This window comes from Phascolarctos cinereus, unplaced genomic scaffold, assembly GCF_003287225.1.
Source record: "Phascolarctos cinereus isolate Bilbo 61053 unplaced genomic scaffold, phaCin_HiC Scaffold_4;HRSCAF=312, whole genome shotgun sequence".
In the NCBI taxonomy this organism is placed as follows: Eukaryota; Metazoa; Chordata; class Mammalia; order Diprotodontia; family Phascolarctidae; genus Phascolarctos; species Phascolarctos cinereus.
In genome coordinates this window covers 459,510,570-459,654,748 of record NW_027555847.1, presented here as the reverse complement: position 1 = coordinate 459,654,748, position 144,179 = coordinate 459,510,570, and the positions used below count along the sequence as shown (strand labels likewise).

The window sequence follows — 144,179 nt, the reverse complement described above, 5'->3', positions numbered from 1 at the left end:
TATAACTCTAACTCTATGATGCCATGAACTAATCCTCATATGGCCTGAGTTCAAGGCCCTTCACCAACCTAGATGTCCTTCTCTAGAGATTTCCTGGCTGATCGGAGTCTTTTCTACAACATGGTTCCCAGAGTTGAGCATAATACTTCTGATGTGGTCTGACGAGAGCATAGTACAACCAAGAGAGCATCACTATTTGTTGCAAGCACATATTTGTGCTTAGCTATTTTTGAGAAAGTTCTATTAGTTTGGTCGACATTTTATGCCCCTTTAGATCTGTACGTGCCTGAATTAAGACCACATCTCCATTCCCTCTGATACCACTCCCACTCAAAGTAAATAGACTAACGCTAGGCACAGACAGAGATTCTCACGAAATATTTGGTGCTATAAAGATCATACCAAAACATAGCACCAGCCATCTGTCTAAGTGTCTGGGCACTCTACTTATCATCTGATTCTGTAACAGAATAAAAAAAAACATGGTACTCTTTGTAAAATATTACATTTATGTGATTATGGACCACATGGCTGGTAAGGAGTATGCTGCAAGAAATAGCATAACATATCTGAGAAGGTATTGATCACATCTGAAAAACAGATCACATCTGATGGGCATCAGTGCTACTTTATTTTTTAATGACATTTCTTCAGAAAGTACTAATATTTCTACTAAGAGTTAATGCCAGATAAACATTGAGTCATGGAAATTAGAGATGCAAAATACCTTTTAAACCATCTTGTCCATCCTCTTGCCAAAGCAAGATTGCTCCCTGTGGTACATTAAGTGCCTAGTCTGGTCTAATTTTAAATGAGGAAAGGGAATGGGCTTTGAGCACCTTCCCCCACCAGGAAGCTCCTCTCCATTTCAATACAACTAATAGACTGTTAGGCGATTTATTCTGATAGTCAGCATGAAGTTTCATTCCAATATTATTGTCTCACCGACTCATAGACTCATAGAATGGCCACCCTAGAAGGGACCTCAGCCCACACCCATCATTTGACAGAGGAGAAAAACTACGGCCCAGAGACAGAAATCTACTTGCCCAAGGTCACACATATAGAGCAGCGTTGGGGCTGGAACCCAGGTGTCCTGACTCTCAGAGCTGCACTCTTTGTTGCTTTTCTATTGCTTATTTTTTTTTCCTACTTGTGACTCACCAGCAAGTGGAGAACTAATTCACAAGATCTCTCTTGCTCTGTCCCTCCTTCTCTCCCTCTCCCCTCTCTCTGTCTCTGTCTCTCTGTTTCTGTCTCTATGTCTCTATGTATCTTTCTCTCTGTCTCTTTCTTGGTATCTATCTCTCTGTTTCTGTCTGGGTTATGTCTCTGCCTCTCTCTGTCTCTGTTTCTCTCTGTCTCCTTATCTCTGTCTGTCTCTGTCTATCTCTCCTGAGAAGCCAGTGCTTGTTTCTGAGCATTAGTTATGTTTTCCTAGGGAAATCTGTTTTCTTTAAGACATACAGCACCAACTCTTTTCACAGGAAGAGAGGTAAATTTTTTTTCTTATCTGATTTCCCCTTGTGTCCTCATAAGGAAAAAAAAATCAAGGAAAAAAAGAAAACAGTGTTCAGGAATCACAAAGGCAGTATACAGTAAGCTGCCATAGTTTGATTCCCTTGTTTCTCAGACCCATTGAGAGAAGGAAACAAGGGCAGGGTGGAAGTGGTCTCAGAGGTTAATTCAGGGACAAATGTGAGTTCTAATGCACTGGTGAAATGTATCCAGGCAGTAGTACCAAGTCTTTATCTTCCAGCTCTCTCTAGTTCCTTCTTCCCTCTTGCCTATCCTCTTCCCCCTCCTTGCCCTGCTCAGGTCAGCCACTCCAAGGAGCAATTTATAAACTTGCAGCTCATATTGTGGTTGCAGTTCCAGAATTGACATGAAATTAAATCAGTCTTGAGTGCAGTAGGATACAAAAGCTACCTTCCTAGTTTACTGAGCCCTTCAAGACTCCTAATAAATCTTGCAAAAGTAGCATTCCATCATTGGCTGTGTAACTTTCTTCCTTCACAAAAGGACCTTGAAATGGAAACAGAAGGGTGATCTTTGAAGTCATATTTCATATTGGAGAGAGAAAGACACACACGGAAGCAACTCTCTTAAGTGCCTCCTAGAACTCTGAGGGGAGTATGTAGTGGAATAATATTAAATGGCCCCTTTCCCTTAATCCTCAGAATTCCTAATTACTGTGGCCTGATGGCCTCAAAAATCTTGTTGAAAAGCTCCCTTCAGGTCCAGAGAGAAAGGCAAATCTTTCTGAAAACTTGCAGGAAAAAATGAATACTTGTTCTGTAAGGGTGACTCTCATATTGCTACTGAAATTGAAGTCTATCAAATGTTGTTGCTATTAATTAAGAGATTAAAATGAAACATAGAATGTAATAGGATGATTTTTCTGATCCATGCTTAGTAGTTTCTTAGAAAATCTATTTTAATGTCATTTTCTTTTTATTTATTATTATTATTGTTGGTTTTGGTGGGCACAGAGCTAACCCAATCTCTGCCTTCAATCTTGGGTCAAGCCTCCTCTGTGGTTGTCCTCCAAATCAGCTCCCACAAGAGGGACATGTGAAGATTCTGTTGTGTTTTATCCTGCCATCAGTGTTATTGGAAAGCTTTTCAGGGCAGCTCAAGTGAGTGAAAATGATTTGCTTGGGATGAATGTAGCCACCAGTGCATTACTTCACGTAATCTAAACAGAGTCTCAGGCACACTTCATCTATCATGCCTCGAAGCCAAGAGACTGAGTTAATGCTCCCCGACAAATATTATGTTTCTCAGGCAGCCCTAGTGCTGTCTTCCACATTTCCTGATCTACTCTGATTAGATCTATAAACAGCTTCAGTAAAACATAGCCTGAAATTTGCTGTTAAAAATTTAAGATAAGACTTCCATAAAGATTCATCAACACCCCAGTGCTTTCTAAGCTCAACCAAGAGCACTCAGGGATCAGAGATTCTTTCTTGATGTAGTTACAACGAGTCAGTGGCAAATTGCTATGATTTATAATAGCTTTGTAATAGAGGCAAATTTTCTAACTCAGCCCCCCAAAAAGTGATCACACCTTAGGAACAAGAATAAGATAAAATAATCAGGCATGGCAGTAAAATGGCCTTGAATAAATGTCCATCTGAAGCTTCACATGACCATGGTTAGTCAGTATATTGGCAGCTGCAAAGGTGTATCACTCAGTCCCAACAAAAACCGAGGCAAGATAGGATTATGTAGGGAAATATGGAATGATCAAAAGAACTATCCTTTTAGAAAATCAAAATTTAAGCCCCAGGAACTTTCCAGTCAGGAGTGGACAGTCCAGCGTACACTCTCACTCCCAACACACAACCCAACACCTGGCTCCAGGCTTCCCTTTTCACCCCTTGGCTTTCTAAAGTCACACCCACTTCATAAAACCTCTTGTCTCCTGACTGGATCTCAGAAAACTTAGCTTAGCTTGTTCCTACCTGCTGTTAGGCAGAGGGAGACCCACAGAAGATATCTCTATGTACCACAAGGTTGATCTCCAATAGTGTACTCACCTGCCTCCCTCAATAGACCTCTCTCCAATAGACCTATCTACCACCTCTCTTTTCAATCAATAATAAACTTTTATTTATATTCTCTCTCTCTTAATGATTATGAACTGCCTGACTGCTTATGTACAAACCTCATTTCCCACTTACTCCTTTATTTATATGTGCTCCTTTATTCCCACCCACCCTGAATTGTTGTTGTACATTCATTCAGTCATGTCTGAGTCTTTATGACCCGATGGACCATAGCACTCCAGGCCCTTCTATTCTCCACTACCTCCCAAACTCTATCCAAGCTCATGTTCATTGCTTCCATGACACTATCTATCTATCTCATCCTTTGCCATACCCTTCTCCTTTTGCCTTTAATCTTTCCCAACATCAGGAGCTTTTCCAGTGAGTCCTGTCTTCTCATTGTGTGGACAAAGTTTTTAAGCTTCAGCTTCAGTATTTGTCCTTCCAATAAGAAGTCTGAATTGATTTCTTCAAATAGTGACTGATTTGATCTCTTCGATGTCCAAGGGACTCTCAAAAGTCTTCTCCAGAACCACAATTTGAAAACATCAATTCTGTGGCACTCAGCTTTTTTTTTTTAATAGTCCAACTCTCATAACCATATATTACTCCTGGAAAAATCATAACTTTGACTATACAGACCTTTGCTGGAAAGGTGATATCTCTGCTTTTTAGCATGTTGTTGAAATTTGCCATAGCCTTCCTTCCAAGGAGATATATCACTTTCCAAATCTGCCCACCCTTACACAGTGCTTTTTTGAATTCTTTCTCCATAATTTAAAAAAATTTCCTTTCATCTTAAACCTTCTCCTTTCTAATTCTTTTCATTTTCTGATCCTCACTAAGATCTGACTTCCTCCTGGCCACACTGCATCCCCAGACATCCTTTACAGTACCAGGGGAGTCAGATTATGTCTTACTCCCAATTGCCACTAAAGAGTATCTTGTTAACACCATCATTTTCTCCTTTGAAGTTCATCCTATCACCCAATCCCAATTCTGATGACCATTTTCTATTAGCCCCTCAAGATATTCTCTTTGTTTCTTCAGTGAGTTCATTCTTTGGCTCACAAGCCTTCCTTCTACCCTGGTACAAAGGGAGTTCCATATTAATATTAATCCTCCTTCAAATAATTTAGTTTTCCAGTTTCTCAATCTATTCAATTCCAGTAAATGAATATGCCTCCATTCTGCTTTAGCTGCAAAAAGAGTTGGTCATGCCCTTTATTTTTATATCACCCACAAGACTCTCATGTCCATGTCCATGAACTTTGAAATTTCTTTTTCTGATTGCAATTCTTTTATCATTCAATTTTATCCTTTTCCTTAAAATTTCTAACTCTGTTCTTAATCTTCACTGTGACTTCCACTCCATCCACTCTTTAATTTTCCACCAGGCTATCATCCTTGCACTGGCTTCATCTTTGTTCTCAACCCCTTGGCAAACCAGTTCAACTCTACTCTCAAATCTCTTGGCCCACCACTATCATCTCTCTTGTCTTACAAAACTCCGACACTGGATTATTCCATCTCACTCCTTCAATCCTATTTACATGCTGATAAATAGAGTAAGAAGAAGTCACATAACTGTTAATTGAGGCCACAATTAATCTATGTTTTCTAGTTTCCACTGGGTCCTCACTCCAGTAAGACAAAATGTCTGCTCCTTCCTAATCAATTCTCTATCCTAATCTCCATAGAAACTATTTCAAATATTCTTTCCTCAAGCCTCCCATGGTACCCCCAACCGAGGACTTTGCTTCATATTTAACCAGCCAAAATTGAAGCCATTTGCCAAGAACTCCCTCTTCTATGACTCTCCATTTCTCATATCATTTAGATTTCATCTCCCACTATCTCCTCTTTATTTCATTCTTAGATGAAATTATAGCCATTCTCCTCATCAAGATCAACCCTCCATATATACCCTTGATCCTATTCTCTTCCATCATCTCCCTAGATTGCCCCCATTCTTAACCCCACTCTCTCACTAATCTTCAGTCTCTTTCTCTCAGCCATATACTTCCTTGTTGCCTGCAAACGCATCTATGCCACTTCAACCTCCTCCCCCACAAAACTCTTCCACAACAAACCACTTGATTATGCCATCTTCACTTTCTATCATTTGATATCTTATTTTCCTCTTCTTGGTTAAACTCCTTGAAAATTCCAACAACACTAGGTGCCTCTGATTCCTCTCCTCTTGGCTTCTGAAAACCTCTATAATATGGCTTCCGATCTCATCATTCAACTTGAATCACATTCTTCAAAGTTGCCCATGAACTCTTAATTGACAAATATAATGGCCTGTTCTCAACCTTTATCCTTCACTTTTCTGCAACTTTGACACTGTGGATCCCCTTCTTCTCCTATATATAGTCTCTTTTTTAGTTTTCTTGGTAGCTTTCTCTCCTGGTTCTTCTCCTTTGCTGGATTTTTATTAATGTCATATCCAATAACCATGGGTATTCCCCACGGTTTTGTCTTGGACCCACTTATCTTTTCACTCTACATAATCTCACTTACTGATTTTATCAACTTTTAAGGATGTCATTTCTATGCAGAAGATCCACAGATCTATACGTCTGGTCCTTGCCTCCTGAGTTATATTCCCCCATTCACTAACTGTCTTTTGGACAATGGCATGAATCTACTTGATGTTCATACACTTCTTTTATAGCAAGTGGAGAGTGGGTGTCTTTCAATCAGGGCTTGCATGTGTAGTTATAGACAAGGATCTTTCAGTGGCTTGAGTTTGTACTGATAGTCACTTTGCTGGGCTTTAACTTGATCATCCCAACACACCTCCATACCAAGTGTACTATATGAGGATAAGTAATGATATATGAATTCAGGAAGAGCAAACACAGTCAGATTTATCTGTGCTGGAGTTGACACAATTATGAAAACATTAAAAGGTCCATTTTTAGTTTTCTCCTTTAAAAATTTTAAATCATTTTGAACTTAAATACAAAAAGAAAAAAAAGAACATTTCCATGTATACTACACAACTAAAAGAAAGATTCAATATAGAACAATAAATTTCCATTTCAGGCTATTTATTTAAAAAAACACCTATGTAATAAATGCTGTACATTTTATTCTAAGCTATCCTGCTTTTCTGTGCTTCCTTCTAAGTTTCATTTTGTTTTATGTTATATGCTTTTTACTTTTTTTCTCCTTTCCTCCTCACCTTGCCCTAGAGAAGGCTACAATTAAACACATACATCACACACACACATACATATGTGCATATGTATATTATATATATATGTATATACATATGTATATGTATATATATATACATATATATATGTGTGTATATATATATATATATATATATATATATATATATATATATATATATATATATACATACATACATACATATGTGTGTGTAGGTAACCATACTATAGCACCTAGTTGCCCAAAAGGACATTAGTAACTTCTAACCCTTATGTCAATTTTTTTATCTCTACAAAATCTTTATCAATATAATCTATGCACATATCAAGGCTATTTTTTCACAAAAATATGAGAAAGGTACAAACAATTTTTCATAAAGGATTTTATACAAAAAATATCTTTAGTCGCAATTGATAAAAAGGTATAGAGCAGGGTTTATTGACCTTTTTTGTGTCATGATTCCTTGGAGGTCCAGTAAAATCCTAGGATCCCCTTCTCAGATTAATTATTTTAAGTCCATAAAAGTAAATAATAGCATTGCAAAGGAAATCAATTAATTGAAATATACTTATCAAATTTTTTAAACACAAGTTTACAAACCCTAGCTTAGGAACCCCTGTTGTAGAGGATACAAAATCCCTCTATGTTTACTATCTCTTCATTATTTTTAAAGGTTTGATTGGACAGAGAAAAATACAACTTTAAAGCCTTTTTTCAAAATAGGTATCTGCCATCCTTATGTCAAAATCATACAACAAGTCTTGATAAATACAATCACAGAGATAACTTAGGCCAACATTGCTCTGATTATCAATATCAGGTAAAATATAAAATAGGGATATGTTTGCTCACCAAATTTGTCTACTTCTATCATGGAGGGCCTGTAGAAAATTCAAATGAAAGAAGTATGGTAAATGAATCATAATTAATATTATGTGAATCACCACAAGGTTCAGAACACTACTAATTCTCATCAATGAGATCCATGATCATCAAAAAAGAAGTTAGCATAACAATTCATATAGGAAAAAAAATTCTTGCTGTCATATCTATTGCATCTACCTTCCAGGGTTTAAATGCCCTGAGATATTAAGGGAAATGTTTGTATGTTTGTTCTTCTTATACCTTTGTAAAAGTTAGTCCTACTATTAAGTATTTAGATGGGATTGGTCTTCTTGGAACCCTGAAATTGGAGGAGCAAAATATGTGGAAAGTTGAGGCAATAGCAGAAAAGAAAGACATCCCTCCCAAACTATTCCAGGTATTAAAGAACCCTTTGGGAGAGTTGGTCAATCCATGCTAAGGAGTCAGTGTCCCAGCCTGAATATTTTGGTTTCATTTTTATCAATAGATTCTTCTTATTTAGTAGGTTATTCTTGTAGAAGAAAAATGATTTCTTGGAGGGATGTTCTTTCCATGAAATTAAAAGACTTTCATATTTGGGGTGACTGAACTGAGTGGAAAAGTCTTTATTTCTTTGTTCAACTTTGACAAGTTTGTAAAAGAAATCCATAAAGGGAGAGTTTGTAGAACAAATGTCCTTTTTATTGAACCTAAGGAAGTATCCCTAATATTATAATTAAGAGAGATTTTTTTTCAAACTTAAAGAGACCTTTTTTAAAAAAAAATTAGAAAGATAGATAATTGCTAAGTCTGTGCAAGTGATATTAGCACTCCAATAGAGTTCTGGTTGGTAAATCAGAAGCCTTAAGCTAAACTTTATGTTTCAATTTATCTTGCTGAAGAAATTTGTCTCCTGTTTGTTGAACACTAAAAAATGTAAGACAAAACAATCTTGTCAGCTTTCTGGAGAACTTCACTTAGTCAATAAACATTTATTAATTTCCTACTATGTACCAGTCACTGCACTAAGCAATGAGGATAGAAAAAAAAGGCCAAAGATAGTCCTTGTTCAAGTTACTCATAGTTTAATGGAGTAAATAACTTTTAAACAATTATGTACAAACAAGTTATATATAGAATAAATTGGAAATAATCAACAAGGTTAGGCACTAGAATTAAGAGAGATTGAAAAAGACTTCCCATAGAAGATGAAATTTTAGCTGGGACTTGAAGAACCCAGGGAAGTCAAGAGGCCAAGATGAGGAGGGAGAGTAGGAGAAATTTTCCGTTTGACTCTCCCCCTAAGCAGCAATGCTTAAACTTAATAATATGACTAATAAATGCTCTCTGATAGTCTTATTTCAGAAGCACAAAGTATTGTTTTACTTGCATGATACATAGTCTCAGCTTTTTCTTCAATATCTTTATATTCACTGAGTCCTGCTTAAAGAAGAGACAGTACCTGGCTGTTCACATTCATCCTTTGCTTCAATCTCATCTTCTATTCAAAATCAAACTTTTTTACCTAGAGTCCTTTGATTTTTTTCAATTCAGTTTCTACCCTTTTTTTTATTAATAAATGCTAAGAACTTTTCAGCTATCAAGTCCAAACGATATTTTCATATTTATGATATGCAAACCAAAAAAGTTTTCACAAAATATAAGAGCGATTTAATGTTTTGCCTTCGTTTTATTTCTGTTTCTTTGTTAGTTTTTGCAGAAATGAGGCTTCCCTTGGATGAGGGCTAGCGTTTGATAGATCCAGAAGTGGGTAAGAGACCTTTGTGGATGGTTAAGTTTGGCATTTGGTGGGAAAATGTACAGGCTCATTCTAGCAGAATGGTTTTATAATGCTAGAAACTGGTGAAGTTATTGTAGTAATGACAGGTATAAAGTGATGAGGATTTGGGAAAGGGTCCTGGTAATGAGAATAAGATTGATTGGGAAAGGATAACTAAGAGAGACATTACATAGGAAAAATCATCAGGAGACAGTCACTGCATAAGAGAGACAAGGGAGAAAATCAGTGATGACTATTCAGTTTGGATAACTATGAATGATGGTATCATTGAAAGAATGTTTAGGCAAGAAACAATTCTAAGGGGAAGATGATGAGTTTGATTTGTATTAGACTGAACTAATGGTGGAGTCACATGTCTTCATGGTTCAGACAACATATTGTGTCTTGGTGCCTTTGAGAGGGAAATTGACAAACTGGAATATATCCAAATGATTTCTGTAAGGAGGGGGAGATCAGGCTAATCTGAAAAGTCCTATAAGGAATTTTGCAACAAACTTGGCATCTTTAACCTAGAAAAGTATGAGAGAGACATGATAGCTATATCAGACATTTGAAGTGCTATCACAATGAAGAGATGCCAGACTTATTTATACTCTAAAAGATTTAAGGAAGAGGCAGAGTTTAAGAATTTGAACTCAACATAAGAAAGAGATATTTAGTAGCAAAATAGACTTGTTGAGGAACTAGTGACTGCCTTAACATTGAAGAAATTCAAGTGGAGATTGAATGATAGTATCTCAGAGACACGGTATTAAAGGTATTACTGCATCATGTGAAAATTTTGAATAAAATGACTTTTAAGGTACCTTCCAAATCTATAGTTCCATTCTTTAGCAAGGTAGACTTATACTTTGCTTGAGAAAGGTTTTGCGGCATGCGATACCGAACCACTTACGAGCTAATACGAGGAATTTTCTCCTCCCAGACATCAATGAGGTACTATTTATTAATTCCAACCACAAGCCTGAAGTGAGTTATCCAGAAGTTGATGGGTTTTTTTTCTGAGAAAATTATTTCAGTACAACATTCATTCTGGCACAAAAATGACATTAAAGTTGGAACTGAGGCTACATTTTTTTAAAGAGCCCCTTTTAGTAAGGAAACCTAAATGCCAACTGGAAAACATAAGAAGATTGGCTAATCCCACAAATCTTTCAGTTGCTTAAAGTTTGCGATGACCCTTTTGTTGAATCATCAAATCCAATCACATAGGTAAGCTGCCTTTGAAACTTCTTCTCTTCTCAACTTTGCCATCTCAGAGGGCACTTGCATATCTTAAAAGCCCACTCTCTCTCCTTTTTGAGTATCAATCAACTTAGACTGCTGAATCAGTGTGCCCCTGAATGTCATGGTTTTTAGGATCTGCTTAAAACTTTTAGGGATCACTGAAGTGTCTCTTTATTCAAGCCCCATTTCTCAAGAGTCAATGAAGCATTTCCAGAAATGGAACATGAAACACGCTTGAGTAAAAATGGAAAATGTATACTATTTCTGAGGGAAACTATACAGCAAGGGCTTTATTAACCAAGTGAATTCTACCATCAAAGTACCCACAAATATTCTTTCCTTATGAAGCAGGGACTCAATGGTACTGCCAAAGAAGTCTGCCCTATCTATTCTGAACAAGTCCCTGAAACACACATGAATGAGTAGTATAAAAAGATCAGAGTATGAATGGGTGAATATTGTTTTGGGGAGATACCTACAAAATATTTCCATATGTCAAGATGGAAGAGATTGGGCCTGAAGCAACCTGATTTGTTTAGGATATTCTGGATGACTTCTTCTGACTACTTTGCCATACGTGATTAACATCTACTTTGCAATGTCTTCTCTCCTTTACTAGCTTCCCTAGGTGGAGAAGGTATGGTAGACATTTGTTACCAGATCTTTTCATTCTCTGACAGAGCCAAAGTCCTACCTAGTCCAAGAGTTTAGGCTATGGCATAGGCCAGCTGTAAAGCATAAAAGTTTATAAAAAAAAAAGCATATATAAAGCATAAGAGTTCAGTGTCCTTTCCATGTTAATGGGCCAGGCGTGAGAAAAGTGGTCAACTTTGAGATGTGATTTTTTAAAAATTTTTTTTATCATTTTTATTTTATAGCCATTTATGCCATGAATTTTAGTGGATTTGTTCCAACAGCTCATGTTCCTTGCCATTGGTTCTCACAAAGTGTGCTTCTCTGAGTGGAGCAGGCTGGCATTTCAGTTGAACCCAAGTGCCTTTTTCTTTGGCTTCCATCTTCTTCTGATCATTTTCCACAGCAACATTGTGGGGCATTCCTTGCTGAACCATGCCCATACCCTTGATATTTACAATATCACACTTCTCGTATATTCACATATATGTAGCCAGAGGGACAACACCATGTTTTTGAAAGGGCTAGAAAACATGTATTGTGTCCCACTCCTTTTTCCTTTTTTGTTCATCATTTTGGCAACTCACTGGAATATGGCAGAGCTGGCAGAAAGCTGAGATGTGATTCAAATGGTGCCAAGAGGCTTCCCTGTGCTAAATATTTCTAGTAACCACTACTTTATTCACTTTGGGTTAACTTTGGGTTAAGATCATAAAGTCCCCACTTAAATACAAATGTAAAATTAAGCTACCATTAACCATTAGTGACCCAGCTTGAAACAGTATATCAGATTAGCTAGCCATTTACCATAACATAGCCTTAAAGAAATGAGACATCAAAAGGTATCACAAAGACAAGCTTTGATGGAGTGGAAGAAGAAAGGAGTAGTCCAAATCATGGAGAGTGGGCAACTAGAGAGGAGGCCTGGGAACCATAGATACCTAGAAATATGAATGAGAAGGAGGACTCAAATGGATAAAGGGAAACAAATTGGAATTTGGAGATATAGGAATGGAAAGAACTAAGGCTTTATACATGAAAAATCTAGACATCCCACCCTTTCACTTCAATTTAAACCAAAAAAAATGGGGGGGAGGGCAGTTTGGTTAGAATGGACATCCTTCACTTGTTATGTCCTTGAACTTTGATGGAACCAGAAGTTGAGTAAGTGAAGAAAAGTTTTCTTGTCCTGTAGCTACACTCCAATTTGGAGATGGGGATAATAATACTGCCTATGCATCCTTTTTCTTACAATCCCCTTAGGCTGATGTAAGGCCATTCCTACACCAAATCTTGATGTGGTTTTCTGTCCACATTACTCACTAAGATACTATGTACCAAATGCCATATCAGATGAGAAATATAAAACTGTGACACAATCCTTGCCCATATGGAACTCAGAAACTATTTGCAAGAGAACTTTGTATAGAGTGAAAAGCCAAATTAACTATAAAAGGCATAATGAAAAAAGTTGCTATCTGCATCTAGAGGAAGAATTGGTAAATAGAAGTATTATAGAATAACTACATATACATTATATATATGTATATATGTTGAAGGAGGGGAGGGAAGAAAAAAAGAAAAAAATTTACATGATAATTTTGTTGTATATTTGAAAAGAATAGCAAGTTGTACATAATAGATTTGCAGTTTCATGTACCATCATTTTATTGTACTATGTTATGGAAATGCTTTACCCATAAATCAAAAATAAAATTTTAAAAATTATATTTATACTGTCAAAAAAAGAGAAGGAAACTAATGGGGAGGGAGGATAAAGGCAAGGCATAAGAGTAACAAAGAACCAGATTATTCAGTTAACAGGGCAATTTTACATTTTAATGTAAAATAATCTTTTAATTATACCTAGTAAGATTATTCAAAACATAAATATCAATTGTATTCATTTCAACCCACATTTGTTAAGTGACCACTCTATGCAAGGCAGAATTTTAGGTGCTCAAGATACAAAGACAAAATGACACAGTCCCTGTCCTCAAAAAGTTTATATTCTATTGGGAGGGATATAGCATATACATATACAGATACATTAAAAAATTTTGTGAAGGCCCAAAACCTCAACAAATGAATTATCTGATTTAGGACTATTTCACTGAACTGAGCCCTGTAGAAAGATAAGATTTCTGAAAGTTAATGATTAGGAGGGAGAACATTTCAAGCATAGGAGATACCTTTTGATTTGTCCTTCGTTCTTGAAGAGGGCCATGACATCAGGAAGATGATGACATGACTTGCAAATAAGTTAAATTTGATTGAGAGAGGGTTGTACAAAGTCACCAGCCTCACTTTCTCCTCCAAAGCCTTCTGGGTCCGGTGGCCAGATATAGATCAGTATGACTAGAGATGGCCCCAGGATGCAATGGAGATGCCTTATGCAAATGAAGAAAGACAAGAGGTAAAAATCTTTGAAGATTCTCTAATTGTTCAATTTGGCTCAAAAATGGAGGCAAATACTACAGAATGGAGAATGCATAAAGTTTAGTAACAGAAAAAAAGAAGCTAGGAAGATAGGCTGGAATTATATTGTCTGCACAATATAATCTTCTTTTAAAAGTATTTTTGTTACATTTTGAGTTTTGAGTTGTCTCTCTCCTTCCATCCCAATCCTGCATTAAAGAAGGACAATATTATACACACACACACACACACACACACACACACACACACACACACACATACATATATACATATATATACATATACATGCATACATATATATACACATATACATATATATACATATACATACACACATATGTTTATATGTAGACCCATGTCATAAATACTTCCATGCATCATTTCTTCCTCTGGAGGTGGATAGCACTTTCCTTCAAAAAACAAACCTGACCATAGAAAATTACTGTGGTGACAATGAAGATTAAAACACAGACTCAAAGGACAACAAAGTCAAAACTGCCACATCCAAAGCCCTGAAGAAAACTGGGAATGGGTCTCAGCTTTGCCCCCATCGCCCAAAAAAGAATTTGTGGAAGAACTCAAAAAGGATTTTAAAAATAAAATAAGAGGCTCAGATTCCTTAAGAGTCTTGCCTGCTTATCAATATAAGGGCCACAAGTGCTCAGATTCTTAAAATCTGGCCAATAGTGCGGATTCTTAAAATCTTGCCCACTCCAAGTGGTGTTTTAATAGACTTTGTCTGTGACTGAACAAAAAATAAAATAAGAAAGGTAAAGGGAAAATTAAAGGAGTAATGCAAGAAAATCATGAAAAAAAGAGTTAACTTGGTAAAGAAGACACAAAAATACTGAAGGAAATAACATTATTTAGAAAAAAAACAGAATAAGCCAAGTGGTAAAAGATGTTTAAAAATTTGAAAGAACTCCTCAAAAAATAGAATTTGCCAAATGGAAAAAAAGGTACAAAAGCTCACTGAACAAAATAATTCCTTGAAAAATTAAAACTGGACAAGTGGAAGCTAATGACTATGTGAGACATCAAGAAAAAAAATAAAGCAATACAAAAAGAAGAAAAAAATAGAAGAAAATGTAACATATCTCTGGAAATTCAACTGACCTAGAAAATAAATAAAAGAGACATAATTTAAGAACTATTGGAGTACATGAAAGTCATAAAGAAAATGAGCCTAGATATCATCTTCCAAGAAATTATCAAGGAAAACTGCCCTGATATTCCAGAACCAGAGGGTAAAATAAGAATTGAAGAATCCAATGATCACCTCCTAAAAGATATCCCAAAATTAAAATTCCCAGGAATAGTATGGCCAAATTCCAGAACTCTCAGGTCAAGGAGAAAATACTGCAAGCAGCCAGAACAAAACAATTCAAATATCGTGGAGCCACAGTCAGGATATCACGAGATTTAGCAGCTTCTACATTAAAGGATCAGAAGGCTTGTAATATGATATCCTGAGGACAAAGTAGCTAGGATTACAACCAAGAATCATCTATCTGGTAAAACTAAGCATAATCCTTCAGAGGGAAAAATGGATATTCAGTGAAAGAGAGGACTTTCAATCATTGCTGATGAAAAGGCCAGAGCTGAATAGAAAATTTGACTTTCAAATATCAGACTCAAGGGAAACATAAAAAGGAAAGCAGGAAAGAGAAATCATGAGGGATTCAATAAGGTTAAACTGTTTACATTCTCATATGGAAAGATGATACTTGCAATTCCTAAGAACTTTCTCATTATTATGGCAGTTAGAAAGTATAAATAGAGTCACAGGTGCAAGTTGCATATGATGGGATGATGTTTTAAAAAATAAAATTAGGTGGTGAGAAAGAGGAATACACTAGAGAAGGGGAAATGGAAAGGTGGAATAGGGCAAATTATCTCATATAGAAAAGATGCAAAAGAGCTTTTATGGTGAAGGAGACTACGGGGGAAGAGGGGGAAGCACTTGAACCTTACTCAGAATTGGCTCATTATAGAAATCTATCTTACCCTGTGGGAAAGTAGGAGGGGAAGAGGATAAGAGAAGAGGTGGTGGTGATAGAAGGGAGTGCAGATATAAAATTATGTGTATCTTTTGATCTAGCAATACCACTACTAAGTCTGTATCCCAAAGAGATTAAAAAAAGAAGAAAGAAAAGGACCTGTACAAAAATATTTGTAACAGCTCTTTTAATGGTGGCAAATAATTGGAATCTAAGGGCGTACATATCAATTAGGGAATGGATGCGGAAGTTGTATATGATTATGATGGAATACTATTGTACTATAAGAAATCACAAATAGGTTGCTCTCAGAAAAACCTGGAAAGACTTACATGAACTGAAACAAAATGAAATGAGCAGAACTAGGAAAATATTGTATCCAGTAACAGCAATACTGTATGATGATAAAATATGAATGACTTAGCTATTCTCAGCAATAAAATGCCCAAGACAATTCTGAAGGATTCATGATGAAACAGCTATCATCTCAAGAGAAGGAATTAATGGAGTCGGAATGCAGATTGAAGCATACTTAATTCAACTTTATTTTTCTTGGTTTTTTTGGTCTGTTTTCTTTCACAACATGCTTAATATGGAAATATGTTTTGTATGACTGCACATAAATAACCTATATGAAATTTCTTGCCTTCTCAATGAGTGTTGGAGTGAGGGAGGGAGGGAAAGAATTTGGAACTCAAAATTATTTTTAAAAGAATGTTAAAATTGTTTTTTACCTGTAATTGGGGGGCAAATAAAATATTAAATACATGTGTTTTTAAAAAGATAACTACATGCCTTTATTACCCTACAAAGCACAAAGGAAAGAGGTCACTTTCATCCTTCCCAAATGTACAACCATAAGAGGTCCTTTATATAGAATTTTACCTGCATTATCTCATTTTACTCTTACAATGACCCTGAAAGGAAGGTGCTATTACTATGCACCCACATTTTATAGGTAAGGAAACATATAGGCTTAGAGAGGTTAAATGATTTGCCCCAAATCTCACAGCTAGCAAATGTCTGAGGCAGGATTCAAATCTGGGTTTTCTTGCCATTATATCAAGTGTTCTCTCCATACTCATCCATATTCAGTTCCTTATTTTAATTAATGAGACTAAGAAATATACTCTTCTAAAATTTTTTTTCAAAAAATATAATCTTAAATTTGTTTTAAGTAGCTGAATTCAGAAAAAAAAATGGAATTCTCTTGCCCATTTATAGGGATTTCTAAGAGCACTCTCTATAGGCCTTTAATGTTGTGATGCTGGATCAGACTAAATAAAACAAAATAAAATTACTTGAGAATTTTTGGGAGTTGCTAAAGACAGCAATCAGATAGTTTTTCCTGTTCAGTAAATCTGAGTGGCTATGTCTTTTAGAAAGGTTCTCATGAAGTGAGGGGTAGAGAAATGGAAGACTATGCTTTTAATTTAAATGATTGCAAAAGGAATGAAAGAAGTCAATATCTAGAGGCCAAGTGACATTTTCCACATCAAAAATGAGAACAGGCCAAAGTTGACCCATGAGTTGAAATAGAACACAATATCTGAATGCCAATGCATTGTCCAAAGAAAAGTTGTCCTTTACTGCCATCTACTGTTATTCAGATGTGGGACTTTGCAGATTCGTTATTATTAAAATTATTATTGTTATTTAGATTTATATATTGTATTTATCTATCATTTTCTAAAAACAAAATCATGTTAAAACTCATTTCTTCATTCCTATAAACATAGATTGTGAAAAAGGGAATGTAACAGAGCTGAACTATGTCTTTCAAATATCTTGTCTTTGCCTAAAATCCCTGTATGTCTCAAATCAATACTACCAGGCTTCTCTTCTATCCTTAGCCACCTAGTCCTAGCCATTGGTCACCTATCCATCTCTATAAGGGGCAAATATAATTTCTCAGGTTATTGGCTCCCACATGTCATATTACTTCCTCATATCTTGATATTTCAAAGGTTTCAGTTGTATTAGGCTCTGGGCTGGCTGGCAAAAATAATAACACAATTGCAAAAGCTACATGGTAGCTAAATAAAAACATGGTAAATAAAAATGGTGAAAAACAACTATTTATTCTAAAGAAAATAAGCATCCATTACTTTAACAAAGTCCAAATCCTGACACTTATATAGTTATAAACCACTGTAATTATTCAACCTAATATAATACTTTATGGAAAAGGCACTCCATTAGCTTCAGTGTCTATCCCCAAATTTAGTGACTGACCTCAATCACTACCTCAGCCACTGAATTCTTACGACTACAATGTGCTAGGTAGTTTTATTAAAAGAAAAGATTCAAAACTAGCACAGAATACTGAAAAAAAATAATGTAAAAATGCTAATGAATACCTGTTGACTGACTGATTAAAGTTCAGCACAAATTGAGAATACATAAGTGAGCAAACAGATATTCTCAATGAGTTGAAGTCAATATGATCTAATTAACTTCATCCCAGGGAACTTTATTCAATGGCCCAGTTGCAGTGTGTGATCTTTGAAAAACATGGAGAAGCTGTAGAAAGTGAATTTTTCCATTTAGATAGCTGTTGGTGAGTGTAAATTTGACTCCTTCTAAAATCTTCGAATGTTATCATAAGAGATAGTTTGCTAACATTTAGAAGGTAAAGCATACAATTAGTAGGAATCAACCTGACATAATCAAGAATAGGTTGTTCCAGATTAAACTCATTTCTTTTTTTGATAGTAATGTCTGATTGGTAGACCAGGGGAATGCCAAAGATAGAGTATATCTAGATTTCAACCCAGCATTTGACAAATCCAGTCACATTATATTTACAAATAAATATACGTCGTTGGAACAGTTCATTGGACTTAGTTGTTGTTCATTCTTCATTTTCCAAGAGGACCAATGACATCATGGGGTGAAGGCTTGAGCTGTGCATGAATTGGATTTAAGTGAGGCAGGGTTGCCCAAAGTCTTCGCCCTCACTTTTTGTTCCTGAGTTATCGAAGTCCAATGGTGAGACAAAAGTCAGGACAACCTGGGATGTGGTGGATGACCTTGATGTCTTTGATGTCCGACCAAGCTCTGAGCAGTCCATAGTGCTTGCTTCATCTGCCTTCATGGCTATTGGGACAAATTGTTCTCAGCCTCCCATTCCACCAGGGAAAATCTTCACATTCTAACTCACTGATGGTTTGAAGCCTGTTGGTTACTCTCAACCTGGTTTAGCCCATATTATGTCAGAAGGACAACAGAGTGGACAACAGAAGCGAGGGAGTAATGATTGAATGGCTAGACCCCAAAGAGTATTGTTAATGGATTAACATCAACCTAGAGGGAGGTCTCTCCAGGTCTAAGGATGGTGGTATGGTCTAAGGATCTCTCCTCAGTGCAATTTAAAATATTTTTTTAATCTATAACTTGGATAAAATCATTTTAAAATGCCAAATTTTAGATGATATTTTACTCAGAAGAAATAGCTTCTTTACAATTGGAATAAAAAAATCTTATGTGAGAAAATTTGATTAAATCTAATAAAATAAAATTTAATGCAAAAACCCCCAGAAGATTGTATAATTGCATTTAAAAAAATCAGCTGACAGAACAAACTGGAGGGAGCTCTGCCTAGATGACAGTTCAAATGAAAAAAAGATCTGGGATTTTTAGTGGATTGTCAGGTTAATATGAGTCAATAGCATTATTTTGGTATGATTCTTTTACTACAGAATTGGCACAAGTCTTTATGCATATGCTCTGCCAATATTTAACACGCATATGTATGCTTGTGTGTGTATGTATTCAAAAAAACCTTTTGTTACAGTTATCACAGAAATTTGAAAAATGTAATTTTTTCATGGGCCTTTTAGTCTTGCTAGATCCTAGGCACAGTGCCTTCCTTGTCAATTAATTAATATTGTCCTGGGGACATGATGGCTCTCTTAACATTGTACATCAGAAAGTTTAAGAAACAGTATGGTATAGTGGAATTATCAGTCAGGGAACTTTGGTTCAAATACCAGCTCTGTAACTTACAACCTATGTTCCCCCATGAAGATTCCTTTCATTACCCTCAGCGGATGACTGCTGAGGTCACTTCCAAGTCTCAAATACTATAATTCTGTGAAGTCCCAGGCCCCAGTATCTTCATTTGTGAAATGAAAAGTTTAGACTAAATGGCCTATTTGGTCCCTGTCCAGTCCAAATCTAGGGTCCTACGATTAGACTTGATTTTTTTAGACCTTACAGGAAGATCTAGGGATCATGGATGAAAATTACAGAGAGGAGGATTTTGAGGTTGATAAAGAAAACCTTCCTCAAGATTCATGCAGCCCCAAAACCAAAACGTGTTGCTTGGGAAAACCATTACTTCCCTATCACTGGAAGTTTTCAAGAAGTTGGAAAAATCTTTATTGGCAGTATTATAGAAGGAAAAATATTCCCTTCAAGATACAGACTAAATCATCCCTCAGGTCTCCTCCACCTCTGAGATTCTGTTATTCTTTTCATTAATAAATAAACAAGCAAGGTAATTCCCTTGTTCCCTTTGAGACACCCTCAGGTAAAAGGATTACTACAGATCACCTGTATGCTATTGTCTTGTGCACTTCTGACTCAACTGAAACCTGGCCATCCAGTCTACTTCCCCACTTCTATTTAAGTGGCGTTCTTATTTTAGCAATGCCTCCACTCCAGTAGCCTCTTCATCCCTATACTGTCTGTCTCTGTACTTCATGTGTATTTGCCTCTGTACTATCTGTGCCTTATTAAAGGGTGACTGAGGCATTATTCCCAGCTTAGTACCTTTGGAGGCTTTCCCAGATGCTCTCTGGCATGCTTGCTATGATGCAACAGGACCTGCTTGTAGTTCCTTTCCCTTAGCTCACAAACAGGAAACATCAGCATTGGGGCTTAGTCTGCCCCACAGCAGTACCTCTCATGGACAACTTGGCACTATGAATGCACTGGTGGACAGTATGGGTGGGCAAATGAACCTTGTGCTCTGGTTTGGGAAGGACTTTCTCATTGTTGGGTCACAATAAATCACTGAACGATTCATCCCCAGGGCTTAGCACAGTACCTAGAACATAGTAAATACTTAATAAACGTTCATTGACTGTTTTTTGAGAATAGGAATCCTTCTGTCTTCCTTTTGTGATGTTTTGAAACTCAACCTGCTCTAGTTCATTCTTCTACTGAAACACCCTCTCTTTTATCTCTAAGGCTCTTTCTTGGTATATTCAGTTTTGTTGGAGTCAAGGTGACTTTGAAAGCATAGAAGTTTTTCAATTACATTTTTTAGATTCAAGGGCTTTTCATTCAGTAACTTTGCCTTTCTCATCTGTGGGCTCCTTTATTACTATAACCCCAGTTTCTAGTCAGGCTTCCTACTTGGAGGAGAGAATGATGATTCATGTATGCCTGTGTGAGGAAAAGAGATGAGTCTTCACTATCTCCAGCAATTAGGAGACTCTGAAGCAAAATGCTCCAAGCTTGGCTAGAAACTTAGAATTACATTAGGTTGATCTGCTTTTTTTGCTATGAGGATGAATCACTTCTTTTTTTTTTCTCCTTTCTGTACAGTTTTGGAGCCTTTGTTATGGGGATAACCAATGCTTTCCATCATTTATTATTTTTCTCACTTTAACCCAAAGCCAAGGTCATAGGATAAAAACATTTAAGAACCATTAGACTTGAACAAATATTATACTGTCCTCTTGTCAATAAGTCAGTGGTTCATAGCTGCAGAACTGTAAGATTAAGGATTATTTAGTCCAATCCCATTATTTTACAAAGGTGGAAACTGAAACTCAGAGAACTGCACTATTTTGCCCAAGGTTGCACAGATTGTAGGTAGCAGAAAAAGGATTTGAACCCTGGTCTTCTGATACCATATCCAGTGTTCTTTCCATGATCCCACACAACATAAGATATCTGCATTAGCATCCTGAAGAGCAGGGAAACCAGGGTCAGGTGGATACCATAGACATCATCAGACACAGTTATTTGTTGTTGTTAGTTTTTTTTTTTAATCATGTCTGACTCTGTACCCTGTTTAGGGTTTTCATGGCAAAGACACTGGAGTTGTTTGCTATTTCCTTCTCCAGCACATTTTATAGATGAGGAAACTGACAGGGTTATATGACTTGCTCAGAGTCACACAGCTACTAAGTGTCTAAGGCCAGATTTGGAGTCAGGAAGATCTATCCACTGTGCCACTCAGCTGCCCATGGAGTTATTACAGAGCTCTAAACAGGTTTTCCTGCTGGTTGCCTGATTCTCTGATCCTATCCCAGTTCTCATCGTGAGCTACAGTCTGGTGCTTCTGTCCTCACTTGATCTGACCTCTGGCCTTCGATTTGTTATTTTAATTTAATTTTATCTTCAATTCATGGAACAAAATAAGCATTTCCATAACACTATACAATAAAAAAGATGATTACACATGAATCTGCATATCTACTACATACAACTTGCTATTCCCTCCAAATATGCAAGTTATCATGTAAATTTCTTATTTTTCTTTTTTCCTTCCACTCCCCCCACCTCACCCTAGAGATGGCTATCATAGACACAAATATATATATATATATACACACACACACACACATATACATATATATACACACACATACACACACATACATACATACATACATACATACTATATATATATAATATACACACATATGTATGTATGTGTGCATGTATACAAAATTACTCTACATATACTTCTATTTATAAGTTCTTTCTCTGGATGCATATGGTATCTTTCTTCATGTGTCCTTTATTTTTAATTTGTGTATTTACAATAGTCAAAATTACTTAGTCACTGAAAGTCATTTCTAAAACAGTATTGCTGTTACTATATACAATGTTTTCTTGGTTCTGTTCACTTTGCTCTTCATCATTTCCTGTGAGTCTTTCCATACCTTTCTAATATCATTGAGCTCATCATTTCTTATAGCACAGTAGTATTCCATCACAGCCATATACCACAATTTGTTCCGCCATTCCCCAATTGATGGGGATCCCTGAAATTTCCAATTCTTTGCCACCAAAGAGAGCTGCTATGAACATCCCATTCACATTCCAAGTTATAATTACTATTTGTGAATTTTCCTCCATCTCATTTTTATTCACTATTTTTCTTTCTCAGCCTCTCTTTTTACCCTCCTCCTGTCACTTTATCTTCTCCCCCATCCTCTCAACCCCCCACTTCATCCACCACTCCAAGAGTCCCCCCATCCTCTTCCCTCACCCCCAATATCAATCCACATACCCCTTCAAAAGTCCCCTTCATCTTCTCCCCCACCCTCCCAAATCCCAATCCACACACCCCTCTAAAAGTCTCTCCCTCATCTTGTCCCCCAGTTTTCTCACCTTTCTATAAGTTCAGAAAGCTAACTTCCAGACCCAGTGCTCTGACTAGTACAACGCCTAGCAGTTCAGAAACTGAAAAAAGTTTCATTAGTTTAACTCAGGAAGAGTGAAACTCCCCCCCAAAAAATAACACAGACACATCTTAAAGATTCATAACGTCTCAGCGCTGTTTTATAAACACCTAACTACAATTTGTTTCACTGTGGACAGGTAGTTATTATTAGCTCCCTTAGTGATTACCAATTTGTTTCTCATCCTCTCAAAGTCCTACATTGTGGTCCACAGCATCGAAGTACATAACGAACGTATTTTAAAAGTCAACTCCTATCATGTGGGAAAAGGGAGAAAAAACTGCCTACAAATGTTCATAATCATGAATTATCAAAGAAATACATATTAAAACATGAAATATCATCACATCCATTTAATAGAAATGAGTTTGAAAAAAAGAAAAAATTCTAGAGTGGTTGTGGGAAAAGATATGAATGAGAATCCACTACTGGTGGAACTATGGATTAATTTAACTCTTCTGGAACAACTCAATTTGAAATTATGCAAAATAATAATTACATGATTGTTAATACTCTTGTACTCAGAGATTCCAGGATTTTTATAATACCCCACAGATGTTATTAACAGCAGTGAAGACCCATGTACATAAAACATTCACAGCAGCACGTTTATTATTAGAAAAAGAAAAACCAAAACCACAAACAAAATATATTCCCATTAATTGGAGAATGGCTATATGCCTGGCTTGAACAAATTTCTTATCTGATCATTAAAGGAGCCTTCAGATGTCATTATGTAGCTACTGTCAGCAATCTGAGGAATTATGCGAAATACTACCAGAGGACATGAAATGGGCATATACAGTGATTTTCTAAAAGGGACAAAAGCATATTCTGAAAACTACATATCAATAAACTTGATTTGATCCTTAGAAAAATTCTAAAGGAAATCAAAAGATATCTCATGAAAACTTTGTACTAGAGGATACAAGGTATTTGAATTCATTGAGGCATTTAAGAAACTCTCCTAATAACTTTATGGACAAGATGGGAGATATGGGATAGATGATCATATAGTTGGACAGATTCCTGGTAAGTTTAATGCTTATATTCAAAGAATTTTAATTGAGGTATTAAAGTCCTTTGAAGGAAGTTCATTTGTCCCTATCAATCATCTTACAATTAATTAAAAAAGGATATAACATATTCATTAAAAATGTAGGTCACACAAACCTGGAATTTTTGGCTAATGTACTGGCAACCTAGAGTGATGAAATGAATAAGATGAAAAATAATAGGACATCTATATCTATATCTATCTATATGTCTATGTCTATATCTATATCTATATCTATATCTATATCTATATCTATATCTATATCTATATCTATATCTATATCTATATCTATATCTATATCTATATCTATATCTATATCTATATCTATATCTATATCTATATCTATATCTATATCTATATCTATATCTACATCTATATCTATATATGTGGTACTATACTTCATCTCCATGATTCTAGTGCAACTCTCATTATATTTGTTGGACAATGACAACTAAAATAAACACTTAACTTTTCCCTCTGCCTTCATTCGGTCTCTCTTCTTTCCAATTCATTTTCCTCATTATTGACAGATTAGTCTTCCTTATGATTAGAGCTGATCATGTTTAATATTTTGCTCAGAAGCATTTAAATGGCTACATATTACTTATTCTTGTTGACTGGGCCATTGGGAAAGTATGAGGTAACTAGAGGGATCCATAAGGTCACAGATTTCAAGCAAAAAAAAAAGCCTATGTGATCATTTTGCTCATTTCATCATATTACAGATGAGTAAACTGAGGCCAGAATAGCTAAGCCTCTTGCCCAAAGTTATATGGATATTAAGTAACTGAACTGGGACTTGAACCTCTGCCTCTAAATAAAGCATTATTTCCATTATGCCAATAGAAAGGTAGATTAGAGCCACATTACAGAGGATGGTTATACATATAAGGGTAAAACTTTGGGGCTTTATTGGTTAAGCAACAGGAAGCTTAATTAAGGTGTTTGGGGAAAAGGGTGTGGCATCTGAGTTGCACATTAGAAAGATGGACCAAAATTACTTTTTAAACCTTAAAGCTGTGTGCTTATAAGTTAATAATTTTATGGAAAGAAGGAAAAAGGGTAAAGGAGGTCTGAAGCCCATTTTTTTCCTACCTCAAAGTTGTATGGAGGGCCAGTCCTGCCCATGTACTCATATCAGCCTAATTAGGAATGTGATAAAATGGCAAGGAGACCTTTAGATCTCTACCTAGGTGCTCCATGGGCCCTAGATTTCTCACTTGTATTCCTGAGGCTCTTTTACCCTGCCTTTGCTTAGGTGCATGCTGGCCTCATTGAATTCCAGACCTATCTCTTCTAGGGACCATGAAGACTTGTCAGAGTTCTTCCATGCCTGACCCTTCACCAGGCTTCTACGAGACACTGTCCTCCCCAGACCTGGCACAAAGGTTTTCATGATCATACTTCACACAGCAGTGTTTTCAAAGCATCTACCCCTTGAGGAACCTCAAGGACACTTAAGTGTAACACCAACACAGATACAGAAACTATTCTAGCTCTCTTACTGGTAACCCTAATTATGAGAAGAAGCCAGGACATCTCTCCTCCCCCACAGGAGTATAAAGAAAAAAAAAAGCGAACATTCTTATTAAAACTAAGCCCTATGAGTCTAGAATGATCTGGAAAGCAAACCCAAGCTTCCTCCTTCAAGCCCAGTTTTAGCTACTTATAACACTGTGCCTTGAATTTAATTTATGTCATTGAATTTAATCTCAGTCATCACTTCTTTTATTCAGTGTCTGTGCCACCTATATTTCAACTTAAGCCATGAATAAGACCCATAGAGGGGAAAATAAAGGAAAGCACCAGGTTTGTCTCTTTTATTTTTTATAAATACATTTTATGAAAACTGGTAACAAAACAGTCTGTGCCTACACCTGTGAAAACTATGTTTAATAGCAGTTGTCAAAAAATAATATTCAATCTTTTTGGAGGTTCTACTCAGGGACTTGTTTTTTGCTCAGTGGTAAGTATAAGGACAAAGAAAATAGAGTACCCTTATAATACAATTTATGGTGCCATATGTAAAGCTACTCATGCATTATGCAGTGTCTTTGATGACAGTTATGAGAACTAGAGGTTATAAAATATTGGTTAGGTAATCAAAAGTATCTTACTTAAAAACATCCCTTTTACATAGAAGGATGGTATGCTACCAGCCCCTGCCCTTATGTGAGTGTGAGTTGGGAGAGAAATTTGTTTGATGTTATTAATAATAATAACATTTACTTTGGAATCCAGTCCATCTTCCACTCATCTATCAAGTGATCCTGCTAAGGCATTACTCTGACCATGGCATCCTGCTATCTGAAAAGCTCCAGTGGCTCCCTTACACCTTGCTTGCCCACATAAGACTCCCTACAGCATGTTCATGGTTTAGGACAAATTTTTGTTCCAAGAACTCCTTTTTGAATTAGATTCTTGAATTAATTCTTTATGGAAACCACTAAGTTCCTTAAAGGATCAACTCAAGTACCACCTCTATCAAGATCTTTCTTGATTTTCCCTAGTTGTCAGTGGCCCTGTTTGCCTGTCAACACGGGCTCAAGAAGGTTTTCAAATACAAGTAGTTACTGGAGTGTTATTGGTGTGATATCAGATATCAGTAGTCATTGGTGCATTCCTGGCACGTTGTTGGCTTGACATTGGGATGGTATCTTATTCGCATGTTATTAGTGTGTTGTTTTAGCCTTGATGTTTTGTTGTTGCTGTGTTGTTGACATATTGGTATTTTGTTGGCTTTGATGTTACAATATCAGGGTGTTGGCTTAATGTTATGATGTTGGCATGCTGCTGGTGTGTAATTGGCACACTGTCTTTGATATTGTGATGTTGGCATCATGTTGCCTTTGATGTTTTGATGTCAAAATGTTGGCTTGCTGTTATGATGTTAGCATGTTATTGGTATGTTGTTGGTATTGTGTTGGCATGCTGTTGATTTGACCTTAGATGTTGGGGTGTTGTTGGCATGTTGTTAGCTTAATGTTATGATGTTGGCATTGGCATGGTTTTGGCTTTACCACTGTTATGTTGCCACATTATTAGTATGTTATTGGTGTGGTGTTGGCTTTGATGTTGTGATGTTGGTGTGTTGTTGGTGTGTTATTGGCTTTGACCTACTGATGTTGGTGTGTTATTAACATGGTATTGGTGTATTGTTGGCTTTGATGTTGTGATGTTAGCTTTGATGGGATGTTGACATGTTATTGGTGTGCTATGTGCTGTTATAATGATGTCGATTTTGGCAGTATGGTGTTGGTGTGTTATTAGCATGCTATTGTGTTGTCATGATGGCTTTGATGTTGTGATATTAGAGTATATTGTCTAATGTATTGTCATGACATTGCAATGTTGGCGTGATGGTGTGCTGGTGGTATGATGTCTTATTGACATGATGTTGGCATGGTATTGGTGTGGTGTTGGTACAATATTGGCATGAATCATGTTCTTTGCCTATGGAACTTTTCCATCTTTTCTTTTTCTTCCTTCTTTGACTGATTGCATATACTTTCTGGGATAAGTTTTCTTCTCATGTCTCCAAAGTCAAGTATATGAATGTTCACTTGGGGCAGAACAATTATTTCCTTAGTTTGCTAAGACAAATAGCACATATATATTCTGAGACAATACTAGAACATATATTTATCATTTATCTGTGTTTTGATGAAAGATGATATACTCACAGAGTAGTGGGGAGATGGCAATCATGGAAGTATAAAGCACAAAAAAATCCCTCCAGCACAGTATCCTTGGGGTATACCCTTAGCCTAGCCCCTTGAGGTAGCAGTGGGCAAAACATTATAGCTAAGTTGTATAATTTTCTAGAATTTTTTTTAACATAAGAGGGCAACACTGATAGAATTCCCAGCAAGATGCTTCTGGCCAAAGGCCCAGCAATGTGATTGGTAGACTTGGGGAATTTAGACATCAAGATGATTGAGACATCAGTGGGCATTGAACACGGGCTGACTAGAACATTAATGTTCTAATAGCTGGGTATCTGTGGCTGATTAATGCAAGTTATTATTAGTAGTACTATTGTTATTATTATCGTATCTTGAGAAAAAAAACCCAGCAGTTGTTCTCACTCAGGGACCTTGACTGAAATGACCCATGAGACATCTAGAGTCACATCCAAGCTAAAATGCAATATCCATGGAAGACTGTCATAGAGAGTTTCTACTTGGAATTTGAGAATAAATGTAGAACAAAGATAATACAGTTCAGCTGAAACCCATTTTGTTCGCCCCTTTCCCAGTAATCATCTAAAATACATGTAAGGTGTAAATTATCCATCAGTCAAGTACTTAACAGACTACCACTGTTAGGTGTTGAGAAGAGCTAAGTAACTAAACACTTTGTGGAGTGAAAAAGACCCACAAATAACTTTTTCAGTGAAGAGGATACTGCGCTTTTGAGCCAAAGGAGAAGACTCTCTGGTTGTTACCAAGATTTCAAGACCTTGATTATTGGACTAGGGATGGATTGTGCCCCTGTCATCCGAGGACCAGCATCACCAAGCTCATTACCCACTGGTGACAGGGAATTGGATTTTCTCAGCCAAAACAAATCTTGAAGATCATCTTCCAAGTAAATTGTGACCTGTGTCAGTGGAGGGAGTACCTACACCAGTGAAATTATACATCTCCGAATGACTGATGCGTATGTACAATGGTTGTGGAATCTTTAGTGAAGTAGCACATTCTCAGTACTATGACTGCCATTGCTCACCTCTCAACCAAACTTGCACAAATAGAAACTATGGGAATTGGGCATGGGGAAGATCTGAGGGGGTGTGGCAGAGCTGGAAGCAACAATATTTAATAACAGACTCATACAAATGAAATGACAGAAAAGGAAGAATTAAAGGTAGCCACAAGATTTCAAAGATGAATTGTATGGTAGTGCCACAGACAGAAGTGGTGAAGTCTACAGAAGCAAGTAGTGGGAAAAATGAGTCTGGTTTTGAACAAATATAAATTGAAGAGACTGATGAATCTTGTAAGTTTCTGTGTAAAATATATATTAGGAATTAGCATGTCTCAGAATTTTCCTATAATTATTTTTCCATTTTCTACAGAGGGAGACTGAGTCATATGGTTACTTACCTAGAGATTGTACCAAAGTTACTTTAAGGAATAGATTTTCTTTGTTACATTCTAATTACCTTATGTTGCTTTCTACAAGGACTGTTTTTTTCCTTTTTTTCTTTTTTCTTCTTTTAATAGTAATGAGACAAGCTGTTGGGTAGCAAAAAGAGTAGGAGATAGGATGCCTAGGTCTGTGTCCTTCTTTGTCCAAGTTCTGTGACCTTGGGAAAGTTACATATCTATTTAAATATCTTTATGTGTTTCATATAACTTTATATCTCTGTATTTCAACTCCCTCCAATTTGAAATGAAAACACTCCATTAACTAGTCACTAGGGTCCCTTACAACTCTGCTTTTGCTCATCTAAACATATTTAAATTCATACAAGTCAATTTGTTGAGAATTTTTATTCTAAAACAATTTTTGTCCTTTATTTGTGGTTTCTTTTATTCTGATGTGCTTGTGACATTCAGGGTCTAAGTTGCCTGACTAAAATAATAGGTTATCAGCACAGTGGGGTGGGTGGTAATTTTATTTGATTAATTGGTCCTTTTTAAAAGACAATTTTAGGCCTGGAAGCTACCCTTCTGGCCTCATAAAACCATATGTACTTGCCAATCCATTGACACTGACCTCCTTGCTGCTCCCCACAAAAAAGACACTCCACTTTTCTGCTTGAAGCATTTTTTCTGACACTCCTTTTAAGGGGGGGAAACTTGAAGCCTACAGGGGCTAAATGACATGCCCAAGGTCACACAGGTAGTAAGTGATAGAGTCGGTATATTTCACTACATCATGATGCCTCTGTACTGAGTTCCATTTTTTTTCTTTATTTCTTGTTTCGAGGGATCTAAGTGGGAACTTTAGAACTCTGTTGTTGTTCAGTTGTTTTCACTAGTGTCTGACTCTCTGTGACCTCATTTGGGGTTTTCTTGACAAAGATACTGCAGCGGTTTGCCATTTCCTTCTTCAGTTCATTTTATAGATGAGGACACTGAGGCAAACAGGGTTATGTGACTTGCCCAGGGTCAAACAGTTGGTAAGTGTCTGAAGCCAGATTGAAACTCAGGAAGATGAGTCTCCCTCACTCCAGGCCCATCCTTCTATTTGCTGTGCCACACTAATACAGATCTATGAAGATAAGACAAGGAGTTCCTATCCATGGGACTGTAATCTAAATTAGTGATGATCAAAATCTCTCTCAAGTGGCCACTCAGAGCCCCATCTTAATTGCCCTTGACTGTGAGGCAGGCAGCCAGCCATCAGAAAATAGGGGAGGTTCAAAGCCCTGGATCATTTAGAGAAGCCAACCCAGAGAATAAGTGTGTTGCAACCAAGGCCGAAGTAGCTTCAAATTAAGTTGGAAGAAGAGACATACATCACTGTGTATCCCCTGGCATATCTTTTGTGACTATGTCTTGTGCTCAGCTTCAAAGTCTGTCTGGCTTTCAGTGGAATCTGAAAGACACGACCCTGACTTGGTTTCCTCATTTGTTTTTCTTCCACAAAGCATAACTATACAAAGAAGTTTGTTTAATTGTTTTACAGCTCTAACTGTAAGGAAGTTCTTCCTTATACTGAGTCAGATCTTGGCTCCTTATTCAATTCTATTCAACCAACATTTATATTAAGGCCATTCAAATCTCTGTCCAAACCTCATTCCTATCCAATCCAACAAATATTAAGTGCCTACTACAAGCAAAGTGAGAGGCAGCTTCAAAAAAAAAAAGTGACCAGCCTTTGAGTCAGAAAGACATAGATTCAAGTATTGTGTATGATACATACCTTTTCAGTCTTCTTATCCCTCACAGCCTGTTACTCTCCAATCCAATGAAACTAACTTCCTTGCTGTTCCATGAACAAAGCATTCCAAATCTCAGCTCCAGAGAATTTTCTCTAGCTGACCCTATGCCTATTATGCTTGTCTTCCTAATCTCCTGGCTACTTACTGCCTTCCCTGGCTTCCTTCAAGTCCCAACTAAAACCTACCTTTCCTAATCCCTCTAAATTCTAGTGCCCATCCTCTGTTAATTATTTCCTATTTATTCCATATATAGCTTGTTTGTACATGTTCATTTGTTTGTTATCTCCCTATTAAATTGTGAACTCTTTGAGAACAGACTGTATTTTGCCTTTTTTTCTCTGTCCCCATTGGTTAGCAATATCTGCTACATAGTAGGCTCTTAATAAATGCTTACTGACCAACTGTCACATGGACAAGTCATTGAAACTATAAGTTATAGACAATTTGTTGATCTGCATTAATCATAGGAATATGGATTCAGAGCTAGAAGGGACCTTAGAATTCACTGAGTCAAATTCCAGCCTTTTTAAAAATTGCAGTGGAGGCAGAGAGAGATTGTTTCTTGCCCAGGCTCACACAAGTGTCTGGAGTAGCATTTGAACTCAGGACTACCTAACCCCAAGCCTAGAATTCTTTCTACTACACTAAGAATTTCCATGCTAAGAGTCTCCTAGATGGATGAAATATCAAGCATATGACCTCATTCTTTCTACCTACACTCCTTACTCCCACCAAATTGTGCAAGGTAGTATACTAAGTGCTGGAGATGCCAAAGCAAAGTGAAAAACTCACTCCCTTCAAGGAGATTATATTGTCCTTGTGGGAGTCAAAATGGTAGCAGGTAAATAAGTTTACATGTGATTATTTGAGGAGGGAGAGAATATTGTTATACAGAGGTATCAGGAAAGGAGTCCTAATTGAGGAGAATAGTCTTAGAGATGAAAACAGCATTTCCAGACCTATGAAGACATTCCATGAGAAATGAATGCGATTTAAAAGATATAATTCCCTAGTACTATCATTTCTCTCATATTCATTATAGGAAAATACCTCTCCCCTCTTTGCAGTGTACGCAATTGTATAAGAAGACTACATTAAATTGGAATATCACTGAAGCTCTAGAGGGACACATTAGGAATAGCAAAAGAGACTATTTCATATGGAACTTCCTACAATTCTCCAAAGATATACCAATACACACTCCACTAACAAAACCTGAGATAAAATCTAGTATCACTAGAGTAGGGGAGAAAGAGTTGTTATTTTCAAGAATTAGGCTTCTGGATGCAATTAGGAACATAGACTGTTACAAAAATTTCATATTACCAGGTGGATGTGCCACCCCCCACCCCAGCACACATACAGACACAGGCAAACACTTCTATCCTAGGAAAAGATGTCCTGTTTACATAAAATATGCAAACAACTTATGATCTCTCATGTTAACCTCTTTTCTCTCTGTTTGCTCTTAATACTGAGCCAAACTTGTCTCTAGGTACCATTATTATAAGGCTAGTTCTCCTTTTCTTTCACAAATTATTTATCAAAATAGAAGACTTCCATATTCATGACAACTGAGACCTGTGCTCTTCTTACAGTAGTGCTCTACCATAGTTAAATCAAATGTATAATCTACTGGAAAAGTGTAGGATTCCTATTGGGTAAAAGCCATAGAAACTTTAACTCTGTGAAAGGTGGAACTCCAAATCTGTTAGAAATCATAACTTAGATACTAAATCATAACTTAGACACTGAGTCATAACTTAAGATACCATGGCCTATGAAAGCCAAAACAAGAATGTCATGACCTGTATGTGACTGGTCTATGATCGATACACAAACTTATTTGGGCATAACATTGGCTTAACTCCCAAGCTCATTACTAAGCAGAAAGCTGAAAATATCCACCAATCAGTAGTGATGCACTCCCTTGCTCCTCCTCCCTTTATCTGTTGTCTACAATTACCATGGGGATTTTGGAAATGGCTCTTATTTTCATAAATTTGACTCAGTTTTCTGTATGTTTGAGAAATGAGACCTTTATCAGAGAAACTTGCTTTAATTTTTTTTCACAGTTACTATTGCTAATTTCATTTCCCTTCATACTCTTCCCTTCCATCCCTGTTTACTCTATGCTCTCTCTCTCTCCTTTACCTTGTCCCTCCTCAAAAGTGTTTTATTTCTGACTACCCCTTCCTCCAATCTTCCCTCTCTTCTATCACCCCCTTTTTTATCCCCTTTCCCTCCTACTTTCCTTTGGGTAAGATAGATTTATATAACCAATTGCATTTGTATGTTCTTCCCTCTTTGAGCCAATTCTGATGAGACTAAGGTTCACTCACTCCCCCTCAATTCCCCTCTCTTCCCCTCCATTGTAAAAGTTTTTTCTTGACTCTTTTATGTGAAATAATTTACCCCATTCTGTCTCTCCCTTTCTCTTTATCCCAGTACATTTCTTTCTCATCTCTTAATTTTATATTTTAGATACCATCCCTTCATATTGAACTCACACCTGTGCCCTCTATCTATATATACTCCTTCTAACTACCTTAATAATGAGAAAGGTCTTATGAGTTACAAATATTATCTTCCCATGTAGGAATGTAAACAGTTCAACCTTATTAAGTCCCTTATGATGTCTCTTTCCTGTTTACCTTTTCATGCTTCCCTTGAGTCTTGTATTCTGTTCAGCTCTGGTCTTTTAATAAAGAATGATTGAAAGTCCTCTACATCACTGAATGTCCATTTTTTCCCTGAAGAACTATTTTCAGTTTTGTTGGTTAGGTGATTCTTGGTTGTAATCTTAGTTCCTTTGCCCTCCGGAATATCATATTCAAGCCCTCTGATCCTTTAATGTAGAAGCTGTTAAATTTTGTGTTATCCTGATTGTGGCTCCATGATACTTGTGTTGTTTCTTTTTGGCTGCTTGCAATATTTTCTCTTCGACCTGGGAATTCTTCAATTTGGCTATCATATTCCTAGGGGTTTTCCTTTGGGGATCTCTTTCAGGAAGGATTGGTGGATTCTTTCAATTTCTATTTTACCGTCTGGTTCTAGCATATCAGGGAAGTTTTCCTTGATAATTTCTTGAAACATGATATCTAGTCTCTTTTTTTTTGATCATGGCTTTCAGGTAGTCCAATAGTTTTTAAATTATCTCTCCTAGATCTATTTTCCAGGTCAGTTGTTTTTCCAATGAGATATTTCACAATGTCTTCTATTTTTAATTATTTTGGCTTTGTTTTACTGTTCCTTGATTTCTCAGGAGGTCGTTAGCTTCCATTTGCTGCATTCTAACTTTTAAGGAATTATTTCCTTCAGTGAGCTTTTGGACCTTCTTTTTGTATTTGGTCAATTCTGCTTTTTAAGGCTTTCTTCTCATTGGCATTTTGGACCTCTTTTGCCATTTAGCCTAATGTGTTTTTTAAGATGTTATTTTCTTCAGTATTTATGTGTGTGTTTATGTGTGTGTGTGTGTGTGTGTGTGTGTGTGTGTGTGTCCTTTATCAAGCTGTTGACTTGTTTTTCATGATTTTCTTGCATCAATCTCATTTCTTTTCCCAATTTTCCTCTACATGGCTTACTTGATTTTAAAAATCTGTTTTGAACTCTTTCCACAGCCCAAGAGCAATTCATATTTTTTTATTGGGAGCCTTGAATGTAGGAGCTTTGACTTTGTTGTTTCATTCTGAGCATGTGTTTTGTTCTTCCTTGTTACCATAATAACTTTCTATAGTCAGAGGTTTTATTTTTTTTCTCCATTGTTTGCTCATTTCCCCAGCCTGTTATTTGACTTTTAACTATTTGTTAAAGTAGAGCTCTGCTTCTAGGCTGGAGGGTGAACTGTCCCAAGCTTTAGTGGTTTCATGCAGCTGTTTTCAGAGATACTCCTGGGAACCTATAAGTCTTCATTTTTTCCAAGGTGTTATGATCTAAGGAGAGGTATTCGCTACACTCCTGGCCTGTGCCCTGTCTGTGAGCAACCATAAGAACTCTTTCTGCCCTGGAACTGTGAGGAGGGCTCCTCTCCATGGGGGCCGCAAGCTTTGCTATGCTAGTGCTCCTCCTTGCCCTGGGACTGCCTTCCAGGACTGGGACCCAGATCTGAGTGTGGACAAAGCAACTGAGTCCTGCCTCAGTGCTAGCAAAAAGATCCCTGAAATCTCCTTCTGACCAGTTGTTTGACTGACTCCCTTACTGTCTGTGGTCTGTGAGCCAAGAGCTCTGGGAAAAGCTGCTGCCACTGCTGATTCAGTCACTCTCAAGGCCTGCTTCTGGTTCGCTGGGGATAGGGCTGTGCTGGCACGGCCTGTGCTGGATTGTGCTCCATTCTCACCCAGGTGTGATGGACCCTTCCTGCTGATTTTCTAAGGTGGATTCTATGGGCTGAGAGGTGTGGAAACCACCACTGCTACCAGTGATTCAGTCCTCTGGAGGCCTGTTCCAGGTTTGCTGGGACCTGGTCTGTTGGCCTATGCTAGACTGCTCACTCCTCTCTCACCCTGGTGCAACAGACCTTTCCTTCTGACCTTCCAAGTTTCTTGGGCTGGAATTTTTTTTCATTCAGTCTTTTTGTGTATTCTGCTGCCCTAGAATTTGTTTAGAGTCATTTTTTAAAGTTATTCAGAAGGGTTTGGGGAGAGCTCAGAAGAGTCCCTGCTTTTACCCAACATCTTGACTCCATCTTCCTGAGAATATTTGTGAAGCATTTAGCAGAGTATCTGGCATATGGTAGATGCTTACTCAATGCTTATTTCCTCTCCTCCCCTTCTTCTCTTCCTCATCCTTCCCTTTCTCTTAACCATTTTCCTTTTCAGTCTAGCAGGCCATTCTCTATAACTAGTATTTCCTTCATTATTTCTAACTATTGAAATTATTCCCCCTTTAAAACTTTCAAGGCTAAGCAGTATAGGGTACTAGAAAAAAATGGATTTGGAATAAGATAGCGTGAGTTTGAACCTTGACCTTGATATTCATTACCTGCATAACCATGGATAACTTCTCTTAGCCTCAGTTTCCTAATATGTAAAATGAGAGGGTTGGATTAGATGGTCTCTAAGGTACTTTCCAGCTCTAAAGAGTTGTCACTTTTTCCACAAAGCCTTCCTGAATCACAGTTTAGAAGTAGTCCCTCCCTTCCAAATTTTCTCATATCTTTGTTGATACTCCAATATCCATTGATCATATTCAAATATATGTACACAAACATATCTGTAATGTTGTATTGTATGTGTCCAATCCACATGTGACCAAGGAGATCAGGATACTGGAGAAGTATGTATGATTGTATGTCCTACCAGCAGCAATGAGGAACCTATGGCCTTGAGGCCCTTTGACTTAATCCAAACTTCACAGAACAAATCCTCTTAAAGAAAAGTATTTGTTCTGCAAAACTTGGACTCAGTCAAAAGGCTACAACCAAGGACCCAGAAGGCCGCAGATTGCCCCTCTCTTCCCTAGCCTCTTCCTTGACCTTCCCCCCTTTTAGAGATTTGTCCTGATCTTGGGACTGATGGAAAATCTGACTTTGTCAAACTTTTCCTGATCTTTATCCTTTCATTTAGTGGGATGGAGAAAAGGTTTTCAAAGCTTGGAAGAAGAACATGGCAACCAATATGTGATCATCAGTACTAGACTCCAGAATGAGTCATGAAGCATGCTGAAATCCTTTTGGCCTGTAGATAGAGATTGGTGATTTCTTTCATTTCTTTCTCCCTTCCCTTTTCCTTTCTTTCCCTAAAAGGACAGTCCATACCTCAGAGCCTGTCTCCCTCCTTATCTTTGTTCATAAAAGTTTGTTTACCTTTATGTGTTTAAACAAATTATGTCTTTAAACAGGGTTTGTTCTGCCTCTTAAGATAACCAATGTGATGAAAGCTATTAAACACATGTTGCCAAACTGTGTTGATGATGCAAGGAAAGAATGAGAAACCAATGGAGTGCCTGGGAGGGGACAGAGAGAAAAAGATTAAAAGTTGTAGTGTTTTCTCAGAACAGCAACCTTGGCTTAGGGTTTGACCAAGAAAAGCTATTGAACCTTGTTTACAACTTCCCAGGACAGAGTGAATACTTTTGCTAAGATAGACTGGCACTGAGATGGGCAGCCATCATTTTTACTCCTATGGTCGGATTTGAAATAAAAAATAGTCCTCCAAAGAGGAGGGATAAAGGGAATGGCAGAAGGGAGAATCATGATTCAAGGAAAGGTAGATAGGTGGGAGTCATGGTGGCATATTGACAATCCAGTAGCACCACCATAGCACTAAACAAACCACTGTCATATATCATATTACCCACTAGATTGCTAGCTTTTTTTCAATCTTTACATCTCCAGCATCTTGTACAGTGCTCTGTATGTAGTGAGCAATTAATATTCATTGTTGTTATTGTTGTTTGGTCATTTTTCAGTCATGTCTGACTCTTCATGACCCCATTTGGAGTTTTCTTGGCAAAGATACTGGACTAGTTAGCCATTTCCTTCTCTAGCTTATTTTACAGATGAAGAAACTCAAGTAAATGGGGTTAAGTGTCTTGCAAAGTGATTTGAACTGAGGAAGATGAGTCTTCCTGACTCCAGGTCTGTCACTCTATCTACTGCACCACCTAGCTGCTCTAATTAATATTTACCATTCCCTCATTCTTGCATGTGGTACCATGAGAATAAGAGTTGCAGAAAATGATGTATCTGAGAAGATATTTCTATCAAGTTTCCAAATGTTCATGGTGTTGAACACAAGTGGATTTCTGCAAAGATGGACTGCCTGGAATGATGAAGCGATGAAAAATGGGTGACAGATGCAAGAAAGGATGGGAATCTGGCCAAAGTGGGGACTACAATCTAGATCATCCAAACAAGAATCTGAGTGAATGTCTGGTGGCCAACTACAAACATATAAAATTTTAATTGAAATGCTGAAGAGAGATCCAGGATAAGGGGACCTGAAAAAAAGGCCATAAGCTTGTAAGCTCCTTGAGGACAGGGATTGTCTTTTGCCTTTTTATATTCCAGCACTTAGCACAGTGCCTGGCTGTTGTTGTTTGTCCTTTGTTCTTGAACAGGACCATGACATCAGGGAAGTGATACCATGAAAGGCAAGTGAATTGGATTTAAGTGAGGGAGGGCTGTGCAAAGTCACCAGACTCACTTTCTCTTCCAGAGCCATCTGGATCCAGTAGCCAGATATAGATCAGGACGACTGGAGATGGCCCTGGATTCAGTGGGAGACCTTGGCCTTTTTAAGCTCAGACTAAAGACTAAGGTCTCAGTTTGACTGAGGCAATGCTTATTCAGTGATTAAAGGTAGGCAAGAAATAAGGCAGAGAATGACTATTACCTAACTAAAAAAAAAATCAGTCTGCCGACAAGAAGACCATCAGGGTTTCTGCATGAAACAAAAACAATGCTAATTACACTCACTCTAAGCTAATGAGGACCCAAACAACGTCCAAATTGGGCTTGGCCTGGGACCTATTGGTGGTCACTCAATGAGAGCCAGGGTGATTTGGATTTAAGGCATGGTCCTTAAGAAAGAAATGTAGCTGGTAAACACAAAATTCATATTCTTTTGGGCAGAGCACCCGTAAAAAAGAGTATGATACCTTATATGGATAGAGGGAAGAAAAAGGAAGAAAGAGTGAGCGATCTGTTGCCTAATTGGTGAGTTCCAGTTGGGTCCCCAGTGGGGCAGCTCCTGCTACTACTCACAGAGGTTGCTACTTGTCCTTCGTTCTCAAAGACGACCATGACATCAGGGAGGTGATGCCATGACATGCAAGTGAATTGGATTTAAGTGAGGGAGAGCTGTATAAAGTCACCAGACTCACTTTCTCCTCTGGAACTAACTGGGTCTAGTGGCAAGATATAGATCAGGATGACAGGAGATGGTCCCTTGAGCATCTGCTTTATGCCAGGCACTGTGCATTTCTATTTTGGAGACTTGGAAATAGAAAGACCTCATATTCTGAGGACTAGACCTGAAAAGGACCTTAGGGATAATACAGTAGTTATTAGCTTTGTGTCTTATGCTCCTCAGAGAAATATTTACATTTGTTGTTCAGTCATTTCAGTCATGTCTGTCTCTTCATGACCCCATTTGGATTTTTCTTGGCACAGATACTGGTGTGATTTGTCATTTTGTTCTCCAGCTCACCTTTTAGATAAAGAAACTGAGGCAAATGGGTTTAAGTGATATTCCCAGTGTTGCACAGCTAGTAAATGTCTGAGGCTTCATTTAAACTTGGGAAGAGGAGTCTTCCTGACTGCAGGCCCAGTACTCTATCCACTGTCCCACATAGCTGCCTGCAAATGTTTACATATGTTGTCTCATTTGATCATCATAACAGCCTTGTAAGTTAGGTATTATTATTACCATCCCCATTTTACAGATAAAAAGAAATTGACACTGAGAAAGGTTACATTACTTGTCCAGGGTCACACATGTAAATATCTAAGCAACTTCTCTCTCTCTCTCTCTCTCTCTCTCTCTCTCTCTCTCTCTCTCTCTCTCTCTCTCTCTCTCCCTCCTCTCTCTCTCTCTCTCTCTCTCTCTCTCTCTCTCTCTCTAATATATATATATATATATATATATAGATATAGATATAGATATAGATATATCTACATATATATATGTACATACACACATATATATGTAATATAGGTATAGATATAGATATAGATATAGATATAGATATATAAAATCTTAAATTGATTGAATACCAAGGAGCACATGAACACTAGTTATAGTTTATTAGGATGATTACTGGAACTGGACATAATAGCACAGCATGTCAGATTTACATGAAGTGACAAGTCATTCTTTTCATACAGGATAGGTTACTATTATCTTCACATATAAAACTCTGATGACATCACTTTGGTGGTAAGCAAGCAGGATCAGGAGCAAAGCCTGTTCTAAAGAGCATAAGAGGTAAATACAGTGTTCACAATTTAAATTGAAGAGAACTGTAGGGCAAATGTCAGGGACCAATATAATTCTTATGATTATGTTCTACAAGGTTACCTATTATTCAAGATAAGCATCCCAGAGTTATGCTTACTGACATCTGAGCTTTAAAATTATATTCGTGTGACTCCTTATCACTTGAGTAGGATTTTTTTTCTTACATTGTTCTAGAATTTTTGTTTTTTTTACTCACTCAAATAATAAGGAATATGTTTCAAATTGAAGATATTAGCAGGGACACATTTAAAAAATATATTTTCCATGAATGAAACATACCAGGGAGGTCAAAATGGGTTGTTTAATTTTATATAAATTTTAAGGACATTTCATTCTATTTAAATTTCTCATGCAATTAGAATCACAACCTTCTCTTCCTCTTCCCTCCTTTCTCTCACAAATGGAAATTGGACAGGATAAAATGAGCAAAATTCCCAAATGAACCCAGTTAACAAGAGCAGCAACCTTAAAAGAATGCATAACTGTGTGATGCTAAACACAAATTGTTTTTCTTTTCACTGCTTTTAGCACAGTGTGCCACTTGCTATTTTTCTGTAACTGTTGGTTTCTAAATCTTTGTTGAAATGAAAAACTGCTATCTTCATCCTCGGCCTCAGAGATGATCTCCATCTTCTGAATGATGAGCTTGACGAGCTCATGCTGTTTCTCCAGGAGCAAAGCAAGATCCTTCAGCCTAAGGGGACATGCACAATTTACTCATTTATTTTTAAGTTGAATTTTCTTTCAGCTTAGTGACTGAGCTACAGCAATAGCTGGGACTCCATCTCTCTTCTCAATCCAGTCAAAAACTCATTTCCAAGTCATTCCTCCCCAGTTGCTTATTTCAAAAGGCAAGGAATCTGAGAGGAAGGTAGCATATATGATAACCTGGGGCATCTGAGCTTTGTTTAGTTAACTATAAGTTAGGAAAGATAAGCTAATCAAAAGTGAACCATTCAAACAAAATGATTTCTGCCTTAATGTTTAGATCCAATAGAGCAAGCTGGTGCTTTCTCTATGACAGATTCTTTCTCAAGCAGCAATTTTATCATTTGAGTGTTCCCAGAAGAGAGATTCATTGCATTTTGCCACATGGTCCTTATGAAGTTGTGAGCTTACAATGAAGGAATACATAATGTTCATCAAGTCCTTTCAAACTTGTTTTCTAAAAACCATATCACCATGGCATGTGCACTTAAATAAAATGCCTATATAAATACCTTTTCCTAAATATTTTTAAAATGATTCCTTATAAATAAATGTAGAAAGCTTGTGCATAGATGAAATTCAAAGACCAAATCCCCAGAAAAGCACCTTTCAGTTCCACTTTAGTTCCATCATATCCACATTGATATTACCAATATCAGTGAATTGAACAACAGGTTCCCTGACACTAATCCACAATTACTCATGAGGTTATTTGATATGGAAGGAGAAGCAAAAATAATACCTGTATTTCTGCTTCAAAACTTCAACTTCTAAAGTCTTATCAGCATACTGTGTTTCTGGTTTTGTATACTGAGTACAAAAACAATACTGGAATAGACTCTGTGGGATAAAACAAGGCAATTAAACCATCACTTGGTTATACTAGTTAGCACTATATGAGATAGTAATTTGCTAAAATTATCAGCACACTTTGAGTAAAATGATATTAAATGACAAATTCACATGGTAAATTGTGTTATGAAATTGTGCCATAAATGATTATCAACATTTTCCCAATCAGGTTTAAATAGTTGTAAGAGTATTTATTGCTGAGAAGTTTTCACTGAAGAGGGAAGAAGTGATCTTTCATCTTGTCTGTAACAAGAATGCACACTGAGAGTAAGAAGAACAATAAGCAAATAATAGGATGTGCCTTATATATGTTATAGAAGAGTATGCCAGGTTCATTTTCTTCAAGTCTTCTATAAACTATTACATGAAATTAGATAAGTGTATGTGGCTATGTTCTGATATAATTTTAGGCAAGACTATAAACAGAACCTTCACTAATTAACGTCCTATCTGCCTTTGCTTTTTTCAAACCTGCTAATTATTAGAACTAAATTCTTCTAAAACCATTACTGATTGCCAGTGAATTCTTGACTTTCACAAGGATGTTATATATAATGTCTAATGTTTTGCATTAAAGCAGAGGCTTTGACCAAGTTGGCATTTTAGTGACAAAGTTGGCATTAGAATCCAGCTGTTAGAATTCCAGGTCAATATTTATTGAGTCAATACATTCCCCTGTATGATCCTGTACATGTTAATGTTGAGGAACAAATGTATGAAAATTATACTTTTAAAAGGATATGAATTTAAATATTAACATTGTAGGTTTTTTCCTCTTGGTCCCTAGGTTTAAAGCAATTATACTTGAATGAATGAGCTAGCTCAATAAGTCACTTTAACTATGAATTATACCTTTTAATCTCTTTGGGTCACATTTGTCAACTATGCCAGAATAATGATCACTCACTATTAGGGATATCGTGAAAATTAATATATTCAGCCCCATCATGTAGAAGAGAGCAAATAACTGAGTTTGGGAAGGTTCTTTATAGACTTATTTAAATCCATTTTAATCACCTCTTCTTATCGATTTCATATCATCCTCATGACTTGAGCTAATGTACCTTTTTTTTTAAAGGGTAATTACTTCCTTCCCACAGACAGGGTTAGTTTCAAAGTCCAAAAAAGAAATCCTGAAAGACAACACCATATAAATGTGAAGCACTATAACTTTATTATGATTGCATGCATTTACCATAATTCCAAAGTGCCTCCTCCTGTTAGGATACACAGTGATCGATTCCTGGTCCACCTTACTTAGGAACCAATACGGTAATTTTTTCTCTAAACTGGTATGAAGTTTCACCTAACATATAATAATATAGCAAAAATATACTCATTAGCATGATCATTTAAAATGTTACATGTAGTTTAATGATAAAACTTAGCTGGAATTCATTACATTATCCTATTATTTGAAATCACCTAAGAAGTTATTCTCCTCTTTTCCTTCAGCTCTACTTTACCCTTGCTACTCTTCTAGGTACCCACCCCAATCCCCATCTTTTACCTCATTCCATAGTATCCATCCAATACATAGCACATGGTAGAAGGATGGGCTAATAAGGGAGAATAGACAAAGGAGGGAAAAGTCAGTCTCTTTTTCCTCTATCTCCCTTTCCTTGGAGAATTCACTCATTTTCAGGGCTTTTAATATGATGTCTAAGACAATGATTCCCATATCACTATATGTATCTCACCTCTTCCAAGGTCAATGCCATCTACCCTGTTACTCTACCCCCCCACCTACACACACACACACACACACACACACACACACACACACACACACCCCTGAATCACTATCTGGCCTTTCCATTTGCCATGAATTAAATAAGCACAAGAATCCTCATTTATGTATTCTCTTCCAATTAGAATATGAACTCCTTAAGGACAGAGACAATCTTGATATATCCTCAGCACTTAGCAGAGTACTTTGCATATAAAAAGTATTTAAACAATGCTTTTCTGCTCCATTCCATTCTGTCTTGCCCTTTTACATGCTCTGCAGTGGTCTATCTGCAATAACCCATAGGACATCCCCGCTTATATGTACTATCATCAACAAAGGCAACAAAGACATAAACAAGACAAACTACCATCTTCCCATGAAGCCATTTTAATAAGTTTCTCAATTATGGCATCATTCACCCAAGTGCATAATTTTGGAACTATCATTGACTGTTCCCTTTTCTTTTTATTATGTGAGAGGCAGTGTGGCACAGTTGATAGAGAACCAGCCTTAGAGCCAAAAAAGACCTGGATTCAAGTTGTCTCTGTGAAATATACTGGCTTTGTGAGACTGAGAAAGTTACATAACCAATCAGGTAAGACTGTGCCAGCACATTATCAAAAACATGAGTTTTCTCATCAAGGAGTTCCTAATAATAATAATAACAATAACATTAACTAGAATTTATATATCACTTTATGGTTTATAAAGTACTGCACATATAATTTCATTTGATCCTCATAACAATGCTGTAAGATTGGTGTTGTCATTTTTATTGTTGAGTTGTTTCAGTCATGTCCAACTCTCTGTGAACCTATTTGGGGTTTTCTTGGCAAAGATACTATAAGTGGTTTGAGGAAACTGAGGCAAATAGGGTTAAGTGACCTGCCCGGATTCATGCAGCTAGTAAGTGTGTGAGGCCAGATTTGAATTCTGGTCCTTCAGACTCAAGGGCTGACACTGTATCTACTGAGTCACCTAACTACCCAGGGTTCTGTCATTATCCCCATTTTATACGTGAGGAAACTGAGCCTGAGAGAAGTTAAGTGATTTGCTTGGGGATGTACTTGCCGGTAAGTGTTTGAGGCAGGATTTGAACTCAACATCTTTCTGATTCTGAGTTGCACTCCCTATTCTCTATTCAACAATAGGTCAAATCTACCTGTTATGCAGCACAAAGCTCATGAAGCATCTTCCTCACAATAAGTTTGAGGGCAGAAATATTCCCATTTTACTGATGAGGAAATGGATTTCCAGAGAAGCCATTTGCCTAGGGTCATACATTATAAACAGCCCTTACTAGGAATAACACTTGTATGTAGGCTTCCTTAGTCTAGCACTCTTCACCATCTCAAATATGTCCAAACAGTAGCTGTGTTCTAGTGATTATTCTTTTGCAATGTCACACAGATTTAATTTTTCTATTACAATTCCACTACTACCATCTTTGTTCAGCCAGTCAACAAATACTTATTAAATATTATGTGTGAGGTACTTGGCTAAACAATGAGGGTCAATACCACTACTACCACCATATCCCTGCCTTCAAGTATCTTAAATTTTAATGGTAGAAATAACATGAATATATATATATATATGTATATATATATATACACACATATACACATATACGTATAATATATGTGTGTGTGTGTAATACATATATACATATATGTGTGTGTGTGTGTGTGTGTGTGTGTGTGTGTGTGTGTGTGTGTATAGACATATAGTGTAAATGGAAGGTAATCTCATAGAGAAAACACTAACAGAGTGGAGAACAGAGGAGAGGGCTAGGACAGGAAAGGCTTCCTGCAGAAGGTGGGATTGGAGCTGAAGAAAGACAAGATGGAGGTGAAGATTCTGCTGATTCTCTGTCAGCTGCTCTGCTTCTCCCATCTCTCCCAAAAAATCTCATCAAAATGAAGAATGATTCAGGTTTAGATATGCTACACTTTCTCAACTCGCCCACAGTTGTCTCTCCCCTCTGAATGGAGGGCTGGAGGGTGTACCACTAAACTCCTCCAAAAACTGTGCTTTCTGGAAGGCTCCCAGCCTTCCAACCCTTCACAACTTTCCATCAGCAGCTCTAAATGGCTTCCACTTCCAGATGTCTTGCTCTCTTTCCCCTTTTCCTTTCTTTTTCAGCTTCCTTTTGTGTGGTCTTTCCCTAATTGGATTGTAAGGTCCTTGAGGTCAGGGGCTATCTCTTTTTCTTATTTGTATCCCCAGGGTATGGCACAGTGCATGGAGAGTAATAGGTACTTACTAAATGTTTGTTGAATTGAAGAGGGAGAGAAAGAGAGAGAGAGAGAGAGAGAGAGAGAGAGAGAGAGAGAGAGAGAGAGTGAGGAGAGAGAGAGTATTCCAAATATGGGGACAACTAGTAAAAAGGTGCTTTGCTAAGACATAGCCAGTGCTGCTACATTGTAGAGTATGTCGTGGGTCATAAACTGTAAAAAAAAAAAAGCTAGAAAAGTAGGAAGGGGCCATTATTGTCGAGGCTCCTATTTTACTTCTAATTGACATTAGTGCAAGCATATTATTAGAAATCTCCCTGCCTCTCCCCTCACTCCGTATCAGCATGATCTAAAAACAAAACAAAACAAAACATTATGATATTAATCTTTTTTAAATACCATCTCTGTTATGTCATTTCCTTTCCCAAGAGCTTAAATAGTCCCAGTACTGTATAGTAAGTGAAGTTCAGCCTTCTAATCTTGGAATACAAGGCCTCCCATAATCGGGGCTCAACTAATTATTCATGAACGTGAACTTTTTGCTTCAGCCAAGTAGATATTCTCACTGTTCATCAAACATAAAATACTAATTTCCACTTTTCTGCCTTTGTTTGTTTTCTTACCCATATCTAGAATGTTACTGTCTTTCTGCCCTTTAAATTCTTTTCAACTTTCAATATCCAGTTCATGTCCCATCTCCTCTAGAAAGCCTAGAGTATCTCCTAAATTTGTCATTTATTATACATATTGTTCATTCACTTTTTCTATGTATTTTAGTCTTTTCTCTCCAATAAGTTTCAAGATAACTAAAGACCCTTGTAGTATATTTTTTTGTCTGTCTCATGGAAGCTACTATAATGTGAGACATATTTCATAGTTGATGAGAGGAGGCATTCAGTAAACGTTTTATTGCTTAACTCTCCCCTCAGCTAGATTTTGTTTGTGATTATATGTGCATATGTACGTATATATGTGTATATATATGTGTGTGTAATATGTGTATATGCATGTGTATGTGTATATATACACAGTTATAACTATATATAAACACAGATATGAACACATATTTGTTTTATTGTGTGTATGTTTATGGTTGTGTCATATATGTTATTGTTATATAGGATCTCTCTCTCCTAGGCTGAAAGTGTAGAGGCTTCTCAAAAGCCTAATATCAATACTGATCGAACACAGAAACTAATCTGTTCTATTTTTCCAACCTGGATTGGTTCACCCCTTTTTAGGCAGTCTGATGGCTCTCAACCCTCAGCAGCCTCAACTAGTTTTTAAGCAACTCAAGGTCCTGCAGAAACCAAGCCTTTTGTCTCCTTTATATCCTCAGAATATGTAATACATTGTTGTATCCACAGCAGATCTTAAAAGCTGTCTGTTGAATGAATGAATGAACAATAGGATATAAAATAATTCTCAAAGGTTAGAGTCAAGAAGGTTGAATGATCTCTAAACTTGTCAGACCATAAACATCCCTTCTATTATTTATGCTGCAGAACTCTGTAGATACAAATGATAATTATCAAATTCTTTGGGCAGACTTAAAATTCATTTTTGAGAAAAAAATTCATTCTACCCACTGGAACTCCTGCAATCAACCTACCTCTTTATGGAAGTGTTTTGGCCCTTTAACTGGGCAAAACTAAAAATCAGGTTCCCGATAATTCAAAAGAGAATATCAACTCTGTAGCATATTCAGAATCTAAAGATTAAAGATCCTCCTTGAATTCATAATATAGAACTGCAGCATTTCAGGCAGCTGGCAAAGAACTCCTAGTTTGATGGCAATCTAATAGCTTCCAAAGGAAGGCTGTCTTGGATATTTAGTGGAGTGAAAACTTTTTGGGGAAGCTATTTTTTTCTTTGTATCCCCAGAACCTAGTAGAGTGCTAGATAATAGATGCTAGATAGCTGCTTGTTGAAATGAATTGGATATTTGGCAAAGACAAGCTAAAGAATATAGTAAACTAGTTTTCCCTTTCAGTTCTCTAAATCTGTCCTATATTAATTTAGATAATCACAAAGCAATATCTGTGCTATATTATCTTAACTCATAGGAAAAATTATTTCACTGAATTAAGCTTTTTTTGTTAAAGTCACTAGTTTTTATAGGGGACCAACATAAGAAAGGTAAAGTTGAAGAACATCAGCCTCTTCTGCAAAACCATATCCATTTATGTTACCCAATGTCATTTTTATAAGAGTATATATGATAACTTTTTTTTCTTGGAATTCATTGCTAGGAAAAAGTTCTTGTTTACAAATTAGACTATCAGAACTATGAAATTCTCTCTCTGCCTCTGTCTGTCTGCCTCTGTCTCTCTTCCTTTCCTCTTCATCTCTCCCCCCAACACTGTGACAATCAATTCACAACCTCAGGGCTGACAGTTAAAATTCATATCTAAAATACAGTCTGAAATCCCTGGTGTCCTCTAGCTTTTTTTTCCCCCTGCTCCACAGTGAATATAGTGAATGGTTGACTACAAAGAGAATCTCCTCCTCAATGAATATAAATCCCTGGATTCAATCACTAGCAGGGTGGTTATATGCTAAGAAGTGAAGAAGGGTGGGCAATCTCACCAATAAGAACATTCCTCCTACGTTTTTTGGCCACAGCAAACAGACCAAACAACATGAAAAGTAAGTAGTCAAGATGCAATGGAAAAGTTCTTGGGAATAATTCAAATAATTATCATGAAAATATTTGCTAAATAACTGCTCTATGACAACTAATTCTCAGGAAATCAATTAGTTCGCATGCATAAATAATCACTATAGGATTAGTCCCCATGCTTTTATCACATGCTGTTTACCTGCATGGCAATCCTTTTCAAAGAGGCGTTCTTCTGTACCTCAGCAATGTCACCAACTGCCAAACCAATCTGTAATGTATTACCAAATTATTGTTAACTTTCTAAAGTAAATTGGCTAATATTCACTTATTGATATTAATATTCTAGTGGCTTCGTTTAAAATGCACATGCCTCTTTGTGGGCCAAAATACCCAGAGATTCTATTTTATCAAGACCATTGGCATCAAACAACATTTAGGATATACTAAATTTAGATAGCCCAACCTTCTGATTACAGACACAATCTGGTATTTGGGACCAAAACGTCCATCTTGTTAGGTCAAACCTACACTATATTGGCATAACCTTCAAGAACTCAGTATCATTTCCACACTGCAATGGGCCATAAGCATAGGAATTCATTTAATATATAAATGTATACCATATAACACAATAGGGGGGCCATGACATTTTGTGAAATCAAAGAAGTAATGGGGTGTTTCAACTCTAAAATGGCTCTAGGATTACTATTCTAGGAGTTTACAATAAAAAGCAGACACCATTGAATGGGAAAATGTGTAGAGGATAAAATCATTAAACTGAGACCACAAAGAATCATGGGCCTAGGTGAATCAAGAAAAAAAGGAACTCTTAGGGATGGGTTAGGAACTGGGATAAACTGCTTAAGGCTTCTATCTCCAGAAAGAATAGGGTGAGAGGAAGTTGTTAGCTCAATTCTATAGAATGCAAACTTAATACCAAAAAGTATGAAAGTGCCAGCATTTATCTAATAAGACTTTTCAGAATCCAACAAATTTAAGGAGGGAAGGAAACAAATATTTATTAAGTACCTACTATGTGCTAGGCACTGTGCTGAGTATTTTATAAATATCATCCCATTTGATCCTCACAACAACCTTGGGATGTAGGTGCTGTTATTATTCCCATTTTTACAGATGAAGAAACTTAGACAGACATGGGTTAAATAACTTGCTTAGTATCATATAGCTAGCAAGTACCTGAGTCTAGATTTGAACACAGGTTTTCCGGACTCCAAGAATTATGCTATATCTACTGTCCCATCCAGCTGCCTCTGAGGCAAGGAACAAGAATAAAAGTAGCATATTGGATGAATATTTATAAAGTATTTACACTTTGATATTATCCAATAGAATATCATTAACTAAACAAAAATGAAACTTAAAGGAACTGATTAATATATTAGTAAATACTCTAAAATTCTATGTAGACATTTCTCACCCTTTCACTCTACCTGTTTTAGAGTCAGAGATCAGGGGTTAAAACATATAGTGGAATGGTGGAAAGAGGGAGATTCTCCACCATGGAGCATTAGATTGAGTACTTCTTTGTAATAGCCAAATAGTGTATCATGGAGGAAGGATCAAGATTACAAGAAATAATGATTATAATAAGAATTCAACCTGATTGATCACAAACTATCAACATCAAAAGAATTACCTGACTAAGTGTTGAATCAGTAAATATTACTTACAAGTAAATTCATTAGAACAATTGGAATGTACAGGGTGAAGACAATAAGGAAAGAAAATGATAGAACGGGATATGGTAAATGATTTCCAAGTAATGGATTAAGGAATCCATCGTGGTAATTTATATCTCCCAGCATCATGCTAAAGGTCTGCATTAGAGATAGCATCGGGGTCTTGAATGCATCCTGGAGATTTAAAAAAAAGGAAGGTAATAAAAATAAAGTTCACAAACAATATGTGAGATTCACCTGCCCCCAAAGAAAATTATAAAGAAAGGATATACACAAAAGAAAGTGATGGCATTGCAGTAACAGAAACACAACAACAGGGGAAAAACACCTTAGTGATGATCTCTTGTTTGGAAATTGAGAAATATTGGTTAAATCTCTTCCATTCACATACATTAAATGAGTATTCATCATGTAAAAAGTGATAAAATTGAATTTCAAAGATGATGGATGGATAGATATACACTTGTTTCCATCATTCAGAATGTTAGCAATTATGGTGGGTATCTTACCTGTAAACCCAAGAGAACATAGAAGCCAAGTCCAAAAGCCAAAATCAGGAAGAAAAATACAAAAGTAGTCTTCAGCAAGGTTTTAGTAATTTCTAACAACATTACAACATAGATCCCACAATTTTCAAATCTAGGAAAAAGCATAAGAACAAACAAAAAGTTTTAAATGCTCTAGTTTCTGTATATGACATAGTTTGCTATTTTGGTTACTTTGGTCTTTGCATAGTGCTTGGCATATACTATTTACTACATTAGTGCTCTTTAATTCATCTGTTCTTTATCCACAATCAGTTCATTTTTATAACTCATCGAACCACAAACTAGGCTTCATAGGTCAGAAGGCTGAAGTACATTTTAAATGAAGGCAGCATGGGGTTACTAGATATGAAGGCAGAAGTGATTATGTGTATAGATAATTTTTTCTTCTTAAGTCAGTTAACCAGTTTGTGGGATACATGGAAAAACTTTGTTACTAATTGATGGTATCTTGAATTAATAGCGAAAAGAGAGGAAGCATGGGGCATTAGATAAAGGTCTGGTCTTGAAGTGGATTTGTTGACATCTAGCCAAATCCTGCCTCTGACCCATATTAGCTGTGTGACTGGGAGAAGTCACTTTTCCATTCACTGCCCACAGGAAAATATGTCAAAAATGAGCTTTTGATTTTTATTAGTGAGAGGAGTTTCTATACTGGAAGTTTTATATGCTAATGAAAACACAGGCTTGGAGCAAAAAAAAAATAAAGGAAAGAAGAAAATATTTCAAACTTCTGATATTAAAGATGATTCATTACTAGGATAAATGTTTTGATTTTCCCACCAGAAACAGTGATGAATTGACAAATAATATAAATGGTTCCTTATTACAGTCAACAAAATCTGTGGTAATTTTCTCTACGTGCTGATGCAAGTCAGGTAGGGCTATTAAATATATCAAGAGCACATTCAATTAGGACCTCCACCTCCTGGCCTGTAGCTGTTTAAGATAGCTAGCATGTTACCAGCATGGTGGTTCCTTTCATCAGAAAATTGTGGGAAGCATGAGCCACCCATTCACTCTGTGGTTCTTATTCGTTTCTCTCTCAGCTCACTTAGTTGACCTAGGAACTGGTACTGAAATCTTATGATTGTCTAGAAGATCTAGAGCACTGAAAAGATATTAATGAAATTGATCTATCATATTCTTTCTCTGATTTTTCTCTTCCTGGTTTAGGTATCAGTATCATATTTGTTTCATAAAGGGAGTTTGATAGGATCTTTGCTTATCACTCCAAATTATTTAATATTGGAATTAACTGATCTTTAAATGATAGAATTCACTTTTAAATCCATCTAGCTCTGGTGCTTTTTTTCTTAGGAATCTCATTTATGGTCTGTTCAATTTCTTTTTCTAAAATAGGTCAATTTAGATATTCCATTTCCTCTTTTGCTAATCTAGGCAATTTATAGTTTTGTAAATATTCTTCCATTTCACTTAAATTTTTAAATTTATTGACATATAATTGGGCAAAATAACTCCTAATAATTGCAATTTTATTGATGTAAGCATTTAGAGAGATAAATTTTCCTCTAATTACTGCTTTTGCAGTGTATCATAGATTTTGAAATGTTGTCTTATTGTCATTCTCTTTAATTAAATTATTGATTATTTCTATGATTTGTCCTTAACCCACTAATTCTTTAAGATTAGGTTGTTTAATCTCTGATTAGTTTTTGATCTACATTTCCAGGGTCCCCTATTAAATTTACTTTTTATTGCATTGTGATCGGAAAAGGATACTTTTAATATTTTTGCTTTTCTGCTTTTAAGTATAAATTTTTTATGTCCTAATACATGGCTAGTCATTGTAAAGATACCATGAACTTTTGAGAAAAAGATGTATTCCTTTTTATTTTCATTCAATTCTCTCCAGATATCTATCATATCTAACTTATATAAAATTTTATTTACTTTTCTGACAACTTCTTTATTTATTTTTATTAGATTTCTCCAGTTGTAAGAGAGGAAGATTTAAGTCTTCCATCATTGTAGTATTACTATCTATTTCCACCTGTTAATTATTTAACTTTTCTTTCAAAACTTTGGTGCATGTAGATTAAGTATTGACATTTATTCATTGTCTATGGCAGCTTTTATCAAATGTAGTTACCCTGTTTATCTCTTTTAATTAAATCTGTTTTAGCTATAACTTTGTCTGAGATCATGAATGCTACCACTGCCTTTTTTTTGTATCAGCTGAAACACAGTAAATTCTACTCTAAACCTCCATTTTAACTCTGTGTATCTCTCGTTCTTAAAATTAATGAACATGGATGCATGTTCAAAAATCCTAAATAAAATGGTAGCTGAAAGATTGCAACAACATATTACAAAGATTATACATTATGATCAAATGTGATTTATACCAGGAATGCTGTGATAGTTTAATATAAGGAAAGCTATTAACATAATCAAACATATCAATAATAAAAGTTTTAAAAAATCATGTGATTTTATCATTAGCTGCAGAAAAAGCTTTTAATAAAGTACAACACTCAATTTTATTAAAACACTTTGAAAGTATAGATATAAATGGATTTTTCCTTAAATTGATAAAAAGCATCTATATAAAACCATCAGCAAGCATTTTTTGTAATGGGGATAAACTAGAGGCCTTCCCAGTAAGATCAGGTGTGAAACAAGGATGTCCACCGTTACTAATGTTATTTTTCTTTTCCTTGACTATTCTCTCTTTTTTTTAATTTTTATTTTTAAAAATTTTTTTCCATATGCTTTTGAGTTGAAAATTTTTCTCCCTTTTTCTCCCCCCTACCCTCCCCAAGACAGCGTACAATCTGACATAGGCTTTACATTTACATACCCATTAAACATATTTTCACATTAGTAAAGTTGTAAGTAAAAATTAAAACCAATAGGAGGAACCATCAGAAAGATGAAACAAAACTCAACAGAAGGTAAAAATAAGCGAGAGCAATTCGACTTCCATAGTTCTTTCTTTGGATATGGACAGCATTTTCCATCATGAGGCCTCTGGAGATGTCTTAGATCCTTGTAATGCTGAGAAGGGTTCAGTTTAACATTCTTAGTCATTTCATAACATGGCTGCTATTGTGTACAAAGTTCTCTTGGTTCTGCTCACTTCACTCAGCATCAGACCATATAAGTCTTCCCAGGTTTTTCTGAAGTCAGCATGTTCATCATTTCTTATAGAACAATAGTATTCCATTACATTCATATACCACAACTTGCTCAGCCATTCCCCAATTGATGGGCATCCTCTCAATTTCCAATTCTTTGCCACCACAAAAAGAGCTGCTATGAATATTTTTGTACATGTGGGTCCTTTTCCCATTTGTTTGATCTCTTTGGGATATAGCCCTAGAAGTGCTATTGCTGGATCAAAGGGTATACACATTTTTGTAGCCCTTTGGGCATAGTTCCAAATTGTTCTCCAAAATGGTTGGATCATTTCACAACTCCACCAACAATGTATTAGTGTTCCAATTTTCCCACATCTTCTCCAACATTTATCATTTTCCTGTTTTGTCATGTTGGCCAATCTGATAGGTGTGATGTGGTACCTCAGAGTTGTTTTGATTTGCATTTCTCTAATCAATAACGATTTAGAGCATTTTTTCATATGACTATAGATGGCTTTAATTTCTTCATCTGAGAACTGTCTGTTCATATCCTTTGACCATTTATCAATTGGGGAATGGCTTGTGTTCTTATAAATTTGTCTTAATTCTCTATATATTTTAGAAATGAGGCCTTTATCAGAGAGACTGGTTGTAAAAATTCTTTCCCAATTTTCTACCTTCCTTCTAATCTTAGTTGCATTGGCTTTGTTTGTGCAAAAACTTTTCAATTTAATGTAATCAAAATTATCCATTTTGCTTTTCATAATGTTCTCTATCTCCTGTTTGGTCATGAATTCTTCTGTTCTCCATAGATCTGATAGGTAAACTATTCCTTGTTCTCCCAGTTTACTTATGGTATCAGCCTTTATATCTAAGTCATGAACCCATTTTGACTTTATTTTGGTATATGGTGTGAGATTTGGGTCTATGCCTAGTTTCTGCCATACTCTTTTCCAGTTTTCCCAGCAGTTTTTTTCAAAAGTGGGTTCTTATCGTCAGAAGCTGGGGTCTTTGGGTTTATCAAATAATAGATTACTATAGTCATTGACTACTGTGTCTTGCATATTTAACCTATTCCACTGATCCACCTCCCTATTTCTTAGCCAGTACCAAGCAGTTTTGATGATTGCTGCTTTATAATACAATTTAAGATCTGGAATTGCTAGGCCACCTTCCCCTGCATTTCTTTTCATTAGTTCCTTTGATATTCTGGACCTTTTGTTTTTCCAAATGAATCTTGTTATTATTTTTTCTAACTCTATAAAATAATTTTTGGTAGTTTGATTGGTATGGCACTGAATAAGTAAATTAGCTTAGGTAGGATTGTCATTTTTATTATATTAGCTCGGCCTACCATGAGCAACTGATGTTTTTCCAATTATTTAGATCTGATTTTATTTGTGTGAAAAGTGTTTTGTAATTGTGTTCATAGAGTTCCTGGGTTTGTTTTGGGAGGTAGACTCCTAAATATTTTATAATGTCTACAGTAAGTTTAAATGGGATTTCTCTTTCTATCTCTTGCTGTTGGGCTTTGTTGGTAATATATAGAAATGCTGATGATTTATGTGGGTTTATTTTATAGCCTGCAACTTTGCTAAAGTTGTTTATTATTTCAAGTAGTTTTTTACTTGATTCTCTAGGATTCTCTAAGTATATCATCATGTCATCTGCAAAGAGTGATAGCTTTGTTTCTTCTTTGCGTATTCTAATGCCTTCAATTTCTTTTTCTTCTCTTATTGCTAAAGCTAAGGTTTCCAGTACAATATTGAATAACAGTGGTGATAATGGACATCCTTGTTTCACCCCCGATCTTATTGGAAATGCTTCTAGCCTGTCCCCATTACATATAATGCTTGCTGAAGGTTTTAGATATATGCTATTTATTATTTTAAGGAAGACTCCATTTATACCTATGCTTTCTAGTGTTTTTAATAGGAATGGGTGTTGTATTTTATCAAAAGCTTTTTCTGCATCTATTGAGATGATCATGTGGTTTCTTGGTTGTTGTTTTGTGTTGATATGCTCAATGATGCTGATAGTTTTCCTAATATTGAACCAACCCTGCATTCCTGGTATAAATCCTACCTGGTCATAATGTATTATTCTTGTGATAAGTTGCTGTAATCTACTTGCTAATATTTTGTTTAAAATTTTTGCATCTATATTCATTAGAGAAATTGGTCTATAGTTTTCTTTCTCTATTTTTGCATCTATATTCATTAGAGAAATTGGTCTATAGTTTTCTTTCTCTATTTTGACTCTTCCTGGTTTAGGTATCAACACCATATTTGTATCATAAAAAGAATTTGGTAAGACACCTTTTTCACCTATTTTCCCAAATAGTCTATATAGTATTGGAATTAATTGTTCTTCAAATGTTTGATAGAATTCGCGTGTAAATCCATCTGGCCCTGGAGATTTTTTCCTAGGGAATTCATCAATGGCTTGTTCAATTTGTTTTTCTGAGATGGGGTACTTCCTCTTCGGTTAATCTGGGCAATTTATATTTTTGTAAATATGTATCCATTTCACTAAGATTGTCAAATTTGTTGGCATATAGTTGGGCAAAATAATTCCTAATTATTGTTTTAATTTCCTCTTCCTTGGTGGTAGCTTCACCCCTTTCATTCTTGATACTAGTAATTTGGTTTTCTTCTTTCTTTTTTTTAATTAAATTAACCAAAGGCTTATCTATTTTATTGGTTTTTTCATAAAACCAGCTCTTAGTTTTATTTATTAGTTCAATAGTTTTCTTAATTTAATTTCATTAATTTTTCCTTTGGTTTTCAATATTTCTAATTTGGTGTTTAGTTGAGGATTTTTAAGTTGTTCTTTTTCTAGTTTTTTTAGTTGTATGCCCAATTCATTGATCTCCTCTTTTTCTATTTTATTTATGTAAGCATTTAGAGATATAAAACTTCCCCTAAGAACTGCTTTCGCTGCATCCCATAGGTTTTGGTATGTTGTCTCATTATTTCATTCTCTTGAATGAAATTATTGATTGTTTCTATGATTTGTTATTTGACCCAATCATTTTTTAGGATTAGATTGTTTAGTTTCCAATGATTTTTTAGTCTATCTTTCCATGGCCCTTTATTACATATAATTTTTATTGCATCATGATCTGAAAAGGATTGTACCTAACTTTTCTAATGTTCTATTCACCTCCTTAACTTCTTTCTTGTTTATTTTGTGGTTAGACTTATCTAGTGTCAAGACGGGGAGGTTCAGGTCCCCCACTAGTATAGTTTTGCTGTCTATTTTCTTCCTGTAACTCCCTGAACTTCTCCTGTAAGAATTTGGATGCTATACCATTTGGTGCATATATATTTAGTAATGATATTACTTCATTGTCTATGGTGCCTTTTAGCAGGATGTAGTTTCCTTCCTTATCTCTTTTGATTAGATCTATTTTTGCTTTTGCTTTATCTGAGATCAGGATTGCTACCCCTGCTTTTTTTAGTTCAGCTGACACATAATATATTCTGCTCCAGCTAATGTTACCAATGTTCTTCAACACTGTACTGGAAATCCTAGCAATAGCAATAAGAGAAGAAAAAGAAATCACAGAACAAGAAGTTACTCAGGGGATATTAAGTTACTGGCTCTTGGTCACAGAATTAGTGGCAGAATCTAAACCAAACTTAGTCTCAAACTAAGCTTTGAAGACTCCATGGGCAGTGTTTCGTTTTGTTTTGTTTTTTGACTTTTTACCATGCAACATGTTGCATGGAAAAGAGCACCGGATTTTACTCAGAAGACCTGGATTTCAGATCCACCACTGCCACTTACAACCAGTGTGACCTTTGAAAAAATCACTTAACTTTTCTGACCCTTCGTTTCCTATTTTGTAAAATGAAGGAGCTGAACTAGATACTCATAAGTCCTTTCAGGTTCTAAGTGATACTATATAGGAAAAGAATCCTGTTATATCTTTCCTCCATCACTCAAAACAAAGTCAATGGCAAGTCATGTCATCATCTCCCTGGTGTCATGGTCCTCTTCAAGAAAGAAGGACAAACATAACAACTTGTGGACATATAGACACAAAGAAAAACCTGGAAGTTCCCCTCCTAAAATGTGAAGTCACTCACTTTTCCTTCTCACATTCCTCCTTTTCCTGCACCCATCTCAACAAAATTGCCCCAACTCAAATGTCTTTTTCTGTAATTTTTTTTAATTCAAAATTTAAATACAAAATAAGAAAAGAAAAAAGAAACAAATACTAAAACTAAAAAAACCTAAAAAATAAGAAAAAATATTGCCATGTGCTGAGCAAAACATAAGAGAGAATTATCAAATGTCTTAAGAGTGCAGCATGTGACCGAATGGGTGAACAATGAGATAGCAGGTGAAACAAGAAGCATCTCAGTCAAATATTGACAACTATTTTCACCATAAATATTAATTTAGTTTGATCCCTGAACTGAGGAAATGAGTGCTATTAATGTATTATGAAGAAAATATCTTGATATATTTGACTTCCAAAAGTTCTCAAAAAAATTTGAAAAGGAATTAGCCTATACTCCTAAAATTAATACAGGAGTTACCTTGGAGAAGCATATTACTATTTATCAAAAGTGTGAGTGTGAGTGTGTGTGTGTGTGTGTGTGTGTGTGTTGCATGTGTATGCATGTATATACATATACACATGCATATGTATTAGCATATATAATAGCATATCTGATAATACATTAATAAGTAGTATATGTAAAGTTTGATGATTTAAAAAATTATATGAAAAGAAACAAATACCATGAAAATTCAAAGTTCAATTGTATTTTGGAAGGGTTTTTTTTTGGCAATTTGTGTTAAGTGACTTGCCCAGGGTCATATAGCTAGTTAAGTGTCAAGTGTTTGGTCTGAGACCAGATTTGAACTCAGCTCCTCCTGACTTCAGGGCCGGTGCTCTATCTACTGCACCACCTAGCTGCTCCTGGAGGGTTTTTTTTTAAATTTTTTTTTAAGAGAAGTTAGAGACCAAATAGATCAGCTTTACCTCTGCAGATACAACAAGAAGTTCATCCAGAAAAAGAAAACAGAAATTGCTCCACACTGCCACTGGAGGTGAGCTGGTATGCTGATGAATAAGGGTGACACAAAAACAATGCTAGTTGTGTAGATTATCCATTCTATGAGGTTGGTGGGATCCAAAAAGTAATTCATTCTCTGAGATTTAAAAGAAAGAGAAGATTTCAATCATATATTGATATGACATGGTAATAATGTACTATAATGGAATATGTCAGAATCTCTTTCCAACCTCCTCCCTAGTACAGTTAATACCAATATTTTTTCAGGATTCATAAGATCATGGAGTTTAAAGCTGATTCACCGGATATTATCCAGTGCAATCTTTTCTATTTTGTACATGATGAAAATGAACCATACTAAGGGTGACTTCTCCAAAGTCCCCTAGGTAATAATAGTTACCTGGAATTTGAACAAACAGGTGGAAGGCTATGGAGGAATAGGAAAAGGGAAGCTTTTGAGGGAATACCTTTATAGGTCTAGGCTCCCAGGACTCTTGCTATGGATTCACGTCATCTAGAGCAAACCTATGTCTTCAGTTCTGGTTGGAAATCTATGACAATTAACTATACACTATTCAGTCCATAATGGTTAAAGTCTTCCTAAAAGGTATGTTCAGCTCAGGGGGATTATAATGTGAATTAACACTGCAAGAAGTGGATTCCTGAGGTTCAGAACAGACTTTGAAGTCTCAATTGATTTCCTGAAAGGAACCTACCTAATAGTTAGGATTGGCATCTTATTCTCTAGGTTTAAATGAAAGTTTAGGCCATGGCATCCTTACCAACCATTCTCTGAATTCTTTGAAATTTGTTCTCTTAAAATCTAGATTGCATGTCAGACTATGTGTGACACAGATTCAGGTTTGAACTGTAACTTCTCTTCATGGATGCCTTCATTCTTGAAGAATTAAATTATCATTTAGGTAAGTCAATAAAGTATTAGCTTTTCTGAGCTCCAGCAGATGGGCAGACAAATGATAGTCCTCGTGACTACATCATGTCTTTGGGATGAGCCTGTGATCTGTTTCCTGATTTGTCATCTATTTCCTCTTTTGGTCCAAGTGGTTATCTGTTCATGTGACAGTATCACTTATATTTTACCCTCTGCTGATCTTCACTGAAAAGCTTTTAACTGTGTTTATTCTCTCTGATACTAAGATTTTCTCAAATATAGCTCCCTGGTATACAAATGCTATTCACCTACCATAAATTACTTATTCTGTTCCTTTCAAACAATGAGACTCTGTCAGGGCCTAATTTCAATCATGGGACTGATCAAAGGCCTTTCTTATTTCCTTCAATTGTTAGTGTTTTCCCCTGAAAGTACTTTGTATTCCTTGTCTGTGTACTTATTATTCTGTCCTTCCAACCCTTAGTGGAACATACCATGTAAGAATAAGGACCCTTTATTTTTTTGTATTTTCATCCATAGCACTTTGCAAAATGCAAGAATAGAGGAGGTGCCTGACTCACAGTTCTCCTCACTCCAATCTATCTTCCCTACAGCCACTAAAGTGATTTTTAAAAATTTTAATTTTAATTTTTAAAAAATTTTAATTTTAAAAATTAAAAAAAATAATTTTTTAAGTCAAATCAACAAGCACTTATTAAGCACCTGCTATATACCCAGCATTGTGCTGGGGATTCAAAGAAAGGCAAGAATAGTCCCTGTCTTCCAGGAGCTCACAATCTAAATACCACTCCTCTACTCAATAAACTGTAGCACTTCTTTGTTGTATCTAGAATCAAACTCCTCTGCCTATCATCTAAAGCTTTTTATAATCCACTTTCTCAACTTTCAAGTCTTCTTACACATTATCCCCCCCCTCCCCAACTAGATGGTCCAGCCATATTGGCTTACTTGTTGTTTCTCGTAAGGACATTCAATCTCTTTTCCACATGCCTTTGCACTGTCTGGCCACCAAGTCTAGAATATTCTCCCTCCTTAATTTCAAATATCAGAATTCTTGGTTATCTTCAAATCTCAATTCAAGCACAACTTTCTATATTAAGCATTCCCTGACCAGCTGCTAATATCCTCCCTCTCAACATGACCTTTTATTGATTTTTATATATATTTTGCATATACTTCTAAATATTGTTGCCTCTACTGTTAGAATGTAAGCTCCTTGAGGTTAGGAACAGTTTTATTTTTGTCCTTTTAGCTCCAACCTTTAGTACAGAGCTTGGTGCCTAGTAAGTTCTTAATGAATGCTCTTGTCAAGCTGTCACTTAATTTCATCACAAGTGTTAGCAAGTTGTTTAATTTCTCAGTGCCTAAGACAACTCTCCAGGACTATACAATGTTTGGAACAGTTGCCAGTCTGCATTGATAAAGGGTCCTTACTGGAAGTTCACTACACCAATGAAATCACAGGTCTGGACCAAAAAGATGCTTGTTGAATTGAACAGAATATGGTCAAGTTTGACTCCTTGTTTTAGGATTATTTTCACCTTTTTTTTTGCCATCAGTGCTTCAGGCATTTGTATATATATATATATATGTATATGTATATATATATACACACATACATATATATGTATATATACATATACATATGTATATACACATATATACATATATACATATGTATATACATATACATATGTATATATGTATATATGTATATATACACACATATATATATGTATATATACATATACATATGTATATACATATAATACATATATATACATATATACATATGTATATACATATACATATGTATATACATATATATACATATGTATATGTATACATATATATACATATATACATATGTATATACATATACATATGTATATACATATATATACAAAACCAGAGATTGTATTGCTGCCTCCTTTGTTGTATATCTCTTATAAAGGCGCAACAGTTGGAAACTGAGCTGGGCCAGGAACTAAGTGCAAGGCAACTAGACTGTATTACACATTATAAAAGTCTTATTAACAAAACCATTCTCTCAATAATGACATGAGTACCACTCATGTGGAACACAACCATTTTGGAAGAATCAAAATAACAACTGGGCACAATATGTCACCATTGATAATGTGCAAGTAATGGGGGAAAATATATTACCAATGACCAAAAGTGAAGATGGGAGAAAAAGAAACAACAAATATACTGGCCAAGCAATAAGTAACCCAGAGATAATAGTGACCTGGATGTAAGCCTTCAGTTCATTGTGTGTAATCCTCTATGGAGGAAATGAGAAAAAATGGAGAGATAAGAATCACATGACTCAGAAGGTGTGAAGGCATTGCTGTTTGCCTTAGTCACAGGACTGCAGCAATCAAAGAAACCTGGCTTTATCAAAGTCACATTCAATTTTGTATCACGACTTCTTTCTACCTTTCATGAGATTAGAATCAGCTTGATTGAAATTTGAGAAAACTAGCTCATGTCAAGGAGTATATAGTGACAGAACTTGGAGGAAAAGAATGCTCTGACATGATGTCTTCTATACAGAGAAGATACTCAATTAGTATTTATTAATTGATTGATTGAACAGGCTTGGAATATAAGATTTAAGTTAACATATTCACAACCTAATGTGTCTACCATGCCAAAAAATAAAAATAAAAACAGACATAAGGAGAATCACATAGCACGCATTAGTAAAACAAGTTAGAATTCTTAGACAGCCTCAGATCCCTAATGGATAAAAAGCCCCACAGAATCTGTGTGTCTGACCCAACACAGGAACAATAAGTAATATTAACAGTCTTTCCTGAAATATTTTGATGTGTATTCTAATTAAGTCTAATTAAGAAAGCAGTTGTGTCAGCTGCCTCTACGGAAATAAAATTTTCCATAATAAGTCTTTCCATTAGACCAATCAATATTCTTCATTTTGAGATAGCTGCAATTATGAAGATATAATAAACATAGTTATTACCTGTTGGAAGATTTGTATCATTTCTTTGAAAAATCCAAATACACTTGACAGAAAAACTAAAATCATACAAACTTTTATGAGATAAGAATTCTGAAATAGAAAAATATGCAAGATAAGTAAGTTGATGAAATGCCAAAGTAAAAGGAAATAATAATTTAATGTGTTCACATTTGCCTGGTGGTAAATTTTTATTTCTATTTTGGTTCTTTTTTTATTTTATATTAGCTGTGATTCAAACAGAGAGGTCACTCTGAAGATAATATATTAATTTTATGGAAATGGTAATAAAAATTAATTTCCTTTATTCAGAGAGTTATAGAAAAATATAACTCTATACCTAACTGAGATGCTACATAGGAAGAACCACAACATAGAAAATATGTTTAATAGGAATATATGTGTATAGCTCTTGGGGAGGGAGGCAAAGAGGGAGGGGAAGAAAAAGTTAAAACTCAAAAGCTTATGGAAGTGATTGTTTTCTTTTCTTTTTTTTCTTTTTTTTTTTTTGACTAAGCAATGGGGTTAAGTAACTTGCCCAGGGTCACATAGCTAGTAAGTTTTATGTGTCTGGGGCCAGATTTGAACTCAGGTCCTCCTGAATCCAGAGCCGGTGCTCTATTCATTGTGCCACCTAGCTGCCCTTGAAGTGATTGTTGATAACTCAAAATAAATTAATAAAAAGAAAGGAAAGAAACCCACAACATAGAGACAAGCAGATCAAACAGTTTCAGACTGTATGATGTTGTTACTATCCTGCCAAAGAGGACCACCAGAGGCCATGTCTGAGAGGAGGAAAAGCTAGGCCTCTGTACTCTGCGTTCTCTAGTTCTCTTCACTCTGGCTATTTTCAACCTTGCCACTGCATTCAACTCTCTTTATACCTTTTTCTAAGAACTGTCATCAAATCACCATTCCATTGCCTGTGGAAAGGGTCCATTACTGGAATGTTCCATTGTTACTCTCATTATTTTTGTGATTGCCCAGACCATGGGCCTTTCCTCTATATGTACTGTCTCCCCCTCACAGTCTCCTTAATGTTAGGGATGGTCTTAATTTTATATCTGGTTCTGGAAGGAGAATACTTAGCACTTAGTAACTGCTTTTTATTCAGTCAGTCAGTCATTCTGTAGATTAATCATGCTAGCTAATGTACTACAATTTCAGAATTGCTACTAGTCGTACTAACTCACATTGATATAGCATGCTCAGGTTTATTAAGTCCTTTACTCAGAAGAATCCTGTGAAGAACTTTTAATAAATATTATCATCCCATTTTACAGAGAAGGAAACTGAGGCTCACAGGGGTTAAATGACTTGCTTAAGACCACATAACTAATACTAATGTTAAGTCTGGGTTTCAAACTTTTGTTTCTTCTGATTTCACGTCCAGTACTCTTTCTGCTATATTTCTTCTTTCTTATTATGAATGAATGAAAAAGCATTTATTAAACATTTACTGTGTGCCAGGCACTGTACTAAGTACTAGGGATATAAAAGGAGAGACATTTTCCATCCTCAAGGGGACTACATTCTCATGGGGGAAGATAACACATATGGGGGAGTGATGACCAGAGAAAGGAATTGATGTATATGTCCTTTCCAGAAGTAATGATACTATTGATTTGATTGCTGCACTCAAGAGCAAAAGGTAGGAAGTGAGAGTGGGGTGAGAGGCAGAAGGCAGATAATGAGATCAACTGGTAGATGAGGTATAAAGCTAAAGTACTGTCTAGGGACTAGGGTGAAGCCTACAGAGAGTGAACTAAGGGGGCTAGTTTTCATTCAGTCATCAATTTACTGGTTAGAGCCCTAGGCAGAACTATTTGCCTAATATGTCAAATGGACCATCTTTTAATCATTCATTTTTTAAAAAGTCAAATTTAAGTCAAAGGATGGAAATAAATTGAAAATAATACCTTAGTGTCTAAAGATGCTGATCCATTGTTGGTACCATTGATAATACCTGTTGAATTGAAAGCCGAACCTGGCTTTATATTAGAAATGAGACCGGTCATAGGAATAAGGCCAAGACAGTACAATCCTAGGTTGATAACATGGGCTCTAAACCCATAAGCCATCCTAAAAAACAAAATGTGTAAAACATAATTTACATATTTTCAACAATAGTTTTTCTTTGTTGTAGAAAGTTTAAGATGTACATAAAAGAAAAGTTCATCTCTCAGAAGTCTAGTCCATTGTCCACCTACAGGTCCTTGGAGTTAGGAAGAAGTATGTTATGTTATGTTATGTTATGTTATGTTATGTTATGTTATGTTATGTTATGTTATGTTATGTTATGTTATGTTAGTTATGTTATGTTATGTTACGTTACGTTACGTTATACGTTACGTTACGTTACGTTAGTTATGTTATGTTACAAGATCTTAGCTGATGTAGCATTCTCCTGAGAGTGGATTTACTTAAAACAATCAAAGCTAGACAGTATCACAACCTCCCATGAGTGAGAAGGTAGTACTTAAGAACTTGTCCAAGTTAGACTACAAAATTTGATATTACAAAGGAATTATTTATCTTGAGTGAAGCCTATTTAGAAATCAGAATGAGGTTCATACAAATGTCTGTAAGAATTAACTCATGCTTATAAAATTCAAATCTTACCATTTCATAAGTAAATATTCTCTGCAAATTGGGTGGGCAAGAAGGTCTCTACGATTATGTTGTACCATTGCCTACATGTAACATATGGGGAAAGTGAGACAAATTAAGAAAAATTAAAATTCAGCATAAAAAAGCTTAATTTTCTATAACTATACCATGCAATATAAACATAAAATCCAGCAGTAAAATAACAATTTTAATAGTTTATAAATGTACCACCTCAGGTGCATGCTTGCTGATGATAAAGTTTTCTACTTTTTTCAAAGCTGTAGTAAGGATGTGAGAGTTATATCCCCATAAAAGTTCATAAGCTTTTTAAGAGGAAGTATTCATTAGGTTTTTTTTTTGTCTTGGTATCTCTAATACCTAGGAGGTCACCTTACACAGAATAAGCACAAAATCAGTATCATTGAATTTGATGTTGTTGGAAGAATATGTATACACACACACATACACACACACACACACAGACACACACACACACACACGTATATATGCATATACTTAGATACACATACATATATTCACACACACATATAGACATATAAACATATATACATACCTGCATTTACACATATGTGCACACATATAAATATGCAAGCATGTAATATATATTATATATGCATATGTATATATGTGTGTGTATATATATACATATATATACACATACACACACACAAATACATGCACATATACATAAAAATGTATATAGAATATTCCCCCAAAGTTTAAAGTTGCAAGAAGAGTTTGGGACACCTTACAGATACATATGTACATATGTGTATATTCTATACATAGATTATATATAAGCATACATACTTAGGTTTACATGTATCAACATTATAGCTAATTTGTATATACATGTAGGTATAGTGTATATATAAAAATTCTTCCAACAACCTCGAATTCAACAATATGTTAAGTTTGAGATGCCTCTAGAACACTGAGTTTGAAATGGCTAATCGGCAGTTGGTGAAGTGGGATAGTCACTTGAGAGAGAGGCTAGGACTGGCTGGGTGTATAGTTCTGAGAGTTATCTGCACAGAGATGATAATTGGACACATGAACGCTGGTGAGAACCTTAGCTGCATATAGAGAGAAAAGAAGAGATTGAGGATACTGTGTTGAGATATCCCCATAGTTAGGGAATATGAAATGGCTTGTGATCAACAAAGGAGAATGAAAAGTAGCAGTAAGATAGGTAGGAAGACAACCTACCTGTAGGTTCTTATAGGTCCCCCAGTGTTAGGAAAACCCAGAGAGAAGAGAGGATATAAAAGACGAAGTTGATCACTAGTGCCAAAAGATGCAGAAGGGTGAAGGAGGATGGGGATAGAGAAGAGGCCATTAGATTTTGCAGAAAGAAGAGCCCTGTGAACTTTGGCCAGAGTAGTTTTTTATTGAGTCATAAGATTGGAAGCAGATGGGAGGAACTTAAGAAGAGCCTTTGAGGAAAGGAAGTGGTGGCCCTGCATATACACAGCTCTTTCAAAGAATTTGGCTGAGAAAGAGAGCAGAGATTGAGGATCACAATCAATGGAGATAGTGGGATTTATTCAGTGTTTTTAAGTTAAAAGGAATACTTGATTATGTTTGCAGGCAGCAGGGGAGGAACCAGTAGCTAAAGAGAGACTGAAGATTTGGGGGAATGACAATGGGGGTGATCTGCTAACAAAAGTGGGAAGGGATGTGAACACTTGGTGATGAAATTCTTCTGTCAATGCAGATTGACAGGGTCATACACTGCTTTACAACTTGAAATCTTAGAGAATTACCTTGGGAAGTTATAACAGAAAATGGTTATGGGACTTGCTCAGAGTCACACAGCCTGTATGTATCAAAGGAAGGGCTTGAAATCAGATCTTCTTGGCTGAGACCATCTCTCTCTCCATAATAATAACAACATTTAATAGGTCCTGTAGTCAGGAAGACTCATCTTTCCTGAGTTCAAATCAAGCCTCAGACACAAGACCCGGACAAATCGTTTAACTCTGACTCAGTTTTCTTATCAGTAAACTAAGCTGAAGAAGGAAATGGCAAACCACTATCTTCACCAAGAAAACCCCAAATGGGGTCACAAAGCAACTGAACAACTAAGTACTATGTACCAGAGCAGCTAGGTGGTGCAGTGGCAAGCGCACTGGGCCTGGAGCCAGGAAGATCTAAGTTTAAATCTGGACTTATACTCTTACTAGCTGTGTAACCTTGGGCAAGTCACTTAATCCTAGTCTGCCTCAGTTTCTCATCTGTAAAATGGGACACATTAGAGAAGAAAATGGCAAAACAGTGTCTTTGCTAAGAAAACCCCATGGACATGGTCGTGTAGAGTTGGACATACTGAACAACAACAACTACTACCACCACTACCACCACTCCTCTACCTCCTCCTCCTCCTGCTGCTGCTGCTACTACTACTACTACTACCACTTCTACTATTATGTGCCAGGCATTGTGCCAAGCACTTTACAATTATTATCTCATTTGTTTCTCTCCATAACATGGGGAGGTACTATTATTATCCCCATTTTACAGGTGAAAAAACTGAGGCAAACAGGATAAGTAAGTTTCCCAGAGTCACATAGCTAATAAGTGACTGAGGCAAGAATTGAACTTAGGTCTTCCTAATTCCACATCTGACATTTTTATCTGCTGAGCCACCTAGCTACCACATGATGCCACACTGTCTTTCATATTCTTTCTCAAGCCTTTACAAATTCCATTCTACTGGGACCACTATGACCAGAATCGCTTAACCAACAGATTGGAAGCTCACTTTTGTGATGGAACAGTTTTTAATATTCAACTTTATTTCATTTTAGATATTTCAATAAACACCTTACATGTCAAGAGCTTTGCAAACTATAAAGCACTATATCCCCATGAGCTACTTTTGTTATTATTTTCTATGCAAACAGAGTGCTGTGCTTATGCTTCCAGAGAAGATTTCTGTGCTCTCTTCACAAATATACTTTGTCTGTTATTGTGCATCAGTTACAGACCAGATAATTGTGATGCCCAGCTGTGGCTATGGGCCAGACACAATTGACCAAAATCATATATATTTGATAATCAATTAAATTAGATTCTCTCATGCCTGGTTGAAACAAACAAAAAAAATCTACTTAAAGATAATTTCCTATTATTTTAGCCACATACATCTGACACAAATTAGCAAATATTATACATGTGAGCAAACCATCTGTTAGATAAAACTGCTTTTCCATTCAGTAAAAGCAGATATGAATGTGTTATATAAATTTATCCTCCAAATTATTTATTTAGGAAAATGCTCTCAGCAAATAAAAATCAGCCAACAAGATGCTCTCTTCCTAATACGGTTGGGCGGTGACATAGGGCTGGGTACCACTAGAACCTTCTATACTACAAAGGCTAGCACTTTCCCTGCTTCATTGAAGCAGAGCATAAAGGTGCTAAATGAGAATACTTAGAGCTCTAATGAGAAATATGATATGATGATGTGATATGTTGTGATGTACATTGCATATATGTATATATTATATAAATTACTATGCTTATTTAATGACATACCAAACTACTTTATAAAACTACAAAAAATAATAAATGAAATTTATATGGAGGAAAAAATGGTCAAGGATCTCAGGAAAAATAATGAAAAGAAATGGGATCAAAGTAGCCCTAGCAGTGTTACATCTCAAATGATAATACAAAGCTATTTGATACTGGTTAAAAATAGGTGGGTTAAGTACACAATATATAGAAGCCTATGTATCTAATACCCTATTTTATAAACACAGACCCCAGCTACTGGAATAAGAGCTCAGTATTTGAGAAAAACAACTGGGAAGACTGAACAGAAGTATGGGAGAAATCAGATTTACACCAACACTTCACATATACTAAGAGAAGCTACAAATAAATATGTGACCTAGATCAGGGGTGGGGAACCTGAGGCCTCAAGGCCACATGTGATCCTCTAGGTCCTCAAGTGTGGCCCTTTGAATCCAATTGGATTCCGTCAAAGTGCTGCACTTGAGGACCTAGAGAGCCACATGTAGCCTCGAGGCTGCAGGTTCCCCACCCCTGATTCCTAGGTATAACTATCATATCATAAACAAGTTAGAGAAATAAGGGAAACGATACTTATCAAATCTATAGATAGGAGAAAAGTTCATAACCAAACAAGAAATAGAAAGGATCATAGAATATAAAATGGATAATTTTGGTTACATAAAAATTTAAAGTTTTTACACAAACAAATCTATTAAAATTAAAAAAGAAAGGAAAACAGCTAGGAAAAATATTTATAGCAAATTTCTCCAAGAAATGTCTCATTTTCAAGATATATAAAGAACATATTTAAAATTTTAAGAGAGTCATTCCCCAATGGAAGTTCTTGCTGAGAAAAAGAAAATCAAGCCATTTATAACCATATGAAACAATGCTCTACATCACCAATTAGAGGAATGACAAATTAAAGGAATTCTGAGATTTTTATCTCACACCCATCAAAGTAGAAAAAATGACAAAAGAGGAAAATAACAAATATTGGAGGGGCTGTGGGAAAACAGATACATCGATGCACTGTCAGTGGGCCCATGAATACACAAAAGTTATTATATAATGTGTGTCCTTTAACCCAACCATACCATTTCAACTTTAACACAGCTATACCCAAAAGAAGTCAAAGAATGAGGAAAAGATCATGTATGTACAAAAATATTTATAGAAGCTTTTGTTGTGGTGGCCAAAAATTAAAGTTTTGAAGGTATGTCCATCACTGGAGCAATGGATAGGTAAATTGTGTGTATATATATCTATATAGATATATATACACACATATACACACACACATACATATATATGTATATATATATATGTTTATGTATATATGTATGCATGCATGTGTATATGTGTGTGGATATATATCTGTATCTATATCTATATATGCTGGAAACTGTGTAGTAAAAAAATGAGGAAATAGACTTCAAAAAGACATGAAAAGACTTGTAACTAATCAGAGTGAAGTGAGCAGAACCAGAAGAACAATTTATGTTAAACACTGATATAAATTTCTATCAATTTTTTTTTAAAAAGTGCCTTTCAGATAAGGTCATTGCATTTTTAATTTTACTTAATTCTTTGACTTTACAAGAGACAATTAGAATAATCTGTAAATGTTTGTAATACTAAAAAAAATACATCAATAAAGCCTAAAGTTAAAAAAAAAAGAGGGAAGGAGTCTATGTTCTCCAATCATATAAAGAATTAGTAGGGACAATAATATGGATGATATGCCACAGACTATTAATTTTAAAATACCGAACAAGAAATAATGATAAATTATTTTAGCACAGGATTTGGCAATTTTGGAATTCAGTATTTCCAAACTGTCTGAGCATTGGGAGGTAGAAAACCAAATAAAATAGTATGAAATTCACTTGGGGAATATGAAGAATCTGAAAAACCTGCCATTAAAATCTATGAATTTGAGGCACTTTATTTACAAACACAAATATCAGCTGGCAGTATAAATATTGCAGAATGAAGTGTAGACAAGGTACATAGAGTGTATCAAACACATGTTACACAGAGTGTAACAAAATTGTCACTGATTGATAGGGCATGGTAGTACATCTTTCTAAGTGAATATCAAATCAGTATGTACCAGAAAGGAGATATCACCCTCTAATTCCATAACTCCTAATTCCTTAGTGGTCTATGCTGGCTTTGTCAATGTGCCTGCATTTCTGAATATAGTAAGGATACTTCCCAGAGGCCTTGCTATTCCTGGACAAACCTGCCTAACTCAGTTATGGGCATACCCTAAACTTAGACTATTTTTCAAGAGGCTGAGACAAAAACAAAACAAAACAAACAAACAAACAACAACAACAACAAAAAAAACCCAAACCAATTTAAGATCATGTATCTAGTGCTTGAAGGAACCTCTGATGTCATACTAGTCTACCCTCCTCCTTTTAAAGATGAAGTATCTGAGGCCCAGAGAGATGAAGGAACTTGTTCAAGGTCACACAGGTAGTAATCGAGAGAGACAAGATTTAGACCCATGTCCTTAGACTTCAGAGTCAATATTTTTTATACCACACCATGCTGCCTGCCCTGTGCTCTTTCTCCTTATTCATAAGGACTTAAAAATGAGCACAAACATACAAAAACTATGACTTATTTTCAGTAAATGTTGGTGAGTAGAGATATGTCAAATTGGACCCTGTCTTGATAATGCTAAGGTAAATTTTGGCTCCCTCTCAGCAGCTGAAACAAATTTTAAAGTAAATTGATCTTCCTGACTTAAGCATCACCCATGGCTGCAGACTTAGTTCCCACAGGCTACAAATTTTCCCTTTGACCTTTGTCTTTAATAGGGCTGTCATTTATTTTTTTTAATCTTGATTATAAATACCCCTCATCCTTCCTTCCTTCCTTCCTTCCTTCCTTCCTTTCTTTCTATAATATTGTAGGGTATAAATACAACTGATTTTATGTGATCAGTTCTATTATTGTTATTATTACATTCTTTGCCTCCTTAATTGATTGGAAATGTAAGAGAACCTGGTGCACGTGTGTGGGAATGGGGACGGAGAGGGCGGTAGTAGCTGAAAGAGAATCTTGAGATTCAGGGTTGACTTGAACAAAACCCTGGATCTCTTGGATGTGATGTTGTTTGACAGTCTGGTAAAGCCTGTGGATGTCTTCTCAGAACCATGTTTAGCATAAAATAAAATACATAGCATTACAAAGGAAATAAATCATCTTAAAATAGTTATACACACACATATTTAAATTTCAATGCCCCAGATTAAGAACTTTTGGTTAAATGGTTTCTAAAGTCCTTCAATTATGATATCATAGGGTATTTTGAAATTTGCATGTCTCATACCAAGGTAACTATGATAATTGAAAAACCATACTTACATTGAGTGAGCAAAGTGGCCCATAAATTATCTCATTGACTTCTTCTTTCCCTCTGAATCCTAATGGACTTTGAAGATACTTAAAAATATATTCAACCTATAGAATAAATATTAAAACCAAAAAATAAATGACAGTAAAATTCTCTAGATAAGTAAATGCATTAAAACCAGAAAGTCCCATGTTAGCAATAAAAGCTAATTATTTTATTATTTTATCCTTAATAAATAAGTATCCTGAAAAAATGTTATTAGCAAACTAGTTGCCACTATACTCAGTCATAGAACTAAATAGGATTTCAGATGGTAGCAAAGTACAGTGCTCTTTCTTTAGGCAGAAATATATTCTCCTAAAAAGTGATACAAAACATCTAAACATCAGAATGTTCAGATTTGAACCTGAGGGGGAAAAAAACTATCCCAAATTAAAAAGTTACTGATGTGCCAAATTTTAAAATAAAACATTTTATTAATATTACAAAAATGTTAGGATTTTTTATATGAACATCATTTCTAATCCATCGAAATGTTAATTAATAGATCAACATTGTTTCATGAGTGTAGTCATTCCATCCACAAGACACATTGCAAACAGTCTATCACTTATTAGTAGATAAGGCAGCATGATAGTGAGGCAAGAGCAGTGGTTTTGGAGTCAAAGAACTTGAGTTTAAATCTCAACCCTGATACATGCTACTCATGAAACCTGAGACAAGTGATCCAATCAACATCCATCTTAATTTCCCCAGCTGCAAAAACAGAAATTGAATTAAGTGTCATCTTCAGTCCCTCTTAGCTCTATTTCTGTGATCCTAGGACCAAATATGAGATAGTTTCGTGAGACTTAGGCCAAGTGACTTGCCCTTGGTGACTCAGCCACTCTGTTTAAGAGACATGATTTGAAATCATGTCTTCCTACCTCACATCCATCATACTATCTCTTATACCATGCTGCCTCTCTCTTGCACATTAGTAAAAATAGATTCTTTAAAATGACTTACATGAAAATTTAGGCATGACCTTTCCTCTGAGGATTCCACAATGCAGAGATCTAAAAGAGCCTTTGACAGAGAAGAATCAGTTACAATCTGGTTTTATATCCATTAGGATCATGAAAGTTAATATGACAAGCTGTCAATGCACTTCTAAAACTATAGCATGGAAGATTCTATTTCTGTTGTTTCTCTATTCATTTTAAACAGTACTTATAATGAAAGAAAAAGAACATGATAATCAGATACAAGATTTTAAACAATAGTCTATTACTTCTACCAAAGATTCCAATAGATGTTCCTTACAGGTTCTTCCAATAGTCTCAGTGTGGTTTTAAGCTATAAGGATACAGTGTATTTCATGGATGCCTTTCTAGGTTCTTACCTATATAGATTTGCTGAGAAAAATCACTGAAGAATATATGCGCTAGTAACTGCTCTCCTGTTCAATAACATATTCTTTTTTCATTGTCTATCATAAAATCTAGCTTTTCTAGATCAGTTAGTTTCTTCATTACCTGTTCCCCATCTCCTCAGCCTCATTCCTCTTTTCTCTGCCATGATGGGTGGATATAGCCAAGCTGTATCCATTTGAGCTAATGAACTGGTAATCTTATCTAGGAAATCTTTTTCTTCTCTAGAAAAGCTTCTGCCTCCTCTCCTTCAATATACATATCTCAAAATAATCCAAAGTTCCCTCCTCCAAGAAGCATTTTTAGATTACACCCTTTATGAAAATTTCTCCACCCCACTTCACAGCTTCCTTTTCTGTACTATCTTCTCCCATTATATTGCAAACTCTCAGAGGGCTGGGGTGGGGGGAGTGGGGTCTTTCTTTGTATTTTTATCTCTACCTCCACCGCTTAGTTTGGTGCCTAGAACTTAGTAAATGCTTATTAAATGTTTATTGACTGAGAATTACAGTGACTGTATCACTTTCATCATAATGAAAACTATACCTCTCTTAATATACATTAGTTATTTGTTTTTTGGTTGCCACGAATTACTGTTGACTCATATTGAATTTTTAGATCACTAAAGACACCACCCCCCTCCCGATCATTTTCAGAGAGATTACTGTCAAACTACTTCGCTTTCACCTGAACTTATTGGTATGACATGACATTTATCACTATTAAAATTCATCTTACTGAATTCAGTTTAATACCCTATCCTAGCAAGATCTTTTTGTGTTTTAACTATAATATACTTGCACTATTCCTTAGTTTTATGTCATCTGCAAATTTTATATGCAATGTTGCCTTTATTCAAGTAAATAGGAAGAACTTTTAAAAGTACATTACTAAGCACAAATTCTAGGGGCACTCCAGAGGTGACCTCCTTGCAAAAGTAACATCACATCATTCATGGCTGCTCTCTGTGTCCAGCTACTTATCCAGTTAAGTCTCAAAGCCATTTAACTGTAACTCCCATCTAGCCCATATGTTTTCCATTTTTATATCATGAAAACTTGATCCAGTATTGATATAAAATTGAGGTAAACAATATTTAGAGCATTCTCCTAATCAGACAATTGAATAATACTGTCAAATGAAAAAAAAAATTAAAAGGTGCAGCTGGTATGACTGGTTGATAAGGTCACACTGGTTCTATGTACTCACTACTTGTTTCTCTATAGATGTTCACCAAAATCTTAGAATTTTGCCAAAATTTAAAATCAATCTTAATGTCTTCTAGTTTATGAATTCTACTCTTCCTTTAAAACAAATCAGGGAAATATTTAGCATTAATGTTTACTGCCTTCCCCTCTGAGATTATCTCTGACTTACACTATACAGATCTTGACTGTACATACTTTTTTCCATGTAGCCTTCCCTATTATAGTGAGGTCCATAAGAGCAGGGACTTTTTAAAATTTCTTTACATCCCCAGTTCTTAACACAGTGCCTAGCACATAGCAGATGCTTAAAAAATTCTTGTTGATTGACTTCTCCAGGCCAATACCACATCAATCAAGTATCATTGGCAATGGTTAAATAATCATATCTAAATGCTTTCAATACCCAGAGATGTCCCCCAATTTTTTCCTGACCTTGCTTTCAGAGCTCATATATGTCTTTTGTAAAGCAGTCTGTCCACATCACTAAGTCCACATCTGTTTGGATAAGATTGTGTTACTAGATGAAGCCAATCCTGTAGAACTTACATTTACGCATTCAGGAAGGTACTCTATCATTTCCAATACAGCACATTTATTGGTTACAGAAATAGGATTGAACACCAGCAAACATTCATCCCATCTGTTGAAAAAAAAAAGCAAACTAAAGTATTTATCATCTGCTTTCATAAAAAAAGCAAACATACTAGATAAAAACTTGAAATGAGATGTTCCAGTTCAATCATGACTTGTAATGCTATTAACTTCATGAAAGTAAGGCTGAATAATTTTTTTAAAAACTAGCATTTATATAGCACCTTAAGGTTGGCAAACCACTTTCCAAATAATTATCTCATTTTATCCTCATAACATCCCTGAGAAGTAAATGCTATTATTATCATTCCCATTTTACTGATGAGGAAACTGAGGCAAAAGAGGTTACAGAACTAGCTCAGAGTTACACAGTTATTGTCTGAGGTTGGATTTAAACTCAGGTCATCTTGACACCTGCACCACCTGGATGAAGCAGTTTGATCCTCTGGAAGTGATGGGACTAGGGTAAGAAATGAACTTTATTTGCTGCCCTGTCCATCAGCCAGTTATTAGGAGCAGTGGATGGTCGGAATGCATCAGGTAGGTATGGCAACACCAATTATGGTCATTTCTCTGCATATCCCAGGGGGCCATTCTTGTTGCTGTTGCCTATTCTAGGTTCTTGTGGGTTCCATAATTTGTCTTTTCATCTTCCTGGATACGAAGTGTATATGGCAAGAAATAGAAGGGTTTGATAAAGGCACCTACAACCAGTCAGCAATAGCACAATATTGTGCTCCTAGCAGAAGCTCAGTATTAAATTAAATTCAATAAACATTTCTTTTTCTTTTTTTTTTTTTGGTTAGGCAATGGGGTTAAGTGACTTGCCTAGGGTCACACAGCAATAAACATTTCTTAAATTTCCACTATGTACATGACTAAGACAGAACAGTTCATTGCCCTTAAACAGTTTGTATTCTTAAGTAAATACAGTATCACACACACACACACACACACACACACACACACACACACACACAGAGAACACAATCCAAGGCCTTGAGTAGAAAATTGACTGAGGCCAAAAGAAGGGAATGCATCACAAATATGGAAACAAAAACAACAACAATGTCATAAAACAAAGAGATATGGATGGATTCAGAGCAGTTGGCTGGATATTTTAGAAAAAATGGAAAGTATGTGAAAATGTCTAATGGGATAACAGGAAGATGGGAGCCATATTGCAGAGGGCTTTAAATACTAGACTTGACATTGCGTTTTACCCTAGAAGAAATACAGAGCACTGATTTTTTTCTTTTTTTAAGCAGGAAAGGATGGCAAAATCATACAGGAATGTCAGAAATAAAATCTGACAGTTATGTGGAGAAAGTATTAGAGAAGGGAGCAATTGGAAGTAGATAAACCAGTTGAAGGCTATTTTACCTTTGGAATACAATATGAACCCCTCATTTTAGATTTTAAAGGTCTGAATAGTCTGCCTCTAGACTCTCTTTCCAAGTTTATTGTCTATTACGTTCTTTCACACAAATGACAAAATGATTTTCTAAAGCACAGTTCTAGCCATTTTACTCTTCTATTCAGCAAATTCCAAATGGTTCCCTACTACATCTTGCATCAAATATAAACTTTTCTGTTGTTATTTAAAGCTCTTCTCAACCTGACTCCAATATACCTTGACAGCCACATTACAGATTATGAACCTTCATGTATGCAATAGTTCCAAAACTACCTTCTTACTGTTCCTCACACACAGCTCCTGTCACCATGAATTTTCACTGGCTATCATTCATACCTGGAATGTACTCCGTCCTCATTCCCACTTCTTTGATTTCCTAATTTTCTTAAAGACTTTCTCAAAAGCCCTCTACAAGAAGACTTTTCTTATCCCTCCAGTTCCTCCCCACTCCCAATCACCTTTGATCTATTTTGTTTATACATATACACATACATGTTGTCTCCTTCTACTAAATTGGAACTTGCTTGTGGGAAGGAATTGTTTCACTTTAGTCTTTGCAACCCCAGAACCCAGAATACTACCCCAATACACAGTAGGTGCTATTTGATTGAGTTACATTCTGTATTCCAGCCAGACTTTACCTGATATTTTACCTTTCACCTCCTTGCCTTTGCAATGGAATACAAGCCCTATGCTTGGAATGTCCTTCCTCATCACCTCTACCTTTTAGAATCCCTTCAGAACTCAGCTGAAGAGCCATCTCCTAAATGAAATCGGTTCTTATTTACCCAGGTGCTAATGTCCTGCTCCCCCATCTCGAAACTACTTTGCATATATTTCATATTTACTCATCTAGATACAAGTGAATTCCATCCCCTCAAAACAAATGAAATTTCCTTTGTAATCCAGCTCCTGTGTAGTCCTACACAATAGGCACTTAATACATGCTGATTGAATAAGTGGATGGATGAATGGATGAAACAGGATGGGAACTATAACTTTAGTGAGAAAGCAAATCTAGGAAAGGGCTGGAAGAAAACATCTATTTCATTCTTAGAGATTAAGTTCATGATGATGATATAAATATTTTTGGAAATATTCTTAACTTTCAGTTAAACCAATCAGCAGAAATCATCTACAGCGGTAACACTGTGAGCAAAAAGCTTTGGATCACGCTGATTAATAGAGCAAAATTATAAACCAAATGGCATTTGGAGATACTTTTCACCTGTTTTGGGAGTGGCTAGAAGGATAATAGTACCCTCAACAGCAATAAGGATGTTAAGAAAGGGGGTCGCATTTGAGGGGGAAAATGAGTTCAGTTTTGGATATGTTGAGTTGAAGATGTGTCCAGGACTTCAGATGTCCCAGAAACTGTTTTATTTTCTTTTCCTGTCTACAAATTGTGCTTGTGTGTCCCCCAATAAATGAGTTTGAAATTGTATGTATCTCACCTTGATTGTATTTCAAAATGAAGTTACATAGGAAGCATGGGGCAAATAATAGAAGTGAATCCCATATAAATTAGTTGGGCTAGCTAAAATGATAGTGGGCATAACCTACCACTATTTACAAGTGCACTTAAATCCCACAATTTCTCCAATAAGAGGGTATATTCCATTGAATTAAAATACTTTTCATGTTAGAGTAAACACCATTTGTGATAGGAGAAATCACTTAAAAGTCATATGGACACAACAAAGACTCAAAATCTGTGTTGAGCTAGAATGGACCCTCAGAAGACAATATAATTCTTTCATTTTGCACATTAGGAAACTGAGGCCCAAGGTGGTTAATCGAGATGCCCAAAGTCCCCCAGTAATGTGTTATATGTGAAATTTGTATCTAGGTCTTCTGTATCATAGCTAATATTCTTTCCACTATACCATTATGTGTCCCAATCTACTTGTATTAATCAGCACTGTAATCTTGTAACACAATCAAAGGTTCTTTCTGTACAAGGTGTAATATATGAAGGGGCAGCTAGATGGCACAGGGGGTAGAGTGCTAGGCCTGGAGACAAGACCTGAATTAAAATCCGACCTCTATAGATACTATCTATGTGACCCTGGGCAAGCCACTTAAACTTACTTGGCTCAGTTTCTTCATCTGTAAAATGAGCTGAAGAAGTAATGGCAAAACACAATAGTACCTTCACCAAGGAAACCCCAAATTCGATCACAAGACTTAGACACAACTGAAACAACTGAACAACAAAAATAATGTGTGAAAGGAATTTGGGAGGACATTGGCAAATAGCTAAAAAATAATGCACTTTTAAGCTTATGAATCATTGCTTAGTGCCACACTAGGAAGCATTGTTCTATAGCCAAGAATTTTACCTTTTGCTCATAATGGTAGTAATAACTACCTCCTTTCTCCTATTATGAATGGCTTCATGCAAAAAGGTGGCTGACTGCTTGTTCATTCGAATTTCAGCATCATGTTCCAAAAGTAGTGCAACTGCCTTGGCATGTCCTTCCCGTGCAGCATAGTGAAGAGCAGTGTTCTTACGAGGGAAACAGGATACAAGTTACAGGCAACCAAAAATTATCAAGGATCAAATAGTTGTTTGCTCATCTCTATTATTAAGTTGCTAAGCAATATCAAATGAACAAACAAAAGCCACCAAACATATCAAAATCCATAAATTTAAAACTGGTGGAAAAAATTATAATTGGAAGTTCCAGCTCTATTTTTTCTTAACTTCAAGGCATTTTAGTATTTTCTTGCTGCAATTAGTGGGTTGGAAGAGGAGGTTAGGAAGAGAAGAGAGATTTCACTCAGGAAATAGTGGTTCTGTTATAAAGAGTCTTCTGCACACAACTTTTCTAAGCTCATTTTTTCTTCTCTAGTTATACCATCCAAACTTCTCCTCTTCCCTTTCCTCATTCTCAGATTCTATATTTGACTTTCCTTTTAAGGTGAAGGGACCCTTAGAGAATAAACCTTATCACATGGTTTTCAGCAGGAATGAAGTATTATCATACACTCATACCCCTTCTTCATCTACGTGATCTGTACATTTCACGTTAGTATCAAGAATTATCTTCATGGTCTGAGTGTATCCTCCCATGGAAGCATGATGAAGAGCTGTCCAACCATTATGATCACTGTTAAAAAGAATAAAAAGCATATAAGGACACATGACTACATACAAATATGCATTACATATGCACGTATACATGTACGTACATATATGGGCTAGTACAAAAGAAATATTAAAAGTCTTGGAAGGAAGTCTCTAACATGTTAGACATATCTATTATGAAAAATAATTATGAAGTAGTTTGATCCAAAATTATATGAGAAAGCTTGGCTAGGTTGTAAACTATAGCAATGGGAGTACTTACAATCAATAAAATCATGAATCCATAGAAATAATCCATCCTCAGAGACATACTAGCTATGTGTCTATGGGCCATTCAGTGTCACTTAACTTCCCAGTCTCGGTTTCTTTAACCATAAAATATAGATAATAGCACCCACCTCACAGTGGTGTAGGCCTTGTTACAAGGCCTGTGGTTGTTATTAAATGCTGAAGTACACAAATAGTTCCTTCCAACAAAATCTTCCTTTGCTGCCTCATCACCATATGAAGATGATGTGGGCTCCCAAAGGCTATCCTAGTGGAATGAGAGCTTTGACAAGTCCTACTAAATCAAAATGGTTTTGACTGTAGGCTTGGAGGAGGTTATATGTCTGTAAAAGCTCCAGCCTAAAAAAACAATTGGAGGAATTCATCATTCAAAAATTAGTCACTAAGTAAATTAATTCTTTTTTAGTCAAATAAACTCCATAAAACTATTTTCTAAGGAATAGAAAGATGAATTTGATTTGGTGCAGTCTGATGAAATCACATATTCATTCTGCCAAGGAGAATAATCTGGATTTGATAGGGAATTTCTGGAAAAGATAGGGAAAATGTTATTAAAAGGGAATTGAAACTAGACATAAGTAAGGAGATAGTAAGGAAGCACCTATCTCGGCACTAGGTCCAGAAAAACTATGTTCCAGGATACTGAAAAAACACTGAGGATCAGACCATACAGCCAGTCAGTGTTCTCAGAAACATAATGAAAAATGAGAACGGAATGGGTAAAGGGAAAATGTCCTGATTCTTCATAGGAATAAGAATAAAAAGAAAAGAAAGAAAAAGAAAGGAACTGGAATGAAGCTACTAAATTAAATATAAATGAGACTGATTTCAATACATGTCAAAATTCTAGAGCACATAATTAAAGAGATGATTTGTATACATCTAGAAAAGGAAACAGAGATCACTAAAAGCCACTGTAACTTCCTCAAAAATAGGCCATGGCAGACTTTTCATTGGCTTTCTATTATTTTCTATTTCTTTGTTTGTTCACTTTTTAAAAAAATTTTAGGCAATTGGGGTTAAGTGAATTGCCCAGGGTCACATGGCTAGTATATGTCAAGTATTTGGTCTGAACTCAGGTCCTCCTGACGTCAGGGCCAGTGCTTTATCCACCGTGCCACCTAGCTACACCTATTTTCTATTTTGAGTAGGGTTATTTGAGAGATCAAGAAAATTCAGTAGATGGAATGTATCAGTGTAAATGGTGTTTATCAGTAGACCATTTGACAAGACCTCTGGCACTACCTTTGGAATAAGATACAGAATAAATGATAGCACAGTTAGATGAACTTAGAAGTGTACTATACTGGTAGTGATTGATAGTTCAATGTCAACTTGGAGTGGGATCTTTGATGAAGCTCCCTAGAGAACTGTCACTACACTTGTACTTCTTAAAGTTTTGTCAGTGTCCTGAAGAGAAGCCCAGATGACAAGCTTATCCAACTTTTAGAAGACAAATAGCTAGAAAGAAGAGATACCATATTGGATAGCAGAGTCTGGATCCAAAAAGATCTCTGGCTAGAATGATGGATTGATCTCAATAAGATGAAAGATTTTTGTTTTTGTTGGGCTTTTCTGACCAAATTTATTATTTGGAATAGGGAACTCCCCGAGAGTAACTTTCTCTACCAATATGGATGGATAACTTATCTTCAACTGTTTGTAGTCTTAAAGAGTTCATAGGGGCACTGACTTTCAGAGAATAATACCCACCATATGTATCAGAGACAAAACTCAAACTAAACTTTTACTGACTCTAAGAACTGCCTCTTCTCTACTATATTATTTAATATATAAATGCAAATTTGTTTTCTGGGGTTAAAAAAAAGCCCTCATATTTAAGATAAAGAAGGCATGGCTCAATAATAGTCTATCTGAAATACATCTGGAGGTCCAAATCAAATGAAAGATGAATATGCATTTTTGGCTCAAGATGGAAGCCAAAACAAACAAATGACTCTATTATCATCTTAGGCTGCACTAATCGAGGAATAGTGTTCAAAATAAGGGTTGTCAGAGTCTCAATCCACTGTGCCTTGCTCAGACCACAAGTGTGATATCATGTTCAATTCTGGGCACCACATTTTAGGAAAGATTTTGATAAATTAGAGGGATTCTACCAAAGGGTATTCAAGATGATAAGAGAACCATAAATCATGACATATTTAAAAAATCAGGGACATTTAGCTTAAAAAAATAAGACTTGAAGGAAACATGACAATTATCGTTAAGTATGTGGAAGGCTGGCATACATAAGTATTAGATTTGTTTCGCTTGTCTCCAGAGAGTAGACATAGGAAAAAATGTACAGACAAAAGACAGAGGTAGACTTCAAATCATTATTATCCTGTATTTTTAATTAGGAAATTTCCCCAAAAGTATAATGAGATATCTCAAGAGTTAGCAGGTTCCTCCTCACTGGAGGTCTTCAAGTGCAGGTCAGTTGGCCCCTTGTTAAAGATACCATAGAGTAGGGATTCTGTACCTGAGGTTATTTTTTAAAAAAATAATGATATATGTATATCAGTATAATAGGTTTCCTTTGCATTTCTTTGAATTTTGCTTTATGTATTTAAAAACATTATTCTAAAGGGTTCATGGATTTCACTGGACCAACAAAAGGGTCCATGACAAAAAAAAAGTTAATAAATCCTGCCATAGAGGAATTCACAGGCAGGTAGGCATTAATATACATAATTTCCTAGGTCCTTGTCTTCACTCTGATTCCTCTAGGTTGACAAAGAAACAATGAGAGACTGAAAGAGACTGAACACCTTTATTGGCATCATTTGAATCCTTGCCTTCAAATGCAGCAACATTTCCCTAAAATATGATGGTAAATTCTCCTAATAAAATGAACAAGATTCCTTTCCCCTATTTCTTAATTTGCATACACATAGATGTAAACTAATTTAAGCATTAGACTGAATGAATATAAGCAGGGTTTGTGCATAGCTATATATTAAGATAAATCAGTTCATTATATTGCATTGATTTTATGAATTAGTGAGTGAAATGAATCTGTACAGGGCTTTCTCTCCCCCCTCCTCTATATTTTTGTTGGACACAGGAGGCAGAATGCAATGAAAGATTAGTCAATAAATATTCATTGAGCATTTACTATGTTCCAGGAATCAGGTTAAGAGCTAGGAATACACAGAAAGGCAAAAGAGGCCGTCCTCTCAAAGAGCTCACAGTCTAATGGGAGAAAAGACTTGGAAACCACTATGTAAAAACAAGTCATGTACAGGATAAACTGCAAATAAATGATGGAGGGCATAAAGAATTAGGAAAAACTTTCTTACAGAATATTAAAAAAATAAACTTCACAAGTACAGGATACTTGCACAGTAGTTTGAAAAATAGCTGAGTGATTTAATTGACACAATATGAATCAGCAACACATTGTGGCAATCAGAAAAGGTAAAAGGAAATGTCAGCTAGGTTAAGAGGCACAGCTTCCAGAAAGAAAGAGGTGATATATGCCTGCCTCAGCAAACCACATCCAGAGTACTGTGTTCATTTCAGGTCACCACAGTTTAAGAAGAACATTAACAAGTTGAATAGAATCCAAAGAAGGGCAGTAGCGATGGAATAAGGCCTTGAGTCTATCTTAAGTGAGGGTAAGTTGATGGAACTGTGGGCTTTGGCCTGAAAGAGGGAAGATTCAGGGAGGTCATGACATCCATCTTCAAGTATATGAAGAGCTGTCATATGGAATACTGAGAGTTGTTCTGTTTGACCCTGGAAACCCTACCAGGAGCAATGGGGAAGTTACAAAGTAGTAAATGTTGGCTTGATGTCAGGAATAGTTCTTGTCACACAATTAGAGCTATTAAAAATTAAAATGGTCTTCTTTGGAGGTTCCCTTCCTTTGAAAATATTCTAGCAAAGTCTGAATAACTACTATTCTATTCTGTTATAATGGAGATGGCATTTAGGTATAAATTGGAGTACACGTTCACTGAGGTTCTTTCCAACTCTGTGATTCCATGTTGTAGTTGTGAACTTGAATACATACTTAAATTAAAAGATCCCTGGACCAGAAGTCAAAATATCCAGGTCTTAGTGCTGTTGAGAGCAGCTAAGTGGTGCCAGACCTGGAGTAAGGAAAACTCATTAGCTGTGTGACCCTGGGCAAATCACTTAACCCTGTTTGCCTCAGTTCCCTCATCTGTAAAGTGAGCTGGAGAAGGAAATGGCAAACCACTCCAGTATCTTTGCCAAGAAAACCCCAAATAGGGTTGCAAAACACTGAACACTACTGAAACAACTAAATAACGACAACAAAAGTGTTGTTAAACTTATGTTGTGATCCTAGGCACATTTCTGAACCTCTGATTTCCCCTCTATGAAACTGGAGATAGTAATAATTGACTCGAATCTCTCAAAGGACCATTGTAAGATCCAAAAAAAGTAAAATGTACTATGTCCTAAGGTTATAAACCCTAAAGCACTTTAAATGTCAGCTATTAGGATAAAGAACACAGTTTGCTATCTAGGAAATGCTTTGTCGCCAAGCTGAAAAGAGCATGTAAAGTGTTTTATTAATGTGTTCTGACCTGAGAAATAAGGCACCTTTTTTCAAGAGAAACTTGACTACTTTATCATGTCCATTTTTTGCTGCCAAGTGTAATGGAGTCATTCCATTCTGGTCACCTTCATTCAAAAGTCTTGTATCAGTCATATCACGAACAAGTCTTTGGCAGGTGTTTATACGGCCAAAACTTAAAGGGAAAAAACAATTATTTAGCATAGCTCTTTGAAAATAAACAGGCAATTCAAAATTAGATATATAGATAACTATAGATATACAGATGGAGATAAAGATAGAAGTATATCACATAGATACACATGTGTATGCACATATATGATATACACATGTGCACCCATATATATATGTATATGACATGCATGTTTTGTGTACGTGTATATATGTGTATATGCTATAACTTACTTGGCAGCAAAATGCAAGGGTGACTTGTTATCTTTGCTTTTGGTACGAATGGAAACATCCAAGCAAAGTAAGTTATTTACAGAAAGAGGTACACCATGGCTGCATGCATAATGTAGGGGAGTACACCCATCAACGTCTTCATCCATTACAAGATCTTTAATATATTGCATCTATTGGGAAAGAAATTTTGTAAATATTACCACAATGTCCTTTTAACATTGTTTTACCTCAAAATGAAAACTGAGTCCACTGTTTCTTACTACGTAATTTGAAATATTCCTAATATGTTTTAAAACATTGTAACACACTATACTCTCATTCATATGTCTTCTTAGAGAAAATGGCTATATTTATTTATTTGCTTGTTTACTTACTTATTTTTGAGGCTGGGTCAGGTTTCTCTCTATCTCACCCAGGCTAGAAGTGCAGTGGTCACTCACAGGCCTGACCCCATTGCTCCTTGGCACAAAATCTTGACCTGATCTATTTCCAACCTTGCTCAGTTCATTTCTTTTTAGGTAACTTGGGGCTCCTCCACCCCCACCCCAAGGGCTCACTACATTGATGATGGACTTAATGTGGATGCCCAAGCTTGATATACTACAGCTCAAAACAAAAGAATTTAAGAGGTCCATTAGCCTCAGCCTCCCTCAGTATGAAGGATTTACAGGCATGTGTCACACCCAGTAAAAAAGGTATAATTTTTTTAAAATGCGTTATAAAAAAATGTGTTGAGTTCCACATGTAATAATGGTTAGGCAACAGACTGACTATTGGAAATTTGGTATTTTGAGCTGTTTTTCTAGTACAAGTGATAGACTTGTGCTGATCTTGCTAACCTGGTTATGTTGGCAGCAAATACACCTTACAACAGTTTGCAACAGTGCTGTATGATTCCATACAAAAAAAAATACAAACAAACAAAAAAACAAAGCTTTTTCTCTATACCTGCAGAAACTCCTGCTTCAAATTTTTTAGTCCATAAGGCTGGAGGACAGTTAAGTGCAAAAAGTTTCGCCCAAAATAGTCTTTTATTCTTACATCAGCTCCTGAATAAACATGAACAAAAATACAAATTATGTTCAACTATTTAAAAATGTAGCAGTACCAAGGAACAACCAAAGCATAGTCAGTGTGATTCATTGGTATTCACACAATGTCAAAAGACCTTGCAGAAAATCTCCAAGATGTCGGATGCCTTACTCCACCATGTTCTCCCCAATCCCTATCACCCAATAGGGAGTATGTGGGAATACATGTACAAGAATGGCCCAAGATGAGAATACATGGCTGTATGGTGATCTGTACTGGTAAAAAAAAAAATCACAGAGTCATCAAAATAGCGTAAGTGGATTTCAGACTTTAAGGCAGTAAAGCCTTTTTAGACTAACACCCCATCTTGCCAACCTTTATCTTGTTACAAGATTCAACTAATCAGATACAAATAAGATTTACTTGGCATCAAATTGGAAAAAAAAAGAAAAACAAACACATAAGCACTATTCAAAAGGACCAACCTGGAGAATGTCCTCACTTTACCTTTAGAAAGTAGTAAATTCACTACATTCCATGATGCAGAACTAGTTGCTAGTAGAAGTGGAGAACGACCTTCACAATCAATACTGTTAATATTTGCTCCCTAAAGCAAAATTAAATGATCAACATGGAGTTCACTAATGAAAGAATTTGCTCTCAAAAATCTATAAACAATAAAGGGGATAAGTTATACATATTAAAAAAACAAACAGAACATTCCAAAATAGTTGACATTCCAAAATTTACTTTCTTAATATGTCCCTTTCTTTTAATGGTAAGAGATGAAACACCAAACCATTATTTCACAGTATCAGCCAAATAAAATTACCTGGTGTTTTTTTTCCTTGAGAGCCAAACAGATTGCTGTTTGTCACTATTATCCCAAAAGAATTCCTTATGACTATAGTATCAATTTTGATTTCTCTCTTGTAAGTCAATTCTATCTTGATTTATGATTAGTAACAGTAATAACAATCATATGTTTTTCACGTGTGTTTTAAAGTGTTTTTTCCTCACAACAAACCTGTGAATTAGGTAGCACAAAATACTACTTTTCCACTTTAATTGATGACGAGCTCAAAGCTAAGAAGTTTAAAAAAATAGCTCTTATTAATATGCTTGATAACTAGTATCCAGGATTTAAACCAAGTCTGAGTCGAACTCCAATGTACTTTATACTATACCATGTTACCTCTCATATGAATAATGATACTTTTGATACTATCTATCTCTCAGGCCAGAGAACACATATATGGATTTTGATCATTCTTGCACACATTCTATGGTGGCCTTCCTGCTTCTCCTCGTACAACATTTGATCCTCCATCTTGGTGCCTTTGAACAACTGGGTCCTCCACAGTCTTCTCACCTCCACCTCTGAGAAAGTCTAGCTTCCTTCAGATCTTAGCCCAAATGTCATCTCTTTTCCTAATACCTCCAGATGTTATTGCCACCCCTCAGAAATTTTTGCTTGTATTTCTTGTGTAGTGTGTTGTGTATATGTCATATCCCCCAATAGAATGTAAGATTCTTGGAGTCAGAGACTAATGAATCCTCCATTCCAAGCATAGTGCCTGGCACACAGCAAGTGTTAAAAGTAAATATTTTCTGTTTTACACTGTGGACACAACATTTGGTATAATAAGAAACCAAAGTTCCACTCTTTTAAGAAGATCACATTAAAAGCCTTATTATTTCTTACAGGTCAATCATACATCAAATTGTTTGAAATATAGTTTTGAATATTTTAAATTTCATTTTAGACCCCATTTAAAGTAGTTGCAAGTATATTGTAGGTTGAGCTATCTGTATACCTGATAATTAATGGTGAGTTTCTACTACATGTTTCTTAGAAAGGTAAAGTGGAAGCATGTGCATTTAAACATTTTGTCCCCACTAAGGACTAACAATTTCAAAAACAATGGGTTTTTTTCCCTTGCAAACAAACATTAAAACACAATTTATAATTGCATGTTGTGTTACTGAAATGTGTTTTAAGCTAACCCATAAGAAGCTAGCCAAAATAAATGTGAAAAGTTTATTGCTTCTAAGTTATTGCCTCTGGAGAATGGGATGAGAACAGATAGGGATAGAGTAAGAAGAAGGAGTTGTATGCTTGGATAGTGGGGCAACACTGTCTACCAAAAAAAAAAAACTACTTCATTAAACAAAGGTTAACTTAGATCATTATGGGCATAAGATCCTAATTCAATCCATTCAACAAATATTTATTGTACACCTGCCATGTATTTCCCCCGTATCTATGGGATACAAAGGAAAAAAAATTAAACAGACTATGCCCTCATAGACTTTCATTCTGCTGGGGGATATGATGTGTAATTGTGGAGCTGAATTGAAGCAAGGTGAATTGCATATATAGCTCAGCTTCAGGAAGATGGCATAGGAGCCAACCTTTTAAGGTCAGAGTAGACCGAGGAAAATGTTCATTTCCAGGGACATCAGGAAAATTTGCCTGAAAAGCATCAGAGAATTTCCCCCATGATTAATGAGCCCTTAAATATATTAGTCATATCAAAGTAGATACCTTCTAAAAATATTCAGTAATTTTATATTGATTACTTTTTCTGCCATATATGAAAAGCAATGAAAACTCTTGAAATTTCTTTCATTTGAAAAATTAAAAATAATGTTAAATTTATTATGACTGTTGTAATCTTTAGATGGTTATTTGTAAAAGAATGATTACTCTATGTACTTTTCAATTGTCAATAGTTATAATGTAGAAACGCATCAATTGCATACTTACCACTGAAAGTAAATATTCAGCCAGTTCATAGTGATCAAATAATGACACTCTGTGAAAAATGAAAGTAATTATTATATAAATTATTTCAAAATACTTAAAAGCAACCCTTTATAAAATGGAATATATTTATCCTTTTAAAATTTGGAATAAAATCTTTTATTTTTTGGGACTGAATTTCCTTGCCTTGAGAAATACAGGCTGCAAATACAGTGGCCACTCAAGGAAAAAAATCTCAGTACTGATCATAACAGAAGATTTGGCCCACTCTATTTTTCTGACCTGTGATAGTTTTCACTCCTCCTTGGGTAGCTCAGTTGACCTCTGACTCCTAGGTGCTCACCATAGTGGTACCAGAATTACTGTGATCAACCAATTGGATTTAACCCTACCTACAGCAGCCCATAACTCTCAAAATCAAGTCATTCACCATCTTCAAACTTCCCAGCAGCCAGGACAACAAACAAAATCTTATAAAATTACTAAATATTGTGTGATATACCCTTTGCTTTAAGACTTTGGTGAGAAGGATCCCATTATTTTCATCCTGGTTACCTCCCTCAAGAAACTTTTGAGATTTTCAATGTCCTTCCTTAACTGAACATATTGCTGACTATGTGATGTGACCAGAGCAAAGTACAATAAGAATGTCACCTCCTTAGTCTTGGACATTCTGTTTCTTTTTCAGAACAATTGGTCTTTAGCCACATATTTCCCATCTTACATTTCTTAGATCACTTTTTAAAATCATATTAACCACCACCACCACCACCCATTATCAACCTCCCATTTGCTAATGGGAATTACAAATTCCCCATATCACTCTTCCTTCTAGAGTAAACAGAAACAAAATTAGAGTTGAGTAGATCCACTTTCTCCACATTAATTATGTCATCATCCCAAAGCAACTATCGTATTCCTCATTTAATTGTCTTTTTTGCCCTAATATATTGTTTTAAACTAATGAAAATTAGCACCCATTGTCCTTTGCTTCACTCGCTATCTTTAACTCATTCTGAGATTTAGCACTCCTGACACTCTTACAGGATTGAGTTATATTTTGGTATTGATTCTTCCTCCATTGTCTACCCTTGCTTATGTCTTCCTTATGTGTCTTTTCAAATTTTAAGTTGGTCAGTGAGTTCTCTGTCCATACACTTTGATATCTCTTGATTTCCCTCTGCAACTTAATTTTTTTTGTCTTAGAATTTTACTTTTGAGAGGTTCTCATTCCTCATTGGTCAATTTGCTATATTGAAATTTCTTCCATCAGAATCTAGTTACCCTTTGTTCAAACTCTTTTCGAAATTTTTTTTCCTCCAAATCTAGGGTACTTATCAACTTTCCTCTCCTCTAAAACAAATTCCAATGTGGAATTGTCACTTACTCCCAAGGTTCCTTAACAATAACCAGTTTCTCCTTGTTGGTAAGAATCAAATCAAAATCAGAAGTTCTCCTCACTGATCTCCTATCACCTTTTAATGAACTTAAAGTACTGAGCTTTAAGTCACAAAACCTGTCTTTGAATTTCAGCTCTACGATTTATTTTCCTGCATCATTTTGGTCAAGTCATTTATCCATCCTGGGCCTAAGTTTCCTCCTCTTTAAAATGAGTAAACCAGACTAGAAAACCACTAAGCTCTCTTCCATCTCTAAATCTGGGATCCCATGATCCTACATCATGCTACCAAACTGGGTTAAGTCTTACGATCTGGGGCCAGTTGTGGACACTTTTGTGGACAGTTGGAACACTAAGGATCCCACAAAATCCCATTTAGGTACAAGTACAGGCTGCAGAATTGTGAGGCTCAAATGAGATAATGGTTGTAAAGTACTTTGCAAACCTTGAAGCACTATATAAATGCCAGGTATCATCATCATCATCATCATCATCATCATCATCATCATCATCATCATCGTTATTATTTTACATTCACCATACTTCCAGGCTGCTGATGACTTCCTTCTCTGAGCCTTCTATTGTACTCCTGGTGAGCCCAAGCAACATGTATAGAGTAATAAAAAAAGTCTGCTGGTAAATATTTAACCAACCTCCCAAAAAAAAAAAAGCAATAAAACATATGTGCACACACTTCTCAGTTTAATCTGCATTATTAACACTTTCCTAAGTCCAGACAATCAACGAAACAATAAATCAAGCACAATGCCTGACACATCGTAAGCTTAACAAATGCTCTTTGACTGATTGATTTGTAGAATTGCTGATTTGGGGGTGTAAATGCTCACACTGAAGACACAATAAATACGTTCTATAAACTAATTAAGGTGGTTCAGGCACACCCCTGTCTGTAGTACTCTGGTGGGTGATCTTATAAAAATCCATTGAAATATAAAAAGCAGCCCCGGTAGGGCAGTGGACAGTCTTGGACAGACTGAGTTATAAGAAATTGGATCTATTAAAGGGGCACCCCTATGTATAGCCATATCAAGATGAGGGCCCAGGGTTCCATCAGACTGGGAACTAACTATTCCAGTCTGACGTCATACATTCTTGAGTTAGTTACAGATACCCTAGGTTGGTTTCAGTCTCTCTATGGAGGGCATGAAACTGATCTAAGGTCCTAGAGGAACCTATAGCCGGTTGTCATCTATCCTGAGATAAAATGCACACTTTAAAGCCTTACACTAAAAACTAGAGTACTATAGATAGATTGCATGTAACTGACTGGCTGGCCATGATACATAATGTAGAGGTCATCTGTGAATTACTGCTCAGGAAAAAAAAACACGACTAACTTTGTAAGTGTCAATACATAAAAAAGTGAATTTTTACCAAAGTCAAAAGGCTGACATATATATCAGCCTAAAAGGAAATTAGGATAATAACTAATGTTTACAGAGCATTGTAAGACTGGCAAAACATCTTACGCAGACTAACTGGCTGGAGCCTGAAAGTACTACACACGTTATTGTCCCCATATGAAGAATCTGAAACTCAGAGAGGTTAAGCCTTATCTAGTCCCCCTCTATTCAGTTTTCCCTCTGAAGTCACCTACAATGTGTTGTTAAGTCATTTTTCAGTTGTATATGACTCTTCATGACCCCATTTGGGGTTTTCCCAGCAAGACACTAGAGTAGTTTGCCACTTCCTTCCCCAGTTCATTTTTACAAATGAGGAAACTAAGGAAAACAAGATCAAGTGACTTGTCTGAGGATGATCTGAACTCAGGTCTTCCTAATTCCAGGCCTGGCACACTACCCACTGTGCCACCTAGCTGCCTACCTACAATTTAGCCCATATACATTTTGTACATAGATAAAGTAAGGAAGAGAGGGAATAAGCATTTATACAGCACCTAACCCATGCCAGGCACTGTGCTAAGTGCTTTATAAATATAAAATCATTTGATCCTCACAACAATCCTGTGAGCTAGGCCATTATTATCCCCATGAGTGAAATAGAGGTTAAGTGACTTGTCCAGGATCACACAGCTGCTATGTAAGTAAGGCCAGATTTGAACTCACATACTCCTGACTCCAGTCCAAGCACTTTATTCACCACGTCACCTACCTCCCATTGTTGATTGTATATTGTTTTCCTCACTAGAATGTGAGTTTTTAGAGGGCAGGAACTATTTTTGTATCTCTTTTTATCCACAGTGTTCTACAGCAGACATTATACACTTAACAGATGTTTGCTGACTTGACTTAAGCAATTTTTTCCCCCATGGTCATGCAACTAATGGGTGTTAGAGGTAAGATTTGAATCCGCATCTTCTTTCTGTCTTCTGTCCTTGAATCCATGCCCAACTCTCTATCCACTAAGCCATTTGGCCTCTCAATATTTTGTACCAGGAAAATTTTCAGTAAAAACAAACCAAACAAATTCATTTAAATGGAAGGATAAGGGGACTAGTTTGTTATCAGTAAATGTTATATATATGCACATATATATATACACACACACACATATATATGTATATATGAATATAATGTATATTTATGTATTTATACATACACATATGTATGATATATATTTATATACACACACATATACACATAAATACGTATACTAAGAGGTGAAAAGAAAATACTTATTCAAATATACTTACAAGGGCCTATGATCACCATTTCTGCTTTTCAAAAAAATTTATTTTTAGTTTTCAACATTCACTTCCATAAGATTATGAGTTCCAATTTTCTCTCCATCTCTCCCCTCCCCTCCCACCCTAAGAGAGAATGCATTCTGAATACCCCTTCCCCCAATCTGCCCTCCCTTCTACCACCACCCCCTTCTCTTATACCCTTCCTCTTCTATTTTCCTGTTGGACAGCATAGACTTCTATACCCCATTGCCTGTATATCTTATTTCCCAGTTTCATATAAAAATAATTTTTAACATTTATTTTTAAAACTTTGGGTTCCAAATTCTCTTCCTTCCTTCCTCCCCACCCACCCTCATTGAGAAGTAAGATTCACTCATTCCTTCTCACCTCTGATCCCTTAATGCAGAAGCTGCTAAATTTTGTGTTATCCTGATTATGTTTCCACAATACTTGAATTGTTTCTCTCTAGCTGCTTGAAATATTTTCTCCTTGCCCTGGGAACTCTGGAATTTGGCTACAATATTCCTAGGAGTTTTCCTCTTGAGATCTCTTTCAGGAGTGATTGGTAGATTCTTTCAATTTCTATTCTACCCTCTGGTTCTAGAATAACAGGGCAGTTTTCCTTGATCATTTCTTGAAAGATGATGTCAGGCTCTTTTTTGCATCATGGCTTTCACTTTCCTGTATCTATTTTCCAGGCCAGTTGTTTTTCCACTAAGGTATTTCACATTGCGTTCTTTTTTTTTATTCTTTTGGTTTTGTTTTACATTGTCTTGATTTCTCATAAACTCACTAGCTTCCATTTGCCCCATTCTAATTTTTAAGGAAGTATTTTCTTTCATGAACTTTTGGACTTCCTTCTCCATTTGGACAATTCTGCTTTTTAAGGCATTGTCCTCCTTACTGGCTTTTTGGACTTCTTTTTCCATTTGAGTTAGGCTATTTTTTCTTTCTTTTTTTTTCTTTTCTTTTTTTTTTTTTTTTGGTGAGGCAATTGGGGTTAAGTGACTTGCCCCAGGGTCACACAGCTAGTAAGTGTCATGTGTCTGAGACTGGATTTGAACTCATGTCTTCCTGACTTCAAGGCCACAGATCTATCTACTGTGCCATCTAGATGCCCCGAGTTAGGCTATTTTTTAAGGTGTTATTTTCTCCAGTATTTTTTTGAGTCTCCTTTAGCAAGCTGTTGACTTGTTTTTTATGATTTTCTTGCATCACTCTCATTTCTCTTCTCAGTTTTTCCTCTACTTCTCTTACTTGCTTCCCAAAATCCTTTCTGAGCTCCTCCATGGCCTGGGACCAATTCATATTTTTCTTGGAGGCTTTGGATGTAGGAGTTTTGACTTTGTTGTCTTCTGGTTGTATGTTTTGATCTTCTTTGTCACCAAAGTAAGATTCTATAGTCTGATTTTTTTGCATTGTTTGCTCACATTCCCAGCCAATTACTTGACTTTTAAACTTTGTTGACATTGGGCTCTGCTTCTAGTGTGGAGGGTGTATTTTCCCAAGCTTCAGGGTTTTGTGTAGCTGTTTTTAGAGATACTTCTAGGGACCTGTAAATTTTCAGTTCTTCCAAGGTGGTATGATCAAAGGCAAGGTGTTTACTCTTTTCGTAGCCTGTGCTCTGGTCTAAGAGTGACAATAAGCACTCTTTTCTGCCTTTGAACTTTGAGGAGTATTCCCTCTCTACTGCTGCCACAAGCTTCACCAGCTACCTCACCCTAGGACTGCTACCCAGGACTAGGACTCAGATCTAAGCAACAGCAAAGCAAGAGAATCCTGCCTCAGTTCCAGCAAAGAGATCCCTGCAATTCTCCTCTGATCAGCTGTTTGATTCCCACCACAGTCTGTGGGCCTAGAATTCTGGAAGCAGCCACTGCCCTGAGGCTGTGCCAAGACTGGGGCTGGAAGGTGCTCCTGTCTCACACAGGTCCAGCAGAACTTTCCTACTGACCTTCTAAGTTTTCCTTGGCATTTGTTGGTTGAGAAGTCTGGAAACTGTCACAGCTGCCCATGATTCATTCCCATGAGGCCTACTCCAGTTTGCTGAGGCCAGGTCTTTGCCTGTGCAACCCATGCTGAACTGCGCTCCTGGTACAACAGACTTCTCCCATCAACTATCCAGATTTTCTTGAGGGGGGAATTTGTTTCACTCTGTCTTTTTGTGGGTTGTGCTGTTTTAGAATTTGTTTAGAGCCACTTTTTACAGGCATTTGGAGGGGTTTGGGGGAGAGTTCATGCAAGTCACTGCTTTTTCTCTGCCATCTTGGTCCACCCCCCCCATTTCTGCTTTTGAATGAAGAAAAAAAAATTCCCATGAAAGAGAAAATGAGAACTTTGCCCTTGATTGTAAATGAATAAGGAGGATGGAAGGTCTGTTAAGAGTTTATAGGCAAGACTATGTTACACAGGTTAATTGTTGCATAAGAGCCCTCTTTTGTATCTAGGTGATATACAATTCAACTCACTCACTGGTGTCAAAATCTCAATGGCATTTGCTGCTAGATTGCCACTAGACACTTCTCTCTTGTGAAAATCTATTTAACTTCCTACTTTGATTCCAGAGAGAAATAGTACCTCTAATTAGCTAATTAGGATGAACCTTAATTCTCCATAGAACTATTTAACCATGTGTTTCATCTGTGTATTCTTTTTAGTGTAAGGTGAACTTCAGAAAGCAAAAGTTCAAAGACTGTGAAACAATAACTGGTAGAAGAAAAATTCTTCTTACCTGTGAAGCAACGTCTCATTATTTCCATCTACCGTATTAATAATATCATCACTGCCAGAATAAGAGGATATCATCAGTTTTACAATCTCAGTTGCTCCTTGAGTGGCAGCAAAATGAAGAGCTGTGCATTTCCCATTCTATAAATAGGAATATAAAACAAAAAAAAAAAAAAGAAAGAAAGAAAAAGAAAAAGAAAGTTTGGTATAGAAGGCACAACTTAGTGGTACGAGATCAGCTCAGTAGCCTCTATTTTTATATCTTGGTAAGCAATTAATTTGGGTTTATATCTTAGCTGTGATTTTTGAGCTCAAAGTTAAGGAATATTTATGTTGTATGGAATGGCCTCATTCTCCCAAATTAAGATGGTAAAAATCAGAATCTTAGAGATAGAAGGAAATTTATAATTCATCTCATCTAGTTTCTCACCCAGTATAATAGTTTTTATTAATACATCTGGTAGATAATCATCCAGAATCTACTCAAATGCTTATGTGATGGGAAACTTCCTATTTTATTAAATCATTCATTCCCTTATTATACATTCCTTGTTGGAAAACCATTTCTTATGCTGGGCTGAAGTCATCCCTCAATATCATCTTCTCACTCAAATTACTTCTACCTTCCGAAGTGACACAGGAAAATGACAATAGTTTCTACATTATAATAACTCAAATATTGGAATATCACTATAATATAGAATTGTATTAATATGTCCATATTCCCTTGGTCTCCTATTCCTTAAACTAAACATCCACAGTTCCTTTAAAGATTCCTTTTTGGGAATGGATTTCAAACCTATAGCCATCCTAATTCACCCACCTTTGCATCCACTATTTTTTTTTCAGACCTGCCATTTCATTATTGTAGGGAGATCCTGGTGAAGAATATCTTTCTATCTCTCCCTCTCAATCCCTCTCACACCCTCAACCAATGCACATCAGTCACTTTCCATTTAGTCTTAGAACAGTACCTAGGGCACTAGAACATTAAGTGACTTGCCTCAAATGATTTAATGGGTATGTACCATAGGCAAGACTTAGGCCCAGGTAGTCCTAAGCCCAAGGTCAATACTCTACCCACTATACCACACTATCTTTATTAATAATTTTCCTAAATCATGGTATTGAGAGCTGTACTCAGTATTTTAGATATAGTTTGATTTGGGCAGAATATTACTTCCCTTGATGTAGATAAAATGTTTTAATTAATATAATCTAAGATTGATGGTGTTTTAATTACCATAAATATGTTTATTACTTATGATAAATGAATTTGCTAAACATTCAGCTAATTTTAAAATCTCTTTCTACTTCTCTTTGCCACATAACATCATGGCAGCAGGACTGGTTATCTTTCCCCCCTCCACTGTAACCATTATTTAGAAGCTATTTTATGTTTTAAGCAGTCCTATCACACCCAGCTAAAAGCTTAACTTTTGACTTTATTCTGCTTTGCTTATGTCCCATTTATTACTGTATTCATTTGCTCCTTACTCAGTGATCATGGAGCCATAAACATACTTGGGAAAACAATTTATAAAAATAAAATATATAACTGTGATAAAAAAAGTATGAAAAATTACCTCCTCTAGTTTAATATGTGCTCCATTTGTCAGGCAGATTTTAATCATTTCTAAGTCACCACTTTGAACAGCAAAATGGAGAGGACTTGCTTTTTTATTATTGAGAAAATTAATTTGGCTTTGCCTGGAATGTCCTTGTCCTTCACCTTCATAAGAAAACCAAATGGAATATTACTTAAATAAACAATCTGAAATGTCACAAAACATTAAAAGTAAGAATAAAATCTTACCTATATACACACAGTAAGTGTTGTTGAGAAATAATATGAATTACAACCTCCATTAATAGAATAGTAAGTTTATTATTGCTCTCTACTACATAAATGCCTTTACTCACCAAACTTTAACAACATTTCTATGCATTTCTTGGAACCTGAAAATGCAGCTATGTGCACTGGGTAACATCCAAATTTGTTTGATTTGCATATTTTTGCCCCATTATCCACCTGAAAAAAAAATCCAGAATGAATCAAATTATATAGTGCCCAGTAGGAAGGAGGGTAAAAATGGATAATGGTTCTCGTCTATTCTTGCAGACTATTTAGCCAGTACTAAGGTTCAAGCACAATAGTTAGACTCAATGCTAAATGAAAAATGTCTAAGAAAAACTTCAGGAACCCAGATAAAAACCATTAAAGAGATAATTCTGGGAACTAGGGTGGGATCTGGCAGCATAATAAAAATTATCAAAAGATAAAACAAATAAGGTAGAGGTAACAACTCAGACTTCAGTGAAATCTTCTTTCAACACTTTAGCAAAATGAAGTCAATTTCCAATAAGATCACTATTCTGTTTTTAAAATGTCACTCTATCATTTCAACTCTAAATCCTTCTTGTTATTATACAAAGGAATATACTCAAGGAAAGCCCTAATTAAAGGCATTTACACCACTTAAAACATAGTAGTCAAGAGGTTAGTGCTGTTGTGGAATCATAGAAGTCCTTTCATGGAGAAAGTTTATATTTAGGAAATCATTTTCATCTACCTCTTTTCAAAATACATTTAACATAGATTGATAGTAAAACAGAATTGATTGTGTTTTTTTAATTAATTTTATTTCATCATTTCACTCACTGGTGGGGAAGAATGAATTAGTTTAAAAGTGGCCTCCAAGAGAAAGGAAGAGTATAAACTATAAGGCTAGATTATCTTCAAAGTGGCTTTTGTGTCCCTGAACATTAAGTTAGTCACCTTCCAGGGAAGGTAAAGGATTGGATAAGCCTTTAATTTAGGATTTTGTTAATATTCCTTCTGAAATATGGCATCTACAAATTTACAAGAGTAAGAACCACTCCCCAACTGATAAATGGTCAGAGGATATGAATAGGCATTTTTTAGAAGAAGAAATTCAAGCTATCAATAATCACGTGAAAATGTTCTAAATCACTAGCAATTAGAGAAGTCATATTAACACAACTCTGTAGTGTCACTTCACACCTACCAGATTGTCTAGGATGACAAAAAAGGAAAGTGACAAATGTTGGGGGGGAGGGTACTGTAGGCTGTACGTAAAGCAATTTGGAATTATGCCCTAAAAGTTATGAAACTGTGCCTATCCTGTGACCCAGTGACACCAGTGACATCAAAGAAAGAGAGAAAGGACCCACATGTACAAAAATATTTATAGCAGCTCTTTTTATGGTGTCAAAAAAGTAGAAACCAAAGGGATGCTCATCCATCAGGGAATAGTTGAACAAGTTAGGACATATGAATTTTGTTGTTAGGTCATATTTCAGTCATGTCTAACTCTCCATGACCCCATTTGGGGTTTTCTTGGTAGAGATATTGGAGTTTTTGGCATTTCCTTCTCCAGCTCATTTTACAGATGAGGAACTAAGTGACTTGACCAGGGTCACATAGGGAGGAATTGTCTGGGGCTGGATTTGAATTCATGAAAGTGAGTCTTCCTGATTTCAAGCCTCAAGCTCTATCCACTGCGCCATCTAGTTGCCCCATAAGAATGTAATGGAATATAACTGTACTTAATAATGAAGGGTATGCATTCAGGAAACCTTGGAAAACTTATATTAACTGATACAAAGATATAAGCAGACTCAGGAGAATAATAGTAACATTGCAAAGATAATCAACTTTGATAGGGCAGCTAGGTAGCAGAGCAGATAGAGTGCTGGGCATGGAGACATTTTCATGAGTTCAAATCTGGCCTCAGACACTTACTAGCTGTGTGACCACGCGAAAGTTATTTAATCCCTGCTTGCCTCAGTTTCTCCATCTGTAAAATGAACTAGAAAAGGAAAGGGCAAGCCTCTCTGGTATCTTTGCCAAGAAAACTCCAAATGGGGTCACAAAGAGTAAGACATCACTGAAACAAATGAACAACAATAAATCAACTTTCAGTCCAAAGGATTCATGAAGAAACATGGTATCTACCTCTGAAGTTGATAGACTCAGAGAGAAAATTGAAGCATACTTAATTCTTTCTTTTTCTTTCTTTCAGAAATGGCTAATGCAGCAGTTTGTTTTGCCTGACTATTCTTATTTGTGGTATTTTTTTTCTCTGCCTTCTCAATAGATAGGAAATGAGAGTAGCAAGGGAGAGAATTCAGAACTGAAAATAGAATTGAAAATAAAATATAAGATAAAAATGATACCTTGTTTTGAGCACAAAGGTCCAGAAGTATTCTGACCAGCATAAAATGGAGTAGCATTAACATCTCACTTGTTTTGGACACTGTGCTTCTATTGAAGCAGTCCTAGTTTACATTAGCTTTGGAAACAAATACATCACCATACTGACTCCTACAGGGGCCAACTAAGACCTCTAAATCTTTTTTTTCTTATTCATTGCTGTTAAACTGTGACTGGTGCAGTTGGTATTCTGCAATAGTTGAATTTATGAATTTATGATTATGACCTCACAATGATCTCTACTAAATTTCATTTCATTAGTTTTGTATGGTTATTTCTTCGTTGATTAAAAAAAAGAGTATGGAGACGAGATGATCTTCTAATATCCTTCTAACTCTAGGTCCTTTGGTCTTATGATCTAAGCACTTTAGATCTTCTGGGAACTTTATTCCATCATCCACTGTATTAACTATCTCTTTCTGCAAAATTCATAGGAGTGCCTTCACCAAAGAAGTTTAAAATGTTGAATTCAATTAAAAAGTCATGTATCAGAAATCTTCCTTTAGGCTGACAACCATTAGTTAGTACTCTTTGGTATGGTCATTGTTCCAGGTATAAAAGTACCTAGATGGACTATCATCTAACCATATATTTTCATTTCTTCATCCTGCCACCAAGATATTAGGAGAGACTTCATCCAATATCTTGTTGAAATCCAGACAGACTATATCTTTAGAAATACCTTAATCATGCAGTCTGAGATAATAAAGAATTAGACAAAATGTGTGTGTACTTTCTATAATAAGTCCTAATGACAACTCATAATTACCTATTACTTTAGGGGCTACAAAGCACTTTCTCTACAACAGGTCTATGAGGTCTATAATGCAAGTATTATTATCTTAAAGTTCAATGATATGAAGTGATTTGCTCAATATCAGAGCCTGGTTTTGAAAAATGGACTCTGGATTCCAAGTCCAGAGTTCTTTTTACTACACCAAGGGCCATCCTAACATCATATTTTGCTAGTTTGAAACTGAGCTACTACCCTACTGTGGAAACCTCTATCATCATCAGCAGCAGCAGCAGCAGCAGCAGCAGCAGCATGTTTTCAAGCATGTTTCAAAGCACTTTGCATATGTTCTTTCATTTAATCCTCACAACAACTCTATGAGGGAATTACTATTATTATCCCCCTTTTTTCAGTTGAGCAAACTGAAGCAGAGAAGTTAATGACTTGACCAGAGTCAAATGGCTACAAAGTTTCTAAGGAAGGCTCTAAACTGATGTATTTTTGACTCCAAGTCCAACACTGTACCATCTAGCTGCCAATATTACTTCCTTTCAGGAAATGATCATGGAACTTTGAACACAACAGTAACATAAACTCAACTTCAAAAAATCTGTAATAGCCACAAGACTTCAAAAGAACCTTTCAATAGTTGTGGAAATACTACATTCTGGTCATCACAAGAGTTAAAAACAAAGTCCCTGCTAAGAATACTTTCAAGATGCTTTGGTCACATCATATATGTAGTGGTAACCATTAATAGTATACACTGAACTAAAATAGAGATGGATGAAAAAATAAAATCATTATACAAACCAAGAGTCTTAGTGCTTCACTATTATCTTTGGAGCAGGCCAGCAACAGGGGTGTGTTTCCATTTTCTCCTATCAAATTAACATCAGTACTACTATTCTCAATCAAAACCTATGTAAAGAAGAAAATAAAACTATCAAGAATCAAAATCACAACTTACTTAATGAATGTAAAATAAGCATTCACAAAAGCTTTATTTAAAAATCAAGTAAGGTTTATATAGTAATTTTACACTTATGGAGTGTGAACCCTATTTGTGGATGAGGTTCCAAAATCAAAGACACTCATGGTCGGCAAAGACCTCATAGGTCAGCTGGTCCTTTCATTGTGAGATTCTAGAAGTAGGAGTGAGAAAGAAGTAGCTAGCTAGTCTTCCCTTTCAAACCTTACCATTATTTGATCTATTAACAAGAGCAAAGGAGTAGGAGTAAAATGGGACTAAGACCATAAATCAATTACTTCTATAAACTGAAATGCTGGAATTAATGACTTTTTGAAAATTTGTGCCATTCCTGGGTGAATCCAAGAGTTATATTCAGAGAAGGGTATACTGAAGGTACCAGTTTGCTTAAGAACTGGGAGTCATATCAGTTTTATAACCATACTAGGGATTTCTGCCAAATTGAAAATGCTACAAAGGTTATGTTTTAATATGGATCCCTTGGGTCTACTTTGCGGTGGGTCTAAGCAGATGATTTCCAGATCTTTGCTCAGCCTCTACCTCTCCTAACCTCCAACCTCACATCTCCAAATAACTATTAGAAATCTCAAACTAGATGTCTCAGACATCTTAAGTTCAATATGTTCAAAACTGAACCCATTACTCTATCTCCAAAACCTTCACCTCTTCTTAACTTCTCTGTTATGATCAAAGGTACCTCTATCATCCAGGTTCTCAATTTAAGTGACATCCTTAACTCCTCACTCTTTTACTCCCATATGCAACCAGTTGCCAAATCCTTCATAACCCCTCTCACATATATCCCCTTCTCTCCTGACAACATCCTGATGAAGGCCCTCATTACATCATGACTAAACTGTTGCAATATCCTGCTATTTGGTTTCCCTATCTCAAGTCTTTCCCCAATCTAGATCATCCTTCACCCAGCTGCCAAAATGATCTTCCTAACTGTGGATAGGACCATATCATTCCCCACACCTTAATCAAATCAAATGGCTCCATATTGACTCCAAGAACACAAATAAAATTGTCTGCTTGGCCATTAAAATTCACATAACCCGGCTCCTCCCAAACCTCCAGTCTTCTTGCATTTTACTACCCACCACATGCTCTTCAATCCATTAGCACTGTCCTCCTTCATGTTTCGTATCCATTAACATTCTATCTTCTGACTGAGCATTTTCACTGACTATCACCCATGCCTTGAATCTTCTCCGTCTTCATCTCCTTCTTGTGCATTCCCTGGCTTGTGTCAAGGCCCAGCTAAAATCCTACCTTTTATAAAAAGCCTTTCCTGATGCTTCTCAATGCCAGTGCAAAATGCTAAGCCCACTGATAATCATCTTCAATTTAATCTCTATTTTCTTGTTTATACACAGTTGCTTTCAGTGCTTGGTAGGTACTCAATAAATGCTTGTTGACTTAAATCCCTAATATTCCTCAACACCAGGTCCTCAGGCTTTTTTTTTGTTTGTTTAGTCCTACAACCTTAATATGAGGAGATGAATAACATCAACTTCTAGAAGAAAACAATAACTAATATTTATATAGCGTTTAAGGTTTACAAAACACTTTACATATATTATGGAGATGGAAGAAGACAAATAGAAATGAAGGCATAAGATAAACAAAGAGAGAAGAGAGAAAGATGAAATAGCACAGTGAGATGCAGTAGAAAATACATCATATTGTTGGGGATTTTTTAAATTTCCCATTTGTCTTAGTTATAAAATTGAAATTATTAAAATGTCAAATGTTATTGGTCAGTTTTAAAAGAAAAAAATGAGAGTCTTCATTATTGTTTTGATCCAGACATATGATTAATCAATATAGAAACTCCTGATATCAGTTCAAATCCACCACCTCTCTAGAATTTTTAAATTTTTTCTTTTTGCCAACTACATGACTTCATATAAGTTGGAAGCTCCCACCACTAAGGCAGAATGGTGCCTGCTGTATCTTAGAGAGTTTCCCGGGGGGTAACCAAGAAATTAAATAACATGAACAGTGTCACACAGACAGGATGAGTCAGAGGTGGGCCTCACACCTAGGTCATCCCAGTTTGAAGGCCAATCCACTATCCATAATGCCAGGTTGTCACTCCATGTCCTATGACTAGAGGTGCCAATGGTTACAAAGTGAGCTAAATAAGCCACTATTTTTAAGGCTTTTGTTTTGTTTTTTGTTTTTGTTTTTTAATCAGAAAATGTGTTCCAGCTTTGAAATATGGTCCTTCCTAACCCTATCTCTACTTCACTCAATGTGACACTCCAATACTGAAAAAATGATGACACAGAGGTATATATATTTTTATACAGATTCATAAAGTTCTTCTGTCATGACAACTTTGAGAGGCGAATAGTCCAATTATTATTTTCCTTATTTTAGAGGTGAAGAAATGAGGCTGGGAGAGGGTAAGTAATTTATCCTGGACCACAGAGTTAGTAAATAAAAGATCTGGGACTTGAAAGGAGGTTGCTCCTCACTCCATGGCCAGTACTGTTATGGGACTATGACATCTCTGATATCATTAGCAGAGAATGGCAGAGAATGTAACCTTTCTACATATCATTTGGAGCAACTTTTGTGCACATTTTTTAAAAAAATCCCATACAGATGATGCATCCAACATGTTGGAGGTTTCTTGTCCAGCCAATATGTCAATGTACAAGTTCTATTATCCCTCCTTTTGGCTATATGACCAGTTAATCTTCTCTTTGTTACCTCCAGAATCAAATATAAAAGCACACATTTGAAATTCAGAGGCATTTATAATCTTCCCCTTTCCTACATTTCCCAATCATCTCATACCTTACTCCCCCTAACATACACTACATCCAGTGACACTAGCCTCCTTGTTGATCCTTGGAAATTGACACTCTGTCTTCCAACTCAGGGCTTTTTCACTGATTGCCCTTCAGTCTGACATTCTCTTATCCTCATTTCCATCTCCAACTTCCTTCAAGTCCCAGCTAAAATCCCATCTTTTATAAGAAATAATCCTTCTTCATGCTAGAAATTTTTCCCAAATCATTATCAACAACTTATGCAGTATATATCTTAGTATTACAAAGTTGATTATGTGTTGTCTTTCCCAGTAGACTGAAAACTAGGCTTTTTTTGCCTTGTTTTTTATCCTGAGTAGTTTTCATGGTGGCTGGCATTTAATGAATGCTTGTGATTTGATTTGACTTGATTCTTCTGAGTTAATTAATTTTTAATGTATGACTTAATATATATGCATACATATACACACATATATACACATATACATATGCATCCACACATATATGATACACATACGCATACATTCATATATACACATACATATCCATACATATCCTTCTGTCCTGCGTGATCCTACTCTACCCCTTTTCTGTTTTCATGATGATGGTGTGATGCTGTCAACCACTGCAGAAAATGATGCTATGAATGATCATTTCCAAGAGCACTGAAAACAACATTGCTAATTCTCATGCTATTCAGAGGGTGATTCATTTAAATTGTTTAGAAATGTTGCTAGTCACACGATTTCTGTTTATTCTGAGTTGGCAGATCAATCTGACCCCCCTTCAGAAACCACATTTTGTAAAGGATTCATGAATTGTACATACACACACATACCCCCACACTTTACACACACACACACACACACACACACACACACACACACACACACTTTACACACAAATACATCCATACTTCTGATGGCAGCCTTACCTTCACTATTTCATTATAAAAACACTGAATAGCTAGGTGAAGGGGTGCCACCAAATTGTTATTGCAAATGTTTGGATTAGCTCCTTTGCTGAGAAGAAATTTAACATTTTCAACCTTTCTTTTTTCAGTGGCCCAGTGCAAAGGGGTATTTCCTAAAATATCCAGTACATTCAGTCCTAGGAGAAAAGAAAAAAGCAGCATAAAATGCAAGCAGTACATTTTCCTCTGGCTATACTGTATGATGTATAAAAAGTTCAAGAGGCATAGGTTCTGGGTAATTAATTATTTTATTAATCATGCTAGTAGATAATTAATAAAAGGAGTTAGTGGCACTCTCAGATGCCAAAGACCCATCATGGAACTCACTGAGTGCTTATATGCCCTTGGAAGAATGAATGTTCCTGTCTAATGGTAGACATCTCTAGGGCAGAGGGTGGGGAGAGGGAAGAAAAAAGGGGAAAAAATGAGTATGATAATTTCGTTGTGTATTTGAAAAGAATAGCAAGTTGTGCATAGTAGATTTGCAGTTTCATGTACAATCACCTTTTTAATTATACTGTTATAGAAATGCTTGTTTTATTCCATAAATTAAAAATAAAATAAATTTTAAAAAAAAGGGGATTTGACTCTGATAACTCAGTCTTGGACTAAGAGACTTATCTCTTATCTAGGCTACCCCTGCCTAGGGCAATCTACACAAAAGGAGGTCTACCTCTGCTCAGAACTGGCTGATCAGAACACAATGGGCCAGAATTCACCTTAAATTAAATCCTTTATAAGATTTTCTAGATCCCTGGGATAACAACTCCCACCTAAGAGCAAACAACATGTACCCCAAGGATTTGGGCAATCTCATCCATCAACAATGTCCTTCAGATGCTGGCTTGGCTTAGTAGAACATGAGGATCTGGGAAGGGAAAAATCACCTGGATCTTCCCAATAATTGAATATTTAATAATCATTTCTCTCAAATGACTTAATAAAAACACAGCTTCAGCCTTCTATCAACAAATCAACAAGCTTTGCCTTAGTGCTTACTGAACATAAGCAAAAAGATAGTGACCAACATAAAGAAAACCAAGACCCAGTCCCTACCAAAGGAAGAGACAACTGAATGTTTCCCAGCGAAGCTTGCTTTGTGTTTAATTTGGAGAAATTCACCCCTTAGGGTTTCTTTCTCCATTCACTCTCTTCATCTTCCCAAATTTGTGCTCTATTGAGGGGATATTGGCTTATATGGAACAGGAACTGGTTAATGTTAGGGTATATACATGCCAACCTTGACTTACCATCAAATTGAGTGTCATTGAAAATCAGCTCCAGCAGTTCAACTTGATCTTGCGCAGCTGCATGATGCAAGGGTGTGGCATTCAGTTCATCATATTTACATAAACCATCACGATTCTTCATGATGAAGCTTTGCAATCTCTTTACATTTCCTTTGAAAATAACCTGGTTTTATATTAAAGAGATAATCAGTGATGGGCTAAAAACATTTATTTAAGCATTATTATTATATCCCAAATGACAACTTATTCTCTAAAACCTAAAAGGGATTATCATTATCTCAAATTATTTACTGTACATTTGGTATTATGGGAGTAATATGGGAGCAGCTATGTGGTGTAGTGGACAGGGTGTGAGTCCTGGAGTCAAGGAAAACTCGTATTCATGAGTTCAAATCCAGCCTCAGAACCTTACTAGCTGTGTGACCCTGGGCAAGTTCCTTAACCCTGTTTATCTCCATTTCCTCACCTGTAAAATGAACTGGAGAATGAAATAGCAAGTGATTCCAATCTCTTTGCCAAGAAAACCCCAAATGAGGTCATGAAGAGTCAGACACAATTGAATAATAATAACAAATTTGTCATATGATAGGCATTGTATGAAGCAAGTTTACAACACAATTCTTGTCTTGCAAGAGTAGAAATTACAAAATCAAAGGGAATGAAAGCTGAAGAAAACATTAATTGATAATTTCATTTTGTAAGGGTTCAGACTTGTGATTTTATCAGTGGGGAGCATCCAATATGGAAAAATAGCTCCACCATTTTCCACTTAATCTGGAAGCTGGGAGATTAAGTGACTTGCCATGGTCATATAACTAGTAAGTGCATGTCAGAGATAGGACATGAATTGAAGTTTTCTTGACTCAATGGATGGTTCTTTATCTACTAAGTCATTTTAATGCTTAAATTAATTAATTAGCTAATTAATTACTTGAGAAGCAAGGAACTTGAATGGACTTTCAAAGCAAGAAAAACATGGTTGTTGTCGTTGTTGTTCAGTCATTTCAGTTAAGTCCCATTTGGGACTTCATAATCACATTTGGGGTTTTCTTGGCAAAAATACAGGAGAGGTGTGCCATTTCCTCCTCCAGCTCATTTAACAGATGAGGAAACTGAAGCAAACAGGATTAAGGGACTTGCCCAGAGTCATACAGCTAGTAGATGTCTGAGGCGAGATTGGAATTCAAGATGAATCTGCCTCATTTCCGGCTTAGCCCTCTATTCACTATACTGTCTACCAGCCCCAAAGAAAAATCTTAAGGATCATTAAAAGATTAGAAATGTTGGGCAGCTAGGTGGCGCAGTGGATAGAGCCCTGGCCCTGAATTCAGGAGGACCTGAGTTCAAATGGGGTCTCAGACACATAACATTTACTAGCTGTGTGACCCTGGCTGAGTCACTTAACCCAATTGCCTAGCCAAAAACAAACAAACAAACAAACAAAAAAGATTAGAAATGTTTCTTCATAGAAAGATTAATGTAATCAAAACTGTTTGAACTACAACATAACAGACTTAAGGAAGATTTAGTGGATACTGCTCCTGATAAAAGAAGATAGAAGCAAATTTACAAGGGAGATTTAAATTAGATACCAAAATATTTGAAAAAATGAAGTCTATTAAAAGGCTGAAACCTGGATTATTGATTTTTAATCATCTCACAGTTTCTGGTCTAACCTGCCTCTAATCAACTTACCCATCACTGCAAGATTAAAGGGATATTTTTTTTTCCATTTTACTATTCACAGGTTCAATAACGTACAATGGCTCCCCAGTAACTCCTGGATTTTGCCTGGCTTTTCAGGCCTTCAATAATATAGCACCATATTACCTCTCCAGCCTCATTTCCTCATGTTCATGGACATTTACAATCCTTTTTTTTTTTCTGTCAGGCTGGTTTTCTTACTTCGCTCTCAACACAACATATTCACTCTTGTCTCTCTGTATCTTCATCTTTCTGCCTATGAACACCCTCAGTGCTCCCAAATCTGTGCCCAAAAGAACTATATTTTAAAATTCTTCCCAAGTAGATACTTGATTGATTCATTATTTGCCTCTTCACAACCAGAGACTAAATTGACGTCTGTGTTAATACACATTTAATGCTTCTGATTTTAAAAGTCAAACACAAAATAAAGCAAACTGAGGTACTTCACTAGACCATTGTGCCCTACTTTCAACATATTCTTACCTAAAAACAGAAGAAAAGGACACAGTATCTGTGATTTCTCAAGTGCCTTTCCTTTCCATGAGTACAAATCAACTGAAATGAATGTTTTTAACGTGCTGAAAACACTAAAGGACATTGTTGTATAGATAATAAATAAGTGAGGTCTTTTTTTCATTCTTAGGGAAAAAAAGGACTGAATATTTAAAAAAAAATCTCGCTCCCCAAATTTATTTTTTATCTCATAATAGGATAAAGAAATTCCTTCACCATATTTGATTTTACAAAGAGTCTTATGTAGTAGTTATTATTTAAATCTATGCCTGTAGCATGCATGTTTGGGTAAAGGCATTCTCAAAATTTACATGTATACAATAATGGATCAATTGTGAAATCTATGTAGTATTCAGTTCTCCTCAATATTTGCCACCCCCAACAAAAATGTCCTCTCCATTCCTTTTATTTTTTTTTTTTTGCTAAATTCATCTGGTGTTTTTAGCCTGTGATTTTAAGTTTCATGTTTTATGTTCTCTCTGGGCAAGAATAGGGAAACTATATCCCATCTAATGGAGCCAATAAAAGCAATTTGTAGAGTCATTCAGAGACCTGATGTCAATAATAACTCAATTATACTCTCTATTAAGTGTGTACCAGAATCAGGTGCTCATGGAAATACTGCTGTAATTCATTAAGACAAAAATTTTAGTGTACAAATTAGGATCTTGTATAACCAAAATTTTCTATTGGATTACAAATTAATTATCTGTTCATGTAATTCAATTATAACCTTTGGGAAAAAAAATTACCTTGGAATTGCAAAAGAAAATGAAGTATTTTATTTCAGCAAATTACCGAAGGTATTTTGTATATATTTTTCATTCTGTATAGGACATTTCCAGACTCTTTTCTTCGTATTTGCAAACTTCTACTCTGACTCTGATGCTAACAAAGGCATAGGGGGAATTAAATAACCCTTAAAAAAGCTCATTATCAATCACTTTCAAGAGTTTGAGTTTGAGTCTTGCCTCGGATATTTAACTGTATGACCCTGGAGAAGTTACTTAACATCCAAGACTCAATTTCCTCATCTATAAAATGTGGGTAATAATAGCAACTACCTTACATGGTTGTGAGACAACATATGTAAAGTTCTTTGCAAAGCTTAATGAGATATACATCATCATCGTCATTTATCATCATCATTATATTATCAAACATTCCTAGTAAGTCTTTATGTTACTTTAATGTATATGCAAGGAAAGAGAGGGAAATAAAGAAGGAAACTAGAAGGAGAGCTCATGATGAATGAATTAATCAACAAACCTTTATTAAGTGCCTAGCAGTTGCCAGGCATGATTCCAAGCAATGGGGATGTAATGACAAAAAAAAAAAGAGATAATAAGGAAAATATAGTAATTCTCTCTTGAAGAAAGAATTGGAAGTGGGTGAAGACATCATACATGAACAAGACTCAGGTTGGTCTGTTTTATACATTTTAAATCAGCCCAATCCTTTGTTTTTAATACTATATAATTTTGTTCTTGGAAGGAACTTCAAGGAGGTGATCTAATTTAATGTATGCTCTAAATTTAAAACTGTTGCTTGAGGATATCTACTGTGGAGAAGCTTATTTCTTGAGGTAACTTAATCCACTTTTGCGTAGCTTTAAGTTCAAGGAAATCTTCCTTATCCCAAGCCTAAATCTGGCCTTTTTACAACTTTCTCTCCCTCTTCCTAGTTCTGGCCTTTGGGACCAAACAGAATAAATCTACCCCTCTTCTAGACAAACAGCCCTATAAATATTTATAAACCTATTTGAAGATAGATGTCATGTCTTTCAAAGTCTTTTCTTCCCCAGGTTAAAAACTTGTTCCTTCTATTCTTCTTAATATAGCATGGTTTTGTGGTCCTTCTGTTCCCCTTTCAACTGATCAATATACCTCCTAAAAGGTAGCACCTAAAATGGAATGTCAAATTCCAGTATGCATCAACCAGGGACAAAGTCTAGTGGGGCTACTGTCTTTTTAGGAATGAATGGCCCTTAATGAATCCTAAAGTAAATGAATCTAATCTAAGTTAATGAATCTAAAAGTAAATTTCATTATATTATCAATACATCAATATTGCATTCCACAAAAATCCATGTATTTTTCAATCTATTTAGTCACATCTTCTCCAATACCTATTTTGCACTTGATTTTTTAAAAACCCAAGTGTAAGACATTAATTTTATTCCCATTAAATTTCATCTTATTGAAGTAGCCCAACCATCTCTCTTCTGAGCACTTTTTGTGGCCTTATTTTGTAATTCAACATCCCTCCTAGCTTTTTGTTATCTGCAAATATAACAAGGATGGCATCTATCCCTTTATTCAAGTAACTGATAAAATTGTTAAATAGTATAGGCCAAGAACTGATAGATACCTGGGACACTCAACTAATGAGCTCTTGGCAAATAGATACAGCTCCATCAAGACATGCTCTTTGGGTACAGTCATTCAACCAATTCCAAAACCAGCTAATTATAGCACTATGTAGTGGCTCAGACACTAAGCATCGTGACCCTGAACAAATCACTTAATGTCATTCAGTTCCAGCCTCCTCATCTGTAAAATGGGAATAATAACCAACCTTTACAAGGTTGGTAATAATAATAATAATAATAATAATAATAATAATAATAACAGTAGTAGTAATAATAAATAGGATTTATATAATACTTTAAGATTTGCAAAGCTGATTACAAACACTATCTCATTTCATCCTTGAAACAGTACAGGAAGAAAGGAAAAAATGAAGGAAGGAAGGACTGTTAGTTGCTTTACAAATATTATCTCATTTGATCTTCACAATGCCTGGGTAGTAAATGCCATTTATTATACCCTTTCACAGTTGAGGAAACTGAGGTAGAAAGAGGTTCCATGGCTTATCTGTGGTCACATAGCTAGGAAATGTCTAAGGCCGGATTTGAACCTAGATCTTCCTGACTCCAGAACCAGTTCTCTATCCACAATTCAGGGCTACCCTGGAAATAAAGAAATTCCTAAAGTTTGGAAATCTGTAGTGCTATTTCATGCTTTCTGTCGCTGGGAATCTACTCAACAATGGGAAATGCTGCTATGTTCTCTTGGCAAGATTTTTATCACCATATCAGTTTATAAGTTTCTAGCTTTGAAAAAGGGGGAGAAATCAAAAGGCTTCAATTAAAATTTTAAGTCTCCTCTAGAACATGTTATAGTAATGTTTTATTATTAACGATTATTTTCAAATAATAGAGAGACAGAAAAAATGACACTAGTCTGTGAGCCTCTGTTGTGGAAGTAAATTTAATATAAAGAGGGATTAAGACTAGTCTTATTGATCAGCAGACTAAGTATGATTTTAGCTGTCGAAACAGAAATACTAAAAGCCCTCCAAATAAAAATTTTTCTTATTGGCCCTGCCCCAGTGCCTACAATTTTAAAGTTACTCCTTCTATTTGGCTAAAGCAAAAATAAAAGTTCACTTTAAAGAATATATTTGGGGGCTCAAGTACAATTCCTTCCTGCTGCCTTTCTTAATTCAACAAATATTTATAGCACAGCTACTCTGAATTAGGCATCATGATAAAGGTTGTGGGCTACTCAGTGAATGAGACAAAAGTTCTGCCCTTAAAGAACTTATGATCTAATAGGGCACACAAGGTAGGCAGACAAATAAATATTAAACAAATTGAATCTTGATACCTAACAAAGCCTTGAGGGAACAAAAACATAAGATTTCCTAAAGACAGCAGAAGGGAAGGGAAGGGACTTAGGAAAACTGAGGAGGTTCTGGAGGAAGAGAAAGAAATATGACAGTGTTTGGCTCTTGTGTGGGAGGGATGACATGATTACTGAAAGGGTTCATGGGATGTTTAAAACAATTTGAATTACATCACAGTTATTTTTTGCTTCCAGTAAATATGTTCACAGTTTAATACTGACTATGTGAAGGCAATATCTTTACTCAGATGCCTATCCCTAAAGGTGCAATTTTACACATGTGTGTGTATACACATATATTCATATGTATACACATATATACATACACACATATGTGTGTATATATCCTAGCTAGCCAATGGGAGAAACTTGGGAGAGGGTTGACCTTTCAATGCCCTTAAAATCACACCATTTTCTAATAAATATTATTAATTTAGAAAGAGTTGAGGATAATAATCTCAACCCTTAAAAGCTAGTACCTTTACAAACTTGCTTAACTGGGGCAGCTAGGTGGCACAGTGGATACAGCACCGGCCCTGAAGTCAGGAGGACCTGAGTTCAAATCTGACCTCAGACCAAACACTTGACTGCGTACTAGCTGTGTGACCTTGGGCAAGTCACCTAACCCCAATTGCCTCACAAAAAAAATAAAAATTAAAAAAAACTTGTTTAACTTACAAAATACATGAACTAGAGTTTGGTACTAAAAAGATATGTTTGTCTGGATCAAGGATCCTTAACTAGAAGTCTATAGATAGATTTCAAGGGGTCCATGAAATTGGATAGGGAAAATATGTCTTTATTCTCAATAAAAACTAAATGAAATCTAGTGCTTCCTTTGATTATTAATTGAAAGAAAGCATTACTCTGAAGAGGGTTTCATAGGCTTCAGTGGAATGCTACAGGGGTCTAGGATTCATAAAAAGTTAAGAATCTCTGGTCTAGATGGATTCTGAGGCTCCTTACAACTCTGGGATTCTTTAATTCTATGATATTTGCATTCCAAGGATTAGAGGTTAAAAGATGTAGGGAAGGTAGACTGATAGGGGTCATCACCTCAGGGTTGAGGCTTTGGAGGATGGTTAACCTTTCTAAGCTTCCTGGCTGTTTACTGGCTATGTAGTGGCTCAGTGCTGAAATGATTTGGTGTTTTAGATTGAGCAGTAGTTCTCTGCTAATTGCTATGGCAGTGTGTGTGTGTGTGTGTGTGTGTGTGTGTGTGTGTGTGTTTGCATGTGAAAGAGAGAAGTGAACAGAAACAGAGGGGAAGAGGGAAGAGGGAAGGGGTAAAAGAGTGGGCAAGAAGAGAGAAAGAAAGAGATAGAGACAGAAAAACAGAGAGATACAGAAAAACAGACACAGAGATAGACAGAGACACACAGAGAAGGGGAGGGAGAGACAGACAGACAGGGACAGACAGAGAGAGAGAGAGAGAGAATAGACTGCATACCATGACCACACTAAGGTGGGAAATGATGGGCCCTTCACCACCACATGATGACAACTTCACTAATGTAGCAGCTAGTGTGGGGCATTAAGTTATCTTCACATTAAACATTTCAAATATTTTACATACCTGCAGAAGACTTGCCTAATCGCTAGAAAACACAACCAAAACTGTAGTGTTGGAGAAAGTGTTGGAATTGAAGTCAGTCAGGACAGAGGCTCCAGTGCGTTCCTCCTGGCACTTCCTAACTGTCAGACCAAAGCAAGTCACTTAATCTGCCAGAAAGACTTCAGTTCAGACCCATCCTGACTGTTTGAACTTGGGGCAGTGATTTGACCTCTTAGCGCTCTTTGGCAATTCTCTCATTTTCAGAGAAGGTGCCACTCTGTATTAGACCTGAGTTCAAATTCTGCCTTAGTTACTTACTGTGTAACCCTGGGAAAATCACTTAATCTCTCTGTGCATCAATTTCCTCTTCTCTAAAAATGTTAGTAAAGGGTGTTTCTTCATCTGAGAGTTCACTAAACCAAAAATATTTACGGTCCCTGATCCCTACTCTATCAATTAGAAACCACCTATTATTCACTTTCAAAACAACAACAACAAAGCAGATTGTTTTTATTTTTTTAAGTTGAAATGAGATTTTTGGAAAAGAGAATTGAGCCATTTTTTTTATTAATAGGCTCTTAGAAAACCCTTCTTTCACCAAACTAGTGCCAATTCATCAATGTAACCCCAAACACAAAGGAAAACATCTAAATGATTCACTTCATAGAAAGTTTCTTTGGAGAAAAGAAAGGAAAGGAAATTGCTAAGGCAATATTTTAGAATATGCATAGATTCTATGCCACATTCCTGTAAAGATGCTGCCAAATTCTACTCCAAGCTTTACTAATACGCTGTTTCTATGGTTGCCACATCCCTCTACTAAGTCAGTTAACAAGCATTTATTACCTCATGTGTGCATCATTAGGGGAAAAAGTTCGCAGAAAGGACCTGACTATTCTCTGAGACAGATGAAAAAGACGGAATTTCTTTTTAATGTCGGGACCCTGGCATAAGGGAAATCATTGAGAGGGAAAGTGTTAAGTTCAGATCAGCCTATCGCTGGTTCCCTATTTATGCCAGTAATCTAAGGATTTCTACTGGGATGCAGTCTTAGACATTCGGAACTATTTTTTATAAAGTATATAGCTTCTTCCAAATCTCTTCCTGCCAAAAACAGTTTGCAGGAGCTTCTGAAACAGACTTCTAATTAAATTGTTTTGGGCAAAAGTTCAATATGGCAATGCTTCCCCCCAATCCTACATTTATGTATGGATTCATACATATATGCATGTACACACATATGCATACATATAAGACTGCTTTTACCCACAAATCCAAATATGCATTATGTATCGGTGGAAATCTACAAGAGGTCATTGGATTCTCTTTTCTGAACAAACAAGCTTGAGTCCTTTCCCTACCTCCTTCCCTTCGGGGTTGGATCATTCCCATTTCTCCCATCCTCAAAAGGTAAGGCTGGAGCTGGGACCTCGGTGCAAGGGGTATGAAGGAGAGAACCTAAAGAAAAACCGGGACGAAAGGCGCTGCCCCCTCTGCGCCTCCTACACCTGTGTTTCCTAATCTGTAGTGACACGGGCACACAAGCAGCACGTTCCAGATTTCCAAGCCATGTCTGCTGTTGCCACCTAGGAAATGTTCTGAAGGAACTAGTGGAAGTTCGGTGCAGGAAAGAAAAGGGACCCAAATTTCAGAGCATCTTCCCAGCTGCCCCCAGTCCCCTTTACCTTAAACACATCATCTTCTAAGGCATCCATTTCGTTCTCCACCTCCTCGTAGGCAACGCCCTGGGGTTCTTTATTTTCCCCGGGAGCTTGCAGTACTTTCTTCACATTGCGCTTCATTGCTCCCGCCCCAGGCTCAGCCAGCTGGCTCCCGGGCTGCAGTGGCAAGGTGGGGATCCAAGAGAACAGAAAGTCAACGCAGGGAAGGTACCTGGGGACCCAAGAGAGGAGAAAATTAGCTCCAAGTAGTGACCTGCAGACCCAAGGCAGGAGAAAATTAGTTCCAAGGAGGGACCTGGGGACTCAGGAATAAGCTCGTAAGAGAGCGCCAAGGACTCTGCTGAAGTGCAGCGGACGAGCGGGTTCGGAACTCAGCCGGGGTGGGCTGAGTTGCAGGGAAGCAGACCTTCGCTGGAGTTTAGTAGCTATAGAAATCTTACTCTAGGAGGAGAAGTCAGGTTGGGGGTGGAGGTTCAAGTGGAGCTTTCCAGTCCAAGATACTTATATACAGGAGGTTTTACCTATCCTTCTCCTCCTTCTCCTCTCTTGGCAAAGAAGCCGGGTTGGGGGTGGGGGTCAGGAAATCGGAAGCAATTCAGTCTCCAGGGGTCAAAGGCTCTGGGCTGCACAGGACAAACTTTTTTCACTCTGTGTGTGTGTGTGTGTGTGTGTGTGTGTGTGTGTACAATTGTACACAATTGCCATCTTTCCGAAGGCTCCTAGAGAAATGAATGTTTTGTGTCCTTGGGGGATGGGGGGATCTTCGGTCACTGCATTGAGCCATTTCTTCAGTGTCTAATACCTTTGAGTGGGCCTCCAGTTTTTTCCACAATAGACGTGGATATGCTTTTGGATACAGTATACTTCTAAACCTTGGGAGAAATTATTTTTAGCAATGATGTGAGGCAAAGGTGGGGAGGGAAATTCTCAAAACAAATCACTTTAAGAGGGAGGTCTAGTGGAGTAACACAAGGAGACAGGGCTACTAGGTTTTGACATGAACTGCATGACATAGGATCACTTATCACTTAATCACTGATTGCTAAGATCACTTCCAGCGCTATGTGTTACATAATTTGCTTTCTATTACTTCAATCTCAAGGTGTCCTTTTCCTGGAAATGGGAAATAGTCGCATCTTAAAAGATTCTTATGAGATTTACCTAAACAAAGGATAATGATTTTAATAAATGAATTATAATGAGAACTCTACATTAAGTGATTCAATTTGGATACATTTAGTAATGAACTTTGCTTGCATAATTAACATTTTTAAAATTTTGTACTGTATGAATCCATATCATTGTAGAATGAAAACAGAGAGACTGTCTTATCAGTTAAATTCAACAAACATTTCTTAAGTGATCACTACACTCAAAGCAACCTGCTCTCTGCTGGGGGCATAAAGCCAAAAATGCCCCTACTTTCATGGAGCTTATATTCAATTGGGGAAGGAAAAGGTTATAACATTTATAAAAGTAATTACAATATAACATGAGAAGGTAACACTAAAAATTAAGGAGAGGGGGAAAGTCTTCCTCTAGGTCTAGGAAGTGGGGACTAACACGAGTTTGGGGAAGCTAAGACTTCTAAAAGACTATGAAAGTTTGCTTAACATGATCTGAGAATGGAAGAGGGAGGTGGTAAAAATGTACATATTCTGACATATGCTTAGTATGTGTTTAGTTGCCAAATCCAGTGGCCTTACCTTAGTTCTCACTCTCTTTAATCTCTCTGCAGCCTTTGACACTGTTAATTACTCTCTCCAAGACACTATATTCTCCTGTTCTTCTTCCTACCTGTTTGACTATCATCATTTTCTGTCTCCTTTGCTGGATCCTCTTCCAGATCATGCCCTTTAAGTGTAGATGTTGCTCAGGGTTCTGTCCTGGTCCCACTTCTCTTCTTCTATACTCTTTAGTGATCTCATCAGCTCACATGGATTCAATTACCATCTCTATGTTGATTCTTAAATCTGCCTTTCATTTCCCAAACTCTCTATCTCTTATTTCCAGCTGCCTTTCAGATATCTCAAATTGGATGGCCAGTAGACATCTTAAACTCAATATGTCCAAAACAGAACTCGTCATCTTTCCTACTGATTACCTTTCCTTCCTCTCCTCCTACTCTCCCTACTGTAGAGGGCAACACCATCCTCCCAGTTCTTCAGGCTTGCAATGTAAAAGTAATCTTGAATGCCTCACTACCCTTCACTTACCATACTAGAGCTGTTGTCCAAGGCCTGTCAATTTCACCTTTGCAACTTCTCTTCACTAACACTGCTACTACTCTAGTACAGGCCCTCATCACCTCACATCTTGATTATTACAATAGCCTGCTGGTAGGACTGCCTGCCTCAAGTCTCTCCAAATTCCAATCCATCCTCTGTTCAGTTACTGAAGTAATTTTCTTAAAGTCTAGATCTGATCAGGTCACACACCCCTTCCCCCGACCCCGCCTGACTCTGCCACAAAATGCACTGCTTGTCTTCAAAGACCTTCATAACCTAGCTCCCTCTTACTTTTCCAATCTTCTCACACTTTATTCCCCAACAAATACTCTTTGTTTTACTGACACTGGCCTCCTGACTGTTACACAAACAAAACACTCTATTTCTCAGCTCCAGACATTCTCTCTGGCTGTCCCTCATGCCTGGAATACTTTCCCTTCTTCACTCCAATTACCAACCTCCCTGGATTCTTTTAAGTCCAAACTAAAATCTCCCCTTCCACTGGGATCCGTTCCTAGACACTCTAAACTCCAATGTTTCCCCTCTTTTATTTTTTTCCTATTTATCCTATAGGTAGCTTGCTTTGTGTATACAGTATTTGCTTGCATTGTTGTCCTCCATTAGATTATAAGTTCCTTGAGAGAAAGGGACTGTCTTTTTTTTCTTTTTGTATCCCTAGCATTTAGCATGGCACTTGGTGCATAGTAGGCTCTTAATAAATGTTTATTGATTGTTAAACTCTTGCTGAATCACCCTCAAGACTAAGAATAAGGAGGGTACTAACTTAGAGATCATTTGCAAACATGAGGAAAGCCCACTCTCCAATGCCTTCTTCATAAATTTTCTGAAGTCCTTGAAGTACCTTCATTCTATTTTCAGAAAGTCTTATTAATGTGTTTTGTTTTCACATTAAATATACTATAGATTGCAGGTGCTCCACTACATATATTATATATACACTTTATATACTATAAATACTAGATATGTTTGATATACTATTTATACAGTGTATACATATTTTCTATAGTTTATTGTACATATTTGCCACTCTGGTGGGAAGTGGAATCTCTTAGTTTTTTTAAGTATACATTTTTTAAAATATTCCCTTTCTTGTCTTTTATTGTCTGTGCACATTTTTTTCAGTACCATCAATGGACCTATGATTGCATCAGTTTGGTTATTCTCTACAATGTTTCAAAAAATCACACACTTTGAAAGTTGAAATGGGGCCTCAGAAGCCATTCAATCCAACCCAGATATGAAAGAAATGTCCACTATGACGTTACTAGAGAGTTGTTGTCCATCCACAGTTTGCAGATCTCCAGACAAGGGAGCCCTCTGTTTCCTGAAGTCACTCATTCCACTTTGGGACAGCTGCCATTCTTAAAAAGTTTTTGTCTTGTCATCAAGCCTAAATTGGATTCTTTGTCAATACCATCCTCTTCCCTCTGAGACCAAGTGGAACAATTCCAGTGCCTAAATTACAACCTTTCAAAAACTTGAAGACAGTTTTCATGTCCTTCTTAATTAGTCCTCTCCAAACTAAACATCCCCAGTTCACAACTCATTCGTGTTGAACCGTGCCTTCTGATTCTCTTTCATAACCTCCATTAACCATACTAGATTCACCTGACCTGCTGGAGAGGGCCTTCATAAAGTTTGATGAAGGGGGTATCCCTCAGTTATTCCTTAATCTCTCCACTTGATCAAACTATTTTTCTAACTTATATCTCTCCTACATAATTCCTCATTTTTAATGTTTTAGGCTTTTAATGCCCAATATGCTTTATTTCCTCTTTATGTTGTTAACTGAACTGAAAGACAGTTTGGGAAAACTGATAACTGGAGTTTTCAAAATAAAGAAGATCTAGGTTCAGGTCTTGCCTTTGGTATATACAAAGTGACCAAGACAGGTAAACCACAACATCTCAATGCCTTGAGTAAATATTAATGTAAATTACAAATAAAGTGGCAGTGATAGGTGGACAAGAGATTTATCAGAAGATAGATAGCAAGATTATAAGGTCTTAAATGAAAAACAAAAATATATCTACACCGTGTTACCCATTTACAATGTGAGTTCTGCAGTGAAGGTTATTAGAATGAGAACTGCTAGCCTTTGGTTGACCAAAAAAATCATTCATGCCCTTGCTGTCTCTTTTTTTTTTAAACTAAGACATACTCTCTAGGGAGGATCAAATGAGATAATATTTTTAAAGTGTTTAGCATAATGCCTGGCACAAAGTAGAAACTGACTAAATATTTGTTGCCCCCCCTACCCCTTTTAACCAGCCCAGGAAGTGGGGGTAGAAAGGAGACAGCTCTGTGAAGTGTGAGCACTTGGTAGTCAAGAGGACAATCAGCTATATAGAAGAACCATCCAGAGGAGAGGGAGTATCTCACTCATCCACAAATGGAGGAGGTGTATGAGCCACATGGGCCTCTTTGTTTGTGTTTAACTAGTCTTACCCCTGATGCTGTTTATTAGTGGGAGAATGTGCTTTGTAGCTAGTGTTCTGATGCTGTTTCACTAAATGTCATTATTTTGCATTATTGTGTTTGACTCAAAGAGAAACACACAAGTGGGGTTCATGAGCTACAATTTTAGGAGCATGAACCCACTTGCCTAAAAGACCCCAAACTGAGTGCAATAGGTGTAAGTGTAGTTCAGAGGGAAAGATACAAAAACAAGTTGGGATCTGTATTGCTCAACAAAGTTTTCGGATTGGGAGTTCCTTCTGCCTATGAATTTACAGGTCTGGTTCCCTGTAGAATTACTTCCCCCCCCAAAAAAAAATGGTTAGTCATTTTTCTTTGTCATCTTTTTTTATCTGTTTTTTTTCTACTCCCCAGTACAGAGTATGGCTATAAACTGCCTTATCTAGTGTCTAGCATGTGACTAATATGCAATAAACACTTTTGGATCATGAATATCTCCTTTAGGTTGTAGGTCACAAATAATAGTTTAGAAAGGAATAAGAGGATAGAGTACTCTATACTTACATTTTAAGTCCCATATTTCTCTAACTGGTGTGCATTAACTAGAGCAGAAATCTTTTTTTTGTTGTTGTTAAAACAAAACAGGTGATTTTTTTAAGACTTCATCATGGCCCTACTGACATACAAGGAACTCACTACTCTCCTCATTCATTACTGTACAAGATCAAGTTGAATTATTGGAAATGATTATTACTGACTCTTCTTGTAATAGTAACTAAATGTTAATCATATGTATGTACACTAATGTAACCAATTTAACATAAACTCAAAAAGACGCTTACTAAGTTCCAAAGTGCCCTCTGAAACATTCCATTATAGTGAGTCCTACATAAATGGTAGTTTGTACATTCTAGAAATTAGTTGCACCACATGCATAGTAACCAGAAAGCATGCCTTGCCCTTTCTTAATTACTCTTTTATCTGTCTGAAATCCTTCTTTCAGATCTTATCTCAATCTGGCTATGTCCTCTGCTAATTCACAGTCATAGAGGATCATAAATTTTGAGATAGAAGTGATCTTAGAAGTCATAAAGTCTATTTTAAGTTGGAACCTCTGCAGTAGATGGGAAAGAATATTGGCTTGAAGAATCTGAAGAATAATGACCTCAGTTGTTGTTTGTTCAGTTGTTTCAGTCATACCTGACTCTTTGTGACCCCCATTTGGGATTTTCTTGGCAGATATAATAGAATGGTTTGCCATTTCCTTCTCCAGTTCATTTTACAGAAAAGGAAACTGAGGCAAACAGGGTTAAATGACTTGTCCAGGGTCACACAGCTAGTAAGTGTCTAAAGCCAGATTTGAACTCCTGAAGATGAATCTTCCTGACTTCAGGCCCAGCACTCTATCCAATGTGCCATCTATATGACCTCGAACGTATAATAAATAAACAGTTTCTCTTCTCTTCTCTTTCTTTTACATAGCTCCCAAAGTGATCTTTCTAAAGCACTGGTCTTACCATGTCACTCCACTGCTCAAAAAGTTTCAATGTCTCCTTATTGTCCTTAGAATAAAATACAAGCTATTCTTATGTTTAAAGCCCTTCAAAATCTGGCTGCAACATATCTTTCTAGATCAAGGATTTAACCTGCAGTCCCAGAACTTATTATTATTTTTGTTTATATTTTGTAACTTTATTTCAATATAATTTATTTCCTTCTCAATCTTATTTATTTAATTTCATGCATTTGAACATATTATTTTGAGAATTGTTCCATAGGCCTCACCAGACTGCCAAATGGGATGATCTATGATACCCACAATTTTGACAACCCCTATTCTAGATTGAATTCACATTCTTCCCTCTCACATAGACTACAATTCAGCCTGTTTGCACTTCCCAATATTCAACATTCTGTCTCCTAACTCCATGTCTTGGCACAAGGCATTCCTTTACCTGGATTGAACTCAATCCTGATCTCAACCTTTTGGAATACTCAGATCCCTTTAAATCTCAGCTCAAGTGGAAGTTTCTCTATGAAGTCTTCCCTAAGTTTTCATACTTGTTAATTCTCCCTTTGGATTATATTTATATGTATTTTATTATTTACTTAACTGTGTAAATGTTGTTTCCCTGAGTAGACAGAAAAATAAAGATAATGAATTTATCAAGTGTTTATTATACTCCAGGCACAGAATTACAGTGTCTCACGTAGAGGGTAGTGTAGTGTAAGGAGTATGTAAGCTTCCTGAGGGCAAGAACAAGTATGGTTTTTGGCCTTGTATCCCCACTCCTTAGCCAAGTTCCTTGTATATAATAGGCACTTACTAAGTACTTGTTGAATTGGGTCAAAATGGAAAGTTCTTGGGCAAAAACATGTAAGAACCAGCCTTAGAAGACAGTTACCCTCTCTACTTGAAATATGACAAGCAAAAACCTACAAAGTGAAAAAAATCTCAACATAAAATACCTTGTACCAATATAATTCTTATGGAAAAATTGCTGAAGATCAACTCACTAGGCTATTCCTCCTAGTACTTTTGAACCTGTCTCCCTGTCCTTCCTGCAGTTTTCTCCATATTAACCCAGGGCACCCTGCCTGTATTCTGTGTAGCAACCACAAATTTTAGGCACTATCTTCTGGAAGTATCAGATAAATTGAGCTTCCATCATTCTTAGCACTCCACCTATGCCTCAATCAATCAATTATTTTTTTAAAGATTCTGGTATTGTGTCAGGCAGTGGGGATACAAATACAAAAAAAAAAGAAAGAAAGAAAGAAAGAAAGAAAGAAAGAAAGAAAGAAAGAAAGAAAGAAAGAAAGAAAGAAAGAAGGAAGGAAGGAAGGAAGGAAGGAAGGAAGGAAGGAAGGAAGGAAGGAAGGAAGGAAGGAAGGAAAGAAAGAAAGAAAGAAAGAAAGAAAGAAAGAAAGAAAGAAAGAAAGAAAGAAAGAAAGAAAGAAAGAAAGAAAGAAAGAATGAAAGAAAGAAAATCATTACTTGTAAGAATCTTATGTTCTAAACCTCTCTCCCTTCCTCTATCTCCCACACTTTAGGATCATAGATCACAGAATCACATATAGCAAGCTGGAAGGAGCCTTAGCAACCATTTAGTTCAAGTTCCCCATTTTAGAGAAGGCTAGATAGAGGTTGTGAGTCAACCCAGGGCAGCCTTTTATCTGGTACATATGTTGGCTAGGCAGCAATCTTGTATAAACAGAAAACACTGACAATTTGTTGCCAATTACTTTCTAAGAGTTTGCTTCTCACAGTGTCACTTCCCTACTCAAAAGATTCCAATAGCTAGCACCTTATTGTCTATAAGTATCTCTATTTAGCTTATAAAGTCCTTTACAATCTAGCTCCAATTTACCATTCCAACATTATTATGCATAGTCTCCACTCTCATTCTCTATTCTTCATCAAAAACTTTGGCTTCTTGCTAATCTCCAAACATGACAATCCGTCTCCCATCTCCAGGCCTTTGAGTATGGCCTCTACCATATGCCTGGAATATAGCCTTATCTCACGTTTGTATCTTAGGGTCCCTTCTTATCTTCAAAACTCTCCTCAAGTGGTAATTTCCATGTAATTTCTTTCCTAGTTTCTCTAGGTTTTAGTATCCTCGCCACCCTCACCGTCAAATTTACATTGTATATATTTTGTATAAATTATTTCTGTACCTGTTGTCTTCCCAATAGACTGTAAGATCCATAAGGACAAAGAATGTCTCATTTTTGCTTTTGTATCTCTAATTTCTAGCAAAGTGACTGGCCCAGAGTTATCATTTAATATCTGCTTGATGATTGATTGCAGTAAAACACATAAAATATTGAAGAAACATATGTAGTAAAAAATAAAGGTAGAAATAAAAAGTAGCCAGATTTTTTTAAAAATAGGAGTTCCAGTAATTATCTTAGATCTTCAATACTAAGGTGGCTCTGTGAACTTATATTTGAGGAGTTGCTTTCAATAATGCATGCCATAACCCATTCATTCTTGCCCACCCTATGTAACTCTAAGTCACGTAGTTTCAAAAGTTCGCCACAGTGATTCTTCTGTGACATGCCGGAAGCCTTCTTTGCATTCTCTCAACATCACAGGGGCACCAGTGAAGTAATCTAAGCACCCAACTTTCATCCTTTAATTTTGCATGACAACTGATCACTTTCTGACACAATTACTTGATGACACCCTTCAATCTTATTTTTCAGGTTATTTGTGGTTACATGTTATATATTCTGCTCACATCCACATGTGATTTTTCATCACCTTTTCCATGATGCTTATCTTTCATTCTTTATTGGTATTCTAGGTCTCATTGCCACAAAAACAACACCGCTAAAATGCTTGTATTGAAAATAGGGGCCTTTGATGTTATAGGAAGCTTGAAGTCAATAAAAAATACTTTGCAGTGTCTTGAAAGAAATTCATTCTGCTCTCCTCCTTTTTTCTAATATTAGGGCTAGAACAATGTTTATCTGTATTATCTGTCCCAGAAAAACAAACGACTGAAGAAGCCCTCTAAGATGCCTTTTCACATGCATGTTGACATCTAGACAACATGCTTTGTGTTGCTTTCATACCACTTCCTTAGTCAATCTGATAGGTGTGTGAGGTGGTATCTTAGAGATGTTCTAATTCGCATTTCTCTAATCAAAAGTGATTTAAAGCAATTCTTCATATGCCTATAAATAGCTTTGATTTCTTCATTGGAAAACTGCCTGTTCATATCCTTTGACCATTTATCAATTGGGGAATTACTTGTATTATTGTAAATTTGACTCAGTTCTCTATATATTTGAGAAATGAGACCTTTATCAGAGATACTTGCTGTAAATATTGATTCCCAGATTTCTGCTTTCCTTCTAATCTTGGTTGCAGTGGTTTTGTTTGTACAAGCTTTTTAATTTAATATAATCAGATTATCTATTTTACATTGTATAACGCTCTCTATCTCTTGTTTGGTCATGAATTCTTCCCCTCTCCATAGATCTGACAGGGAGTATATTTCTTGCTCTTCTAATTTGTTTGTGGTGTCACCTTTGTGTCTAAATCATGTCAAAAGCCTGTCATGACTTTTCTGACATTCTATTTACTTAGTTTCTTTATTGTTTGTTGGTTGGATTTATCAAGTTCTGAGAAGGGACAGTTGAGGTTCCCTACCAGTATACTTTTCCTGTCTATTTCTTCCTGTAACTAATTTAACTCCTCCTTTAAAAATTTGGATGCTATACCACTTGGTGCATATGTTTAGTCCTGATATTGCTTCATTGTTTATGGCACCCTTTAGCAAGATGTAGTTTCCATCTGTATCTCCTTTAATTAAGTCTATTTTTGCTTTTACTTTGTCTGAGATAAGGACTGCCACCTCTTTTTTTTTACTTCAGCTGAAGCATAGTAGCTTCTGCTCTACCCCCTTATCTTTACTCTGCGTGTGTCTCTCTGCTTCAAATGTGTTTCTTGTAAACAGCATGTTGTAGGATTCTGATTTTTGATCTGCTTTGCTATCCACTTCTGTTTTATGGGAGTGTTCATCCCATTCACATTCACAGTTATGATTACTAACTGTGTTTTTCCCTCCATCTTCTTCTTCCTCCTGTCTGTCCTCTCTTTCTCTCTTTTCACCCTTTCCGTCCTCACCAGTACTTTGCTTCAATTTACCACCTCCCCTCATCTGCCCATCTTCTGTCAGTCCCCACCTCCAACCCCTTTACTTGATCTCCTCCCCTCCTACTTCCCTGTCAGGTAAGATAGATTTCTATATTCAACTGATTGTGTATATGATTCCATCTTTGAGCCAGTACTGATGAGCATAAATTTCAAACAATGCTGCTTGCCCATCTTCCCCTATGCTATAATAGATCTTTCATGCATCTTCATGTGAAATAATTTACCCCATTCTACCTTTCCCTTCCTTCTGCACCCATTGTACTCCTCTTTCCCATTCTTTAATTTTTTATGTCATTCCCTCAAATCCATCTCATACCTGTACTATCTGTCTATGTATATTCCTTCTAGCTGTACTATCAGTGACACATTTTTTAAATATTACAAGCATCATCTTCCTGTGTAGGGATGTTAATAGTTTAGTTCTATCAATTCCCTTATGTTTTCTTTTTCCTTTTTACTTGCTTATGATTCTCTTGGGTCTTGATACTGGAGGTCAAATTTTGGGTAAAGTTATGGTCTTCCTATGAAAGCTTGATGTCCTTCTATTTCATTGAATTATCATTTTTTCCCTTGATGCATTATGCTTAATTTAGTTGAGTAAGTGATTCTTGGTTGTAGTCTTAGGTCCTTTGCCCTCCAGAATATTATATTCCATGACCTTCAGTCCTTTAATATTGCAGCTGTGAAGTCCTGTGTAATCCTGATTGTGATTCCCTAATAATGGAACTGTTTTTTCTTTTTTCTTTAGTATTTTATTTTTCCCCAGTTATATGTAAAACAGTTTTTAGTATTCATTTTTAAAACTTTGAGTTCCAAATTCTTTCCCTTCCTCCCTCCCCCCCCATTGAGAAGCCAAGCAATTCAATATAAATTATACATTTGTCATCAAGCAAAACAACCATAATAGTCATGTTATGGGAAGAAAAAAGACAAGAAAAAGAAAACTAAAAAATATGCTTCAATCTGTATTCAGACATCATCAATTCTTTCTTTGGGGATGGATAGCATTTTTCATCATAAGTCTTACAGAGTTGTCTTGAAACATTGTATTGCTGAGAATAACGAAGTCATTTCCAGCTGATAACTTACAATATTGCTGTTACTTTGTACATAGTAAATTTCATTTTGCATCAGCCCATGCAAGTCTTTCCAGGTTTTTCTGAGACCATCCTGCTTATCATTTCTTATAGTACAATAGGATTCCATCATAATTACATACCACAGTTTGTTTGGCCATTCCCCAATTGATTAGAATCCCCTCAATTTCTAATTCTTTGTCCCTAGAAAAGAGCTGCTGTGAATGTTTTTGTACATACAGGTTCTTTTCTTTTTTGTTTTTATCTCTTTGGGGATACAAAATTTTCTCTCTCTCTATTTTCTCTCTCCTTTTACCACCCTCCTTAAAAATATTTTGCTTCTGACTACCCCCTCCCCCAAACTGCCCTCCTTTTTATTACACACCCATCTTCTCTTATCCCCTTCCCCTCCTACTTTTCCTGTAGGGTAAGCTAGATTTCTATACCCATTTGCACATGTATGTCCTTTCCTCTTTGAGCCAGTTACGATGAGAGTAAGATTCACTCACACCACCTTACCTCCCCCCTCTTCCTCTACACTGTAAAAGGCTTTTCTTGCCTCTTTTACATGAGATCATTTACCCTACTTTACCTCTCCCTTTCTCTTTCTTCCAGTACATTCCTCTCTCACCCCTTCATTTTATTTTCCTTTGGATAGCATCCCTTCATATTGAACTACACCTGTGCCCTCTGTCTATATATACTCCTTCTAACTACCCTAATAATGAGAAAGGTCTTAGGAGTTGCAAATATCATCTTCACATGTAGGGATGCAAACAGTTTAACCTTATTAAGACCCTTACGTTTCCCTTTCCTGTTTGCTTTTTTATGCTTCTCTTGAGTCTTGTATTTGAAAGTCAAAATTTCTGTTTAGCTCTGTCTACTCATCAGGAATGCTTGAAAGTCCTCTATGTCATTAAATAGCCATTTTCCCTCTAAAGGATTGTATGTAGTTTTGCTGGGTAGGAGTTTCTTGGTTGTAATCCTAGCTCCTTTGCCCCCTGGAATATCATATTCCAAGACCTCCAATTCTTTAATGTAGCAGCTGCTAAATCTTGTGTTATCCTGACTATGATTCCACAATACCTTAGTTGTTTCTTTCTGGCTATTTGTCAATGTTTTCTCCTTGTCCTGGGAACTCTGGGATTTGGCTATAATATTCTTGGCAGTTGTCATTTTGGGATCTCTTTTAGAAGGTGATTAGTGGATTCTTCCAATTTCTATTTTACCCTCTGGTTCTAGAATATCAGGGAAGTTTTCCTTGGAAATTTCTAGAAAGATGATGTCTAGGCTCTTTTTTTGATCATGTCTTTCAGATAGTCCAACAATTTTTAAATTATCTCTCCTGGATCTGTTTTCCAGGTCAGTTGTTTTCCCAATGAGATATTTCACATTGTCTTCTATTTTTTCAACATTGTCTTCTATTTTTTCTTTTTTTTGGGGTGTTTTATTTGTTGTTTCTTGATTTCTCATTGTCATTAGCTTCCATTTGCTCCATTCTAATTTTTAAGGAATTATTTTCTTCAGTGAGCTTTTGGATGTCCTTTTGCATTTGGACAATTCTGCTTTTTAAAGCATTCTTCTCCTCATTGGCTTTTGCTATTTTATTTAGTCTGATTTTAAGGTGTTATTTTCTTCAGCACTTTTTTGTGTCTCCTTTACCAAGTTGTTGATTAATTTTTCATGATTTTCTTGCATTACCCTCATTTCTCTTCCCAATTTTTGCCCTACCTCTCTTCCTTATTTTCAAAATCCTTTTTCTGCTCTTCCATGGCCTGAGACCAATTCATATTTTTTCTTGGAGGGTTTGGATGTAGGAGATTTGACTTTGTTGTCTTCTTCTGAGTGTGTGTTTTGTTCTTCCTTGTCACCACAATAACATTCTATAGTCAGAGGTTTTTTGGCCCCCCCAGTGTTTGCTTATTTTCCCAGCCTATTACTTGACTTTTAACTCTTTGTTAAAGTAGAGCTCTTCTTCCGGGGTAGAGGGCACACTATCTCAAGCTTCAGGGGGTTTTGTGACACACTTTTAGGGACCTGCAAGTTTTCATTTCTTAAGGTGGTATGATATAAGGAGAGGTGTTCACTACTCTTCTGGCTTGTGCTGTGGTCTGTGAGCAACCACAAGCACTATTTTCTGCCCTGGCACTGTGAGGAGGGTCCCCTCCCCTCCAAAGTGGCCACAAGCTCTGGTAATGCTCCTTCTCATCCCAGGACTGCCCCCCAGAGCTGTGACCTAAATCTGACCCAAATCTGCATTAAATGGGCAAAACAACAGAGTCTTGCCTCAGTTGACCAGTTGTCGATCCCTTTACAATCTGTGGGTTGAGAGCTTCTAAAGCATCTGCTGCCACTACCTCTCCTGATTCAGTCACTCCCAAGGCCTGCTCCTGGTTTACTGGGGTCTTGGCTGTGCTGGCACAGCCTTTATTGAACTGTCCTCCACTCTCACCCAGGCGCGACAGACCTTTCCTGTCGACCTTCTAAGTTGTTTTGGGCTGGAAATTTGTTTCACTCTCTGTCTTTTTGTGGGTTCTCCTGCTCTAAAATTTATTTAGAATCATTTTTTAAAGTTTTTTGGAGGCATTTGGGGGAGAGCTTAAGCGAGTCCTCTCCTTTACTCCACCATCTTAGCTCAGTTGAGTCATTTCTTTCTGGCCACTTGTAGTATCCTTACTTGACCTGATAGTTCTGAAATTTGACTATAATGTTTCTTGGAGTTTTTACTTTGGGATCTCTTTCTTAAGGTGATTGGTGGATTCTTTCAATACCTGTTTTGCCCTCTGGTTCCAGGACAGCAAGGCAGTTTTCCTTGATATATTTTTTTTTTGGCTAAGCAATGAGGGTTAAGTGACTTGCTCCGGGTCACACAGCTAGTTAGTGTCAAGTGTCTGAAGTTGGATTTGAACTCAGGTCCTCCTGGCTCCAAGGCCGAAGTTCTATCCACTGCACCACTTAGCTGACCCTTTCCTTGATGATTTCTTGAAAGATGTTGTTCAGGTCCTCCTTTTGATTATTATTTTCAGGTAGTCCAGTGATTCTGATATTGTCTGTCCTGGATCTATTTTCCAGGTCAACTGTTTTTCCCATGAGTGTTTTACATTTTCTTCCATTTTTTCATTCTTTTGAATTTGTTCGACTGATTCTTGATTTCTCATAGAGTCATTAGCTTTCACTTGCCCAGTTCTCAGTTTTAAGGTATTGTTTTCCTTAATTAGCTTTTCTACTTTCTTTTCCATTTGGCAAATTCTACATTTTAAGCAGTTTTCCAAGCTGTTGACTCTTTTTTCATAATTATCTTACATCATTCTCAATTCTTTCCCCAATTTTTCTTCTACCTCTCTTATGTGATTTTTAAGCTCCTTTTTGAGTTCTTCTGTGAATTCATTCTGTGCTTGAGAACACTTCCTGTTTTTCTTTCGGGTTTTGCCCATAAGTATTTTGACATTGTTTTCTTCTTTCGAGTTTGCATCTTGGTCTTTCCTGTCACCACAATAACTTTTGATGGTCAGTTCTTTTTGTTGTTGCTGTTGTTTGCTCATCTTTTTTATTTTCTTTGGGGGGGATGCTTCTTCTTTTTTCTTAAATTTGAGCTCTCCTTCCAGAGTGGAAGGGACACTGTCTCAGGCTTATCATGGTAGTGGCTGCAGGCCCTGGCTCTTTACCTGGTGTTGTGCTGATGTTGCACTGAGGCCCCTAGAGAACCCTTGTTTATGATCCAATGTTGAAGGGGTGGATTCAGGGCTGAATGGAGCTGCTGGAGGCTGTAGAGATCTGGCAGCTTACCTGGCACTAACTTGGTGTCCTAAAGGTGGTGTCTGGCTTGTGCTAAGGCCCAGTGGGGTGTTTCTATGTTTCTCCAGGGCTACACTGAAGCATGTGGAAATCTGACTGCCAGAGGGTGCCTGCTGGCCATGGGCTGGGCAGAAGCACATGGTGGTCAGGCCACTAGAGGACACCTGTCTGCCCAGGGCTATGCTGAAGCAAATGGTGGTTCTTGGAGCTGGAGTCAGCTGGTTCCCCTAGCTATGCCAAGGCACATAGTGGGGGAGGGAGCATGTCCTGGGATTGGTGTGTGCCTGCTGCACCACACTGGGTCTCAGGATCTCCCACTGTTTTACAGAGATGGGGCCTACCACTAGCTGGGACTCCTCCTGTCCTGTAATATGCTTTCCTCCTACCTCAGTGAGATAGACCCCACATGCAGTTCTTCCAAGTTTCTTGGGCTAAAAGATTGTTTCACATCATCTTTTTGCTGACCTGCTGTTCTAGGACTTGCCTTGGAGCACTATTTTATGGTTGTTTGAAGGTGAATATGGGAGAGTTACAGTGATTCACTGCTTACTCTACAACTTGTCTCCAAAAAACGTCTTTTCATCTTAAATTTATCCCTCTCTCACCCCTTCTACATAATGGTTCTTACTGAAATTTTCCTTCCCCCTGATGACAAAAACTCTTTGGCCACTCTATACAATTCTGCCTTCACCTTCATTCATTCTCCTCAACTTATTGGTTGAGGCAGGAGAATTTGTTTCCTTGTTCCCCATTACCACTTACAGGTTCTTCTCCTTTCTCCATTACTCATTAATTTCTCTTTCTTTGAGATTCATGTTATTTAAGTCTACCACCTAATCAAAATCCTAATAGCTGTTGACTATACATCTCATGGTTCCTCTCCTTTTTTCCTCAGTGAGTTTGATAACTGGCTTACAATTTTTCTCTCCTCTCCAATGCCTGAACTCATACTAGGTGACTTCAACATACATATTGAATTTCCCTCAAATACTTGAACCACTCAGTTCCTCAAATTACTCTTCTGTCATGTGATACTTCATCCTACCTTAGCCACACACAAAGATGGTTACTACCATCACCCCTAAATGTATCACCTCTATTTTCAATAATTCTGAAATCTCCTTATTCTCCCTCACTTTCTCAGCAAAGAATTTAGCCTCATAAAAAATTGAGGCCATTTGCCATGAACTCATTCTTTCCCCTTCTTTCTCATCCTCTGTCACTCAGGTGCCTTCTACCATTTTCTCCTCCTTCACCCCATCTCACATAATGAAATGTCTTACTCCTTACAAAGGTTAAAACTTCTCTTTGTTTAAGTGGTCTTATTCCATCATGTCTCCTCCAACAGATTGCCCCCTTTGTCATCCCCATTCTTTCACATGTTTTCAATCTCTCCTTTCCTATTGGCTCATTTTCTACTCACTGCAAATATACCTATGTCCCCTACTCTGAAAAAACTCTCACTTGACCCTTCCAGCAACACTATCATCCCATATCTCTTTGGTCTTTTGTAACTAAACTCCTTGAAAAGACCATCAACAATAGGTGTCCCCACTTTCTCTCCTATCACTCTCTTTTAACCCCTCACAATCTGGCTTCTGATTTTATCATTCCACTGAAACTGCTCTCTCCAAAATAATTATTTACCTCTTAGTTGCCAAAAACAACTGGCTTTTTCCAATCCTCATTCTCCCTGACCTTTCTGCAGCCTTTGACATAGTCAATCATGCTGTCCTACTCAATGTTCTCTTACCTATAGGTTTTTGGTACACCCAACTTCTGGTTTTCTTTCTACCTATATGATCAATCCTCTGCCTCCCTTGCAGGATTCTTCTCCAGATCATGAGGTGTCACTCAGGGTTTTGTCCTGGTCCCTTTTCTCTTCTCCTTCTATTATCCTTAACTTAGTGATTTCATCAGCTTCCATGGACTTAATTACCACTTCTATGCTGATGATTCTCAAATCTGTTTTTCATGCTCCAAAGTCTCTGCTGACTTCCAGTCTGACATTTCCACCTGCCTTTCAGACATCTTGAACTGTCTAATTGACATCTTAAACTTAATATACTCCAAACAGAATTCATTATTTCCTCCAAATGCTCCCCCCTACTACTGCTCTATTATTTAAGAAGGAAACACTATCTTCTTAGTCTCTCAGGCTCACAACCTAGGAGTAATCCTGGACTCCTCACTATCTCTTTACCCTCCATAGGAAAGCTGTTGCCAAAGCCTGTCATTTCACCTTTGCAATATCTCTTGAATACAAACCCTTCTCTCCTCTGATATTGCCACTACTTTAGTCCAGGCTGTCATCTATGAAAGCCTGTAATACCCTGCTGGCATCTGCCTCAAGTTTTTCCTCACTCCAACCCATCTTCTATTTAGCCACTAAATTGATTTTCCTAAAGACTATGTCTGATCATGTAACACACACACACACACACACACACACACACACACACACCCCTCTACTCAATAAATTCCAATGGCTTCCTATTGCCTCCAGGAGCAAATACAAAATGTTGTGCTTGGCATTCAAAGTTTTTCATAACCTAACCTCCTACTACCTTTTTAATCTTCTCATACTTTACACCTGATACATACTCTTCAATCCAGTTGACACTGGCTATTCAATGAGCACAACACTCCATCTCTCAACTCCAGCCATTCCCCCTGGCTACTACCCATGCCTGGAATGCTCTCCCTCCTCCAATCCAACTACTGACTTACCTGGCTTTGTTTAAGTCTCAACAAAAATACCATCTTCTATAGTAAGGCTTCCCCAACCCCTCTCAATTCCAGTGCCTTCCCTCCATTAGTTATTTACTATTTTTCCTGTATGTAACTTGCTCTGTGTGTGTGTGTGTGTGTGTGTGTGTGTGTGTATGTATGTTGCCTCCCCCATCTTGATGGTAGAGACTATTGTCTTTTTTTTTGGTATCCTCAGTGCTTAGTACAGTACATGGCACATAGTAGGCTTTCAATAAATGTTTATTGATTGATTTAATCAAGCCCCAAAAATTTCAGCTTCCTGGAAGATATCTGTAATCCTTTATTTGTCCTCTCCATCCATATAGGAAAGACCAAATGTATTAAAAGTTTATATTTCTCAAATCTCAGATAAGATAATAATTTTTTTTTAAAAAGCAAAGAGATACAAACAGGGAAAATGAATAGGACTCAAATATGCCATACACAATGGAAAAAAAATATAAACCAACTATACTAAATATATATATATATGTATATATATATATATATATATATATATATCAAACAGCATAACTTAAAAGTTTTTCAAACTTTGTGTGTGTGTGTGTGTGTGTGTGTGAGAGAGAGAGAGAGAGAGAAACAGAGAGGCAAAAAGGCAGAGAGATAGAGAATGAGAGATAGAGAGAATAAAACCTTCTTAGTAAAACAATAATAGTAGAGGACTTGAATATCCCTATCTCAGACTTAGACAAAAGAAGGTATAAAGCTGAATTAATTGTTGGAAATTTTTTATTTGACTGACTTTGTTGACAGTGAATGGGGTCATTAAAAGCACACACATTACTTCACACCCTGTGCTACTTTTGCAACAACAACAACAGCAAATATACTGCTGAACTGCAAGATCATAAAGGAATCAAATGAATCAATTAATGTGAAAAGGCAGATATAAGAAATGTGTCTTTTGCACAATAAAATGAACAAAGGAACTATTAACTACATATATATGTATATGATTAAGTAATGATATATTGGATTAGATGTGGGTCAAAAAATAAATTATAGAAATAATAACTAATTATTATACAAGAGATAATGATAACAGTCATCCAATATACCAAATTCTATGAGATGTAGCTAAATTAGTCTTCAGAGAAAACTTTATTTCTCTGAAAATTATATTAACAAAATAGGTTAAAAAAAAGAGGATCAATTAATAAGGTATGCAATTAAAATGCTAGAAAAACAAATTAGCATTTTTAAAACAATTTTAGAAGTAAATTGAAATATATTTAAGATGAAAAAACTTAGCTTACCTAATCAAGAAAAAGAGTAACTCAAATTGTCATTAAAAAGTCAACAAGGAACATTCACAAGCAACATGTAAACTAAGAAAATAAGAAAGATCTATATTAAAAATGAGATCTCAGATAAGTTAATGAATAGCTAACTGAAAAAAAGGCTAGATGGATTTATAAGTCATTTCTATATCATCCATCTAAAGACAGATTAATATCTATGCTACAAAAACAAAAAATCCAAAAAATTAGACTTAAAATACACTATCATATTCTTTTATGACACCATTATGACCTTTAATCCCAAACCAAGACAAGATAAAGCAATAACAAAGAACTTTGGATCAATTTCACTGGTGAATTGAATTGATTTAAACTTACATTTTTAAAGTTAATAATGCCCTTAAAAATAAAGACAAATGACCACAATATGGCCTGGTAGTCATTTACATGTCATTATATATTTATTAAAGGAAATTATTTCCCTGAAGATAGCTACAATCAAAGAATGATAATTTTGAAAGACAAAATTAGAGATGGAGGCAATTTTCTTTTTTTCTTTATTTTTGTAAATGACATTTTTTTCAATTGTATGTAAAGATAATTATCACCATTCATTTTTTAAAAGATTTTGAGTTCCACCTTTTTCTCCCTCTCTCCCTTCCCTGCCACCTCCCCAAGACAGCAAGCAATCTGATATAGGCTATATATATGCAATTATGTTAAATATATTTCCACATTAGTCATGTTGTAAAAGAAGATACAGAACAAAAGAAAGAAAAAACAAAAAAAATTGAAAATAGTATGCTTTGATCTGCATTCAGACTCTATAGTTCTTTCTCTGGAGATGGATAGCCTTTTTCATCATGAGTCTTTTGGAATTATCTTAGATCATTGCATTGCTGAGAAGAGCTAAGTCTATCATAGTTGATCATTGCACTATGTTGTTACTGTATACAATGTTGTCCCAGTTCTGCTCACTTCACTTAGCATCAGTTCATGAAAGTCTTTCCAGGTTTTTCTGAAATCTGCCTGCTTATCTTTTCTTACAGAACAATAGTATTCCACTACATTCATATACCACAACTTGTTCAGCCATTCCATAATTGATGGGCATCCCCTCAATTTCCAATTCTTTGCCACCACAAATGGAGCTACTATAAATACTTTTATATATGCAGGTCCTTTCCTCTTTTTTTATGATTTCTTTGGAATACAGACCTAGTAGCAGTATTTCTGGATCAAAGGGTATGCACAGTTTTATAGCCCTTTGGGCTATAAACATAAGGCCTCCACAAATTTCTGATTGCTCCTCATAGCCTGGAAGTGATACAAAATTCTTAAAGATAATGTCAGAGTTAAAGCTCACACAAATTCAACTACACTACAAAAATTTTAGGCATTTTCCTAATAGCTATCTATGTTTGCTAAGGACCAGCCTAACTAAATGCAGAAAAGCTTGGATCAAGAGCAAATATTAGATTAAGGTAAATCAAAAGGAAACCCACCTTGAGCAGAGCCTGAGCAGCCTACTTCTCATTTCCTGGAATATTTTATAATCAAAATGCTAGGCATGAAAAAAACAGATCTATTTTATCAAAGAAGTGCTTCTGTCCAAAGTCACTGTTAGTACACACATTAGAAATGAAATGTTGATAAAAAAAATTTAAGGCATTAGTCAAAGTTAGGAAATTTATTCCCATAAGAGTCAATAATGCAAAGCCATTTGAGGTTTATTTAAATGTAAAGTAAAATTTTTTTTAAAAAGGCCCACTAATATTATTCCACTTGGGGGGATATTTATAAATTCTTCCTAAAAGCTTTACTTCTTAATCAGATAAAGGAATGTGAGTTTTGTTGTACATTTTATGTTATTATTTTAACTTTCCAAAGAAAACAACATTGAATAGATTTAGAGTGATATGCATATGCTAATATGCTACTTATAAAAACTTTCACATATTTTATTTCAATTTGTCTTCATGGTAACCTTGAGATAATTAGTGTATCATTTTTAATATCACCACCATTTGAAACTCAAAGTCAGAGGGATTAATGAGCTTTTGCCCAAAGTCAAATAACTTTAAATGGCAGAGTCAAGATTCAAATCCAGATTTTTTCCCTAGAAATTAAATGCTTTTTTTTCTTACTGCACCTGAGAAACAGTAAAGGCTCACTATCACCGTATTTATTTTCTTTTTCTTTTAAAAAATGTTTTATATCATTTGTTTTAAATTCTGAGCATATCAAATGAACTTTGGGGGTAAATGGCAGAGGATTATTTAATAATAAATAATTGGTTTTAAAATTATTAATTTCTTACTAAATGAGCACAGGTTTACCCACATGAGCAACTTGGGTTTAGGGTATTCTGCTAATTTTTAAATCTTTTATATTTTAATTCAGTTTTATTTTAATTTTCATTGTATTTCTTTAAGGGTATTTTAAAGCAATTTTGTCTACATCTATCTAGCATAAAGTAACATGGAAACTGTTATACACTTAAGTGATATTGATAAATGTACAGGTTGACTAAGAGCAATACTAGAATTCCCAGTAGCATATAGTTTCCTCTTAAGTACTTACTAATTTCTAATACCTGTAACTAAATAACTCAGTTACAAACAGCATAAAGACTTTTCAAGCTGAAATTTTAAAACTATTATTCAATTAGTTTTTATAGCATGTATTTTTATTTTACCTGAAGTGTAAATTTTTAACTCTCAATCTTTACAATGTAAAAAAAAAGAGTCTTGGATTTTAAAATCATTTCCCCTAAGCTCTTAAGATGAAAAAGTTTAATGAAAGTTCCAACTCAAATCTAACTTCCTGTTATAGGACGATGTAATTTTTCTTTAGGAGAATATTGTAGCTTAAAATAAATTCAATTAAAGTAAGCCTAACTGAGCTCTTACCTCATGATAGTAAATAAATAACTAGAAAAATGCCTCAAATTAGAATACATTTCAGATGTGGAATTAATTGCTTTGTTTTATGCATGATAGTTGAAACCTGAACTACTACTTTAATTATTTACATTTTTCAAAAATTTTTAAAAGAATAGTTTTAAATGTTCTATATCTTAGATATAGCTAGCTAAACTAAACAATCATATTTTAATCAACAAATCAGCATAGTAGTTTTCAGAAGAATACATTATGCTTACCTTTCTTTGAAGAAATGGAGATCCTATTTCTGAAATAACAGAGGTTTAAGGAATGAAGCATTGAACTGGTTTGTCCTTACATTGTCAATAGATTGTTGTTTTATAGCTTCATGCAATTATGTTGAGGGGTGGTTCATCCCACGTGTCAATATTATGTCTTATTTTTATTGGAGATCTTTACGTAGCGGACAAGTGTGAACAGCAGTCATTTATAAATTGAGACATGAATATTGACAATCCATCAGTTTTTATTATTGGCTGTATTTGTCCCTGTTCTACCATATATCTTGTATAATTCAATTTTGTTACCACTGATAGTCCTACCAACATTAATTATTTTTAAGAGAAGGTTAAATACTCTTTCACTGAATAATTAATGTGAGAAATTACCAAGGAATTATTTATTAAAATCCATCCTGTAACACTGAACTCTAAAAAGAAAGAATGAACATAAAATAAAATACAACTGCTTCCTCTATTAAGCATGCTTTTAAGTGACATCTCTAGAGACAATACTTTGGAAACAATGATACTGAATACGATTGTCTGGTAGTGTATCCTACTAATGGAATCCCTTGGAAAAGGAAAGTGGAGATCTGAAGTATACTAAGTACAAATCCTACCAGATAAATCTCATTTCTGTTTTTTATAGAATTACTAGACGAACTAAATAGAGAAATGCTATAAACATAGCCTTCTGCCTCAACTATCTATCTCATTACTCCAGTCTACCCTCCATTCAAATACCAAATTGACCTTGGTCTTTCTAAAGTTCAAGCCTAATCATGTCACTCCTGCCCTTCCCCACATTTGATCAACTCCAATGGCTCCCTATAACCTTCAGAAACAGAATATACAATTTTCAATTTGGCACATAAAGCCCTTCATAACCTGGTCTCCTTCTCCCTTTCTAGTCTTCTTATACCTCATTCCCTCTATCCCCCACTTCCACCAATTCCACAATCCAGTGACATTGGTTTCCTTGCTGTTCCTCTAACAAGATACTTCATGTCCAGATTCCAGGCATTTCCTCTGTCTATCCCTCATGACTGGAATTCTTTACTTCTTCATCTCCATCTGCTAGCATTCTTCAAGACCCTCCCTAAGTTCAATCAACAAAATTCCAAATCTCCCTTAATGTAAGTGCCTGCCCTCTTTCAATTATCTCCAAAATTTTCCTGTATATCTCTTGTTTGAGCATAGTTGTTTATATGTTGTCTCCTCCATTTGACTGTGAGTTCCTTGAGAGCAAAGGCCGTTTTCATGTTTTTACTTTGTTTGTATCCCAGCACTTAGCACAATGCCTGGCACATAGTAAATGATTCATAAATGTTTGTTGACATGACTTGTTGACATAATGAAACTGCATTTCAGAAAATTACTTGACAATATCCTTCACAATATACACCCACTGGAGGAGTGTGGACACTCTACTCTGCATCTGCTGCTCTACCTGATTTCAGCTCCATGGAACAAGATGCCCCTTTGCTGGGTATCCCCTGGTCCTCACCCACCTTTCCTGCCTCCTTTTTGTTATGTCTTTCCTTATTGGGTTGTGAGCTGTTTGAGGGTAGAGACTATTTTTTTTTTTATTAATTGTATCCCCAGGATTTAACACACTGCCTGGCATATAGCAAGTGATTAATAAATTTTAGTTGGATTGGATTGGGAGATGATAGTAGACCTAGAAGATTAATAATCATGCTCTGATATGATTTATACTCTGACATAAATGGTATTAATAGATTATTTTATTTTATATTTTTATTACTGACTTGAAGATTGCATAAATTGAATGCTTCTCAAAAATGAAGTTGGGAGAAACAGTTAATACCTTAGGTGACAGAATGGAGATCCAAAAGGATTTTGACAAGTGGGAACCATAGACTGAGTCTAACAACATAAAATCTATTAAAGATGAATGAAAAGTTCAACACTTAGATTATAATGATCAATTGAATAAGTTTAGGATGGGGGAGACACGATTACCAGAAACACATGTGAAAAAGACCTTTGGATGGGGAATGTTTAATTAACTGTTAGATAAGTATGAGTCATCAGTTTCATGTGACTGCCCAGGAAGCTTGTTTAATCTTACCATGTATTATTAGTTCAATCTAGATCAGCAACACTTACAAAGTAAAGCACAGTAATAAACAACAGGGATATAAAAACACTATATAGACATATATATATATATATATATGCATATACAATACACACACACACACACACACACACATATATATATATATATATATATACATACATGTACACACAAATACATAATCTCTGTGAGAGAAGCAAAAGTATACAAATTGCTGAGATATAAAAGAGAGTATAGCTACAAAGAAGAGATCTGGACAAAATGCTATGATAATTTTGAGACAGATCAGTTTTACCTAGGGAATTAGACTGCATGAAGAGACCAGTACCTAAACTTGAATGAGAAGAAGGGAAGGAACACCAATAGAAGAACACTTTCAGAGTAAAAGTGGGAGACCCCATTCAAGTCATGGGGGAATAGGATCATTATGGGATCAGAAGTCAGAAGGGTACTGGGCATCCAGTTTGGCTGGAATGCTGAGAAGTGGTAAACAGAGCCGGATTTTGGAGATCTATGAATGCCAGGATCAATTATTTATATTTCAAAAGGGAACCACTGGATTTTTTTTAAAGATAAACATTATCACAGTGATGAATTATCAAGATTATGGAGCAATACTGTGTATGACAGATTGGGAAAGGGATAGACTGATGGTAAGAGCCCTGTGGGTATTATGATAATATGGGCAATAGTCACTTGATAGGTATAGAGAGTGATTATTTTCTGAAGCAATCAAAAGGAGAAAATATGCGCCAAATCTATGGTAACCAAAAATAGAATTTGTAAGATAAGAAGACAGAAATGTTGGATAAGGGGAAATCCTGTCAATTAGACAGGTAGTCAGTGCCGTGGATAGAACACTGGGTCTAGATTCAGGAAGACCTAAGTTCAAATATGTCCTCAGACACTTACTTGCTGTGTGACTCTGGACAAGTCACTTAAACTCTGCCTCAGTTTTCTCACCTATAACAATAGCATCTAGCATCTATATAGTAGGGATAATAATAGCACCTACCTGCCAGGGAAGTTGTGAAGATCAAAAAAGATCATATTTGTAAATCACTTAACTTAGCACCCAGTAACAGCTACAAAAATGTTAGGTAGTGGTAGTGGTAGTGGTAGTGGTAGTGGTAGTGGTAGTGGTAGTGGTAGGAGGAGGAGGAGGAAGAGGAGAGGAAGAAGGAGAAGCAGAAGCAGAAGAAGAAGCAGAAGAAGAAGAAGAAGAAGAAGAAGAAGAAGACGAAGAAGAAGAAGAAGAAGAAGAAGAAGAAGAAGAAGAAGAAATTGTAACTAGCATTTATTCAGCACCTACTATGTGGTAGACACTGTACTAAGCATAAGGGATAAAAAGAGGAAAATAAAATAACCTCCTGTAAATCTAACGGGGGGATAAGGAAGTGGCAGTGATTAACATGAGAACAATTACATACAAAAAATATACATGCAGTATAAATTGAGGGTAGTCTTAGAGGGAAGGGCCTAGGATTAAGGCTTTTTGCAGAAGGTAAGACCGTAACTGAGATCTGAAGAAAGCCAAAGAAGCTAAGAAGTGGAGCTACAAAGGGTGAAAAATCCAGACATAGAAGAAAACCAGTGAAAATGCTCAGAATTGGGAGATAGAATGTCATTTACAAGGAAAAGGAAAGAACTAAGTGTTACTAGATTGCAGAATACGCAGAAAGAATAAGATGTAAGAAGACTGGAAAAGTAAGAGGGGGCCAGGTTATGATGGAATTTAAAAGCCAAATATATATATATTTGTTCCTAAAAGCCAAACATTTATATTTGTTCCTAAAGTTAATACAGAGCCATGGGAAGATGTGTCTAAATGTTCAGATACACCATTTAGGAAGATCAGTTTAACAGCTTAGCAGAGAATGAACTGGACTTGGGGAGATATTTGAGACAGGAAGAACAATCATTTGGCAATGGCAATAATCCAAGTGTGAGGTGACAAAGGCGTACAGCAGGATGGTACCTGTATCAGAGGAGAGAATGGGATGTACTTGAGAGATGTTATCATCACTAATTGAGCATATCAGCTAAGAAAGGATGAGGAGGAAAGCTAGGTTGTATGTCTGAGTGGCTGGGAGGAAGCTGATACCCTCAACAGTAATAAGGAATTTAGGAAAGGGGAGAGCATGGGAAGAAAGATGATAAGTTCAGTTTTGGATATAGTGTGTTTAAGAAGTTTATGGAATATTCCATTTGAACAGCATGATGAAATAACACAAGAAAGTGGAAATATTCAAAATCTCATTCACCAAAGCCACTCCCAGAATGCTGCGCTCACTAAGTGCAATGAACACAATCAGCCGCCTTGAGTTTCAGAGTAAGAATTTGGTAGTACTTGTCTGTTTCTCTTCCTCCCATGCGCTATTGCTTCTATGGTTGTGACTCATTCTAAATCCCATCCTACTCCTTCCCCCCTCCTTCTACTCCATACTCCACAAGAAGAAGAGAATTGATTCTTCCCTACCACATAGAAGAAAGAGGTTTGAGAGATGGAAGGTTGGGTAGAAGAGGAGGGAGATATGTCATTGCAGAGTTGGCTGATAGTAGTGACATGACTAGAGAGGAAGAGATTCCCATTCCTAATAAAAGAAATTTGAAACCTAGTACAAGGTAACCATCTCACCAGAGTTTATGCTTGGCAGGGACACAGTCAGACCCCTATATGCCTTAAGTCAAAGCAATAGGGGACTATGTAGCAATGAAAATGGGGGAGGAACCAAAGAGTGAGAGTAAGCAGGGAAGTCAGAAACAAGTCTCTGTGGATGAAAGAACAGTGCTGAAAGACAAAAAGCCTAGGTAGGAAGTAATAAACAAAAAGCCTAGGTATATAGCCCGTGAGCAGAGAGAGTGAACAATGAAACTTATAAAGAAAAATACAATGAATAAAAATTCTCCCAGAAGAAAAAAAAAACATTTTGAAAGTTCATTATGCTATCAAGGAATATGAACTGACATTCCCCAATCCAGAAGAGAATTCTACTGACTCCCCAGAAACCATAAAACAAAAGGAAAAAAAATTCCATAATGTTTCAAAATATAAGCAAAGTTTAAAAGAATATGTTAGCACAGAAATTAGGCTCCAGACCTAAGCAATTAGTGAGGTATTAATTGCTCATGGTCAGGCTATGCCAATATAATAAAAATGATAACAATATTTATTAATTTACTCTTTCAGTACCATAAAAATCAAATTACTGAAGATTATTTTATAGAGCAAGCAAAATAATAAAATTAATCTAGAGCAATAAAAGATCGAGAAATTAGTATAAATAATAAAAAAAGAGACAAGGAAGGGAATATCAGTATCAGACATTAAACTAGACTGCAAAGCAGCAATCATCAAAAATAGTTGGTACTAATTAAAAAGTAAGAAATTTACCAGTGGAACAGATCAGATAGACAAGATTCAGACACAAACCAATGAAGCAAAATAGTGTTTGAGAAGTGAAAAAAATATGAATGTTGTGGTAAATCTTTTTTTCAGACATTTTAATAAATTTGGAAAGCTGTCCAGCAGAAATTAGCTTTAGATCAATATTTTACACTATATACCACAAAAATTCCCCAACTGGATGCCTGACTTAATTTTAAAAGGTCATATTATAAACAAATTAAATGGCCAGAGAAAAGCAATAGTTTTTACAACTATTAATAGAGGAAGAGAAAAGCACTACTTTTTACAACTATTAATAGAGGAAGAGTTCTTGAAAAAAAATAAGGAATAGAATGGATTAAAGGAGATGAAATAGAAACTTTTTATTAAAGTTGAAAAGTTTTTGCACAAACTAAAAAATAATGGAACCAGAAAGGAAACAGTTGGCTAAATAAAAAAATCTTGATAGCTAGTTTCTCTGAGAAAAGTGGGCTGTCCAAGATATGTAGAGAACTGATTCACAAATATACATATAATAGCCATGCCTCAATATGAAAAGTGCCCCAAATCACTAATAATGTGAGATATGAAAATTAAATAAACCCTCAGCTTACACCTCAGAGCTATGAGATTAGCAATGACCACAAA

At 36.1% G+C, this 144,179-nt stretch overlaps 1 protein-coding gene across 1 annotated transcript; it reads right to left on the bottom strand.

Moving 5' to 3' along the window:
• Positions 1-40,511: 40,511 nt before the first annotated feature.
• Positions 40,512-115,771, bottom strand: TRPA1 (transient receptor potential cation channel subfamily A member 1). The gene is made up of 27 exons (XM_020971045.1): positions 115,655-115,771; positions 106,506-106,668; positions 105,217-105,392; positions 101,319-101,426; positions 97,459-97,567; positions 97,122-97,267; positions 95,540-95,676; positions 88,745-88,793; positions 86,482-86,581; positions 85,891-85,991; positions 84,943-85,112; positions 84,548-84,712; positions 79,605-79,719; positions 78,949-79,115; positions 75,145-75,238; positions 72,987-73,046; positions 71,990-72,085; positions 65,075-65,145; positions 64,372-64,534; positions 62,456-62,545; positions 58,520-58,689; positions 50,381-50,510; positions 49,863-50,045; positions 48,371-48,439; positions 42,775-42,885; positions 41,470-41,567; positions 40,512-40,713 (listed from the first exon to the last, which is right to left on the bottom strand). Exons 1-27 carry the CDS (start codon positions 115,769-115,771, stop codon positions 40,512-40,514), a joined length of 3,360 nt encoding a protein of 1,119 aa, XP_020826704.1.
• Between the last annotated feature and the right edge of the window lie 28,408 nt (positions 115,772-144,179).

Bases quoted from the DNA above. Each gene is read 5' to 3' on its own strand.
- TRPA1 (XM_020971045.1), bottom strand. From the start codon at position 115,771: ATGAAGCGCAATGTGAAGAAAGTACTGCAAGCTCCCGGGGAAAATAAA. The intron at 79,116-79,604 runs GTATGAGTGTAT...TTCCCTCGTAAG, and splicing joins ATCACGTAGATGAAGAAGGG to AACACTGCTCTTCACTATGC. The intron at 65,146-71,989 runs GTAAGTATGGTT...TGTTACATGTAG, and splicing joins GGCCACTTTGCTCACTCAAT to GCAATGGTACAACATAATCG.